This window comes from Haliotis rubra, unplaced genomic scaffold (genome assembly GCF_003918875.1).
Source record: "Haliotis rubra isolate DU_JTF1 unplaced genomic scaffold, ASM391887v1 Scf1204, whole genome shotgun sequence".
Lineage (NCBI taxonomy): Eukaryota > Metazoa > Mollusca > Gastropoda > Lepetellida > Haliotidae > Haliotis > Haliotis rubra.
Window position 1 is genome coordinate 158,195 of NW_025765120.1, and position 100,996 is coordinate 259,190.

General features: G+C 42.7%; 6 protein-coding genes, 1 long non-coding RNA gene and 2 other non-coding genes across 9 annotated transcripts; 1 reads left to right on the plus strand and 8 right to left on the minus strand.

Moving 5' to 3' along the window:
• Nucleotides 1–7,207: 7,207 nt before the first annotated feature.
• LOC124264248 (E3 ubiquitin-protein ligase TRIM33-like) lies at nt 7,208–9,106 on the minus strand. Its single transcript, XM_046698990.1, has 2 exons — nt 9,034–9,106; nt 7,208–7,563 (listed from the first exon to the last, which is right to left on the minus strand). Exons 1-2 carry the CDS (start codon nt 9,104–9,106, stop codon nt 7,208–7,210), a joined length of 429 nt encoding a protein of 142 aa, XP_046554946.1.
• Nucleotides 9,107–16,978: 7,872 nt separating this feature from the next.
• On the minus strand, nt 16,979–19,838 carry LOC124264164. Its single transcript, XM_046698907.1, has 2 exons — nt 18,777–19,838; nt 16,979–17,056 (listed from the first exon to the last, which is right to left on the minus strand). The coding sequence occupies exons 1-2, from the start codon at nt 19,210–19,212 to the stop codon at nt 17,049–17,051; spliced, it is 444 nt and encodes a 147-aa protein (XP_046554863.1). The 5' UTR covers nt 19,213–19,838; the 3' UTR covers nt 16,979–17,048.
• A 6,576-nt stretch (nt 19,839–26,414) lies between these two features.
• On the minus strand, nt 26,415–55,740 carry LOC124264255. Its single transcript, XM_046699000.1, has 2 exons — nt 54,842–55,740; nt 26,415–27,502 (listed from the first exon to the last, which is right to left on the minus strand). The coding sequence occupies exons 1-2, from the start codon at nt 55,738–55,740 to the stop codon at nt 26,737–26,739; spliced, it is 1,665 nt and encodes a 554-aa protein (XP_046554956.1). The 3' UTR covers nt 26,415–26,736.
• Trnav-uac lies at nt 37,741–37,813 on the minus strand. The gene has a single exon. It is a non-coding gene; the product is annotated as a tRNA-Val (tRNA).
• Trnav-uac lies at nt 38,210–38,282 on the minus strand. The gene has a single exon. It is a non-coding gene; the product is annotated as a tRNA-Val (tRNA).
• A 9,664-nt stretch (nt 55,741–65,404) lies between the features above and the next one.
• Nucleotides 65,405–67,416, plus strand: LOC124264199. The gene is made up of 2 exons (XR_006895077.1): nt 65,405–65,541; nt 66,219–67,416. It is a non-coding gene; the product is annotated as an uncharacterized LOC124264199 (long non-coding RNA).
• A 7,212-nt stretch (nt 67,417–74,628) lies between these two features.
• On the minus strand, nt 74,629–81,540 carry LOC124264268. The gene is made up of 6 exons (XM_046699010.1): nt 81,292–81,540; nt 78,906–78,913; nt 77,181–77,293; nt 75,632–76,212; nt 75,205–75,547; nt 74,629–74,972 (listed from the first exon to the last, which is right to left on the minus strand). Exons 1-6 carry the CDS (start codon nt 81,538–81,540, stop codon nt 74,629–74,631), a joined length of 1,638 nt encoding a protein of 545 aa, XP_046554966.1.
• Nucleotides 81,541–88,428: 6,888 nt separating this feature from the next.
• Nucleotides 88,429–98,073, minus strand: LOC124264156. The gene is made up of 2 exons (XM_046698895.1): nt 98,032–98,073; nt 88,429–89,437 (listed from the first exon to the last, which is right to left on the minus strand). The coding sequence occupies exon 2, from the start codon at nt 89,429–89,431 to the stop codon at nt 88,562–88,564; it is 870 nt and encodes a 289-aa protein (XP_046554851.1). The 5' UTR covers nt 89,432–89,437; nt 98,032–98,073; the 3' UTR covers nt 88,429–88,561.
• Nucleotides 98,074–98,228: 155 nt separating this feature from the next.
• Nucleotides 98,229–98,662, minus strand: LOC124264278 (E3 ubiquitin-protein ligase TRIM33-like; the record flags this gene model as incomplete). Its single annotated transcript, XM_046699020.1, has 1 exon — nt 98,229–98,662. A coding segment is annotated over one exon (434 nt), but the record flags the coding sequence as incomplete, so codon positions are not given.
• Between the last annotated feature and the right edge of the window lie 2,334 nt (nt 98,663–100,996).

The following is a 100,996-nucleotide window of genomic DNA, read 5'->3' on the forward strand; positions in this document are numbered from 1 at the left end:
CGTAGCACGGTCCCGGCGTCGGGTCTCCCGGCTTTCAGACCAATCTCTTTCAACTTGTTCTGTACAGTTTGACTGGATATCCTCCGATGTCCAGGTGCCCTGGCTGCTGTGTTCTCACCCGTGGCAGTACGATCACGTAAATGTAGTACCCGGATGTACCAATCTTGGGCTGCAGTTGTAACTCCAGGTCTGCCTGTAAGGTCATTTGTTATACCTGTTTGTTTGTTACGAGCTGCAAGCCGTGTTATCTTGCTCAGACTAACATTCAGACGCCTGGTGACAGAGGATTGGTAATCTTAGCCCTACGACTATCTTATGTCTATACTGAAGCAAGGGTGTTACGACCGCTGTAGCGCTAAGATCGCTTTTACGTGCAAATTAAATGACCCAGCAAAAGGGGCACGGGTTGCCCAACCGTCTGAGGTGCGGGGATTGTTCTTCAACACCAAGTATATTATCCTAAATATTATAGTTCCTAAATATAACATAGTTATACTTGATAGAGGAACAGTAAAAACAGAAAAAGACCATTTTCCCAAAAGAAGAGTGTCCGTTACAACTGGCGAGAAATTGGTACAAATCCTGAATACACGCTGCGCTCTTACAGTTGGTTTACTTGCTATGACACAATAAAGCCATTTATAGCAAAATTCCCCCTTGTGAAATGGTCAATATGATGATTATGATTTTCTTGAAGTATCAACGGAGCACAACAGCTGACTGAATACCTCCTGTGTCATTCCGTGTTGATCACGTGTGCTCATTACCATAACGAAAGTAGACAACATGCACTTCCTTGTTGTGTACACTATCTACATGTACGATGTCTGTAGGGCACAGGTGACACGGGAGGTTGTGGCGGCTGTAGACCACGACAGGAGACTAATACACACACACTGCTGGCATAAACAACACCTAATTAGCATTGTTGACACAAACTACACCTAATTAGCATTGTTGACATAAACTACACCTAATTATCATTGTTGACATAAACTGGGCGGTGGGGTAGCCTAGTGGTTAAAGCGTTGGCTCGTCACGCCGAAGACCCGGGTTCGATTCCCCACATGGGCACACTGTGTTAAGCACATTTCTGGTGTCCCCCGCCGTGATATTGCTGGAATATTGCTAAAAGGGTCGCGTAAAACTAAACTCAGTCAGCCAGTCAGTGTTGACATAAACTACACCTAATTATCATTGTTGACATAAACTACGACTAATTATTATTGTTGACATAAACTACGACTAATTATCATTGTTGACATAAACTACACATAATTATCATTGTTGACATAAACAACACCTAATTATCATTGTTGACATAAACAACATATAATTATCATTGTTGACATAAACTACACCTAATTATCATAACTGACATAAACTACGACTAATTGTTATTGTTGACATAAACTACACCTAATTATCATTGTTGACATAAACTACACCAAATTATCATTGTTGACATAAACTACACCTAATTATCATTGTTGACATAAACTACACCTAATTATCATTGTTGACATAAACTACACCTAATTATCATTGTTGACATAAACTACACCTAATTATCATTGTTGACATAAACTACACCTAATTATCATTGTTGACATAAACTACACCTAATTATCATTGTTGACATAAACAACACCTAATTATCATTGTTGACATAAACAACATATAATTATCATTGTTGACATAAACTACACCTAATTATCATTGTTGACATAAACTACACCTAATTATCATTGTTGACATAAACAACACATAATTATCATTGTTGACATAAACTACACCTAATTATTATTGTTGACATAAACTACACCTAATTATCATTGTTGACATAAACTACACCTAATGATCATTGTTGACATAAACTACACCTAATTATCATTGTTGACATAAACTACACCTAATTATCATTGTTGACATAAACTACACCTAATTATCATTGTTGACATAAACTACACCTAATTATCATTGTTGACATAAACTACACCTAATTATCATTGTTGACATAAACAACATATAATTATCAGTTGACATAAACTACACCTAATTATCATTACTGACATAAACTACGACTAATTGTTATTGTTGACATAAACTACGACTAATGATCATTGTTGACATAAACTACACCTAATTATCATTGTTGACATAAACTACACCTAATTATCATTGTTGACATAAACTACACCTAATTATCATTGTTGACATAAACTACACCTAATTATCATTGTTGACATAAACTACACCTAATTATCATTGTTGACATAAACTACACCTAATTATCATTGTTGACATAAACAATACATAATTATCATTGTTGACATAAACTACACCTAATTATCATTGTTGACATAAACTACACCTAATTATCATTGTTGACATAAACTACATCTAACTATCATTGTTGACATAAACTACACATAATTATCATTGTTGACATAAACTACACCTAATTATCATTACTGACATAAACTACACATAATTATGATTGTTGACATAAACTACACCTAATCATCCACTCACTTTACTCGTCAAGATCTGACGGAATACAACAAACAATATTCGACTTTGGACTGAGGCCTTGGACAGGGCGTAAATAGTTATAAATATACTGAATACTTGATACATCAGATAACCAGAAACAGTGTGATTGTGTTTCCATCAATACCAGGACCAACCATCCAGTATTTGATACATTATGATGTATAGCAACTTACCGCACTGTCCACCTTCACATTTCACAACCGCCATTTGCCGTGTGGGCGTCACCAGTCGTGTAGAGGGTAAATGTACACCCGCGACAAAGTATTACCTGTCAGGACAGGTAAAGATAATCTTGTGCGATATCTACACTTCGTAGCAGAGGGGAAGGGCCAGCAAAATGGTTGGGCGCTGACAAACCTAAAGTACTGTGGGAAATAGAAAACAACTGTTTTTAGGCTGTTACTCTATATCTTTAAAATTTACACAATTGCAAATAGCATAATGGAAATAACCCACATCGGCCTAACAGGGTGTCCAGTTGGATGCACAATTGGATATCCTGAAAAAAGCATGTCAAAGCTTAGGAAGAATATAAAAAATCGGAACAGCTGCTGAAAATAGATCAGACTAAAGATGGCAATTAGGTCGCTCAGCCTCGGGCGTTGTTTTAATTAATCTCCATATTTAGTGTCTAAGATGTGGGTGTCTGAAATGCATGTGCTGCCTACAGGCACAAGGGGTCATCTGAAAAAAGATGTTATACTTTTCATGTGTGTTGAATATGTTTCATCTATTGATTACGTGTCATTCTTTCATAAAGTTTATTTTGAGATGTGTAAAAAGTATGATACCCATAGAAAAGATTAAATCAGCTATCGTATTAAATGTCGCAAAATATATAGGTGGCATGACCACCCGACGATCGACAGGACTGGATGTTATTTGTAAATTGTTATGACATGCCGTTTACTTTCCCAGCTTAATTCCACTAAAGGATTATCATATCTTAGCTGATATCTCTATCCCCCAGCCCGATCCCAATCACCGTCTGCGACACCCATACTGGTTTTGCTTTTGAGACGACCCCTCCTATCTTTTCCTTTTTATAATGATAGTGAGACTTCATGGTAGCTACATCCTTAATAGTTTCAATATCAAAGTTATAATTTTTTACGTCAGCTATCGTTTATTATGAAGCTAAGTTTAATTTCAAAATGGGCATATAAAAAAGTGTCCTTTGTAACACAATATCATCGCACACTAATTTGCATGTGGTCTGTTCCAAATAAGTCAGTTTGTTTGAGATGACAAGTTAAAATTGATATTGAAGGTGTCACCGTAAACGTTACTGTTGCTGAATAATCCAGATGACATTCCGTGTAGTGTAGTAGTGTTTTGGTTTACCTGACTCCTGTTAGGCCTACATTCAAACCATTTTGGAAGTGACATGCGTTGTTGGTGAGAGTTAGCTTTAGACGAATTGTCAACAGGAACAAGAGAGTTTTCTTTACCACCAGTAAGGATACCAGACATGTGTTTCTGCATTGGAAGGGAAGCAACAGCATAGTCATTGAGACTGTTCACAGTTTTGTGCCCTGACAACTAACATATTGTCCTCGGTTCTACACCGGAATGAAGCAGCTGTGTACACATGGACTTTCCAGCACTGTAAGTTGTGATTTGTTCACAGTTTTTTGCCCTGAATTGGAACGTGAATCCATGTTTTTCACGAGTCCACAGAGTGTGTTGAAACCATAGATCATCAGACTTTCTCTTGTGATTGATCGCTAGGTAAAATGGTCCATCGGGAGCTAACGTGCTTTTTGGCCCATAGTTTGGCAAATGATTTGTACACTGGGAGGATACATGTTTCATTTCCGGGGAATATTTTAGGATTGAACATGCGATGGTGTGTGGAATTTCCGTCCGTTGTTTTAGTCTCCCTTTCCCAAAAATTCCAGATTCTCCTGGCCATCAGAATCTGTTTTAAGTTGAACGTCCCCCCATTTTCATTTTCTGCTTTCAACCCGCCCACGCAATCCAAACACTTTAGTAAAATAGTACCATAAAAATTGACAGAGGTGAATGACTCCTAAATTCGCCCTTTTCCCACAACCGCTCCTCATCTTCCACTGACAGAGACTCGGATATATTTGGCCGATTCCCCTTACCTGTTTAATTTAGTTCTTTCGTTTTGGCTTCAATAACGTTTCTACTGGCAAGGAATTCCGCATCTTGCACAATGTTAGAGTGGTCATCGTTGTCACGAAGGTGGCTATCAATGGCGCGATTGTAGGAGGTTTATGTGTCAGGCTCGTAGGGTTCACCATTGTCCTTCTGCAGAGAAAGAATGTAGGATCCTATAAGAACATCAAGTTCTTGGGGAGGGAGAGTCAGCATGTCTTGTTTCACATTGTTTTCCAATAAAAAATGGTTGACTTTAGAAACAAGACTGTTTGTTTTCTGTACCGTGGTGACACTTTTCTTGGTCTCGATGTATGCCTTGAAATCTTTGATGTGTTTTGTTACGAGAGGCACTGGTGATGATTCCAAAGTAATCATAGAGTATTCCAGTTCAAACGTACCAAAATTCTCGTTCAATAACATGTCAAATAAGTCTTGATGGATAGTACCATCGATGTCATTGTTGCCGACATTTTGACAACAAGCAGACGATGTATGTGACGTGAAGAGGACAAACACATTTTTTTCTTTCAATCTTTTAATGTAATCAACAAGTACGATATTGTTTTAAGTTTTTAAATTAATCATATACAACCTAACAATCATATTATTATTTTCAATTGACACACCTCTCGTTTTGGAGAAACTAGAACCGGCAGGGGTTCAATATGGAAACTGGAGTGCAATAGGGAATTTGACCACGTCATCCGTATTGAAGCCCTGTATTACTATCCTAAGTTTACATGGGTATGTAATAAAAAAGTAGAATACGGGTTGACTTGAAATCAGTGTTGAAGAGAAGCATAAGTGACATAAATACTCACAACATTTAAAATTGATTTCCTCGAGTGGCATACAGAAGCTGGTATGATGAACAGGTAAGATGTTTTAAAGAAAGACTATTGCAGTGGATGCGACGTTTCGGTGTAGATGCTAACACCGTTATCAAGCAGGTGATACACAACATTATGAACAAGGAGAATATGTACATGAAAGATGTTTGAGCCAACCGGTTTCACCATGTTGTACTGTAGTACATGGGTCTAACGTTTACTGCAAGACTTGGAGTTCGGTTAATCTTCTGTCAGGGACACATATATCAGACATATCGTTTATACAATTATATGCTGATATCTCGTGTATTGGAGATATACATATACCAAATATATCTTGTCATCTTTAAGGTTTCTTGTGTTTACTCGACATCATACTGTCTCGGCTTTTAAAGATCCTTCCCTGATGGGAAGCTGAGAGTGTGATTACATGTATGCCAAGTCGGACACATAGACTTGACTGTGGATACACGTGAACACCTTGATAGGACCCTCAGTTCTCAGGCAAACACACACGTAACCATATGGGTCTACACATACACCCGCAGGACACGTAACACCGCCCTCTTCTGTCAGTATGTTTCTTACAAACTGTCCTGACTCCTCCTGACTCAGTTAGATGGATGACTCTCTGTAGACTGCAGTCTGTAACCAGGATGTCGCCCGTGTCGGTACTTGTGATACCCTGAGGACACTCCAGTGCTGTGTCTCCTGTAGGGCTGTAGCTGAACACCACATCTCCCTCGGGGGTCAGACACATGACACACTTGGTTCCCCTCTCAGACACCAAGATGTTACCTGTCCTCGTGGTACTGAGGGGACTGATAGACCTCAGCACGTTTCCTGTCATATCCAGGATATCAACAGTGGGAACCAGCAGCTAGTGTTGATTGAGGCAGGGACGTTATACCCACATACCGTTTGCTGGTAGTGATGGTTGACCGCAGTACCAGGTCAGGGTTCACTTCAACTATTACAATCTGGTTCCTGCTCGGGACAGTGACAGCCACCCGGTTGTGTGTCAACTTGGTCAGACTCCATGGGTCACCACTCAGACTGAGTTTACTGTGCTGTGTCTGGTTGTTCTTGATGTAGAAGGACTTCACACTGGTGTTGCTGTAATCTGTGACTACAACGGTGTCTATGCCATTCACCACCAGCACTGTTACGTCACTGGGGTTTGGTTTACTCCTATCGCCTGCTACTGTGATGTCAATGGTGTCTTGTAACACAGGAGTAGCCTTCAGGTCCAGCACACTCTCATACCGGACCTCTATCTCACCCAGCGGTAGATCGTCCAGTGCTTTACTCAGCTTGTCAGTGTCCTGTCGGAGTGTGACTCTGGCTATTCTTCCTCTCTCCTTCAGGTCAGCGTCTCCGACAGCCTCCACATCACCGGCCTCACATGCCTGATACATCTCATACATCGATGTCACACTCAGACTGTAGAGCCTGGTCTATCAGATCCGTCTGATGTTGGTACATCAGTACCGACATCTCACCTGTCTTTATGTCTGCTTTCAATTGGCCGATGTGTTTATGTGAAATATCTTCCATCCGATCGAGGAGCCTCCTTTCTTTGTTCTTAACTTTCTGGCATGCGGACTGAATGTGTGACTTCATCAGTGAATAATGATCTCTCTTTCTCTGCTCCTGCAACTTTTGTTCCTTCACACGAAGTTTTGTCTCTTTGTTTATGACTTCTTCATTTCTGTCAGCTCTGTTTTCATTGTCACCATCTGTGAGGTGATCGTGACAACGGCATCACATTTCCTGTGGTAAAGTATGCAACATTTCTGACACACGGCCTTCTTGCAGTCCTGACAGAGAAATTCTAGCGACTCCTGTTGGTGCTCCTTGCACATGGCCTTTCGCTTACCCATGACCTTGACCTCTCCAGACAGGTCAGTGACGTCATGGTGACGAAATGATGGGATGCGGTTGTGAGTTCCAGTACATTTCTCACAGAGTGCATCATCACAGACGGAGCACCAAGCAACAGCCACAGTTGTCTCCCCATGTTCTTGGCAGTAGGTACAATTGGTCGTATCTGTAAACACATTACATTTGCAAAATAACATCTCGCCTACTTGAAACACTTACACATGTTTATCTCTCATTGTATCTTTATAGCACAGGAAACACTAGTAACAAACATCGACCAACTCAGTAAGACCCTCTACACAGTTCTGAGACGATCACTAATTGAATTCTGTGGAGCACCCAGCGACACATATGCTGGCCACTTTATATGGTACACCTGTAGTCCATCTGTAGGCGTTGCTTTATACATGGGAGTCTCAGTACAATGGTTAAGGAGTCATGTCAACTGGGATGGTCGGGAAAGAACAGAACAGAACAGGACTCCTGGGATGCGGTGGTCGGGACAGGTAAATGGGAGGGTCGGGATGGGTTGGGCAGGTGAATGAGACTCCTTGGGTGTGTGGGACAGGTGAATTGGAGTGATGGGGTGGGTGTGACAGGTGAATGGGACTACTGGGGTGGATAAGACAGGTGAATGAGAGTGCTGGGGTGGGTGGGACAGGTGAATGGGACTACTGGGGTGGGCGGGGCAGGTGAATGGGAGAGCTGGGGTGGGTGGGACAGGTGAATGGGAATGCTGGGGTTGGTTGGACAGGGGAATGGGAATGCTTGGGTGGGTGGGACAGGTGAATGGGAGAGCTGGGGTGGGTGGGACAGGTGAATGGGACTACTTGGTTGGGTAGGACAGGTGAATGGGACTACTGGGGTGGGTGGGACAGGTGAATGGGAGTGTGCTGGGGTGGGTGGGACAGGTGAATCGGAGGGTTGGGTTGGATGGGACAGGTGAATGGGAGTCCTGGGGTGGGTGTGACAGGTGAATGGGAGTGATGGGGTGGTAGGAACAGGAGATGGCATTGCTAGGGTTGATAAGATAGGTGAATGGGAGTGCTGGGGTGGGTTGAATAGGCGATTGCATTGCTAGGGTTGATAAGATAGGTGAATGGGAGTGCTGGGATGGGTGGGACAGGTGAATGGGAGTGTTGGGGTGGGTGTGACAGGGGATGGGAGTGTTGGGGTGGTAGGGACAGGCGATGGCATTGCTAGGGTGGATAAGATAGGTGAATGGGAGTGCTGGGGTGGATGGAATAGGCGATTGCATTGCTAGGGTGGGTGGGACAGGTGAATGTTATTGCTGGCGTGAATGGGACAGTTGAAAGGCAATTCTGGGATGGGTGGGACAGATGAATGGGAGCGTTGGGGTGGGTGGAACAGGTGAATGGCAATGCTGGGGTGGGTGGGACATTCTTCTGCCACTAACCTACTGACATAGACCACTAGACTCGATTTATTTGCAGCAAATAATATTTGGTTACATTTGCACACTTAGCCAACGATTTAGGAATTCCTCTCCGGAAATGGAAAACAGACGGGCAGACATGGTGATCGCTATATCTCACTGTTTCTCAAACAGGAATATACATATATCTCTTTGGTAGAGGGTATAAAGTTGTAGCTACCTTTGGATCCAGGGCCAAACGAGTCCAAGAGTCCCTGGATGAGAAAGATAGGTTTGAGTCATCCGCCCACTTCTCCACGTCAACTTTCGTCATCTTTTCAGAATGGACAGAGGAGGGACTTGGCTCTGATTTCTGGTCTGGTTTTGGTGTAGTTGACGATACATTTCCGACAGAAGGTGTGATTACACACAAGTGTACAGGGCTTCTCAAACACCTCTGTACATATTGTACAGGACAAGAAATGGTCCGTCAGCTTCTGAGAGGTTGCCATCTGAAACCAGGTAAATAATATCTACACTCTTGACATCTATCTAACATGGTCCAACTCTAGGTGATTCAGAACCTCTGTACAGACAGGTGACTGTAAAGTTTAACTCACTCACTCACTCACTGTCTCAATGTACCTCAGGTGATGTTGATGCCGCAGTGTGTACATATCACGTTTTACAGATTGGTCAGATAGTAAAGTATGCAATTAAAGCTTATGGCATGTATAAACGCTTCCAATAGCATCCATGGTTAATATAACCATCTTTGGTTCTGTGGAATTACAATTTGCACACACGAATCAGTCAATGATATTGTGTGTAATGAATCGTCGGGTGTTGTCAATGGATGTGAATAGCCAATATCAAAGGTAAAAATGTTCCATCAAACTTTGTGGCAGACTAATTCTGAGATCTAATAATGAGATCAAGAGTAAAAGAGTATTTGCAGCCCCACACGGCCATGTGTTGATCGACCTAGAAGTCGTTAGATATGGACAGCCATAGCATGTGATATCAAATCTCCGGGACTTCAGGGACCACATGCACGAAGCCATCTTAGCCCTACGACTATCTTATGTCTATACTGAAGCAAGGGGGTTACGACTGCTGTATCGCTAAGATCGCTTGACATGCAAATTAAATAACCCAGCAAAAGGGGCACAGGTTGCCCAGCCGTCTGAGGTGCAGGGATTGTTCTTCAACACCAAGTATATTATCCTAAATATTATAGTTCCTAAATATAACATAGTTATACTTGATAGAGGAACAGTAAAAACAGAAAAAGACCATTTTCCCACAAGAAGATTGTCTGTTACAACTGGCGAGAAATTGGTACAAATCCTGAATACACGCTGCGCTCTGATAGTCGGTTTACCTTGCTATGACACAGTAGCCATATATACTATCCAAAAAAAGAAACGAATAGACCAGAAATCTGTTGCGAAAATGTTGTATTTTCAAACATGCATAACTCGTCCACAAATAGACTTTAGTGCATGAATTTTTACACCAGTTTAGAAAGTAATGTCTATACAACCAAGTGGATACTTTTAGATAACGGAGACGTTGAGCGCGTTGGTGACGACGTAGCACGGTCCCGACGTCGGGTCTCCTGGCTCTCAGACCAATCTCTTTCAATTTGTGCTGTACAGTTTGACCGGATATCCTCTGAAGTCCAGGCGCCCTGGCTGCTGTGCTCTCACCCGTGGCAGTAGGATCACGCAAATGTAGTACCCCTATTTATTACCCACGTGGTCAACGTATGGGTAGTTGCATACTAATCTCGTATGTCACACGAGTGCCGTATTGCGTTGACCTGTGTCGTAACCGACTTGACCTGAGATTCTAACGATTTGATTGGATAACCGATGACCTCTCAATTAGGTCACATTCTGACTATTACATAGGAAGGTCACGAGTTTGGTATAATTCGTATGTAATGAGACCGAGTGTAGTATTCTCTATGTACCGATCTTGGGCTGCAGTTGTAACTCCAGGTCTGCCTGTACGGGGACGCTCATTTGTTAAACTTGTTTGTTTGTAACGAGCTGGTGACAGAGGATTGGTAATCTCCAGCGTGCATTCTTTCAATGGCGATGTTCGGTGTCGCAGAGTCAAGACGTGGCGTTGTGATTTGACCTTGAAATTCCTTCAAAAAGAATGCCAATTTACGAAAGTAAACTGGACTTTTATTGCCAGACAGTGCATGCTCTTTGCTGCACAATTTCAAATCTCCGGGACTTAAGGGACTACATGCACGAAGCCATCTTAACCCTACGACTATCTTATGTATATACTGAAGCAAGGGTGTTACGACCGCTGTAGCGCTAAGATCCCTTGGCATGCAAATTAAATGACCCAGCAAAAGGGTCACGGGTTGCCCAGCCGTCTGAGGTGCAGGGATTGTTCTTCAACACCAAGTAAATTATCCTAAATATTATAGTTCCTAAATATAACATAGTTATACTTGATAGAGGAACAGTAAAAACAGAAAAAGACCATTTTCCCAAAAGAAGAGTGTCCGTCACAACTGGCGAGAAATTGGTACAAATCCTGAATACACGTTGCGCTCTTACAGTTGGTTTACTAGCTATGACACAATAAAGCCATATATAGGAAAATTCCCCCTTGTGAAATGGTCAATATGATGATTATGATTTTCTTGAAGTGTCAGTGGAGCACAACAGCTGAATGAATACCTCCTGTGTCATTCCGTGTTGATCACGTGTGCTCATTACCATAACGAAAGTAGACAACATGCACTTCCTTGTTGTGTACACTATCTACATGTACGATGTATGTAGGGCACAGGTGACACACTGGAAGTTGTGGCGGCTGTAGACCACGACAGGAGACTAATACACACACACTGCTGGCATAAACTACACATAATTATCATTGTTGACATAAACTACACATAATTATCATTGTTGACATAAACTACACATAATTATCATTGTTGACATAAACTACACCTAATTATCGACTCACTTATACTCGTCAAGATCTGACGGAATACAACAAACAATATTCGACTTTGGACTGAGGCCTTGGACAGGGCGTAAATAGTTATAAATATACTGAATACTTGATACATCAGATAACCAGAAACAGTGTGCTTGTGTTTCCATCAACAACAGGACCAACCATCCAGTATTTGATACATTATGATGTATAGCAACTTACCGCACTGTCCACCTTCACACTTCACAACCGCCACTTGCCGTGTGGGCGTCACCAATCATGTAGAGGGTAAATATACACCCGCTACAAAGTAATACCTGTCAGGTCAGGCAAAGATGATCTTGTGCGATACCTACACTTCGTAGCAAAGGGGAGGGACCAGCAAAATAGTTGGGCGCTGACAAACCTAAATTACTGTCGGAAATAGAGAACAACTGTTTTTAGACTGCTACTCAATATCCCTAAAATTTACACAATTGCAAATAGCATATGTGGAAATAACCCACATCGGCCTAACAGGGCGTTCAGTGGGATGCATAATTGGATATCCAGAAAAAGCATGTCAACACAAAAATAGGAACAGCTGCTGAAAACAATAGATCAGACTAAAGATGGCAATTAGGTCGCTCAGCCTCGGGTGTTGTTTTAATTAATCTCCATCTTTAGTGTCTAAGATGTGGGTGGCTAAGATATGGGTGTCTAAGTTTGGGATAACATGAAATGCATGTGCTGCCTACAGGCACAAGGGGTCATCTCAAAGAAGATTTTATACTTTTTCATGTGTGTTGAATATGTTTCATCTATTGATTACGTGTCTTTCTTTCATAAAGTTTATGTTGAGATGTGTAAAAGAGTATGATACCCATAGAAAAGATTAAATCAGCTATCGTATTAAATGTCGCAAAATATATAGGTGGCATGACCACCCGAAGATCGACAGGACTGGATGTTATTTGTAAATTGTTATGACATGCCGTTTACTTTCCCAGCTTAATTCCCCTAAAGGATTATCATATCTTAGCTGATATCTCTATCCCCCAGCCCGATCCCAATCACCGTCTGCGACACCCGTCCTGGTTTTGCTTTTGAGACGACCCCTCCTATCTCTTCCTTTTTATAATGATAGTGAGACTTCATGGTAGCTACATCCTTAATAGTTTCAATATCAAAGTTATAATTTTTTACGTCAGCTATCGTTTATTATGAAGCTAAGTTTAATTTCAAAATGGGCATATAAAAAGTGTCCTTTGTATTACAATATCATCGCACACTAATTTGCATGTGGTCTGTTCCAAATAAGTCAGTTTGTTTGAGATGACAAGTTAAAATTGATATTGAAGGTGTCACCGTAAACGTTACTGTTGCTGAATAATCCAGATGTCATTCCGTGTAGTGTAGTAGTGTTTTGGTTTACCTGACTGCTGTTAGGCCTACATTCAAACCATTTTGGAAGTGACATGCGTTGTTGGTGAGAGACAGTTTTAGACGAATTGTCAACAGGAACAAGAGAGTTTTCTTTACTACCAGTAAGGATACCAGATATGTGTTTCTGCATTGGAAGGGAAGCAACAGCATAGGTCATTGAGACTGTTCACAGTTTTGTGCCCTGACAACTAACATATTGTCCTCGGTTCTACACCGGAATGAAGCAGCTGTGTACACATGGACTTTCGAGAAGTGTGACTGTGATTTTGCCGACCAAATCGAAACGGGAATCCATGTTTTTCACAAGGCCACCGAGTGCGTTGATGCCAAGAGGACCGTTTTGAAACCACAGACCATCAGACTTTCTCTTGTGATTGATCGCTAGGTAAAATGGTCCATCGGGAGCTAACATGCTTTTCGGCCGTTGTTTGGCAAATGATTTGTACACTGTGAGGATACATGTTTCATTTCCGGGGAATATTTTAGGATTGAACATGCGACGTTGAGTGGAATTTCCGTCCCTTGTTTCAGTCTCCCTTTCCCAAAACTCCAGATACTCCTGGCCATCAGAATCTGTTTTCATTTTCTGCTTTCATCCCGCACAGGGAATGCAAACACTTTAGTGAAATAGTACCATAAAGTGTTCACAATTGACTGAGGTGAATGACTCCCAAATTGGCCCATTTCCCACAACCGTTCCACATCTTCCACTGACAGAGACTCGGATATATTTGGCCGATTCCCCTTACCTTGTTGTTTTAGTTCTTTCCTTATGGCTTCAAGAACTTTTCTACTAGTACGGACTTCCGCATCTTGCACAATGTTAGAAGGGTCATCGTTGTCATGAAGGTGGCGATCAATGACTCGATGGTAGGAGGTTTATGTGTCAGGTTCGTAGGGTTCACCATTGTCCTTCTCCAGAGAAAGAATGTAGGATCCAATAACAACATCAAGTTCTGGAGGAGGGAGGGTCAGCATGTATTGTTTTCCAATAAAAAATGGTTGAATTTAGAAACAAGACTGTTTGTTGTCTGTACCGTGGTGACACTTTTCTTGGTCTCGATGTATGCCTTGAAATCTTTGATGTTCTTTGTTACGAGAGGCACTGGTGATTATTCCAAAGTAATCATAGAGTATTCCAGTTCATAACATATCAAATAAGTCTCGATCGATGGTACCATCGATGTCATTGTTGCCGACATTTTGACAACAAGCAGACGATGTATGTCAGGTGAAAAGAAAAGCACATTGTTTTCTTTCAATCTTTTAATGTAACAATAAGTACATTACTTTCATATTTTCTAAATTAATCGTATACAACTTTAAAATCATATTATTATATTCAATTGACACACCTCCCGTTAGCTGGGAAACCCATGACTTACATATTAGGTGTAAATTTAGTGGATGCGGAAAATCCCGGAAAGTGCCGAGCTTTGGAGAAAGTAGAACCAGCAGGGGTTCAATACGGAATCTGGGGTGCAGTACGGAATTTGACCACGTCATCCGTATTGCACCCCTGTACTACTATTCTAAGTTTACATGGGTAAGTAATAAAAAAATATAATACGGGTTGACTTGAAATCAGCGTTGAAGAGAAGGATAAGTGACATAAATACTCACAACATTTAAAATTGATTTCCTCGAGTGGCATACAGAAGCTGGTATGATGAACAGGTAAGATGTTTTAAAGAAAGACTATTGCAGTGGATGCCACGTTTCGGTGTAGATGCTAACACCGTTATCAAGCAGGTGATACACAACATTATGAACAAGGAGAATATATACACGAAAGATGTTTGAGCCAACCGGTTTCACCATGTTGTACTGTAGTACATGGGTCTAACGTTTACATTCGTCACCATTCGCCCCTTTCCGTAATTAGTTCTTTCTTCATACAAAATTAGAATACGGGTGATTGTCACAATACGAGATGAATAAATGAAATATGTTACAAAAATTATATATATTATGGAAACAAAAAAAGCATTTCCCCAAAATCAAACCCCAAATCACCCTTCATTCACACCGCATTCATCACCAAACATAATAATAGCACACAATTCACTCCTATACATACCCTTTACACACCACAAAAAAAACCCTTAACCCAATGGAACAATACATTTGTATAATACAGCTATTTTACATTGTACAGAGCGTACACCACGTGTATCAAACACGGAATGGGACTGAATGTTCACTGATGATAAAGTTCAATCATAACCACACTGTAACACACGTCATACAGTTAAACCAAACTACCATGTGATCTTGGCATTACCCTCAATCCTGGATAATTGCTGTAAAACAATTATTATTACACTAAAGATCCCGTACAAATTTTGACACTGGAAAATCAAATTATTGTGGACAACGGCTTAGGAGGTCAGCCCCAACATTCTCCACACCCCTGACTGCCTGGATACAGAATCTGTACGACTGCAAAGCTAAAGCCCATCTCATAACTCGCCCGTTTGCCAACTTAGCCTTTGTCATCCACACCAAAGGCTGGTGATCTGTCTCTAGCAGAAACTCTCCCGTACAGAAACCTGCTCAACTTCTGTATACCCCACATGATCGCCAAACACTCCTTCTCGATGGTAGAATAAGCCTTTTCCCGTCCAACAGCTTCCGACTCACATACATAATAGGAAACTTCTCACCTTCGTGCCCTGTGTAGGAGCACTGCTCCAATGCTAACATCAGACGCATCTGCCCTCAGCAAAAATGCCTTGTCTAAATCTTGTAACTTCAAGTTTATGAATTCGCCATAAGGCCCTTCAGAGTTTGGAACGCCTGTTCCTGACTATCAGTCCAAACAACAACATTTGGCTTACCTTTTTAGTCAGATCTGTCAGAGGAGCCGCAATGGCCCCAACGTGTGGAATGAACCACCTATAATAGCCAGTTAAACCAATCATTGACCTCAATTCCGTTTCTTTGTTGTTGGTCTTGGACAACTCCAAGATCGAGGTCAACCTCTTACTGTCAGGTGTAATATTACCTTGGCCAACAACATGTCCTAAAAACGGTATGGTATGGTATCCAATCATCACCTTTGATGGTCTAGGTGTAATGTTGAACTGACGTAAACGACTGAAAACAGCACGTAGACTTACCATGTGTCCAGTCCACCCCACAGTTCCTTCCAGTACATCATCAATGTAACTATCCACATATTCTACCCCTCTAGGCACCTTCCTCATCAGTCTAGTAAAAACTGCAGATGCATTGACAACACCAAACAGCATAACTGTCCACTGATATAGCCCATCTAGAGTTACAAATGCTGTATATGCCTTACTCTCCTCCTCCATAGGAATCTGCCAGTAAGCTTTACTGATCATACAACATCAACCAGGCCTGTGCAAACATACTGTGAAAGACTGACACTCACATCACAGATAGCAGTACTACAAGTAGATTCCCTGTCAACATACTTCTTGAGCAAATTAGCGTGATAAGTCTTCAACTTATCCCCAACTCTGACCCGATAATTACCAACACCAAAACTCTCCTCTATGACAAAAGGCCCTCTCCACTGAAGCAACAGCTTGTTATGATTGGTGGGTAACAAGACTAACGCCTTATCACCTGGTTTCATGTGTCAAACCTTAGCCTTGAGATTGAAATGCTTTCTGTACCTCATTGACGCCTTAGCCAACGACTGATGTGCTACCTCTATGGTATCCTCTAACCTGTTTTGCAAGTCTAGCACATACTGATATGTTGTCCTAGTGTCCTGATCTGGAATATCCTTTGTCCACACCCGCGACAAAGTATCACCTGTCAGGACAGGTAAAGATGATCTTGTGCGATATCTACACTTCGTACCAAAGGGGAAGGACCAGCAAAATGGTTGGGCGCTGACAAACCTAAAGAACTGTCGGAAATAGAAAATGACTGTTTTTAGGCTGTTACTCTATATCCCTAAAATTTACAGGGCGGACTAACAGGGCGTTCAGTGGGATGCATGATTGGATATCCAGAAAAAGCATGTCAAAGCTTAGAAAAAATAGGAATAGCTGCTGAAAACAATAGATCAGACTAAAGATGGCAACTAGGTCGCTCAGCCTCGGGTGTTGTTTTAATTAATCTCCATCTTTAGTGTCTAAGATGTGGGTGTCTGAAATGCATGTGCTGCCTACAGGCACAAGGGGTCATCTCAAATAAGATGTTATACTTTTCATGTGTGTTGAATATGTTTCATCTATTGATTACGTGTCTTTCTTTCATAAAGTTTATGTTGAGATGTGTAAAAGAGTATGATACCCATAGAAAAGATTAAATCAGCTATCGTATTAAATGTCGCAAAATATATAGGTGGCATGACCACCCGAAGATCGACAGGACTGGATGTTATTTGTAAATTGTTATGACATGCCGTTTACTTTCCCAGCTTAATTCCCCTAAAGGATTATCATATCTTAGCTGATATCTCTATCCCCAGCCCGATCCCAATCACCGTCTGCGACACCCGTCCTGGTTTTGCTTTTGAGACGACCCCTCCTATCTCTTCCTTTTATAATGATAGTGAGACTTCATGGTAGCTACATCCTTAATAGTTTCAATATCAAAGTTATAATTTTTTACGTCAGCTATCGTTTATTATGAAGCTAAGTTTAATTTCAAAATGGGCATATAAAAAGTGTCCTTTGTAATACAATATCATCGCACACTAATTTGCATGTGGTCTGTTCCAAATAAGTCAGTTTGTTTGAGATGACAAGTTAAAATTGATATTGAAGGTGTCACCGTAAACGTTACTGTTGCTGAATAATCCAGATGTCATTCCGTGTAGTGTAGTAGTGTTTTGGTTTACCTGACTGCTGTTAGGCCTACATTCAAACCATTTTGGAAGTGACATGCGTTGTTGGTGAGAGACAGCTTTAGACGAATTGTCAACAGGAACAAGAGAGTTTTCTTTACTACCAGTAAGGATACCAGACATGTGTTTCTGCATTGGAAGGGAAGCAACAGCATAGTCATTGAGACTGTTCACAGTTTTGTGCCCTGACAACTGACATATTGTCGTCGGTTCTACACCGGAATGAAGCAGCTGTGTACACATGGACTTTCGAGCACTGTGATTTGTGATTTTGCCGACCAAATCGGAACGGGAATCCATGTTTTTCACGAGGCCACCGAGTGTGTTGATGCCAAGAGGACCGTTTTGAAACCATAGACCATCAGACTTTCTCTTGTGATTGATCGCTAGGTAAAATGGTCCATCGGGAGCTGACATGCTTTTCAGCCGTTGTTTGGCAAATGATTTGTACACTGTGAGGATACATGTTTCATTTCCGGGGAATATTTTAGGATTGAACATGCGATGGTGAGTGGAATTTCCGTCCCTTTTTCAGTCTCCCTTTCCCAAAACTCCAGATACTCCTGGCCATCAGAATCTGTTTTAAATTGAACTTCACCCCATTTTCATTTTCTGCTTTCATCCCGCCCACGCAATCCAAACACTTTAGTAAAATAGTACCATAAAGTGTTCACAATTGACTGAGGTGAATGACTCCCAAATTGGCCCTTTTCCCACAACCGTTCCTCATCTTCCACTGACAGAGACTCGGATTTATTTGGCCGATTCCTCTTACCTGTTTGTTTTAGTTCTTTCCTTATGGCTTCAAGAACTTTTCTACTTGTACGGAATTCCACATCTTGCACAATGTTAGAGGGGTCATCGTTGTCAGGAAGGTGGCGATCAATGGCGCGATGGTAGGAGGTTAATGTGTCAGGTTCGTAGGGTTCACCATTGTCCTTCTCCAGAGAAAGAATGTAGGATCCAATAAGAACATCAAGTTCTGGAGGAGGGAGGGTCAGCATGTCTTGTTTCACATTGTTTTCCAATAAAAAATGGTTGAATTTAGAAACAAGACTGTTTGTTTTCTGTACCGTGGTGACACTTTTCTTGGTCTCGATGTATGCCTTGAAATCTTTGATGTTCTTTGTTACGAGAGGCACTGGTGATGATTCCAAAGTAATCATAGAGTATTCCAGTTCAAACGTACCAAAATTCTCGTCGAATAACATGCCAAATAAGTCTCGATCGATGGTACCATCGATGTCATTGTTGCCGACATTTTGACAACAAGCAGACGATGTATGTCACGTGAAAAAAAAAAGCACATTTTTTTCTTTCAATCTTTTAATGTAACAATAAGTACATTATTTTCATATTTTCTAAATTAATCGTATACAACTTAAAAATCATATTATTATATTCAATTGGCACACCTCTCGTTAGCTGGGAAACCCATGACCTACATATTAGGTGTAAATTTAGTGGATGCGGAAAATCCCGGAAAGTGCCGAGCTTTGGAGAAAGTAGAACCGGCAGGGGTTCAATACGGAATCTGGAGTGCAATAGGGAATTTGACCACGTCATCCGTATTGCACCCCTGTATTACTATCCTAAGTTTACATGGGTAAGTAATAAAAAAATAGAATACGGGTTGACTTGAAATCAGTGTTGAAGAGAAGCATAAGTGACATAAATACTCACAACATTTAAAATTGATTTCCTCGAGTGGCATACAGAAGCTGGTATGATGAACAGGTAAGATGTTTTAAAGAAAGACTATTGCAGTGGATGCGACGTTTCGGTGTAGATGCTAACACCGTTATCAAGCAGGTGATACACAACATTATGAACAAGGAGAATATATACATGAAAGATGTTTTGAACCAACCGGTTTCACCATGTTGTGCTGTAGTACATGGGTCTAATTCGTTAGGGCGTACACCACGTGTATCAAACACGGAATGGGACTGAATGTTCACTGATGATAAAGTTCAATCATAACCACACTGTAACACACGTCATACAGTTAAACCAAACTACCATGTGATCTTGACATTACCCCCAATCCTGGATAATTGCTGTAAAACAATTATTATTACACTAAAGATCCCACACCAATTGTGACACTGGAAAATCAAATTATTGTGGACAACGGCTTAGGAGGTCAGCCCCAACATTTTCCACACCCCTGACTGCCTGGATACAGAATCTGTACGACTGCAAAGCTAAAGCCCATCTCATAACTCGCCCGTTTGCCAACTTAGCCTTTGTCATCCACACCAAAGGCTGGTGATCTGTCTCTAGCAGAAACTCTCTCCCGTACAGAAACCTGCTCAACTTCGGTATACCCCACACGATGGCCAAACACTCCTTCTCGATGGTAGAATAAGCCTTTTCCCGTCCAACAGCTTCCGACTCACATACATAATAGGAAACTTCTCACCTTCGTGCTCCTGTAGGAGTACTGCTCCAATGCTAACATCAGACGCATCTGTCCTCAGCAAAAATGCCTTGTCTAAATCTTGTAACTTCAAGTTTGGCGAATTCGCCATAAGGCCCTTCAGAGTTTGGAACGCCTGTTCCTGACTATCAGTCCAAACAACAACATTTGGCTTACCTTTTTTAGTCAGATCTGTCAGAGGAGCCGCAATGGCCCCAACGTGTGGAATGAACCACCTATAATAGCCAGTTAAACCAATCATTGACCTCACCTGTTTCTTTGTTGTTGGTCTTGACAACTCCAAGATCGAGGTCAACCTCTTACTGTCAGGTGTAATATTACCTTGGCCAACAACATGTCCTAAAAACGGTATGGTATGGTATCCAATCATCACCTTTGATGGTCTAGGTGTAATGTTGAACTGACGTAAACGACTGAAAACAGCACGTAGACTTACCATGTGTCCAGTCCACCCCACAGTTCCTTCCAGTACATCATCAATGTAACTATCCACATATTCTACCCCTCTAGGCACCTTCCTCATCAGTCTAGTAAAAACTGCATTGATGCATTGACAACACCAAACAGCATAACTGTCCACTGATATAACCCATCTGGAGTTACAAATGCTGTATATGCCTTACTCTCCTCCTCCATAGGAATCTGCCAGTAAGCTTTACTGATATCAAACTTGGATAAGTACCTGCACTTACTAAACCTTGCAAACAAACTTTCCGCCAAAGTGACTGGTTCTGAATCAAAAAAACGTAATCTGATTTATCCGTTGATAATCTGCACAAAACCTATAAGATCCATCAGGGTTCTTCACTAACACTATCGGTGAAGCATAAGGAGAATCAGAAGGCTCAATAACCCTTAAGTCCAACATTGACTGCACCTCCGCTGCAACTGTCTCTCTCTTATGATGAGGTAATGGATAAGGACGTGACCTAACAGGCTCTGATGCAGTCAACTTGACCTTGTATTCCATACAGTTAGTCCTCCCTGGCAAATCTGTCAAAACATCCGAAAACTCTGCAAACAACTCCCTAACTTCCGCCTTCTGTCTATCTGACAAATCTGGAGAAATATTTACATCTGGGTAAGTTTCCTTAGCCTTCAAACTCGGAGAAACAATCTCAGGGAGCTCGCCTTCTGCATCCATCTCCTCAACTCCACCCCCAACATCAACCAGGCCTGTGCAAACATACTGTGAAAGACTGACACTCACATCACAGACAGCAGTACCACAAGTACATTCCATGTCAACATACTTCTTGAGCAAATTAGCGTGATAAGTCTCTGACCCGATAATTACCAACACCAAAACTCTCCTCTATGAGAAAAGGCCCTCTCCACTGAAGCAACAGCTTGTTATGATTGGTGGGTAACAAGACTAACGCCTTATCACCTGGTTTCATGTGTCAAACCTAAGCCTTGAGATTGAAATGCTTTCTGTACCTGATTGACGCCTTAGCCAACGACTGATGTGCTACCTCTATGGTATCCTCTAACCTGTTCTGCAAGTCTAGCACATACTGATATGTTGTCCTAGTGTCCTGATCTGGAATATCCTTTGTCCACAACTCTCTTAACACCTGAACTGGACCTCTCACTTTCCTGCCATACAACAGTTCAAATGGAGCGAAACCTAGACTTTCCTGAGGTACTTCCCGGTATGCAAAAAGTAAGGCTGGTAGATAACGATCCCAATCAGTAGGCTTCTCCGCACTTAACCATTTTAACATAAGCTTGTGCGATATCTACACTTCGTAGCAAAGGGGAAAGTCCAGCAAAATGGTTGGCCGCTGTATATCTAGTCGCATAATCTACTACCGTGAGAATGTACCTATTGCCTCTGTCAGTCACCGGATACAAAGGACCTATTAAATCCACAGCTATTCTCTCGAAAGGAGTAGAGATCAATGGCATCTTCCTAGAGGAACCCTACCAACTTTCCCCTTTGGAATCGTACGCTGACAACATCGCAAGACAAACAATGCCTCCTAACATCACCTTGAATACCAGGCCAATGAAATTGTGAAGGGGCCCTATCTAGAGTTTTCTTGACACCCATATGAACTCCCATCAAAGATTCATATCATACCTTCATGACCTCTGACCTCAACTCGGTAGGAACAACAGCCTGGACAACAGCTATACCATCACTTCCCACATATTCCCGGTACAACATATCATTCTCACTGTAGTACCTGCACACACCCTTAGCCGTCGTCTTCTGCTTACCCTAAAGAGCCAACTTCCTGACCTTATCTAACTGAGGATCACACTTCTGTTTCTCAATAAACTCTAGCCTATTGAGCGAAACTCCAACCGACTCAAATGCCTTCATCGGCTTCATTCCCTTCTCTCTGACTTTCTTCTGCCTTCTAGTCTCTACAGCTGCAACAGAATCAACGACCTCACTAAGATCACTCTCCTCAACTGGATATGGATCTTCAGGAGCCCTCGCACCAGGAATATTCCCTAACATGACATCAAACAAGGGAGTCTCCAAACAAGCTGCTTTAACTCTGCCTTTATAAAAAGGTGAATCTATAGCAACCCATGCTACTGGTACAGTGATAACCCTTCCATCACCCAAAGTACAGTAATGAAGCTCTCCATCAACAAAACAATCCTCATCCACCAAAGACCTCTTGACTATAACAACACTACACCCAGAGTCACGCAAAACATTCACTGGACGCCCGCACAACTTGCCTACATGTACTGGCATAGTGCCGCACATACCACAAATTGGACCTGACGTCACTACAGCTTCATCCTCACCCGGACCAACTGTAACACCACCACTGTGTCCCCACCCCATCCTGGGAAACTAACTCGCCACCTTCTACAACTGACTGCTCGGACATGTCAGAAACACTTTCAATGACAACACTAGCCGCCCCAGTGTTCCCATTAGGCCTAGCCTTGCCCTTAGTACATGACGCAGACGTGTGACCAAACTCTCCACAACTATAACACTTCCGCTCATGCAAGGGTATAAACCCCTTAGGATCCGTCTTCTCCCCTTGCAGTGGCCTCTTATCCTGAACATCTGAGCCCTTCTTATGCTTATCATTACCCCGACTGAAAGGGTTAACAAATCTACTAGTGACACCGTCCTGAGCCTCAACAAAATGCTCTGCCAAACTAGCCATCTCGCTACAGACTTAGGCTTCCTCTCCCTCAAAAAGATACAAAGGCCTGGACTGACACCAAGTAAAAGCTGTTCACGTAACATCAAATCACGAACACCCTCAAAAGTCTTGGCACTATCACTAAGATCAACCCATCTATCAAAGTAATTCTTGATCCTGACCATAAATTGAGTGAAAGTCTCACCCGTCTCCGTTCTGTCAGACCTGAACTTCTGATGGAACCCCTCTTCAGTCATCTCGTAATGCTTTAGTAACGCTTGTTTCACCACCTGGTAATCTTCTACTTCATCTGGATCAAGACGAGAGTAAACCTCAAGTGCCTTACCCTTCAACAAAGTGCTAAGATACGTCGCCCACTGCGTCTCTGGCCATGACTGTGCCTTAGCTATACGCTCAAACCTTTGTAAGTAGGCATCGGTGTTATCTCTATGGTCCTCAAATGGCGGCATCTTGGGCATCTTAGGTACCCCTGGCGACTTCTCTTCCTCCTGCTTTAAACCCCTTACCAAGTTTAGTTTTCTCTGCCTCCAATTGTAACCTATCCCTCTCTATACTTATCTTCAACTTCTCTAACTCCAGATTCCTTTCCTTCTCTCTATCCTCCCTCTGTAACTTCAACTTCTGTAACTCTATACTACTTTCCTTCTCCTTATCCTCCTTCTCTAACCTAAGGCTCTCAATCTCCAACTTTTTCATCTCACGTACTCTTTCCCGTTCATCCCTTTTCTAACCTATCTCTTTCCCTAGCCCTCTCTATCTCTACCTGATCCCTAACAAACTGCTGTAAGTTCTCCCAGTATAATCCAACTCTTTCCCCAGAGCACAAAGAGCCGCAAAGTCCATGATAAAGAAACCTAAGGCACAGTATCTACAAGTAGAAATGTACAATCTATCAAAGGGTAGTTGTAACAAAGGGACTCGTTCACCTCAGCACATCTGCAGACCCAGCACCAGATATAAAGGACCACGAGAGATCGCTAAGAGCAACCAACAAAAGCCACTACAGTATATCTAAACTAAGGCAATTTGGAAAATTAAAACCAAACAACCCTACATATCATCTCATATGTGACTGTAAGAATTGATATCCCACCGCTGCCACCAAAAATGTCACAATACGAGATGAATAAGGCAAAGGCAGAAATGTAATAAATGAAATTTATTACAAAAATATATATATAATAGAAACAAAACCATTTCCCCAAAATCAAACCCCAAATCACCCTTCATTCATACCGCATTCATCACCAAACATGATAATAGCACACAATCACTCCTATACATACCCTTTACACACAAAAAAAACCCCTTAACCTAATGGAACAATACATTTGTATAATACAAGTATTTTACATTGTACAGAGCGTACACCACGTGTATCAAACACGGAATGGGCCTGAATGTTCACTGATGATAAAGTTCAATCATAGTTGTAGCTCTTCTCACATAGCATAAGGTCATGACAACCTCAATCCCTCTCACAGTCATCCACCCTGACGATGTTTCGCTGGTCAGTCAAATGAGGAGGAAACACAGACGCCACCTTTTACAGGTCGAGGCCATCATACTGATCTGCCTCTTACACACAAGGTGAGGTTACCACACAGATACTGCCTTTTATACGGTCCGGCACAGGTCCCAGGGACTATACAAATATCAAAACAACATTTGATATACTTATCATTCAATGTACACCGAGTTTTACAAACTCAGAATGATAACAATCATTCAACGTACTAAGAGCATTACATACTCAGAATGATATTATACTTTACAGGATGAATATCACAGCATTACATTTCACCCAGAACAACTCTTACGTTATTCAGCATAAAGGCAAGTGAATATGCTGATAAAACATCTGATTACAACATTGTTTCACAATGTAACACGTATAACTGACAGCAAAATAATTTACTTGCAACTAAATTGTGAGAATTGACATTTTACTATATTTCTTGCTACAACATTTGAGGATTGACAAAATGATAACATAAACATCATTTAACAAATACCCATATTTACATAGCTCCACAATAATAATTACAAAGCAAGATGATAAACATAAATATCCAATAAAACAAATTCTACTCACGCCATGAAATCAGACCAGCCACCTTGCAAATACAGCCTTCCTCATCAGACAACTTTCATGACTGCACTCACCAACCCCTCGCACTCTGCCTAATATAATCAAACCTCACACCTTGCATGCTCCTCTTGCCACACTAGCCTCTTCATACCACCTTGCATGCTTTCTACGCATTCCCATACCTGGAACTCACCTACTACAGTCCAACCACACTGTAACACACGTCATACAGTTAAACCAAACTACCATGTGATCTTGACAGTGATTGACTTCAAATCAGTGTCGAAGAGTAGCATAAGTAACATAAATACTCACATTATTTAAAACTGATTTCATTGATTTCCTTGAGAGGCATATAGAAGCTGATATAAGGATGAACAGGAACCATTTTAAAGGAAAGACAACTTGTGTATTGCAATGGATGCGACGTTTCGGTGTAGATGCTATATCTTTCTTGTCTATGCTCCACATCATACTGTCCCGGCGTTTAAAGATCCTTCCCTGATGACGAAAGGAAACTGAGAGTGTAAATACATATATGACACGTCAGACACATAGACTTGACTGTGGTTACAAGTGAACACCTTAATAGGTCCCTCAGTACTGAGACAAACATATATGTAACCATATGGGTCTACACAGACACCCGCAGGATAGTTAATACCGCCCTCTTCTGTCGGTATGTTTCTGACAAACTGTCCTGACTCAGTCAGATGGATGACTCTATGTGGACTGCAGTCTGTAACCAGGATGTCGCCTGTGCCGGTACTTGTGATACCCTGAGGACACTCCAGTGCTGTGTCTCCTGTAGGGCTGTAGCTGAATACCACATCTCCATCGCATGGTAGTTACTTTATGATATTTTGTGACAATATGGACAACTAGATAAACCTTGTTGTACACAGACAAGAGGACATACCCACAACACTACCATCTTCTGTCTGCATGTTTCTACCAGAATGTCCTGACATGTAGCAGCACAACACTACCATCTTCTGTCTGTATGTTTCTACCAGAATGTCCTGACATGTAGCAGCAGCTCATCAGTGTTTCTCTATTTACACGAGAACGTCTGTATGACACCCTTCCCAAGACAAACACGTAGCCACCCTCTCTCATCTATACACATTCCACGTGGATTCTGAATACAGTCCTTGGATGTCAGCAGATTTTGTACAAACTGTCCTGACTCAGTTAGATGGATGACTCTGTGTAGACTGAAGTCTGTAACCAGGATGTCGCCTGTGTCGGTACTTGTGATACCCTGAGGACTCTTCAGTGCTGTGTCTCCTGTAGGTCTGTAGCTGAATACCACATCTCCCTCGGGGGTCAGACACACGACACGATTGGTTCCACAGTCAGACACCAGGATGTTACCTGTCCTCGTGGTACTGAGGAAGTCGGGATACTGTAAGATGTTGTTACCTTTGTGGAGTGGACTGATAGACCTCAGCACGTTTCCTGTCATATCCAGGATATCAACACAGGGAGGAGAGTGGGAACCAGCTGCTAGTGTTGATGGAGTCAGGGACGTTATACCCACATACTGTTTGCTGGTAGTGATGGTTAACCGCAGTACCAGGTCAGGGTTCACTTCAACTATTACAATCTTGTACCTGCTCGGGACAGTGACAGCCACCCGGTTGTGTGTCAACTTGGTCAGACCCCATGGGTTACCACTCAGACTGAGTTTACTGTGCTGTGTCTGGTTGTTCTTGACGTAGAAGGACTTCACACTGGTGTTATCCCAGTCTGTGACTACAACGGTGTCTGTGTCATTCACCACCAGCACTGTCACGTCAATGGGGTTTGGTTTACTCCTATCGCTTGCTACGGTGATGTCAATGGTGTCTTGTAACAAAGTAGTAGCCTTCAGGTCCAGCACACTCTTATACAGGACCTCTATCCCACCCAGCGGTAGATCGTCCAGTGCTTTACTCAGCTTGTCTATGACCTGTCTGAATGTGACACTGGCTATTCTTCCTCTCCTTCAGGTCAGCGCCTCCGACAGCCTCCACATCACCGGCCTCACATCCCTGATACATCTCATACACATCCATGTCACACTCAGATTGTAGAGCCTGGTCTATCAGCTCCGTCTGATGTTGGTACATCAGTACCGACATCTCACCTGTCTTTATGTCTGCTTTCAATTGTCCGATGTGTTTATGTGAAATATCTTCCATCCGATCGAGTAGCTTCCTTTCTTTTTTCTTGGCCCGATCTATAACTTTCTGGCATGCGGAATGAATGTGTGACTTAATCAGTGAATGATGATCTCTCTCTCTCTCTGCTCCTGCAACTTTTGTTCCTTCACACGAAGTTTCGTCTCACCTTCCTTCTTTGATAATGACTTCTTCATTTCTGTCAGCTCTGTTTTCATTGTCACCATCTGTGAGGTGATCGTGACAACGGCATCACATTTCCTGTGATAAAGTATGCAACATTTCTGACACACGGCCTTCTTGCAGTCCTGACAGAGAAATTCTAGCGACTCCTGTTTGTGCTCCTTGCACATGGCCTTTCGCTTTCCCTTGACCTTGACCTCTCCAGACAGGTCAGTGACGTCATGGTGACGAAATGATGGGATGCGGTTGTGAGCTCCAGTACATTTCTCACAGAGTGCATCATCACAGACGGAGCACCAAGCAACAGCCACAGTTGTCTCCCCATGTTCTTGGCAGTAGGTACAATTGGTCGTATCTGTAAACACATCACATTTGCAAAATAACATCTCGCCTACTTGAAACACTTACACATGTTTATCTCTCATTGTATCTTTATAGCACAGGAAACACTAGTAACAAACATTGACCAACTCAGTAACACCCTACTGACACATTTCTGAGACGATCACTTATTGAATTCTGTGGAGCACCCAGCGACACATAAGCTGGCCACTTTATATGGTACACCTGCAGTCCATCTGTGGGCGTTGCTTGATACATGGGAGTCTCAGTACAATGGTTAAGGAGTCATGTCAACTGGGATGGCCGGGAGAGAACAGAACAGGACTCCTGGGATGCGGTGGTCGGGACAGGTAAATGGGAGTGGTGGGGTGGGGATGGGTTGGGCAGGTGAATGAGACTCCTGGGGTGTGTGGGACAGGGGAATGGGAGTGATGGGGGAGATAGGACAGGTGAATGGGAGTGATGGGATGGGTGGGACAGGTGAATGGGACTTTGGGGTGTGTGGACAAGAATGGGAGAGTCGGTAAGTGGGACAGGTGAATGTTATTGCGAGGGTGGGACAGCAATGGAATGCTAGGGTGGATAAGACAGGTGAATGGGAGTGCTAGGGTGGGGTGGCAGGAGATGGAACGACTTGGATGCATCAGACAGGTCAATGGGACTGCTGGGGTGGATGGGACAGGTGATGGATGGGGAGTGCTGGGGTGGGTGGGACAGGTGAATGGGACTGCTGGGGTGGGTGGGACAGGTGATTGGGACTGCTGGGGTGGGTGGGACAGGCGATTGGGAGAGTCGGGGTGGGTGGGACAGGGAATGAGGATGCTGGGGTGGATGGGACAGGTGAATGGGATTGATGGGGTGGATAGGACAGGTGAATGGGACTACTGGGGTGGAGTGGGACAGGTGATTGGGACTGCTGGGGTGGGTGGGACAGGCAATTGGGAGGAGAGTCGGGGTGGGTGGGACAGGTGAATGAGGATGCTGGGGTGGGTGGGACAGGTGAATGGGAGTGTGACATGTGGGGTGGATAGGGCAGGTGATTGGCAGTACGGACAGGTGAATGGGAGTGTTAGGCAGGGGGTGGTTGGGACAGGTGAATGGGAGAAGAGTGGGACTGGTGAATGGGAGATCTTTGGTAGAGGGTATGGGAGTTTGAATACCTTTGGATCCAGTGGCCAAAACGAGTCCAAGAGGGAGCTGGTTGGTGGGAAAGGTGAATTGGAGTCATCCGCCCTCTCTGGGACAGGTGAATGGGAGGTCAGGGTGGCGGACACTTTCGAATGAGGATGCTCGGGTGGGTCTTTTCTGCAGAATGGACACAGGAGTTGGTACTTGGCACTGATGGCTTCTGGTCTGGTTTTGGTGTAGTTGACGATACATTTCCGACAGAAGGTGTGATTACACACAAGTGTACAGGGCTTGTCAAACACCTCTGTACATATTGTACAGGACAAGAAATGGTCCGTCAGCTTCTGAGAGGTTGCCATCTGAAACCAGGAAAGTAATGTCTACACTCTTGACATCTATCTAACATTGTCCAACTGCAGGTGATTCAGAACCTCTGTACAGACAGGTGACTGTAAAGTTTAAACTCACTCACTCACTGTCTCAATGTACCTCAGGTGATGTTGATGCCGCAGTGTGTACATATCACGTTTTACAGATTGGTCAGATAGTCAAGTATGCAATTAATGCTTATGGCATATATAAACGCTTCCAATAGTGTCTATGGTAAATGTAACCATCTTTGGTTCAATGGAATTACGATTTGCACACACGAATCAGTCAAGGATATTGTGTGTAATGAATCGTCGGGTGTTGTCAATGGATGTGAACAGCCAATATCAAAGGTGAAAAGTTCCATGAAACTTTGTGGCAGACTAATTCTGAGATCTAATACTGAGATCAAGAGTAAAAGAGTATTTGAAGCCCCACACGGCCATGTGTTGATCGACCTAGAAGTCGTTAGATATTGACAGCCATAGCATGTGATATCAAATGTCCGGGACTTCAGGGGCCACATGCACGAAGCCATCTTAGCCCTACGACTATCTTATGTCTATACTGAAGCAAGGGTGTTACGACCGCTGTTGCGCTAAGATCGCTTTACATGCAAATTAAATGATAATGCAAAAGGGCACGGGTTGCCCAGCCGTCTGAGGTGCGGTGATTGTACTTCAACACCGAGTATATTATCCTAAATATTATAGTTCCTAAATATAACATAGTTATACTTGATAGAGGAACAGTAAAAACAGAAAAAGACCATTTTCCCACAAGAAGAGTGTCCGTTACAACTGGCGAGAAATTGGTACAAATCCTTAATACACACTGCGCTCTTACAGTTAGTTTACTTGCTATGACACAATAAAGCCATATATAGCAAAATTCCCCCTTGTGAAATGGTCAATATGATGATTATGATTTTCTTGAAGTATCAGTGGAGCACAACAGCTGACTGAATACCTCCTGTGTCATTCCGTGTTGATCACGTGTGCTCATTACCATAACGAAAGTAGACATGATGGACTTCCTTGTTGTGTACACTATCTACATGTACGATGTACGTAGGGCACAGGCAACACAATGGACATTGTGGCGGCTGTAGACCACGACAGGAGACTAATACGCACACACTGCTGCCATAAACAATACCTAATTATCATTGTTGACACAAACTACACATAATTATCATTGTTGACATAAACTACACATAATTATCATTGTTGACATAAACTACACCTAATTATCATTGTTGACATAAACTACACATAATTATCATTGTTGACATAAACTACACATAATTATCATTGTTGACATAAACTACACCTAATTATCATTGTTGACATAAACTACACATAATTATCGACTTACTATACTTGTCAAGATCTGACGGAATACAACAAACAATATTCGACTTTGGACTGAGGCCTTGGACAGGGTGTAAATAGTTATAAATATACTGAATACTTGATACATCAGATAACCAGAAACAGTGTGCTTGTGCTTCCATCAATACCAGGACCAACCATCCAGTATTTGATACATTATGATGTATAGCAACTTACCGCACTGTCCACCTTCACACTTCACAACCGCCACTTGCCGTGAGGGCATCACCAGCGGTGTAGGGGGAAAATGTACACCCGCGATAAAGTATTACCTGTCAGGTCAGGTAAAGATGATCTTGTGCGATATCTACACTCCGTAGCAAAGGGGAAGGACCAGCAAAATGGTTGGGCGCTGACAAACCTAAAGAACTGTCCGAAATAGAAAACAACTGTTTTGACGCTGTTACTCTATATCCCTAAAATTTACACAATTGCAAATAGCATAATCGAAATACCCCACATCGGCCTAACAGGGCGTTCAGTGGGATGCATAATTGGATACCCAGATGTAGATTGTCTGAAAAGCATGTCAAAGCTTAGAAAAAATCGGAACAGCTTCTGAAAACAATAGATCAGACTAAAGATGGCAATTAGGTCGCTCAGCCTCGGGTGTTGTTTTAATTAATCTCCATCTTTAGTGTCTAAGATGTGGGTGTCTGAAATGCATTTGTTGCCTACAGGCACAAGGGGTCTTCTCAAAGAAGATTTTATACTTTTCATGTGTGTTGAATATGTTTCATCTATTGATTACGTGTCTTTCTTTCATAAAGTTTAAGTTGAGATGTGTGAGAGAGTATGATACCCATAGAAAAGACTAAATCCGCTATCGTATTAAATGACGCAAAATATATAGGTGGCATGACCACCCGAAGATCGACAGGAGTGGATGTTATTTGTAAATTGTTATTACATGCCGTTTACTTTCGCAGCTTAATTCCCCTAAGGGATTATCATATCTTAGCTGATATCTCTATCCCCTAGCCCGATCCCAATTACCGTCTGCGACAACCGTCCTGGTTTTGCTTTTGGGACGACCCCTCCTATATCTTCCTTTTTATAATGATAGTGAGACTTCATGGTAGCTACATCCTAATAGTTTCAATATCAAAGTTATATTTTTTTACGTCAGCTATCGTTTATTATGAAGCTAAGTTTAATTTCAAAATGGGCATATAAAAAAGGGTCCTTTGTATTAGAATATCATCGCACACTAATTTGCATGTGGTCTGTTCCAAATGAGTCAGTTTGTTTGAGATGACAAGTTAAAATTGATATTGAAGGTGTCACCGTAAACGTTACTGTTGCTGAATAATCCAGACGTCTTTCCGTGGAGTGTAGTAGTGTTTTGGTTTACCTGACTGCTGTTAGGCCTACATTCAAAACATTTAAAAGTGACATGCGTTGTTGGTGAGAGACAGCTTCAGACGAATTGTCAACAGGAATAAGAGAGTTTTCTTTACTACCAGTAAGGATACCAGACATGTGTTTCTGCATTGGAAGGGAAGCAACAGCATAGTCACTGAGACTGTTCACATTTTAGTGCCCTGACAACTGACATATTGTCGTCGGTTCTACACCGGAATGAAGCAGCTGTGTACACATGGACTTTCGAGCACTGTGTCTGTGATTTTTCCGACCAAATGGAAACGGGAATCCATGTTTTTCACGAGGCCACCGAGTGTGTTGATGCCAAGAAGACCGTTTTGAAACCATAGACCATCAGACTTTCTCTTGTGATTGATCGCTAGGTAAAATGGTCCATCGGGAGCTGACATGCTTTTAAGCCGTTGTTTGGCAAAGGATTTGTACACTGGGAGGATACATGTTTCATTTCCGGGGAATATTTTAGGATTGAACATGCGATGGTGAGTGGAATTTCCGTCCCTTGTTTCAGTCTCCCTTTCCCAAAACTCCAGATACTCCTGGCCATCAGAATCTGTTTTAAATTGAACGTCACCCCATTTTCATTTTCTGCTTTCACCCCACCCACGCAATCCAAACACTTTAGTAAAATAGCACCATAAAGTGTTCAAAATTGACAGAGGTGAATGACTCCCAAATTGGCCCATTTCCCACAACCGTTCCTCATCTTCCACTGACAGAGACTCGGATATATTTGGCCGATTCCTCTTACCTGTTTTAGTTCTTTCCTTATGGCTTCAAGAATTTTTCTACTGGGAAGGAATTCCGCATCTCGCACAATGTTAGATGGGTCATCGTTGTCACGAAGGTGGCGATCAATGGCGCGATGGTAGGAGGTTAATATGTCAAGCTCGTAGTGTTCACCATTGTCCTTCTCCAGAGAAAGACTGTAGGATCCAATAAGAACATCAAGTTCTTGGGGAGGGAGAGTTAGCATGTCTTGTTTCACATTGTTTTCCAATAAAAAATGGTTGCATTTAGAAACAAGACTGTTTGTTTTCTGTACCGTGGTGACACTTTTCTTGGTCTCGATGTATGCCTTGAAATCTTTGATGTTCTTTGTTACGAGAGGCACTGGTGATGATTCCAAAGTAATCATAGAGTATTCCAGTTCAAATGTACCAAAATTCTCGTCAAAAAAACATGTCAAATAAGTCTCGATCGATGGTACCATCGATGTCATTGTTGCCGACATGTTGACAACAAGCAGACGATGTATGTCATGTAAAATAAAACAAGCACAGTATTTTCTTTCAATCTTTTAATGTAACAATAAGTACATTATTTTCATATTTTCTAAATTAATCGTATACAACTTAAAAATCATATTATTATATTCAATTGGCACACCTCTCGTTAGCTTGGAAACCCATGACCTACATATTAGGTGTAAATTTAGTGGATGCGGAAAATCCCGGAAAGTGGCGAGCTTTGGAGAAAGTAGAACCGGCAGGGGTTCAATACGGAATCTGGAGTCCAATAGGGAATTTGACCACGTCATCCATATTGCACCCTTGTATTACTATCCTAAGTTTACATGGGTATGTAATAAAAAATTAGAATACGGGTTGACTTGAAATCAGTGTTGAAGAGAAGCATAAGTGACATAAATACTCATTTAAAATTGATTTCCTCGAGTGGCATACAGAAGCTGGTATGGTGAACAGGTAAGATGTTTTAAAGGTAGACTATTGTAATGGGTGCGGCATTTCGGTGTAGATGCTAACACCGTTATCAAGCAGGTGATACACAGTATTATGAACAAGGAGAATATATACATAAAAGATGTTTGATCCAACCGGTTTCACCATGTTGTGCTGTAGTACATGGGTCTAACGTTTACATTCGTCACCACTTGCCCCTCTCCGTAATTAGTTCTTTCTTCATACAAAATTAGAATACGGGTGATTTAAGGTTTCTTGTGTATACTCAACATCATACTGTCTCTGCTTTTAAAGATCCTTACCTGATGCCGAAAGGAAACTGAGAGTGTAAATACATGTATGCCACGTCAGACACATAGACTTGACTGTGGTTACAAGTGAACACCTTAATAGGTCCCTCAGTACTGAGACAAACATACATGTAATCATATGGGTCTACACAGACACCCGCAGGATAGAGTCTCCTGTAGGGCTGTAGCTGAATACATCATCTCCGTCGCATGGTAGTGACTTTATGATAGTTTGTGACAATATGGACAACTAGATAAACCTTGTTGTAGACAGACAAGATGACATACCCACAACACTACCATCTTCTGCCTGTATGTTTCTACCAGAATGTCCTGACCTGTCCAGTCTGTTTTCTACCAGGAATGTCTGACATGTAGCAGCACAACAACCATCTTCTGCCTGTATGTTCTACGGAATCTTCCTGCCACAACACTACCATCTTCTGCCTGTATGTTTCTACCAGAATGTCCTGACATGTAGCAGCACAACACTACCATCTTCTGTCTGTATGTTTCTACCAGAATGTCCTGACATGTAGCGGCAGCTCATCGGTATTTCTCTATTTACACGAGAACATCTGTATGACACCCTTCCCAAGACAAACACGTAGCCACCCTCTCTCATCTATACACATTCCATGTGGATTCTGAATACAGTCCGCGGATGTCAGCAGATTTAGTACAAACTGTCCTGACTCAGTCAGATGGATGACTCTGTGTAGACTGCAGTCTGTAACCAGGATTTCGCCTGTGTCGGTACTTGTGATACCCTGAGGACTCTTCAGTGCTGTGTCTCCTGTAGGTCTGTAGCTGAACACCACATCTCCCTCGGGGGTCAGACACATGACACGCTTGGTTCCCCAGTCAGACACCGGGATGTTACCTGTCCTCGTAGTACTGAGGAAGTTGGGATACTGTAAGATGTTGTTACCTTTGTGGAGTGGACTGATAGACCTCAGCACGTTTCCTGTCATATCAAGGATATCAACACAGGGAGGAGACTGGGAACCAGCTGCTAGTATTGATGGAGTCAGGGGCGTTATACCCCGATACTGTTTGCTGGTTGTGATGGTTGTCTGGTTTGACTTTAACTGTTATAATCTGTTCACTGTACGGGACAGTGACAGCCACCCGGTTGTGCGTCAACTTGGTCAGACTCCATGGGCCACCACTCAGACTGAGTTTACAGTGCTGTGTCTGGATGTTCTTGACGTAGAAGGACTTCACACTACTGTTGCTGTAATCTGTGACTACAACGGTGTCTGTGTCATTCACCACCAGCTGTGTCACGTCAATGGGCATTGGTTTACTCCTATCGCCTGCTACGGTGATGTCAATGATGTCTTGTAACACAGGAGTAGCCTTCAGGTCCAGCACACTCTCATACAGGACCTCTATCTCACCCAGCTGGAGATCGTCCAGTGCTTTACTCAGCTTGTCTGTGTCCTGTCTGAATGTGACACTGGCTATTCTTCCTCTCTCTCCTTCAGGTCAGCGTCTCCGACAGCCTCCACATCACCGGCCTCACATCCCTGATACATCTCATACACATCCATATAACACTCAGATTGTAGAGCCTGGTCTATCAGCTCCGTCTGATTTTGGTACATCAGTACCGACATCTCACCTGTCTTTATGGCTGCTTTCAATTATCCAATGTGTTTATGTGAAATATCTTCCTTCCGATCGAGTAGCTTCCTTTCTTTTTCCTTGGCCCGATCTATAACTTTCTGGCATTTCTGACACATGGCCTTCTTGCAGTCCCTACAGAGAAATTCTAGCGACTCCTGTGTGTGCTCCTTGCACATGGCCTTTCGCTTACCCTTGACCTTGACCTCTCCAGATTGGTCAGTGACGTCATGGTTTCGAAATGATGGGATGCGGTTGTGAGCTCCAGTACATTTCCTCACAGAGTGCATCATCACAGACGGAGCACCAAGCAACAGCCACAGTTGTCTCCCCATGTTGTTGGCAGTAGGTACAATTGGTCGTATCTGTAAACACATCATATTTGCAAATTAACATCTCGCCTACTTGAAACACTTACACATGTTTATCTCTCATTGTATCTTTATAGCACAGGAAACACTAATAACAAACATTGACCAATTCAGTAAGACCCTACTGACACATTTCTGTGACGATCACTTATTGAATTCTGTTGAGCACCCAGCGACACATAAGCTGGCCACTTTATATGGTACACCTGTAGTCCATCTGTGGGCGTTGCTTTATACATGGGAGTCTCAGTACAATGGTTAAGGAGTCATGTCAGCTGGGATGGTCGGGAGAGAACAGAACAGAACAGGACTCCTGGGATGAGGTGGTCGGTACAGGTAAATGGGAGGGTCGGAGTTGGTTGGGCAGGTGAATGATACTCCTGGGGTGGTGGGACAGGTGGATGGGAGTGATGGGATGGGTGTGACAGGTGAATGGGAATGCTGGGGTGGGTGGGACAGGTGATTGCGAGAGTCGGGGTGGGTGGAATAGGTGAAAGGGACTGCTGGGGTGGGTGTGACAGGTGAATGTTATAGCGGGGGGGGGGGAGTCGGACAGGCAATGGCATTGCTAGGGTGGATAAGACAGGTGAATGGGAGTGCTAGGGTGGGTGTGACAGGTGGATGGAACTACTTGGATGCATGAGACCGATCCATGGGACTGCTAGGATGGATGGGACAGGTGAATGGGACTGCTGGGGTGGGTGGGACAGATGATTGGGAGAATCGGGGAGAGTGGGACAGGTGAATGAGGATGCTGGGGTGAGTGGGACAGTAATGTATGCTGTCAATACTGATTTTCAGTGACCCGTTCATGTCATTTTCACTGCTATTTTGCCCACGACTTCAAATGGAATCAATGTGGGCTGATAGTTCATACTAGTTATTCTCTGGCACGGATATTTTATGTATTTGAAAGGTGTCAGGGTCATTCTGACCAAACGAACTAGATGTTGCCAAGGTCATGTGCAGGGGGAAGGTAAATGCGAAATAGAAGAGGGCGATATCAATAAAATGACTTACGGAGTATATGTGAACGAAACGGGGATCATTCATTGGCTTCCCTGGTGTTGAAAGGGAAGGAGAAAAATGCTTGCAAAACAGAGTTTCTGGCGAGGTTCGAACTCGCGACCTTCTGCGGGTAAAGCAGACGTGATAACCACTACACCACAGAACCATCACGCTCAAACAAGGCCACAGTTGCTTCAATTCAAAGCACCACGTTTTATTAGTTTAAAATTACGCAAATGTATGCTGTCAATACTGATTTTCAGTGACCCGTTCATGTCATTTTCACTGCTATTTTGCCCACGACTTCAAATGGAATCAATGTGGGCTGATAGTTCATACTAGTTATTCTCTGGCACGGATATTTTATGTATTTGAAAGGTGTCAGGGTCATTCTGACCAAACGAACTAGATGTAGCCAAGGTCATGTGCAGGGGGAAGGTAAATGCGAAATAGAAGAGGGCGATATCAATAAAATGACTTACGGAGTATATGTGAACGAAACGGGGATCATTCATTGGCTTCCCTGGTGTTGAAAGGGAAGAAGAAAAATGCTTGAAAAAAGAGGTTCTGGCGAGGTTCGAACTCGCGACCTTCTGCGTGTAAAGCAGACGTGATAACCACTACACCACAGAACCATCACACTCAAACAAGGCCACAGTTGCTTCAATTCAAAGCACGACATTTAGTTTTGTCCGGGGAGTCGGGGTGGGTGGGACATGTGAATGGGAGTATTGGGGTGGGTGGGACAGGTGAATGGATGGGGCTGCTGGGGTGGGTGGGACAGGTGGATGGGTGTGTTTTGGTGGGTTGGACAGGTGGATGGGAGTGTTGGGGTTGGTGGGACAGGGGAATGTGAGTGTTGGGGTGGGTGGGACAGTGGAATTGGAGTGCCAGGGTCGGACAGGTGAATGGAAGAGCTGGGCAGGATGGGACAGGGGAATGTTATTGCGGGGTGGGTGGGACAGGTGAATGTTGTTTCTGGCGTGAATGGGACAGTTGAATGGGAGTGTTGGGGTGGATGGGACAGGTGAATGGCAATGCTGGGTTGGGTGGGACATTCTTTTGTAACTAACCTACTGACATAGACCACTAGACTCGTTTTATTTGCAGCAAATGTTATTTGGTTACTTTTGCATATTTGGCCAACGATTTAGGAATTCTTCTCCGGGAAATGGAAACAGACGGGCAGACATGGTGATCGCTATAGCTCACTGTTTCTCAAACAGGAATATACATATATCTCTTTGGTAGAGGGCTTAAAGTTGTAGCTACCTTTGGATCCAGGGCCAAACGAGTCCAAGAGTCCCTGGATGAGAAAGATGGGTTTGATGTCATCCGCCCACTCCTCCACTGGTCTCTCAGGAGCGGACACTTTCGTCATCTTGCTGCAGAATGGACACAGGAGGGACTTGGCACTGATGGCTTCTGGTCTGGTTTTGGTGTAGTTGACGATACATTTCCGACAGAAGGTGTGATTACACACAAGTGTACAGGGCTTGTCAAACACCCCTGTACATATTGTACAGGACAAGAAATGGTCCGTCAGCTTCTGAGAGGTTGCCATCTGAAACCAGGTAAAAAAATGTCTACACTCTTGACCTCTATCTATTATTGTCCAACTGCAGGTGATTCAGAACCTCTGTACAGACAGGTGGCTGTAAAGTTTAACTCACTCACTGTCTCAATGTACCTCAGGTGATGTTGATGCCGCAGTGTGTACATATCACGTTTTACAGATTGGTCAGATAGTAAAGTATGCAATTAAAGCTTATGGCATATATAAACGCTTCCAATAGTGTCTATGGTATATGTAACCATCTTTGGTTCTGTGGAATTACGATTTGCACACACGAATCAGTCAAGGATATTGTGTGTAATGAATCGTCGGGTGTTGTCAATGGATGTGAATAGCCAATATCAATGGTCAAAAAGTTCCATCAAACTTTGTTCTTTACTCAAATTCTGAGATCTAATAATGAGATCAAGAGTAAAAGAGTATTTGCAGCACCACACGGTCATGTGTTGATCGACCTAGAAGTCGTTAGATATTGACAGCCATAGCATGTGATATCAAATCTCCGGGACTTCAGGGACCACATGCACGAAGCCATCTTAGCCCTACGACTATCTTATGTCTATACTCGAAGCAAGGGTGTTACGACCGCTGTTGCGCTAAGATCGCTTTACATGCAAATTAAATGACTCCAGCAAAAGGGGCACGGGTTGCCCAGCCGTCTGAGGTGCGGGGATTGTTCTTCAACACCAAGTATATTATCCTAAATATTATAGTTCCTAAATATAACATAGTTATACTTGATAGAGGAACAGTAAAAACAGAAAAGACCATTTTCCCACAAGAAGAGTGTCCGTTACAACTGGCGAGAAATTGGTACAAATCCTGAATACACGCTGCGCTCTTACAGTTGGTTTACTTGCTATGACACAATAAAGCCATATATAGCAAAATTCCCCCTTGTGAAATGGTCAATATGATGATTATGATTTTCTTGAAGTATCAGTGGAGCACAACAGCTGACTGAATACCTCCTGTGTCATTCCGTGTTGATCACGTGTGCTCATTACCATAACGGAAGTAGACAACATGCACTTCCTTGTTGTGTACACTATCTACATGTACGATGTATGTGGCGGGGACACAGGTGACACACGGGAGATTATCTGCTGGCTGTATCAGACCACGACAGGAGACTAATAGACACACACTGCTGGCATAAACTACACCTAATTATCATTGTTGACATAAACTACACCTAATTATCATTGTTGACATAAACTACACCTAATTATCATTGTTGACATAAACTACACCTAATTATCATTGTTGACATAAACTACACATAATTATCATTGCTGGCATAAACAACACATAATTATCATTGTTGACATAAACTACACCTAAATATCATTGTTGACATAAACTACACCTAATTATCACTGTTGGCATAAACTACACATAATTATCATTGCTGGCATAAACAACACATAATTATCTTTGTTGACATAAACTGCACATAATTATCATTGTTGACATAAACTACACCTAATTATCATTGTTGACATAAACAACACATTACATTAATTATCATTGTTGACATAAACTACACCTAATTATCATTGTTGACATAAACTACACCTAGTTATCATTGTTGACATAAACAACACATAATTATCATTGTTGACATAAACATTGTTACACATAATTATCATTGTTGACATAAACTACACATAATTATCATTGTTGACATAAACTACACCTAATTATCATTGTTGACATAAACTACACCATAAATAATTATTGTTGACATAAACTACACCTAATTATCATTGTTGGCATAAACAACACATAATTATCATTGTTGACATTACACCTAATTAAGTTGACATAAACTACATAATTATCATTGTTGACATAAACTACACATAATTATCATTGTTGACATAAACTACACCTAATTATCATTGTTGACATAAAACTACACCTATTATCATTGTTGACATAAACTACACATAATTATCATTGTTGACATAAACAACACATAATTATCATTGTGACATAAACTAGCTAAACATAATTATCATTGTTGACATAAACTACACCTAATTATCATTGTTGACATAAACTACACCTAAATATCATTGTTGACATAAACTACACCTAATTATCATTATCATTGTTGTTATTATCATGAAACAACACATATTATCATTATCATTGTTGACATCTACATATAATTATCATTGTGACATAAACAACACATAATTATCATTGTTGACATAAACTACACATAATTATCATTGTTGACATAAACTACACGTAATTATCGACTCACTTTACTCGTCAAGATCTGACGGAATACAACAAACAATATTCGACTTTGGACTGAGGCCTTGGACAGGGCGTAAATAGTTATAAATATACTGAATACTTGATACATCAGATAACCAGAAACAGTGTGCTTGTGTTTCCATCAATACCAGGACCAACCATCCAGTATTTGATACATTATGATGTATAGCAACTTACCGCACTGTCCACCTTCACACTTCACAACCGCCACTTGCCGTGTGGGCGTCAGTAGAGGGTAAATGTACACCCGCGACAAAGTATTACCTGTCAGGACAGGTAAAGATGATCTTGTGCGATATCTACACTTCGTAGCAAAGGGGAAGGACCAGCAAAATGGTTGGGCGCTGACAAACCTAAAGTACTGTCGGAAATAGAAAATAACTGTTTTTAGGCTGTTACTCTATATCCTTAAAATTTACACAATTGCAAATAGCATAATGGAAATACCCCACATCGGCCTAACAGGGCGTTCAGTGGGATGCATAATTGGATATCCAGAAAAAGCATGTCAAAGCTTAGAAAAAATAGGAACAGCTGCTGAAAACAATAGATCAGACTAAAGATGGCAATTAGGTCGCTCAGCCTCGGGTGTTGTTTTAATTAATCTCCATATTCAGTGTCTAAGATGTGGGTGTCTGAAATGCATGTGCTGCCTACAGGCACAAGGGGTCATCTCAAAGAGATTTTATACTTTTCATGTGTGTTGAATATGTTTCATCTATTGATTACGTGTCTTTCTTTCATAAAGTTTATGTTGAGATATGTAAAAGAGTATGATACCCATAGAAAAGATTAAATCAGCTATCGTATTAAATGTCGCAAAATATATAGGTGGCATGACCACCCGAAGATCGACAGGACTGGATGTTATTTGTAAATTGTTATGACATGCCGTTTACTTTCCCAGTTTAATTCCCCTAAAGGATTATCATATCTTAGCTGATATCTCTATCCCCCAGCCCGATCCCAATCACCGTCTGCGACACCCGTCCTGGTTTTGCTTTTGAGACGACCCCTCCTATCTCTTTCCTTTTATAATGATAGTGAGACTTCATGGTAGCTACATCCTTAATAGTTTCAATATCAAAGTTATAATTTTTACGTCAGCTATCGTTTATTATGAAGCTAAGTTTAATTTCAAAATGGGCATATAAAAAGTGTCCTTTGTATTACAATATCATCGCACACTAATTTGCATGTGGTCTGTTCCAAATAAGTCAGTTTGTTTGAGATGACAAGTTAAAATTGATATTGAAGGTGTCACCGTAAACGTTACTGTTGCTGAATAATCCAGATGTCATTCCGTGTAGTGTAGTAGTGTTTTGGTTTACCTGACTGCTGTTTTGGAAGTGACATGCGTTGTTGGTGAGAGACAGCTTTAGACGAATTGTGCCCAACAGGAACAAGAGAGTTTTCTTTACTACCAGTAAGGATACCTAATGATATTAGACATGTGTTTCTGCATTGGAAGGGAAGCAACAGCATAGTCATTGAGACTGTTCACAGTTTTGTGCCCTGACAACTGACATATTGTCGTCGGTTTTACACCGGAATGAAGCAGCTGTGCACACATGGACTTTCGAGCACTGTGACTGTGATTTTGCCGACCAAACCGGAACGGGAATCCATGTTTTTCACAAGGCCACCGAGTGTGTTGATGCCAAGAGGACCGTTTTGAAACCATAGAACATCAGACTTTCTCTTGTGATTGATCGCTAGGTAAAATGGTCCATCGGGAGCTGACATGCTTTTCAGCCGTTGTTTGGCAAATGATTTGTACACTGTGAGGATACATGTTTCATTTCCGGGGAATATTTTAGGATTGAACATGCAATGGTGAGTGGAATTTCCGTCCCTTGTTTCAGTCTCCCTTTCCCAAAGCTCGAGATTCTCCTGGCCATCAGAATCTGTTTTAAGCTGAACGTCACCCCATTTTCATTTTCTGTTTTCACCCCACCCACGCAGTCCAAACACTTTAGTAAAATAGTACAATAAAGTGTTCACAATTGACAGAGGTGAATGACTCCTAAATTAGCCCATTTCCCACAACTGCTCCTCATCTTCCACTGACAGAGACTCGGATTTATTTGGCCGATTCCTCTTACCTGTTTGTTTTAGTATTTTCGTTTTGGCTTCAAGAACTTTTCTACTGGTACGGAATTCCGCATCTTGCACAATGTTAGAGGGGTCATCGTTGTCAGGAAGGTGGCGATCAATGGCGCGATGGTAGGAGGTTAATGTGTCAGGTTCGTAGGGTTCACCATTGTCCTTCTCCAGAGAAAGAATGTAGGATCCAATAAGAACATCAAGTTCTTGGGGAGGGAGGGTCAGCATGTCTTGTTTCACATTGTTTTCCAATAAAAAATGGTTGAATTTAGAAACAAGACTGTTTGTTTTCTGTACCGTGGTGACACTTTTCTTGGTCTCGATGTATGCCTTGAAATCTTTGATGTTCTTTGTTACGAGAGGCACTGGTGATGATTCCAAAGTAATCATAGAGTATTCCAGTTCAAACGTACCAAAATTCTCGTCCAATAACATGTCAAATAAGTCTTGATGGATAGTACCATCGATGTCATTGTTGCCGACATTTTGACAACAAGCAGACGATGTATGTGACGTGAAAAAAGACAAACACATTTTTCTCTTTCAATCTTTTAATGTAATCAACAAGTACGATATTGTTTTAAGTTTCTAAATTAATCATATACAACCTAAAAATCATATTATTATATTCAATTGACACACCTCTCGTTAGCTGGGTACGGAAAATCCCGGAAAGTGGCGAGCTTTGGAGAAACTAGAACAGGCAGGGTTTCAATACGGAATCTGGAGTGCAATAGGGAATTTGACGACGTCATCCGTATTGCAACCCTGTATTACTATCCTAAGTTTACATAGGTATGTAATAAAAAAGTAGAATACGGGTTGACTTGAAATCAGTGTTGAAGAGAAGCATAAGTGACATAAATACTCACAACATTTAAAATTGATTTCCTCGAGTGGCATACAGAAGCTGGTTTGATGAACAGGTAAGATGTTTTAAAGAAAGACTATTGCAGTGGATGCCACGTTTCGGTGTAGATGCTAACACCGTTATCAAGCAGGTGATACACAACATTATGAACAAAGAGAATATATACATGAAAGATGTTTGAACCAACCGGTTTCACCATGTTGTACTGTAGTGGGTCTAACGTTTACTGCAAGACTTGGAGTTCTGTCAGGGACACATATGTCAGACATATCGTTTATACAATTATATGCTGATATCTCGTTTATTGGAGATATAGAGAATACTACACGAGGTCTCATTACATACGAATTATACGAAACGAGTTTCCTTCCTATGGTATCTGACCGAGCGAAAGCGAGTTTCGTATAATTCGTATGTAATGAGACCGAGTGTGGTATTTTATTTATTACCCACGTCTTACATGCATTAAATTCCGTAGCACTCCGTTTCTTGGTTTGCAGTTGCTTCATTCGGCTACATCACTCTGGAAACATTCCGTTTATGTTCTTTTTTCGACGGATATAATGTCTTGACTTCGAAATCACAATTAAACAGCTGTGCACGGCAAGTAACATAAATACTCACATTATTTAAAAGAATGATTTCATTCATTTTCGTTGATGAGGCATACGTCAGAAGCTGATATAAGGATGAACAGGAACCATTTTAAGGAAAGACAACTTGTGTATTTCAATGCGATGCGACGTTTCGGTGTAGATGCTATACGTTTTCCACGTGGGTAATAAATCCATCCACATCCATATCTGTCTCGGTTTCTTGTTATAACAGATCCTTCGGCATTTAAATGATCCTTCCCGAATGCCGGGAAACTGAGAGTGTAAATACATGTATGCCACGTCAGACACATAGACCTGACTGTGGTTACACGTGAACACCTTAATAGGTCCCTCAGTTCTGAGACAAACATACACGTAACCATATGGGTCTACACAGACACCCGCAGGATAGTTAATACCGCCCTCTTCTGTCAGTATGTTTCTGACAAACTGTCCTGACTCAGTCAGATGGATGACTCTGTGTAGACTGCAGTCTGTAACCAGGATGTCGCCTGTGTCGGTACTTGTGATACCCTGAGGACACTCCAGTGCTGTGTCTCCTGTAGGGCTGTAGCTGAATACCACATCTCCGTCGCATGGTAGTTACTTTATGATATTTTGTGACAATATGGACAACTAGATAAACCTTGTTGTAGACAGACAAGAGGACACACCCACAACACTACTATCTTCTGTCTGTATGTTTCTACCAGAATGTCCTGACATGTAGCAGCACAACACTACCATCTTCTGTCTGTATGTTTCTACCAGAATGTCCTGACATGTAGCAGCAGCTCATCAGTGTTTCTCTATTTCCACGAGAACGTCTGTATGACACCCGTGTTAAGACAAACACGTAGCCACCCTCTCTCATCTATACACATTCCACGTGGATTCTGAATACAGTCCTTGGATGTCAGCAGATTCCATTGTACAAACTGTCCTGACTCAGTCAGATGTACAAACTGTCCTGACTCTGATGTAGACTGTCTGAAGTCTGTAACCAGGATGTCGCCTGTGCTGGTACTTGTGATACCCAGAGAACACACCAGGGCTGTGTCTCCTGTAGGGCTGTAGCTGAACATCACATCTCCCTGGGGGGTCAGACACACGACACACTCGGTTCCCCAGTCAGACACCAAGATGTTACCTGTCCTCGTGGTACTGAGGAAGCCGGGATACTCTAAGATGTTGCTACCTTTGTGGAGTGGTCTGATAGACCTCAGCACGTTTCCTGTCATATCCAGGATGTCAACACAGGGAGGAGACTGGGAACTGGCTGCTAGTGTTGATGGAGTCAGGGATGTTATACCCCGATACCGTTTGCTGGTTGTGATGGTTGTCTGTAACTTCAGGTCAGGTTTGACTTTTACTGTTATAATCTGTTTACTGTATGGGACAGTGACAGTCACCCGGTTATGTGTCAACTTGGTCAGACCCCATGGGTCACCACTCAGACTGAGTTTACTGTGCTGTGTCTGGTTGTTCTTGACGTAGAAGGACTTCACACTGGTGTTGCTGCCAGTCTGTGACTACAACGGTGTCTGTGTCATTCACCACCAGCATTGTCACGTCTATGGGGTTTGGTTTACTCCTATCGCCTGCTACTGTGATGTCAATGGTGTCTTGTAACACAGGAGTAGCCTTCAGGTCCAGCACACTCTCATACAGGACCTCTATCTCACCCAGCTGTAGATCGTCCAGTGCTTTACTCAGCTTGTCTGTGTCATGTCTGAATGTGACACTGGCTATTCTTCCTCCCTCCTTCAGGTCAGCGTCTCCGACAGCCTCCACATCACCGGCCTCACATCCCTGATACATCTCATACACATCCATGTCACACTCAGATTGTAGAGCCTGGTCTATCAGCTCCGTCTGATGTTGGTACATCAGTACCGACATCTCACCTGTCTTTATGTCTGCTTTCAATTGTCCGATGTGTTTATGTGAAATATCTTCCATCCGATCGAGTAGCTTCCTTTCTTTTTCTTGGCCCGATCTATAACTTTCTGGCATGCGGAATGAATGTGTGACTTCATCAGTGAATAATGATCTCTCTCTCTCTGCTCCTGCAACTTTTGTTTCTTCACACGAAATTTTGTCTCACCTTCCTTCTTTGTTAATGACTTCTTCATTTCTGTCAGCTCTGTTTTCATTGTCACCATCTGTGAGGTGATCGTGACAACGGCATCACATTTCCTGTGATAAAGTATGCAACATTTCTGACACACGGCCTTCTTGCAGTCCTGACAGAGAAATTCTAGCGACTCCTGTTTGTGCTCCTTGCACATGGCCTTTCGCTTTCCCTTGACCTTGACCTCTCCAGACAGGTCAGTGACGTCATGGTGACGAAATGATGGGATGCGGTTGTGAGCTCCAGTACATTTCTCACAGAGTGCATCATCACAGACGGAGCACCAAGCAACAGCCACAGTTGTCTCCCCATGTTCTTGGCAGTAGGTACAATTGGTCGTATCTGTAAACACATCACATTTGCAAAATAACATCTCGCCTACTTGAAACACTTACACATTTTTATGTCTTATGTATCTTTATAGCATAGGACACTAATAACAAACTGACCAATTCAGTAAGACCCTACTGACACATTTCTGAGACGATCACTTATTGAATTCTGTGGAGCACCCAGCGACACATAAGCTGGCCACTTTATATGGTACACCTGTAGTCCATCTGTGGGCGTTGCTTTATACATGGGAGTCTCAGTACAATGGTTAAGGAGTCATGTCAACTGGGATGGTCGGGAAAGAACAGAACAGAACAGGACTCCTGGGATGGGGTGGTCGGGACAGGTAAATGGGAGTGTCGGGGTGGGTTGGGCAGGTGAATGAGACTCCTGGGGTGTGTGGGACAGGTGAATGGGAGTGATGGGGTGGATAGGACAGGGGAATGGGAGTGCTGGTGTGGGTGGGACAGGTGAATGGGAGTGTTGGTGTGGGTGGGACAGATGATTGTGAAAGTCGGGATGGGTAGGACAGGTGAATGGGACTACTGGGGTGGGTGGGACAGAGGAATGGGAGTGTTGGGGTGGGTGGGACAGGTGAATGAGGATGCTGGGGTGAGTGGGACAGGTGAATGGGAGAGTCAAGGTGGGTGGGACAGGTGAATGAGGATGCTTGGGTGAGTGGGACAGGTGAATGGGAGCGTTGGGGTAGGTGGGACAGGTGAATGGGAGTGCTGGGGTGAGTGTGACAGGTGAAAGGGAGAGTCAAGGTGGGTGGGACAGGTGAATGACGATGCTTGGGGTGGGTGGGACAGGTGAATGTTATAGCAGGGGTGGGTGGGGTGGGACAGGCAATGGCATTACTAGGGTGGATAAGACAGGTGAATGGGAGTGCTAGGGTCGGACAGTGGATGAATGGGACTGCTAGGGTGGGTGTGACAGGTGAATGGGACTGCTGGGGTGGGTGGCACAGATCATTGGGAGAATCAGGGGTGGGTGGGACAGGTCAATGAGGATTCTGTGGTGAGTGGGACAGGTGAATGGGAGAGTCAAGGTGGGTGGGACAGGTGAATGAGGATGCTTGGTGTGGGGGTGGGACAGGTGGGAATGGGAGTGTTGACTACTGGGGGGGACAGGTGAATGGGAGCGTTGGGGTGTTTGGGGCAGGTGAATTGGATAGTCGGGGTGGGTGGGACAGGTTAATGGGCCTGCTGGGGTGGGTGTGACTGGTGGATGGGAGCGTTGGGGTGGGTGGGATAGGGGAATGGGAGGGTTGGGTTGGGTGGGATAGGTGAATGGGAGTCCTGGGGTGGGTGTGACAGGTGAATGTTATTGCGGGGGTGGGTGGGACAGGCAATGGCATTGCTAGGGTGGATAAGATAGGTGAATGGGAGTGCTAGGGTCGGACAGGTGAATGGGGGTGCTGGGCAGGATGGGACAGGGGAATGGGAGTGCTGGATGGGTGGAATAGGCGATGGCATTGCTAGGGTGGATAAGACAGGTAAATGGGAGTGCCAGGGTCGGACAGGTGAATGGGGGTGCTGGGCAGGATGGAATGTTATTACGGGGGTGGGTGGGACAGGTGAATGTTATTGCTGGCGTGAATGGGACAGTTGAATGGCAATGCTTGGATGGGGGGGACAGATGAATGGGAGCGTTGGGGTGGGTGGAACAGGTGAATGGCAATGCTGGGATGGGTGGGACATTCTTCTGCCGCTAACCTACTGACATAGACCACTAGACTCGTTTTATTTGCAGCAAATGTTATTTGGTTACATTTGCACACTTCGCCAACGATCTAGGAATTCCTCTCCGGAAAGAGAAAACAGACGGGCAGACATGGTGATCGCTATAGCTCACTGTTTCTCAAACAGGAATATACATATATCTCTTTGGTAGAGGGTATAAAGTTGTAGCTACCTTTGGATCCAGGGCCAAACGAGTCCAAGAGTCCCTGGATGAGAAAGATAGGTTTGACGTCATCCGCCCACTCTCCTCCACTGGTCTCTCAGGGGCGGACACTTTCGTCAACTTTCTGCAGAATGGACACAGGAGGGACTTGGCTCTGATGGCTTCTGGTCTGGTTTTGGTATAGTTGACGATACATTTCCGACAGAAGGTGTGATTACACGCAAGTGTACAGGGCTTGTCAAACACCTCTGTACATATTGTACAGGACAAGAAATGGTCCGTCAGCTTCTGAGAGGTTGCCATCTGAAACCAGGTAAAAAATGTGTACACTCTGACATCTATCTAACATTGTCCAACTGCAAGTGATTCAGAACCTCTGTACAGACAGGTGACTGTAAAGTTTAACTCACTCACTCACTGTCTCAATGTACCTTAGGTGATGCTGATGCCGCAGTGTGTACATATCACGTTTTACAGATTGGTCAGATAGTAAAGTATGCAATTAAAGCTTATGGCATATATAAACGCTTCCAATAGTGTCTATGGTATACGTAAGCATCTTTGGTTCTGTGGAATTTCGAATTGCACACACGAATCAGTCAAGGATATTGTGTGTAAAGAATCGTCGGGTGTTGTCAATGGATGTGAATAGCCAATATCAATGGTGAAGAAGTTCCATCAAACTTTGGGCAGACTAATTCTGAGATCTAATAATGAGATCAAGAGTAAAAGAGTATTTGCAGCCCCACACGGCCATGTTTTGATCGACCTAGAAGTCGTTAGATATGGACAGCCATAGCATGTGATATCAAATCTCCGGGACTTTAGGGACCACATGCACGAAGCCATCTTAGCCCTACGACTATCTTATGTCTATACTGAAGCAAGGGTGTTACGACCACTGTAGCGCTAAGATCGCTTTACATGCAAATTAAATGACCCAGCAAAAGGGGCACGGGTTGCCCAGCCGTCTGAGGTGCGGGGATTGTTCTTCAACACCAAGTATATTATCCTAAATATTATAGTTCCGAAATATAGCATAGTTATACTTGATAGAGGAACAGTAAAAACAGAAAAAGACCATTTTCCCACAAGAAGAGTGTCCGTTACAACTGGCGAGAAATTGGTACAAATCCTGAATACACGCTGCGCTCTAGCAGTTGGTTTACTTGCTATGACACAATAAAGCCATATATAGCAAACTTCCCCCTTGTGAAATGGTCAACATGATGATTATGATCAGTGGAGCACAAGAGCTGACTGAATACCTCCTGTGTCATTCCGTGTTGATCACGTGTGCTCATTACTATGACGGAAGTAGCAACATGCACTTCCTTGTTGTGTACATGCTATCTAAATGTACGATGTATGTTGGGCAGAAGTGACACACGGGAGGTTGTGGCGGCTGTAGACCACGACAGGAGACTAATACACACACACTGCTGGCATAAACTACACATAATTATCATTGTTGACATAAAGAACAGCTAATTATCATTGTTGACATAAACTACACCTAATTATCATTGTTGACATAAACTACACCTAATTATCATTGTTGACATAAACTACACCTAATTATCATTGTTGGCATAAACTACACCTAATTATCACTGTTGGCATAAACTACACCTAATTATCATTGTTGACATAAACTACACCTAATTATCATTGTTGACATAAACTACACCTAATTATCGACTCACTATACTCGTCAAGATCTGACGGAATACAACAAACAATATTCAACTTTGGACTGAGGCCTAAATATACTGAATACTTGATACATCAGATAACCAGAAACAGTGTGATTGTGTTTCCATCAATACCAGGACCAACCATCCAGTATTTGATACATTATGATGTATAGCAACTTACCGCACTGTCCACCTTCACGTTTCACAACCGCCACTTGCCGTGTGGGCGTCACCAGCGGTGTAGAGGGTAAATGTACACCCGCGACAAAGTATTACCTGTCAGGTCAGGTAAAGATAATCTTGTGCGATATCTACACTTCGTAGCAACGGGGAGGGACCAGCAAAATGGTTGGGCGCTGACAAACATAAAGTACTGAGGGAAATAGAAAACAACTGTTTTTAGGCTGTTTCTATTTCCCTAAAATTTACTCAATTGCAAATAGCATATGTGGAAATAACCCACATCGGCCTAACAGGGCGTTCAGTGGGACGCATAATTGGATATCCAGAAAAAGCATGTCAAAGCTTAGAAAAAATAGGAATAGCTGCTGAAAACAATAGATCAGACTAAAGATGGCAATTAGGTCGCTCAGCCTCGTGTGTTGTTTTAATTAATCTCCATATTTAGTGTCTAAGATATGGATTGCTAAGATATGGGTGTCTAAGTTTTGGAAGATAACCTGAAATTCATGTGCTGCCTACAGGCACAAGGGGTCATCTCAAAGATATTTTATAATTTTTCGAGTGTGTTGAATATGTCTCATCTATTGATTACGTGTCTTTCTTTCATAATGTTTATGTTGAGATATGTAAAAGAGTATGATACCAATAGAAAAGATTAAATCAGCCATCGTATTAAATGTCGCAAAATATATAGGTGGCTTGACCACCCAAAGATCAACAGGACTGGATGTTATTCGTAAGTTGTTATGACATGCCGTTTACTTCCCCAGTTTAATTTCCCTAAATGATTATCTTATCCAAGCTGAGATCTCTATCCCCAAGCCCGATCCCAATCACCGTCTGCGACACCCGTCCTAGTTTTGCTTTTGAGACGACCCCTCCTATCTCTTCCTTTTTATAGTGACAGTGATATTTCATGGTAGCTACATCCTTAATAGTTTCAATATCAAAGTTATAATTTTTTTCGTTTATTATTTCAAAATGGGCATATAAGAAAGTGTCCTTCGTAATACAATATCATCGCACACTAATTTGCATGTGGTCTGTTCCAAATAAGTCAGTTTGTTTGAGATGAGTTAAAATTGATATTGAAGGTGCCACCGTAAACGTTACTGTTGCTGAATAATCCAGATGTCATTCCGTGTAGTGTAGTAGTGTTTTGGTTTACCTGACTGCTGTTAGGCCTACATTCAAACCATTTTGGAAGTGACATGCGTTGTTGGTGAGAGACAGCTTTAGACGAATTGTCGACAGGAACAAGAGAGTTTTCTTTACTACCAGTAAGGATACCAGACATGTGTTTCTGCATTGGAAGGGAAGCAACAGCATAGTCATTGAGACTGTTCACAGTTTTGTGCCCTGACAACTGACATATTGTTGTCGGTTCTACACCGGAATGAAGCAGCTGTGTACACATGGAATTTCGAGCACTGTGATTTGTGATTTTGCCGACCAAACCGGAACGGGAATCCATGTTTTTCATGAACCCACCAACTGTGTTGATGCCAAGAGGACCGATTTGAAACCATAGACCATCAGACTTTCTCGTGTGATTGATCGCTAGGTAAAATGGTCCATCGGGAGCTGACATCCTTTTCGGCCGTTGTTTGGCAAATGATTTGTACACTGTGAGGATACATGTTTCATTTCCTGTGAATATTTTAGGATTGAACATGCGATGGTGAGTGAGATTTCCGTCCCTTGTTTCAGTCTCCCTTTCCCAAAACTCCAGATTCTCCTGGCCATCAGAATCTGTTTTAAATTGAACGTCATCCCATTTTCATTGCTTTCACCCCACCCACGCAATGCAAACACTTTAGTAAAATAGTACAATAAAGTGTTCACAATTCACTCCCACAACCGTTCCACATCTTCCACTGACAAAGACTCGGATATATTTGGCCGATTCCCCTTACATTGTTGTTTTAGTTCTTTCCTTATGGCTTCAAGAACTTTTCTACTGTCAAGGAATTCCGCATCTCGCACAATGTTAGAGGGGTCATCGTTGTCAGGAAGGTGGCGATCAATGGCGCGATGGTAGGAGGTTAATGTGTCAGGTTGTTAGGGTTCACCATTGTCCTTCTCCAGAGAAAGACTGTAGGATCCAATAAGAACATCAAGTTCTGGGGAGTCAACATGTCTTGTTCACATTGTCAATTTTAAATGTTGTGAGTATTTATGTCACTTATGCTTTCTTCAACTATTCTACTTTTTTATTACATACCCATGTAAACTTAGGATAGTAATACAGGGGTGCAATACGGATGACGTGGTCAAATTCCCTACCATACAGAAGTTGGTATGATGAACAGGTATGATGTTTTAAGGAAAGACTATTGCAATGGATGCGACGTTTCGGTGTAGATGCTTACACCGTTATCAAGCAGGTGATACACAGTATTATGAACAAAGAGAATATATACATTAAAGATGTTTGAGCCAACCGGTTTCACCATCTTGTACTGTAGTACATGGGTCTAACGTTTACTGCAAGACTTGGAGTTCGGTTAATCTTCTGTCAGGGACACATGTCAGACATATCGTTTATACACTCACATGTTGATATCTCGTGTACTTCAGATATCCATATACCTGAGGTATCCAAAATATAACTTGTCATCTTTAAGGTTTCTTGTGTATACTCAACATCATACTGTCTCGGCTTTTAAAGATCCTTCCCTGATGGGAAGCTGAGAGTGTGATTACATGTATGCCAAGTCAGACACATAGAATTGACTGTGGTTACGAGTGAACACCTTAATAGGTCCCTCAGTTCTGAGACAAACATACATGTAACCATATGGGTCTACACAGACACCCGCAGGACACGTAATACCGCCCTCTTTTGTCAGTATGTTTCTGACAAACTGTCCTGACTCAGTCAGATGAATGACTCTGTGTAGACTGCAGTCTGTAACCAGGATGTCGCCTGTGCCGGTACTTGTGATACCCTGACGACACTCCAGTGCTGTGTCTCCTGTAGGTCTGTAGCTAAATACCACATCTCCCTCGGGGGTCAGACACACGACACACTTAGTTCCACAGTCAGACGCCAAGATGTTACCTGTCCTCGTGGTACTGAGGAAGTCGGGATACTGTAAGATGTTGTTACCTTTGTGGAGTGGACTGATAGACCTCAGCACGTTTCCTGTCATATCCAGGATATCAACACAGGGAGGAGACTGGGAACCAGCTGCTAGTGTTGATGGAGTCAGGGACGTGATACCCCAATACTGTTTGCTGGTAGTGATGGTTGACCGCAGTACCAGGTCAGGGTTCACTGCAACTATTACAATCTTGTTCCTGCTCGGGACAGTGACAGCCACCCGGTTGTGTGTCAACTTGGTCAGACTCAATGGAGGACCATCCATACTGAGTTTACTGTGCTGAGTCTGGTTGTTCTTGACGTAGAAGGACTTCACACTGGTGTTATCCCAGTCTGTGACTACAACGGTGTCTATGTCATTCACCACCAGCACTGTCACAATGGGGTTTGGCCTATCGTCTGCTACTCTGATGTCAATGGTGTCTTGTAACACAGGAGTAGCCTTCAGGTCCAGCACACTCTCATACAGGACCTTTATCTCACCCAGCGGTAGATCGTCCAGTGATTTACTCAGCTTGTCTGTGTCCTGTCTGAATGTGACACTGGCTATTCTTCCTTCCTCCTTCAGGTCTGCGTCTCCGACAGCCTCACATCCATGATACATCTCATACACATCCATGTCACACTCAGATTGTAGAGCCTGGTCTATCAGCTCAATTTGTTGTTGGTACATTTTTACTGACATCTCACCTGACTTTATGTCTGCTTTCAGCTGTCCGATGTGTTTATGTGAAATATTTTCCATCCGATCGAGCAGTTTCCTTTCCTTTTCCTTGGCCCGATCTATAACTTTCTGGCATGCGGACTGAATATGTGACTTCATCAGTGAATAATGATCTCTTTCTCTCTGCTCCTGCAACTTTTGTTCCTTCACACGAAATTTTGTCTCATCTTCCTTCTTTGTTAATGACTTAATCATTTCTGTCAGCTCTGTTTTCATTATCACCATCTGTGAGGGGATCGTGACAACGGCATCACATTTCCTGTGGTAAAGTATGCAACATTTCTGACACACGGCCTTCTTGCAGTCCTGACAGAGAAATTCTAGCGACTCCTGTTTGTGCACCTTGCACATGGCCTTTCGCTTTCCCTTGACCTTGACTTCTTCAGACAGGTCAGTGACGTCATGGTGACGAAATGATGGGGTGCAGTTGTGAGCTCCATAACATTTCTCACAGAGTGCATCATCACAGACGGAGCACCAAGCAACAGCCACAGTTGTCTCCCCATGTTCTTGGCAGTAGGTACAGTCGGTCGTATCTGTAAACACATCACATTTGCAAAGTAACATCTCACGTACTTTGAAGAAGAAAACAAGCTTTATTGTATTTTAGGCATCTGGCCCACATACAGAGTAAACAAAATATACAGTATAGCTCATAGTCTGTTATACAGACCCTGAAGCAAATATATCCAAGAAAGCCCACGCAAGTCTAGATTTCCACAGCTTCAGGCTCAAAATGAAGAAAGTCTCAGGGCTCCTTTGCATTATATTTTATTATTTTTATTATGAGCTCTTTCTCTGTAAAATATTGTCATTTCAGAGACTTGTTGTTAGTCTATATTGCTCACACAATCAAATCTTACATGTAACCTTACATCAATCTGGATATACAATATCTTTCCATGCGTTATTTCTTAAGCGTGTTTCATGTTTTAAACATAATGACAGGTGTAATATATCGGTATCATTTCTAGAGACCAAAGAAGAAGAGAACGCAATTTCTTGTTGTTTAATTAAGTACTTTTTGGCATATAAAGAATTCTCAGGTTATCAAGAGTAGGACATGTAAGGACAGAGTGGATTTCATTCTCTATACCTCTTTTACATAACATACAAATCATTTCCTTTTTATCAATCCTTATTTTCCTACCTTGATTCGATCATTAACTCTGACAAATCCAATCTGAATCAAACAACTAAGTCACGTAACGTTCAAGACGTGAGTACGAAAAGGTATTTTAAACGATCTGTAAGATTCAAATGTTGTACTTTCGTTTATATTCGATTTCAGATATTGAAAAAAATAATTTATGGAGCGTTCCCTGAATTTATTTTAAAATATACGAACATTACCAATTGTCTGGGACAACCAGACAATGCCATAACCGTATGAGAGTAAAAGGGTTCGAATGTGTGAAGCCCATGTTGCCTTACCTACCTAAGTGTAGGAGCATATTGTAGGTTATTTTCGGTAGACGTTGTTCATGCATGTCTAAAATGTGTAACCAGAATTTACGGCATCTGTTTTGTTAAGTGGATATCTACCACATCCACCATTAATCCATAGAATTCGTCGTAGAGGGCGCCACCCTAAGATATATTTACATGCAAAAAAGGTGGGGTGTTTTCAATCGTATCTTCGGAATCCCCATACTTCTGAACCGTACATTAAAATTGGTTGTATTTGAGAATCTAACTGTTTAAAAAAGACATTTGGGGGGAATATTTCAAAGTTTAGAACAAATGTGGATTTCTTGAAGCTCTTTTTGTGAGGAAATGCCAAACCAAGATATGCGTGAAATTGAGAGGCTTTCTTTGAAAACTTGGCCCGACCCTCCTATATACTACAATTTTATATTTTTACAAATTTACCGATAGTTTCCATTCATTGCTATATTTTTTCCAAAAAATTCAGTTAGAGTTTGTGGTCCAAGAACAGGGTCTGATACTAATATTACATCATCAGGAAAGAGAAGTATTAGAAGTTCTGCTAATTTAGGTAACATTTGTACTCCATGTTTACCACAATTAAGAATTTTAAAGTACAATTCTTTGATGAAAAAGGAAAACAGAATAGGACTAAGCATGCATCCCTGACGCATCCCATTAGGACAAGCAAACACGTCTGTGAGGTCATATCCACAACGAACACATGATTTAACATTTGCATACATAGCATTCAAGGTGGAATACATTTTACCTCTCAGGCCAACTTTTGTGATACATTGCCACAATTTAGAACGATCAAATAAGTCAAATGCTTTTTAAAAATCTACAAAGGCTACATATAGTTTATGTTTTATTTACTATTACCCGTTTTTTAATTATTGCATATAAAGTAAACATGTTATCAATAAGTGTATAGTTCTCTCGGAAACCAGTCTGGCATTCTGGTAGTGTGTCGTGCATATTTGCCCAAAGCGAAATTCTGTTCTTAAGGAGTCACTCATCAGTGATATACACCTATAGTTGTCTGGACTTTTTGAGTCCTCCTTATTGACTTCTTGAGGAACGGGATTAAAACAGAGGACGCCCAGAAATGTTGGAAAATATCTTCATCAAAGATTTTGTTAAAATGTTTCTAATGAATGACAGAATATCAGGCATCGAACATTTCCACATTTCAGCTAAGATATTATCAAGGCCTTGTGCCATTCGTAATTTCAAGAGGTTAATAGCTTCACCTTTCTCACTATCACTTATGGCTGATTCCATTAACAATTCGTCCACATCATCATAGGGTGCACTGAGCATATTATCATTAACATCAACGTTTATCATTGGAAACCCCATACGTTTCTTCAATTGAAAATAATGTGAATAGATAGTATGTGTTAATCAGTAATTTTTTCATTTATTTAGGTCAGCAATAAAGTTTCTGCAGCATGTTCGATATACATTTGTATTTCGTTCAACTGTATATAACTCCATAAACGTTTGTACGACATTTTCTAAACATTTTCAGGGCTTAACGGGCGTCTGGCATAGCAACCTTCCATTCTGTAGGTAGACGTGGTTTCTTCGAGTCATATTGTACATTTTGAGTTTATTATCATGCAATCTGCAGATTCTACTAAAATATCAACAAAGTTCTCTAAACTTGATTTAGGTTCAAATTAATTTGCCCAAGTAGCGAAAAAATTATTTGAGAGCATATTCTCTCGTACGATTAAGAAATGCATCGGAACAGGAAACTATTTTTAAATTAAGGATGCAATCTATGTTTTTAACACGAATAATGTTCAAACCGGTCAAGAGAAGAAATAATGCACTCGGCGTCCTTTGGAGCATTGTTCCCTTGTCCTGATCGTGTATTCAGATCACCACAGATCAATATATGGTTATCTCGCCTACCTGAAACACTTAGCCATGTTTATCTCTCATTGTATCTTTATAGCACAGGAAACACTAGTAACAAACATGGACCAACTCAGTAACACCCTACTGACACATTTCTGAGACTGATTGAATTCTGTGGAGCACCCAGCGACACATAAGCTGGCTACTTTATATGGTACACCTGCAGTCCATCTGTAGGCGTTGCTTTATACATGGGAGTCTCAGTACAATAGTTGGGGGTTTCGTCAACTGGGATGGTCGGGACAGGGGAAATGAACTCCTGGGGTGGGAGGCACAGGTGAATGGGAGAGCTGCGGTGGGTGGGACAGTGGAATGGTAATGCTGGGGTGGGTGTGACAGGTGAATGGGAGTGCGTGGGTGGGTGGGACGGGTGAATGGGAATGATGGGCTGGGAGGGACAGGTGAATAGGAATGCTGGGGAGGGTGTGACAGGTGAATGTGAATGCTGGGGTGGGTGTGACAGGTGAATGTGAATGCTGGGAAGGGTGTGACAGGTGAATGGGAGAGCTGAGGTGGGTGGGACAGGTGAATGTGAATGCTGAGGTGGGTGTGGCAGGTGAATGGGAGAGCTGAGGAGGGTGTGACAGGTGAATGTGAATGCTGGGGTGGATGTGACAGGTGAATGGGAGAGCTGAGGTGGGTGGGACAGGTGAATGTGAATGCTGGGGTGGGTGTGGCAGGTGAATGTGAATGCTGGGGTGGGTGTGACAGGTGAATGGGAGTGCAGGAGTGGGTGTGGCAGGTGACTGGGAGTGCAGGGGTTCGTGAGACAGGTGCATGTGACTGCTCGGGTGGGTGTGACTGAATGGGAGTGAGGGTGGGGGGAGCAGGTGAATGGGAGTGCTGGGATGGGTGGGACAGGTGAATAGGAATGCTGGGGTGGGTGGACAGGTGAATGGGATTGATGGGGTGGATGGGACAGGTGAATGGACAAGTGAATGTGACTGTGGGAGGGGGATGGACAGGTGAATGGAGTGCTGGGGTGGGTGTGACAGGTGAATGGGAGAGCTGATTGGGAGGGTGTGACAGGTGAATGACAGTTGAAATGCTGGGAGTGGATGTGACAGGTGAATGGGGAGTGCTGAGGTGGGTGTGACAGGTGAATGTGAATGCTAGGGTGGGTGTGGCAGGTGAATGTGAATGCTGGGGTGGGAGTGACAGGTGAATAGGAAGTGCAGAAGTGGGTGTGACAGGTGAATGGGAGTGCAGGGGTTCGTGAGAGACAGAGTGCATGTGACTGCTCAGGTGGGTGTGACTGAATAGGAGTGAGTGTGTGTGGGGAGCAGGTGAATGTGGAAGTGCTGGGATGGGTAGGACAGTTGAAATAGGAGCGCTGGGAATTGGGTTGGACAGAGTGAATGGGATTGTGATAGGGGTGGGTCAGGACAGGTGAATAGGAAGTGTGTTTGTGTCAGAGGATGGTGAGTGAGGCAGTTGAATGGAGTGCTGGGTTGGGTGTGACAGGTGAATAGGAGTGCTAGAGAGTGGGTGGGACAGGTGAATAGGAGTGCTAGGGTGGAGTGTGACAGGTGAATGTGAATGCTGAGATGGGTGTGACAGTTGAATAGGAAGTGCTGAGGTATTAGGTGGGACAGAGTGAATAGGAGTGCTACTGGTGTTAGGTGGAGACAGGTGAATAGGAGTGCTTAGCTGGAGTGTGACAGGTGAATAGGAATTGATAGGTGGAGTGCTGACAGGTGAATAGGAATTACTGGGGTAGGTGTGACAGGTGAATAGAGGTACTTTAGGTTGGTGCAGGACACAGTTGAATAGGAATACTGAGGTGGGTGGGACAGAGTGAATAGGAAGTGATGTGTCCAGGTTTGGAGAGACAGGTGGAATCGTTGAATCAAGGGAAGTAGCTGGAAGTAGGTGTGAGTTGGAGAGTGAATAGGAGTGCAGAAAGTGGGTGTGACAGGTGATAGAGGGTGGGTTTGATAGGAGTGGATAGAGACAGTTGGAATAGAAGTGCTGTGGTGGAGTGCAGGACAGGTAGAATAGAGAGTACTAGGGGTAGGTAGAGTGAGTGAATAGGAGTGCTAGAGGTAGGTATGGCAGAGTGAATAGAAGTGGTGTAGGTGTGTGAGAGACAGTTGAATAGGAGTGCTAGAATTGGAGGAGAGGAGAAGTTGAATAGAAGTGAGAGTAGGTAGGACAGTTGGATGTGAATAGTTAGGGTGGGTGAGACAGAGTGAATAGGAATAGAGGTAGGATTAGAGTGGGAGACAGTTGAATAGGAAGTGCTAGAGGTAGGTGAGACAGGTTGAATAGGAATTCTAGGAATTGAGGTGGGACAGAGTGAATAGGTGTGATGTGTGTTGAGTGTGACAGAGTGAATCAGGTGAATCTGAATGCTAGAGGTGGAAGTTGTAACAGAGTGAATGGAAAGAATTACAGAAATTAGGTGCTGACAGAGTGAATAGGAGTTGATAGAAGTGGATAGGACAGTTGAATAGGTGTGCTAGAGTGAATGAGACAGTTGAATAGGAAGTGCTAGAGGTGGGTAGCACAGTTGAATAGGAGTACTAGGGTAGAGTAGGACAGTTGAATAGGAAGTGCTAGGTGTGACAGGTGAGACAGTTGAATAGGAAGTGCTAGAAATTAGGTAGAGGACAGTTGAATAGAATAATGGTAGAAATTGGAGTGGGACAGTTGAATACAGAGTGAGTAGAGGTAGGACAGACAGTTGCATAGGAGTGCTAGAGGAATTAAATTAGGAGACAGTTGAATAGAAGAATAGTGCTAGAGGTAGGTGAGACACAGTTGAATAGGAAGTGCTAGGAGGTAGGTAGGACAGTTGAATAGGAAGTACTAGAGAAGGTGAGACTGTTGAATAGGAAGTTGGAGAGTAGTGAGACAGTTGAATAGAGGGAAGTGGTGTGGGTAGAGACAGTGAATAGGAATAAGTGCTAGAAATTGGAGGTGAGACATTTGAATAGGAATAATTGTGAAGTGGTAGAGACAGTTGAATAGGAATCGTTTAGGTAGATTAAGAGACAGTTGGAATAGGAAATTGCTAGGAGTAGATGAGACAGTTGAATAGAAGTACTAGAAGTAGAGTAGGACTGAATTGAATAGAGCTTGAATTACTAGAAATTAGGTGGGAGGACAGGGTTGAGAATAGGAATAGTAGAGGGTAGGTAGGACAGAGTGAATAGGAGTGCACTGGAGAATAGAATGGAGGGACAGGTGAATAGGAGCTGCAGGGTTGGTAAGACCAGTGAAGTGTTGGAGTCAGTGGTTGTTTTTCCTCAAAATAGAAAACGTATTGCCGACACATACTGATGAACGAACATGGTGATCATTACATCCTACCGTTTCTTAACCAGGAATATCAAAAGAAATCTCTTTGGTAGAAAGTATATAGTGGTGTGTACCTTTGGATCCAGGACCAAAGCGTGTCCAAGAGTCCCTGGATGACGAAAATATAAGCTTGGTCATCTGCCCACTCCTCCACTGGTCTCTCAGGGGCGGACACTTTCGTCATCTTTCTGCAGAATGGACACAGGAAGGGACTTGGCACTGATGGCTTCTGGTCTGGTTTTGGTGTAGTTGACGATACATTTCCGACAGAAGGTGTGATTACACACAAGTGTACAGGGCTTGTCAAACACCCCTGTACATATTGTACAGGACAAGAAATGTTCCGTCAGCTTCTGAGAGGTTGCCATCTGAAACCAGGAAAATAATGTCTACACTCTTGACATCTATCTAACATTGTGCAACTGCAGGTGATTCAGAACCTCTGTACAGACAGGTGACTGTAAGTTTAACTACTCACTCACTGTCTATGTACCTCAGGTGACTGTAAAGTTATGATGCTGATGCCCACACTGTGTACATATCACGTGTTACAGATTGGTCAGATAGTCAAGTATGAAATTAAAGTGTATGGTATATACAAACACTTCCAATAGTGTCTATGGTTAATGTAACCATCTTTGGTTCTGTGGAATTACTATTTGCACACACGAATCAGTCAAGGTTATTGTGTGTAATGAATCGTCGGGTATTGTCAATGGATGTGACTGATATAAACCAATCTTTATTGAAAGCAGTCTAAGTAAACTTAGGCTCAGTATTATTCGTTACACTGCTATAAGGTCGCGTCAGCTAACCTTTTGAACTGACCAATCAGAACACAGTTTACCAAATCGCGAAAGGTAACATTCGCACATGCTGTTTGAACTTTAACCTCGAAAACGTTTGTATTCGAACGATTCCGAATGCTATTTTCCGCATGTTATATAAACTTATCTACTTATTTCACAACAAGATGTAAACAAAATGAAACTACTTAATAGATGAAAATAAACAAATAAAAATAATCAATTGAGAAACACTACTATTCCCTACGAAATTGAATGCTCAAATCTAATGTTTTGTTTAGTTGACAGTTTTGTTGAAAAACTGCTTCAATGGAGTTAGAACGTTAATTAAGAATATCGAGGTGGCGACAGAAAGGTCGACGTTATGACGTCACTATCGTTGAATAACCTAGTTTGGTTACACAATACTCGACTTTCGTTAATCAACACCTGTTTCAAATAACCAAACTCATCTCATAAAGATATTCAGAACATATGTATAATAATTAGTAACTTACCGGGTAGTAATGCACATTACCGGGCGCACTTTTTCAGATTAATTAAATCCTAAACCCTAAGGATCGTAGACTGGCAGCGAAGGGAGCCGGCGCAATTATCGCGATATAGCGAGACAGCGCTGCAGCGCAGTAGCCGTATAGCGCGAAAATTGCTCAGCGGCTGGTGCCGAGCCCGGTAAACTGCATTCAAGCCGTGACTTGGGTGGAAGGCCGCTTCGATCGTTGGAGAAAGCCCGAAGTATTGCTGGTCTCAGACGTTCGCCAACCAACAGAATAGGTTCGGTCTTAATAAACCAAGAAACATTATCAGAATTAATCGTGATTCGAGACGGCAATGACAGATCTGTGGAGTATCCAAGGGACGCAACTCTGCCCCGCGTATAGACGGAGTTACCTACAGTGAACACGTACAGTGTATCACACGTGCTGGTATGGTCTCTGCACACAGCAGGGCTGAGACATCTTAGTCTGTGATGTCCCTGGCTCGTCTAACGGTTAACATACATCCCCGTCATGCCACCTGTGTCCATGTCAAGACAGCAGTACGCCTACTGCAGTACGCACTGAGACAAAATCTACATATGTTTATTGATACAGCTATGATATCAGTACGGCATGACTATACGTAATTACTGCTACTAATAGCTTTATATTGTATTGTAGTAGCAGTGCTTGCATGACTATTACAACTTTATAATAAGCAGCAGTTTTTGTAAGACTGAAACTTTCAAACTTTAATTATTATGAACAGCGATGGGTGAACAACGGTTAGAACCAAGAGTCGAAAATCGGATTCGAACCTCTTGAACAAGGTTTCCTGTTCATGAGTCAGTGGATTTCCGAAGAGATGTTTCATATGAGCTGATCACTCGCCGGAAAGTTCCTACAAAGATTGGGCTATCCCTTGGGAACCATAAGCTGGATATAGTATCTGAATTCAAATTCCTGGGAGTGTATTTTGATCAGACACTTACAAGACATACATTAATTGAATCTACGAAGTTCCATACGTAAGCTGCATGTGACAATCATGACAATACAAAATATAAAAGGGCTGGAAACTATATTTGTGAGAGCTGATATGAGTAATGGATACAAGGTGTACATGATTGTAGATGCGGAATACTACTGGGAGGGTGGGTGTGATTGCATTATCTTAGAGCCGAGCAGTGCCGTGTATATGCCGGGATACTTGCCGCTGGGCCCTCTAGCCAAGGGAGATAATAAATTGTAACAGAACGTAACATTAACAGTGCAAGGGAGGGAACTCCCCAAAAAACTAAATCAACGTAGGCAAAGATGAACTGCAAAATGGCCACACTCCTAATTTTTAAGAACTATTTTAAATTAAAATAATACTTTAATTGAATCTACGGAGTTTAATAATACAGTATATCTTTGTAGCCGTTGTAACAGTGTTCTTTTGAAGTGTGTGTCGAAAACACAATTGGGAGCTGATAATCTACCATGTTAGTGCTATATAAAGCGCTTATCTTGTCGAGGATTGACTATGGCTGCCAAGTCTACAGGTGTGCCTCTAAAAGTCACCTCATCAAACTTGATCGCATTCAATCTAGAGCTGTTAGAATTTTCACTGGAGCTTTTGTAACTACTCCAGCCTCGGCTCTTCAGGCTGAGTGTTCTGACATGCCCTTGTTTCTCAGACGCCAAAATATACCCCTGAAATACTTTATGAAGATGAAGACTGTGGACAGCTATCATTCAGTGTCGGGTGTACTTAATGATTGTGTGGAGCATGTCATGTGTGACTGGTCCAATGGCAAGATTCCGTTTAAACATTCTGAAACTAGCAGCACAACATGGAGTTGTTCACTTTAATCCAGTACATCCATCTACGCCTTCAGAAACTGCTCCTAGGCTTCTCCTTAAGCCAGGACTATGCTATGAACTCAGTTCCATCGTTCAGAAGGATATGTACCCAAATATGGTGAAAGTGATTTCTGAGGACTTTATTCGGGAACGATATGCAGATTGTACACACATTTAGTAAGCACTGACGCCTCCAAGGATTCGACCTTGACACGTCCTGCTGGAGCTTTCTGGATCCCTACTTACACTATCTCCGATGTGTTCAGGCTTCATGATTATAAATCAGGTTTTGCAGAAGAAATCATTGCAATTCTACAAGCACTGAGGCGTGTGGGTAGAAATACATTTCAAAAGCGTGAAATAGTCGAGTCGACTGTGTCTTGTGGCTGATGGTCGTGTAGGACTGTTCATGTGAATAGTGACTCCTCTTCCTACAGATCCTGAATGCGGAGAATGTGATGGCGGTGGTGACTCGCTGGTATGGTGGCATCCATCTTGGCCCCGACAGATTCAAACACAACAACAACCTCTCGCGGGAAATCTTACATCAGCATGGCTACATCAAAGAGAAGGTGAGCAGTGGGTGGAGTTGAGGGGTGGGAATGTAGGATGAAGGGGAGCGGTGGGTATGTAGGATGAAGGGAGGGGTGGGTATGTAGGGTGAAAGGGGCGGTGGGTATGTAGGGTGAAGGGAGGTGGGTATGTAGGGTGAAGGGGAGGGAGGTGGGTATGTAGGGTGAAGGGGGAGGGTGGGTATGCGGGGTGAAGAGAGGGGTGGGTATGCAGGGGTGAAGGGGAGAGGGTGGGTATGTAGGGAGAAGGGAGTAGTGGGAATGCAGGGTGAAGAGGGAGGTTTGGGTATGTAGTCCGAAGTTGAGGCAGGGTATGCAGGGTAAATGGGAGGAGTGTGTATGCAGGGTGAAGGGAGGGGTGGGTATGTAGGGTGGAGGGAGAGGGGTGGGTATGCAGGGTGAAGAGGGAGGGGTGGGTATGCAGGGTGAAGGGGAGAGGGTGGGTATGCAGTGAGAAGGGAGGGGTGGGAATGCAGGGTGGGGATCTTATTTTCGTCGAGCAAACCTAAATAGTATGTCCGACTTCCGGCTTTCAACTTCGTTTAGTCCAAGTTCTTGCTCTAAGCTTAAATATCGTTATAGAACCATGGTCTGACATCACTGGAAGTCTATGAATCTACTGCAGGTATGCTACATGTAAACATCAGCTTTATGTGGAGCCATTCTTTGGTTTACAGGAGGATAAGAAAGGACCTCCGACCAACAAGAAAAGGTGACGTCACTCTACAAGATGCCATTGAGTCCGGAATGAGAGCTATTGTACAGGATTTATCTGAAGAGTATCTTTAAGAGCTATCAATGTTAAGGCTTCATTCACCATGGGAGCATGTGATATGTTATAGAACATTTGTAAATAATACATGGATGTGTCATAAGTTAGCTAATCATTTCTTTATTTCGTGACATTTATTCCATTTTCTTCTGCTGTCACTCAATGGTTCCCATCTATTTTCATTTGAAATATACATCTACAAAGCTAATACATTCGGATTTGGAAATGATGAGAAAACTTTTGACACATTTCTGTTGTGAATGATCTGAGCATGTGTTTTATTTGATATGGTGGCACAAAGTATGAAATGTACCATTTAATGTTTATAACAATAAGTAAGTATGTTTTTAATTAATGTCACATGGGATGAAGGAAGTAGGCTTTTTTAGGTGCAGCTGTACTGGTATTCTTTTAATGTGTACATAACTGATTGCTTGTTATCAGAATAACTTCTTTTATTGACTTTGTTTTGGACGTTGTTACAACTGAGCAGCAAGTAGCGCCTAATGTTGATGTTTTTGTTGGCTGTATGTTAGTGATGCCTATATAATTGTGATAGTATACTTTTAAGTTCAGCTGACATTGCCTTTGTGTAAAAGTGTTATGCCTTCTTTGAGTGGCATTTTAGAAGTTGGGAAGTACAATATAGAACAAACTTTATGGATAACAACTTCTTTTTATTTGTGAGTGCGACGTTTCGATAGATTCTGGTACTGTTGTCAATTCCTGCTTGACAATGGTACAAGAATCTGTATCCAAACGTCACACTCACAAATAAAAAGAAGTTGTTATCCATAAAGTTTGTTCTATAAAGTGTAATACTTCATGAAAGTGGTACTTTTCAACCTTCGAGTTCACATCCTTCATGGACATTATTTTACAATGTTGAACTACAACTACAGGTGTCTTGCCTGTATATAGTTGAGGCAACACATATATTTTACCTGGTTTCATGTATCAGTTGCTTTGTAACTGATTAGATGTCCTTACTTTTTCTTTCTGGAAACAAAGTCAAAGAGTTATCAATTTTCAAATGAAGCCAGATTTTATGAATTCATATTTTAATGTAGATTGGAATTGTTAAATAAAAGCAAAGAATTTCAGACAATTTAAAAAGATATTTCGTCAGTGTGTTACACATGAAATTTAGTGAATGACACACATATTTCATAAGAAAGATCTTTGTAATTTGCTGTGTGGAGTTGCCTCCCTTGGGCATGCCAGGAACCTGTGATGGTGGGTTTGAATCCCTAATTATGTTTTTTAGCACAATACACATACTCATGGGTTTCACAAAAGTTGTAAATTTCTGAGACTTTCATCACTTTGGGGTTTGATCCTATGTTCAACTGACACACCATGATATAACTGGAGTACTGTTCAAATGCAGAATTAAAAGCTACTCACTCACTCACGCATCCACACACTCACTCGTCAGATGGGTCAAGGGTCACAGGTCGCTTGCTGCGAGTTGTGTCCTGTCCTCACTCACTCACTCACTCACTGTGTCCTGCGTTGACTGGTCATATATTAGAATTGAGATCTGTACACAAGTATCATATTCACTGAGTCACACGTTCATCTCCAGGAAAGCATCTGGAAGTAATGTAAGTGAAATGCTGGATAAAGGTACACAAAACCCCAAATGAAATTTTACATTGACAAAGTGGCTGTCTGATTTAATCCACTTTCACTGATATAAGAGAGTTATGTGAGGGAAATGAGAACACAGTCATGTTATTGTTATGTGTTGATTCACAAGTTCCCCCAAAAGATTCAGACAAACAACTTTAAACACCTTCTCAAAGTTGGAAAATTCTCTTGAAACAAGGCAATTCTAGGTGACACTGGAAGACATTTGATTTTTATATCGACACAAGCAAAGGCCATCAAGTACTGGATAAAAGTTCTACGAATGACAATCGATCAATGCCCTAACCCGTTTTACCAAATGCTTAAATCACTCGATGATGTAGGAAAGAGAAACTGGACTTCTGATATTCGAGAAACATCGTTCAACCTGGGATCTCTCATGTATAGATCGCCCAGGATGTCGGAGATGCAGACAATTCTTATCACGTTTTAAACAGCGCCTCAAAGATATATCACTTCCAAACTTGCATCATGAGATAAACAGTTCCAGTTTTCTTATCCATTACATTTCATTCAAGTTTTCACTGGAAAGTGAATCATATATCACGAACAACAGGAACAAACAGCTACAAGAGTTTACTTCAAGTTTAGAACATTGCTAACTATCTTCAAGATAAACGGTAAAGTAAAGCATAGATACAACAGCGACCATCCGGGTATGTGAACTTTGTAATTGTAACCTTAATGAAGACGAGAACCGCGTATGTTTTGTTTGTGACAAGGACAGTGAAGTCCGAATTAGAGCCAGATATCTACAGAAGCTACAATCAGTCTCCAGAGCCAGATATCTACAGAAGCTACAACCAGTCTCCAGAGCCAGATATCTACAGAAGCTACAATCAGTCTCCAGAGCCAGATATCCACAGAAGCTACAATCTGTCTCCAGAGCCAGATATCTACAGAAGCTACAACCAGTCTCCAGAGCCAGATATCTACAGAAGCTACAATCAGTCTCCAGAGCCAGATATCTGCAGAAGCTACAATCAGTCTCCAGAGCCAGATATCTACAGAATCTACAATCAGTCTCCAGAGCCAGATATCTACAGAATCTACAACCAGTCTCCAGAGCCAAATATCTACAGAAGCTACAATCAGTCTCCAGAGCCAGATATCTACAGAAGCTACAATCAGTCTCCAGAGCCAGATATCTACAGAAGCTACAACCAGTCTCCAGAGCCAGATATCTACAGAAGCTACAATCAGTCTCCAGAGCCAGATATCTACAGAAGCTACAATCAGTCTCCAGAGCCAGATATCTACAGAAGCTACAACCAGTCTCCAGAGCCAGATATCTACAGAAGCTACAACCAGTCTCCAGAGCCAGATATCTACAGAAGCTACAATCAGTCTCCAGAGCCAGATATCTACAGAAGCTACAATCAGTCTCCAGAGCCAGATATCTACACAAGCTACAATCAGTCTCCAGAGGCCCACCAACCGTTGAGGCTATTTTCATGTCACAAAGCAGTCATGCACAGCACCTAATAGCTGTATAACTGAATGAAATATTTAAAATAAGATCTATATGAATTCAAATGTTCATGATCACGGGTAATTTATATTGTATTTGCCAACTGTATCATAGACCTTATGGCCCAAATACTACTTCTGTCTGTCTGATTCCCAAGTTGAAAGTACAAAGTAAGCTGAGTATTAGGCTGTAAAGATACTCTGAGATACAAACAACAAAGAAATGTGATGTATTTAACAATTGTGTTCTAAGATTAACAAAGTAGAATCAGTACAATTTGAAAGATAAACTGAAATGCAAGCAACAAAGTGCTGCTTTTAGCAATATTCCTGCAATATCACGACAGGGGACACTAGAAATGGGCTTCACACATTGTACCCATGTGGGGAACTAAACCGGGAAGCTTGTCGAGCAAAGGCCTTAACCACGAGGCTACCCCACCGCCCCACAAGCAATAAAGACAATGATGGTACTATTCACCACTCAGTAACATTCATCCAACATGATAGCAATGACTAGCCAGATAGGACCATCACACACAATGGTGGTCTTCTTGTGGCTTGAGATGTAATGTGAGGCTTGAAGCAAGAGTTAGCTCCCCTAACGTGCCAGATATTTCGATACTGTTCTGTGCCGCGCTACACAACATATATCACCGCCACATTACACTTTTCCTCAGTGTTATACCCCGTTGCGCGTTTAGCGGTCACAAGGTCATTTCAAGGTCACAAGGGGACTTTAACGTTTTACCTTTGTCGGCAAGATATCTCAAGAGCCGTTCACTGGATTGTCTTATATTTGACACCAAGCTTCATCTAGGGAAGGCGCAGGGCCCACTGACACTTTAAAAATTTCAGTATGTTCAGGGGCGGATACAGCCTTTTGAGAAAAGGGGGTGGATGGGTGGGTGTTTGCGCACTATTGAGAAAAGGAGGGGTACACACTTCATTTTCACCAAGTTTTCATCCCTCCGCCCCGTTCTGGATCCCTCGTCCTGGGGTAGATGTATGTGGGATAGAGGATCCTGACAGATCTAAAGTCTCTGGATCCCTCGTCCTGGGGTAGATGTATGTGGGGTAGAGCATCCTGATAGATCTAAAGTCTCTGGATCCCTCGTCCTGGGGTAGATGTATGTGGGGTAGAGGATCCTGACCAGATCTAAAGTCTCTGGATCCCTCGTCCTGGGGTAGATGTATGTGGGGTAGAGGATCGTGACCAGATCTAAAGTCTCTGGATTCCTCGACCTGGGGTAGATGTATGTGGGGTAGAGGATCCTGACCAGATCTAAAGTCTCTGGATCCCTCGTCCTGGGGTAGATGTATGTGGGGTAGAGGATCCTGACAGATCTAAAGTCTCTGGATCCCTCGTCCTGGGGTAGATGTATGTGGGGTAGAGGATCCTGACAGATCTAAAGTCTCTGGATCCCCCGTCCTGGGGTAGATGTATGTGGGGTAGAGCATCCTGACCAGATCTAAAGTCTCTGGATCCCTCGTCCTGGGGTAGATGCATGTGGGGTAGAGGATCCTGACAGATCTAAAGTCTCTGGATCCCTCGTCCTGGGGTAGATGCATGTGGGGTAGAAGATCCTGACCAGATCTAAAGTCTCTGGATCCCCCGTCCTGGGGTAGATGTATGTGGGGTAGAGGATCCTGACAGATCTAAAGTCTCTGGATCCCCCGTCCTGGGGTAGATGTATGTGGGGTAGAGGATCCTGACAGATCTAAAGTCTCTGGATCCCTCGTCCTGGGGTAGATGTATGTGGGGTAGAGGATCCTGACAGATCTAAAGTCTCTGGATCCCTCGACCTGGGGTAGATGTATGTGGGGTAGTGGATCCTGACCAGAACTAAGGTCTGAGGTGCATGACGTAACAGGATCTTGGTCTGAAGTGAGGCCTGCGGGAGATGGGATAGCCTAACTTAGTCTGACGTGATGCCTGCGGGAGATGGGATAGCCTAACTTAGTCTGAAGTGATGCCTTTGGGAGATGGGATAGCCTAACCTGGTTTAAAGTGATGCCTGCGGGAGATGGGATAGCCTAACTTAGTCTGAAGTGATGCCTTTGGGAGATGGGATAGCCTAACCTGGTTTGAAGTGATGCCTGCGGGAGATGGGATAGCTTAACCTGGTCTGAAGTGATGCCTGCGGGAGATGGGATGGCTTAACCTGGTCTGAAGTGATTCCTGCGGGAGATGGGATGGCTTAACCTGGTCTAAAGTGATGCCTGCGGGAGATGGGCTGGCTTAACCTGGTCTAAAGTGATGCCTGTGGGAGATGGGATACCCTTACTTAGTCTGAAGTGATGCCTGTGGGATATGGGATAGCTTAACCTGGTTTGAAGTGATGCCTGCGGGAGATGGGATTGCTTAACCTGGTCTGAAGTGATTTCTGCGGGAGATGGGATAGCCTAACTCAGTCTGAAGTGATGCCTGTGGGAGATGGGATAGCGTAACCTGGTTTGAAGTGATGCCTGCGGGAGATGGGATGGCTTAACCTGGTCTGAAGTGATTCCTGCGGGAGATGGGATAGCCTAACTTAGTCTGAAGTGATGCCTGTGGGAGATGGGATAGCTTAACCTGGTTTGAAGTGATGCCTGTGGTAGAAAGAATGGGATAGTGGATCCTGTCTACAAGTGATGACCGTATAAATGTGGCACTGCTAAGGAATGCAATTTGTACGGCTGCGCCTCATATGCTTTGGTCTTTACAAGTACTAACAATGCAATTAGTTGACTTTGTTTTATCCAAGTATTGCCTTTATGAAGTGTCTAGCTTTCATATTTTAAGAAGTAATTCTTGCACATTGCCTTTTGCACTTTGACCATGCTCTAATATTCATTTAAAATATTTTTTCTCGCATTTTTAACATCATGTCCTCAGAAGCTTTTGACAAAGAATCTGAAACAAGGTGACCTTTGAAAAGGATGTCAAGGCGTTTCAGTCTGATGTTTTGATTATGGGTAGTTTGACACCTGAAGACCATTACTGAGACATCTCTGCTCAAATCCTAATGCTTGTAAACATTGTAAGGTGTTGACTATATATCCCAGTGTGGTACAGACCTGTGGCACTGTATATATCATTGTTCTGTACATTTTGTGGACTGTCTCCGTAACAGACCCAGCGGTCTTGAGAAATGTCACCCATTGACCTTATTTGCATGACCTTTGAATATGCCCATACTGCTCGCCTTAGAATCACCCTCTGGTATGCAGGGTGAGGTGAGGTGAAATTGGGTTTAACGTCGTGCTTGAGAATATTTCGCTCATATGAAGACGTGCATGCGTGTGTATGTGTATGTGCGGCTGCTTGTACTAGCCCAGACTGAAGCTGGTTTTAGAGTGCTAGCCCACTGCGATACCATGCCGCAGTGAAGCATGAATACCCCACTCAGACACATTATACTGACTCCAAGCCGACCAGCCCGTGTTGTACCCATTAATGCCGAGTGCCAGGCAGGGACCAACAAGTACCATATTTTAACGTCTTTTGGTATGACGCGGTTGGGGATCGAACCCGCGACCTTCCGCTCTCCGGGCGGACGCTCTAACCACTACACCACGGAGGTGGTCTGGTATGCAGGGTGTTTATAGCCACTGTATTGTGTCAAGTACTCTTGCTGCATGACAAATTCAAATACAACATTTCCTTCCCAGTGAATGTAAGACTTCTCTATACCTGGACTTGGACAGCTCCAAAGGAAGTCAGCACTGGCACTTTGATCAGTATCCGGTCTCCAGTAACTGGGTCACACTAATAACTGTTGACGTCTCCCCCAGTTTGAATAAAGGATTTGTATGATTTTCTGTAACACGAGGCCTCTAAATCGTGAAAACTACACCTGGCACATCTGTTTTAATGTCTTTTTGGGGGGTACATTGTCTGAGCTTTAAACAATGACATGTCATGTTTCCTTCTGTGTTTTGTGTCATTGATGGGGAACATTGTCTCAACTGTGTATTGTGTAAGTACCTGTCATCGTAATGCACAGAGACCTACAGTTTTAGGACTGACTTCTTACAATTCAGGTTTACGTCTGCAGTTTGTCTGTGTTGCAATTTTATAACATGATGTTTAAGTGGAAATTTACGTCCAAACTTAATGTTTTACATAGCTATTTGTACGTGGCGATCAAAGGTTCCTGGTAATGGGTAACACTCCCATAGTTGAACCCTGAGTCATTGGGGCTTAAGAATGTGGTCGTTGTACTTGGTTCAGACTTGACACGCTGGGTCTCAACAGTTACAGTAGTGGACACCCAGGCTACAATGCAGTACACATCAAGGCTTTTAGAAATAATTAGTTTATGATGCTAACAATTCCACAGTTGAACTCTGAGCCAGAGTGCAATTTGAACACATTAACAATTAATTATTTTATTAAGCTTTCAACCCAGGTTTCACAGATTTGGAATGAAATTATTTTTGATAACTAATTCGCTCTCTTGAGTCGGTTGGCTAATGAATCTTGAATCCAGGTCTTCAGCGTAACGACTGAATACTTTACCACTGGGTTACTGACAGACTCTAATTCACTTAATACATGGCCATAATTAGATCGTTCTTAATACAAACTTGGAATACGTGTTGATTGACTTGAAATCAGTGTCGAAGAGAAGCATAAGTGACATAAATACTCACATTATTTTAAATTGATTTTATTGATTTCCTTAAGTGGCATAGAAATTGGTATGATGAAAAGGGCAATTGTTTAAAGAAAGACAACTTGTTTGTTGTAATGGGTGCCACGTTTCGGTGTAGATGCTGACACCGTTATCAAGCAAGTGATACACAACATTATCAACAAGGAGAATATATACATGAAAGATGGTTGAGCCAACCGGTTTCACTTTGTTGATAGTGCTATAGAACATTGATCTATCGTGTGCTACAAGACATAGTATTCTGTTTATCTAATGGCTGTGAAACATGTGTCACACATATCGGTTATTCAATTAAGTGATGATATCTCATGTATTGGAGACATACATATACCTGAGGTATCCAAAATATAATCTTTAAGATTTCTTGTCTATGCTCCACATCATACTGTCCCGGCGTTTAAAGATCCTTCCCTGATGACGTAAGGGAGCTGAGAGAGTGAATACTCCTACGTCACGTCAGACACGCAAGACAAGTGAACACCTTAACAACTCCTTTAGTGCCGAAACAAACATACATGTAACCAGATGGGTCTACACACAGACAGCCACAGGAAGGTCAATATCGCCCTCTTCTGTCAGTATGTTTCTGACAAACTGTCCTGACTCAGTGAGATGGATGACTCTGTGTAGACTGTAGTCTGTAACCAGGATGTCGCCTGTGTCGGTACTTGTGATACCATGAGAACTCTCCAGTGCTGTGTCTCCTGTAGGGCTGTAGCTGAACACCAAATCTCCCTCGGGGGTCAGACACACGACACACTTGGTTCCCCTGTCAGACACCAGGATGTTACCTGTCAGCGTGGTACTGAGGAAGTCGGGATCCTGTAAGATGCTGTTACCTTTGTGGCGTGAACTGATAGACCTCAGCACGTTTCCTGTCATATCCAGGATATCAACACAGGGAGGAGACGGGGAACTAGCTGCTAGTGTTGATGGAGTCAGGGATGTTATACCCATATACCGTTTTCTGGTTGTGATGGTTGTCTGTAACTCCAGGTCTGGTTTGACTTTTACTGTTACAATCTGTTTGGTGTCTGGCACAGTGACAGCCACCCGGTTGTGTCAACTTGGTCAGACTGAATGGGTCACCACTCAGTCTGAGTTTACTGTGCTGTGTCTGTTTGTTCTTGACGTAGAAGGACTTCACACTGGTGTTTTCCCAGTCTGTGACTACAACGGTGTCTGTGTCATTCACCACCAGCTGTGTCACGTCAATGGGGATTGGTTTACTCTTATCGCCTGCTACTGTGATGTCAATGGTGTCTTGTAACACAGGAGTAGCCTTCAGGTCCAGCACACTCTCATACAGGACCTCTATCTCACCCAGCTGTAGATCGTCCAGTGCTTTACTCAGCTTGTCTGTGTCTTGTCTGAATGTGACACTGGCTATTCTTCCTCTCTCCTTCAGGTCAGCGTCTCCGACAGCCTCCACATCACCGACCTCACATCCCTGATACATCTCATAAACATCCATGTCACACTCAGATTGTAGAGCCTGGTCTATCAGCTCCGTCTGATGTTGGTACATCAGTACCGACATCTCGCCTGTCTTAATGTCTGCTTTCAATTGTCTGATGTGTTTCTGTGAAATATCTTTCATTAGATTGAGTAGCTTCCTTTCTTTTTTCTTGGCCCGATCTATAACTTTCTGGCATGCGGAATGAATATGTGACTTCATCAGTGAATAATGATCTCTCTCTCTCTGCTCCTGCAACTTTTGTTCCTTCACACGAAGTTTCGTCTCATCTTCCTTCTTTGATAATGACTTCTTCATTTCTGTCAGATCTGTTTTCATTGTCACCATCTGTGAGGTGATCGTGACAACGGCATCACATTTCCTGTGGTATTGTATGCAACATTTCTGACACACGGCCTTCTTGCAGTCCTGACAGAGAAATTCTAGCGACTCCTGTTTGTGTTCCTTGCACATGGCCTTTCGCTTTCCCTTGACCTTGACCTCTCCAGACAGGTCAGTGACGTCATGGTGACGAAATGATGGGATGCGGTTGTGAGCTCCAGTACATTTCTCACAGAGTGCATCATCACAGACGGAGCACCAAGCAACAGCCGCAGTTGTCTCCCCATGTTCTTGGCAGTAGGTACAATTGGTCGTATCTGTAAACACATCACATTTGCAAAATAACATCTCGCCTACTTGAAACACTTACACATGTTTATGTCTCTCTATTTATCTTTATAGCACAGGAAACCCTAGTAATAAACATTGACCAACTCAGTAAGACCCTACTGACACGTTTCTGAGACCATCACTGATTGAATTCTGTTGAGCACCCAGCGACACATAAGCTGGCCACTTTATATGGTACACCTGTAGTCCATCTGTGGGCGTTGCTTTATACACGGGAGTCTCAGTACAATGGTGAAGGAGTCATGGCATTGGACAGGCAATGGCATTGCTAGGGTGGATAAGACAGGTGATTGAGAGTGCTAGGGTGGGCGTGACAGGTGGATGGAACTACTTGGATGCAGAAGACCGATCCATGGGACTGCTAGGATGGATGGGACAGGTGAACTGGACTACTTTGGTGGGGTGGGACAGATGATTGGGAGAATCGGGGTGAGTGGGACAGGTGAATAAGGATGCTGGGGTGAGTGGGACAGGTGAATGGGAGCGTTGGGGTGGATGGGACAGGTGAATTGGAGAGTCGGGGTGGGTGGGACACGTGAATGGGAGTGTTGGGGCGGGTGGGACAGGTGAATGGGACAGTCGGGGGTGGTGGAACAGGTGAATGGGACTGCTGGGCTGGGTGGGACAGGTGGATGGGAGTGTTTTGTTGCGTGGGACAGGTGAATGGGAGTGTTGGGATGGGTGGGACAGGGAAATGGGATTGTTTGGGTGGGTGGGACATTCTTCTGCCACTAACCTACTGACATAGACCACTAGACCGGTTTTATTTGCAGCAAATATTATTTGGTTACTTTTGCACATTTGGCCAACGATTTAAGAATTCCTCTGCGGAAATGGAAACAGACGGGCAGACATGGTGATCGCTATATCTCACTGTTTCTCAAACAGGAATATACATATATCTCTTTGGTTGAGGGTTTAAAGTTGTAGCTACCTTTCGATCCAGGACCAAACGAGTCCAAGAGTCCCTGGATGAGAAAGATAGGTTTGACGTCATCCGCCCACTCCTCCACTGGTCTCTCAGGAGCGGACACTTTCGTCATCTTTCTGCAGAATGGACACAGGAGTGTCTTGGCACTGATGGCTTCTGGTCTGGTTTTGGTGTAGTTGACGATACATTTCCGACAGAAGGTGTGATTACACACAAGTGTACATGGCCTGTCAAACACCTCTGTACATATTGTACAGGACAAGAAATGGTCCGTCAGCTTCTGAGAGGTTGCCATCTGAAACGAGGTAAATAATGTCTACACTTTTGACATTTATCTAACATTGTCCAACTGCAGGTGATTCAGAACCTCTGTACAGACAGGTGACTTTAAAGTTTAACTCACTCACTCACTGTCTCAATGTACCTCAGGTGATGTTGATGCCGCAGTGCATACATATCACGTTTTACAGATTGGTGAGATAGTCAAGTATGCAATTAAAGCTTATGGCATATATAAACGCTTCCAATAGTGTCTATGGTATATGTAACCATCTTTGGTTCTGTGGAATTACGATTTGTACACACGAATCAGTCAAGGATATTGTGTGTAATGAATCGTCGGGTGTTGTCAAGGGATGTGAATAGTCAATATCAATGGTAAAAAAGTTCCATCAAACTTTGTGGCAGATTAATTCTGAAATCTAATAATGAGATCAAGAGTAGTAAAAGACTATTTGCAGTCCCACACGGCCATGTGTTGGTCGACCTAGAAGTCGTTAGATATGGACAGCCATAGCATGTGATATCTCCGTGGCTTCAGGGGCCACATGCACGAAGCCATCTTAGCCCTACGACTATCTTATGTCTATACTGAAGCAAGGGTGTTGCGAGTGCTGTAGAGCTAAGATCGCTTTACATGCAAATTAAATGACCCAGCAAAAAGCGGCACGGATTGCCCAGCCGTCTGAGGTGCGGTGATTGTTTTTCAACACCAAGTATGTTATCCTAAATATTATAGTTCCTAAATATAACATAGTTATACTTGATAGAGGAACAGTAAAAACAGAAAAAGACCATTTTCCAAGTATCACAGGAGCACAAAAGCTGACTGAATACTTCATGTGTCATTCCGTGTTGATCACGTGTGTTCATTACCATAACGAAAGTAGACAACATGCACTTCCTTGTCGTGTACACTATCTACATGTACGATGTATGTAGGGCACAGGCAACACACGGGAGATTGTGGCGGCTGTAGACCACGACAGGAGACTAATACACACACACTGCTGGCATAAACAACACATAATTATCATTGTTGACATAAACTATACATAATTATCGACTCACTATATTCGTCAAGATCTGACGGAATACAACAAACAATATTCGACTTTGGACTGAGGCCTTGGACAGGGCGTAAATAGTTATAAATATACTGAATACTTGATACATCAGAAAACCAGAAACAGTGTGCTTGTGTTTCCATCAATACCAGGACCAACCATCCAGTATTTGAAACATTATGATGTATAGCAACTCACCGCACTGTCCACCTTCACACTTCACAATCGCCACTTGCCGTGTGGGCGTCATCAACGGTGTAGAGGGTAAATGTACACCCGCAACAAAGTATTACCTGTCATGACAGGTAAAGATGATCTTGTGCGATATCTACACTTCGTAGCAAAGGGGAAGGACCAGCAAAATGGTTGGGCGCTGACAAACCTAAAGAACTGTCGGAAATAGAAAACAACTGTTTTGACGCTGTTACTCTATATCCCTAAAATTACACAATTGCAAATAACATAATGGAAATAGCCCACATCGGCCTAACAGAGCGTTCAGTGGGATACATAATTGGATATCCAGAAAAAGCATGTCAAAGCTTAGAAAAATCGGAATAGCTTTTGAAAACAATAGATCAGACTAAAGATGGCAATTAGGTCGCTCAGCCTCCGGTGTTGTTTTAATTAATCTCCATATTTAGTGTCTAAGATGTGGGTGTCTGAAATGCATGTGCTGCCTACAGGCACAAGGGGTTATCTCAAAGAAGATTTTATGCTTTTCATGTGTGTTGAATATGTTTCATCTTTTGATTACGTGTCTTTCTTTCATAAAGTTTGTGTTGAGATGTGTAAGAGAGTATGATACCCATAGAAAAGATTAAATCAGCTATCGTATTAAATGTCGCAACATAAACTCTGTCAAAAAAGAAACGCAACCCCTGTATTTTAGAGATTTTGATCTGAAGTTTTAGGACGACACGGCATTTTTATTATTTAAGACAGAAGTCTGAAATTTGGCAGAATAATAACCCAGATGGGCATGTTTAAAATTGTCATTTCAAAAGTCATCTCACAGACACCAGTTTGTCACCAGGGGGGCGTCTTTCTCAGTATCTCGTATGAGCACCACGCGCTGCAATCACTGCACGGCATCTCCTTGGACAAGAACGGATAAGACGCCGGATTCTTTCCTGGGGAATGGCTCTCCACTCCTCCTGCAGTGCAACGGCGAGCTGTTGCAGCGTCTGTGGCGGCGGCTGACGTTGACGTACGCGTCGATCCAGAGTATCCCACAGGTGTTCAATAGGGTTGAGGTCTGGTGATTTAGAGGTCATGGCAAGACATTGACGTTGGAATTCTGCAGAAAGTTCATTGTTGCACGTGCAGTATGAGGCCGGGCGTTGTCCGTTGAAAAATCTGTGTCTGTTGGTCAATAATCGGGAGAAGGTGAAGCTCTAACACGTGGTTGATGTAGCGTTGGGCTGTCAGGTTCCTTGAACGATCACCAAGTCTGATTTCTGGTTGTATGAGATGGTTCCCCAAACCATGACGCTTTCTCCGCCAAATCTGTCCACCTGTCGGACGCAGATGGGCGCAAAACGTTTATGACGTCTCCTATACAGACGCTGTCTTCCGTCGTGACGTTGCAAAAGAAACGTGATTCATCAGAAACCAGATTCGCCTCCAGTTTTGTAAAGTCCGTATCCTTACGTTGTTGCACCACCTGAGTCGTCGAGCGTCGATGTAGGGCGTAGTACAGGTCCAACAACTGGTCTACAGGCACGTAAACCCGCTTCTTTCAGACGGTTCCTAATCGTTTGAGCTGACACTCTCCTCAAACCTGGTATTTGTGTGGCAGTCACGGTTGGTAGGGCATGCCGATTACGCAGGTGATGGACCCGGATGTACCGATCTTGAAGGGGTCGTGATTCTTGGCCTTCCACTTCTCGGGCGATCGTTGGTCAAATTGAAGTTGTTGTAGCGGCTCCAAAGTCAGGGATATCGTTGTTTTGTGAACATTTAGGTGCCGTGCAACAGTTCCAAAACTTTCTCCGGCGAGACACGACCAATGGCGATATTTCGGTCAGCAGCACTCAATCGTGGCATTTTAACACAGCTTTTCGGCGACAAATGAATGAATATAATACGGAAGCACATGGGCTTTTATACACCCCTACATTAACTGCCATTTTCATGATTTGCATGTGTTTTTTTTGTGCGAAGTCACCATGAGGGTCATTTCATGCGTTGTGACGGAATAAGCAATAAAATACACTTGTGCGTACAAATGCAGTTGTTTGGATGGTAATCTTCATTAATTACGTGCATCATTTCAATACATTCGAATAAAATTTAGTTTGGAAGCAATAACTTCATTCAAACGAATTTTTTCATATCTGAGGACAGGGGTTGCGTTTCTTTTTTGACAGAGTTTATATAGGTGGCATGACCACCCGACGATCGACAGGACTGGATGTTATTTGTAAATTGTTATGACATGCCGTTTACTTTCCCAGCTTAATTCCCTTAAAGGATTATCATATCTTAGCTGATGGTGTGTGGAATTTCCGTCCCTTGTTTCAGTCTCCCTTTCCCAAAACTTCAGATACTCCTGGCCATCAGAATCTGTTTTAAATTGAACTTCACCCCATTTTCATTTTCTGCTTTCACCCCACCCACGCAATCCAAACACTTTAGTAAAATAGTACCGTAATATGTTCAAAATTGACAGAGGTGAATGACTCCCAAATTGGCCCATTTCCCACAACCCTTCCTCGTCTTCCACTGACAGAGACTCCGATATATTTGGGGCCGATTCCTCTTACCTGTTTTAGTTCTTTAGTTTTGGCTTCAAGAACTTTTCTACTGGCAAGGAATTCTGCATCTTGCACAATGTTAGAGGGGTCATCGTTGTCAGGATCGTGGCGATCAATGGCACGATGGTAGGATGTTAATGTTTCAGGTTCGTAAGGTTCACCATTGTCCTTCTCTAGAGAAAGAATGTAGGATCCAATAAGAACATCAAGTTCTTGAGGAGGGAGGGTCAGCATGTCTTGTTTCACATTGTTTTCCATTAAAAATGGTTGCATTTAGAAACAAGACTGTTTGTTTTCTTTACCGTGGTGACACTTTTCTTGGTCTCGATGTATGCCTTGAAATCGTTGATGTTCTTTGTTACGAGAGGCACTGGTGATGATTCCAAAGTAATCATAGAGTATTTCAGTTCAAACGTACCAAAATTCTCGTCCAATAACATGCCAAATAAGTCTTGATGGATAGTACCATCGATGTCATTGTTGCCGACATTTTGACAACAAGCAGACGATGTATGTGACGTGAAAAAAGACAAACACATTTTTTTCTTTCAATCTTTTAATGTAATCAACAAGTACGATATTGTTTTAAGTTTCTAAATTAATCATATACAACCTAACAATCATATTATTATATTCAATTGACACACCTCCCGCTAGCTGGGTACGGAAAATCCCGGAAAGTGCCGAGCTTTAGAGAAAGTAGAACCGGCAGGGGTTCAATACGGAATCTGGGGTGCAGTACGGAATTTGACCACGTCATCCGTATTGCAGCCCTGTATTACTATCCTAAGTTTACATGGGTAAGTAATGAAAAAGTAGAATACGGGTTGACTTGAAATCAGTGTTGAAGAGAAGCATAAGTGACATAAATACTCACAACATTTAAAATTGATTTCCTCGAGTGGCATACAGAAGCTGGTATGATGAACAGGTGCGATGTTTTAAAGGAAGACTATTGCAGTGGATGCCCTGTTTCGGTGTAGATGCTGACACCGTTATCAAGCAGGTGATACACAACATTATGAACAAGGAGAATATATACATGAAAGATGTTTGAACCAAACGGTTTCACCATGTTGTACTGTAGTACATGGGTCTAACGTTTACATTCGTCACCACTCGCCCCTTTCCGTCATTAGTTTTTTCTTCATACAAAATTAGAGTACGGGGGATTGACTTGAAATCAGTGTCGAAGAGTAGCATAAGTAACATAAATACTCACATTATTTAAAACTGATTTCATTGACTTCCTTGAGAGGCATATTGAAGCTGATATAAGGATGAACAGGAACCATTTTTAAGGACAGACAACTTGTGTATTGCAATGGATGCGACGTTTCAGTGTAGATGCTTTATCTTTCTTGTCTATGCTCCACATCATACTGTCCCGGGATTTAAAGATCCTTTCCTGATGACGAAAGGAGACTGAGAGTGTATCAAGGCGATACAGATCAACATGAGCTCGATACAGGACAATATCAATACGCTGAACAAGAAATTCGATGATTTTACGAGCGATTTCAGTGGCAGATTGGATGGTCTGAAAAGTGAAAACGTGAGTTTGAATGAACGAGTCGTTTTTCTTGAAAAGAAAGTAGATACACTTGAAGCTCATTCACGACGCAACAATGTTATTTTCTTCGGCCTGACTGAGAGCAGAGGTGAGACGTGGGAACAGACAGAAACCAAAGTGAGAGAATTCTGTAAGGAGAGAGACATCATTGATGACAGTGATACTGTTTCTATCGAGAGGGCTCACAGATTGAACTCTAAAGGCACTAACTCACCGATAATTGTTAAATTTGCATCCTACAAAGATAAGCAGAGGGTAACTAAGTCGGCCCGGCTTAAACTTAAAGGCGACAAACAACATCGGGTATCGGAAGACCTTACAGAGAGGGTACGATGGATAAGATCACAACTGTTCCCTGTGATGGAGAAAGCGTGAAGCGAAGGCAAATTTTCGTTTATGAGTTATGATAAGCTTATCATTGAAGGCAGTGTGTATGCGTATGACGAAGCTAGTGATAATGTCAGGCAGGTCGGACAGAGGAAGAATTGGGAGCGACGACAACCATCGGGACCTACGTCATCGACACAACCCCCTTCGTCCCCCAGATAGGATACCGGCCGTGACCTTAGTGACCAAAATCATACTCAACCTTGTAACATTGAGAAAGATAGAACCGAACTGATTACTAGCTCTCTTGTTTTATCTTTTCTTTCCTGGAACATTCACGGTTTACATTCAAAATTGGAAAATAACGATATTTATAGGCTGTGCAAAACTTTTGATGTATTCTGCTTTCTGGAAACAATGTGTCCGCCGGCAAGCGAAGCATATGATAAGCTCGAGAATGTATTTAACCTTTATAAATGTTTCATTGTAGATGCTAAACGAGAAAGTGAACGAGGTAGATTTTCAGGAGGAATCAGTGTTTTCATTAACTACAAAGTAGTTTCTTATTTTCAGAGACTTTATGATCAATGGGCAAATGTTATTGTTTTCAAACTGAACGCAAAAGTGTGTCCTACCACCATATTTGTTTTATTTGTATACATTCATCCCGAATATTCAAAGGAGTATGCAAATGCAGATGAGGATGGAATTTCAGCTCTTGAGAAGAAGCTTTTGCATATTCTATCAGACTATGGAGATGATATTAGTTTTATCCTTATGGGAGATTTCAATGCCCGAACTGCAGATGAAACAGATTGCATAATAAATGACGACATGCATTATTTGCCGCTTAACGATGATTATAGAGAAGATTCATTTGATATACCAAGAAACTCATGTGATACACAAATCAACAACTACGGTAGAAGTTTTCTAAACTTGTGTAAAGTGTTCAACCTCCACATAGTAAATGGGAGGTCATTGGGAGATGTACATGGTAACTTTACATTCATATCGCGAGCAGGAGCCAGTGTGGTGGACTACGTCTTAGTATCAAGTACTATATTTCCTAAAATCAGTGACATGACTGTGATTCCAAGATCAGAATCTGACCATATGCCTATAGCATGTACATTTAATGACATCAAAAGGAAAGATACTGCACCAGTGTCTGGATCAGACATGCCACTCTACACGATGCCCAGATACAAATGCAGCAATACGGACAAAGAACAATTATCTAGCGTTGTTGCAAACGACAAGATAAATGTACTGATATCTGAATTTCTGGAATACTTAAACTTGGATATAAATCGTGCAGTTAGCAAATTATCAGACGTCGTGGCAGCAACAGGAAAACGAGTATTACCACGTAATTCAAACTCTAGTCAAGCTCCTAAACAACCTCCCTGGTTTGATTATGAATGCCAACAACTTAAAACGGCGAAATACAGGTGTCTCCACAAGTTCAGGACGTTTAATTGTGATAAAAAACAGAAATTATTATATTGATGCAAAGCATGCCTTCAAAGAATGTTGTAAACTTAAGAAAATCAGATACAACAGAAAAATTGAAGATGGCATCACCGTTGCGGCGGCACGTGGGGACTGTAAAGAATTCTGGAGTAAAGTAAAACAGGCATTCCGAACAAACATTGATTCATGTATTTCCGCAGCTGACTGGCAAGCCTACTTCACTGATCTGTTAAATCCTGAAATAGAAGTAACTGCCTCAGAGTTTGACCAACAAGTAAAACACTTCCTCGAACATCACTCGTGTAAGGACTGCGATGGGTTAGCGCACCAAGATATTTATTTAAACAGTGAAATCTCTGAAGAAGAAATTAGAAAATCTATATATGATCTTAAATCAAATAAATCACCAGGCACTGACGGGATACCCCCAGAACTGTACAAACTATCATGTAATATTTTAATTCCATATGTGAAGATGCTATTCAACAAGATTTTGGACAATGGTCTGTTTCCTACAAACTGGAATATCGGCGTTATTATACCACTGTTTAAATCTGGATCCAAGAAAGAACCATCGAATTATAGAGGAATATCAATACTAAATTCAATGGGAAAACTTTTTATTTCAATTATAGAGAAAAGATTAAGGATGTGGGTTGAGTTAAACGAAATATTATCCGAAAGTCAAGCTGGTTTCCGCCCTCAATATTCAACAACTCACCATATTTTTACTCTTCAGGCTTTGTGTTCGAAATATTTGTGCAAACCCAAAGGTCGTTTCTACTGTGGTTTCGTTGACTTTAAAAAAGGCATTTGACTTTGTGGACAGAGATAAACTGCTATATATTTTGATTCAACGCGGCTGTCACGGAAAGATAACTATGTTGCTTAAAAGTATGTACGCATCGGTGAAAGCCAGTGTAAGAGTGCATACTGATTCAAGAACTGAAACTTTTGATACTTCCCGTGGAGTGAGACAAGGGTGTATTCTCAGCCCCCTCCTCTTCCTTCTCTTTATTAATGAATTTGCAACAGAGCTCTACCAATCAGGCAACAATGGAATTTTTGTTACGCAAGATATACAAGATCTATTACTGCTAATGTTTGCTGATGACATCGTCCTTTTTTTGCTACCAGTGTAATAGGTCTACAGCGCCAGCTTAATATCCTGGAATCATTCTGTATCAAATGGGGATTACAGCTGAATCTTAACAAAACAAATATCATTGTGTTTCGCAACGGAGGAATTCTGAGACATTCTGAAAAGTGGACTTTTTGTAAAAATCCTCTTAAGGTGGTTACATACTATAAATATCTCGGCATAATATTTTCATCTAGGCTCGTGTGGACAAAAGCCTGTGAAACACTTGCTCAACAAGCAAGTAAAGCCTGCCTCTCTGTTTTCAGACTTTTTAACAAGTATCAAGAACTAACCTATTCAAGTGCAAGAACTATATTTGATCGAAAAGTGGCACCTATACTACTATACGGCTCGGAAATATGGGGACATAAATATTCTGATGTAATCGAGAGGGTCCATACTATGTATTTCAAACGATTTCTGAAAATAGGAAAATGTGCTTCAAACAAAGCCACACTTGGGGAGCTTGGACGTCACCCCATCTACGTATTAACACAGATTCGTGTAATCAAGTTTTGGTTCAAGATACTCAGTATGAATGAACAACGCTATCCACTGCAGTGCTACAGAATGCTAAAAACATTTGATGATATGGGCAGAACAAACTGGGCATCCAATGTTAGAAACTTATTATTCAGAAACGGGTTTTCTCATGTCTGGTTAAACCAGGGCGTTGCTAACGTCCAGCTATTCATGTATACTTTCAAACAACGATTGAAGGATATCGCCTACCAAACTTGGCACAACGAAATCAACAGCTCCACTTTTTTCAGCCATTATTCACAGTTTAAACATGAACTTTGCCTGGAGTCCTACATAACAGAACTAAAATATAAACATCTGATCCGTGCACTTATCAAGTTTCGTATTTCGAATAACAACTTTAAAGTGAACATGTACAGACTTAATGAGGATGCCCCACGTACGAACTACTTGTGTTCATTCTGTGACGCCGCGGAAACAGAAACTGAGAATCACGTATTCTTCCGATGTGTCAAATATCAGCGGTACAGAGACAGTTACTTCAAACAATTACAAAATGTCTACAAAGGCCCACTCACTCTGCAGTCAATTTTGCAATCCAAAAACCCCCAAGTTATATACTGCACAGCACTATTTTTACATTATGTTTTTAAAGTAAGATCCCAATACTAATTATGACCACTGTTTCACGAAACTGCCATAGTTTGTGACTGTATTATAGGCCATGAGGCCGATATTACGAATAAACTTCTGTCTGTCGTGACAACATAGACAACTAGATAAACCTTGTTGTAGACAGACCAGAGGACACGCCCACAACACTATCAACTTATGTCTGTATGTTTCTAACAGAATCTCCTGACATGTAGCAGCACAACACCACCATATTCTGTCTGTATGTTTCTACCAGAATGTCATGACATGTAGCAGCACAACACTATCATCTTCTCTCTGTATGTTTCTACCAGAATGTCCTGACATGTACCAGCACAACACTATCATCATTTGTCTGTATGTTTCTACCAGAATGTCCTGACATGTAGCAGCACAACACTATCATCTTCTGTCTGTATGTTTCTACCAGAATGTCCTGACGTGTAGCAGCACAACACTATCATCTTCTGTCTGTATGTTTCTACCAGAATGTCCTGACATATAGCAGCACAACACTACCATCTTCTGTCTGTATGTTTCTACCAGAATGTCCTGACATGTACCAGCACAACACTATCATCATTTGTCTGTATGTTTCTGTACCAGAATGTAACACTACCATCTTCTGTCTGTATGTTTCTACCAGAATGTCCTGACATGTAGCAGCACAACACTACCATCTTCTGTCTGTATGTTTCTACCAGAATGTCCTGACATGTAGCAGCACAACACTACCATCTTCTGTCTGTATGTTTCTACCAGAATGTCCTGACATGTAGCAGCACAACACTACCATCTTCTGTCTGTATGTTTCTACCAGAATGTCCTGGCACAACACATCATCTTCTGTCTGTATGTTTCTACCAGAATGTCCTGACATGTAGGAGCACAACACTACCATCTTCTGTCTGTATGTTTCTACCAGAATGTCCTGACATGTAGCAGCACAACACTACCATCTTCTGTCTGTATGTTTCTACCAGAATGTCCTGACATGTAGCAGCACAACACTACCATCTTCTGTCTGTATGTTTCTACCAGAATGTCCTGACATGTAGCAGCACAACACTACCATCTTCTGTCTGTATGTTTCTACCAGAATGTCCTGACATGTAGCAGCACAACACTACCATCTTCTGTCTGTATGTTTCTACCAGAATGTCCTGACATGTAGCAGCACAACACTACCATCTTCTGTCTGTATGTTTCTACCAGAATGTCCTGACATGTAGCAGCACAACACTACCATCTTCTGTCTGTATGTTTCTACCAGAATGTCCTGACATGTAACAGCACAACACTACCATCTTCTGTCTGTATGTTTCTACCAGAATGTCCTGACATGTAGCAGCACAACACTACCATCTTCTGTCTGTATGTTTCTACCAGAATGTCCTGACATGTAGCAGCACAACACTACCATCTTCTGTCTGTATGTTTCTACCAGAATGTCCTGACATGTAGCAGCAGCTCATCAGTGTTTCTCTATTTACACGAGAACGTCTGTATGACACCCTCGTTAAGACAAACACGTAGCCACCCTCTCTCATCTATACACATTCCACGTGGATTCTGAATACAGTCCCTGGATGTCAGCAGATTTTGAACAAACTGTCCTGACTCAGTCAGATGGATGACTCTGTGCAGACTGTAAGTCTGTAACCAGGATGTCGCCTGTGCCGGTACTTGTGATACCCTGAGGACACTCCAGTGCTGTGTCTCCTGTAGGGCTGTAGCTGAACACCACATCTCCCTCGGGGGTCAGACACACGACACACTTGGTTCCCCATGTCAGACACCAGTATGTTACCTGTCCTCGTGGTACTGAGGAAGTCGGGATACTGTAAGATGTTGTTACCTTTGTGGAGTGGACTGATAGACCTCAGCACGTTTCCTGTCATATCCAGGATATCAACACAGGGAGGAGACCGGGAACCAGCTGCTAGTGTTGATGGAGTCAGGGACGTTATACCCATATACTGTTTGCTGGTAGTGATGGTTGTCAGTAACTCCAGGTCTGGTTTGACTTTTACTGTTACAATCTGTTCACTGGACGGGACAGTGACAGCCACCCGGTTGTGCGTCAACTTGGTCAGACTCAATGGGCCATCACTCAGACTGAGTTTACTGTGCTGTGTCTGGTTGTTCTTGACGTAGAAGGACTTCACACTGGTGTTGCTGTAATCTGTGACTACAACGGTGTCTGTGTCATTCACCACCAGCACTGTCACGTCAATGGGGATTGGTTTACTCCTATCGTCTGCTACTGTGATGTCAATGGTGTCTTGTAACACAGGAGTAGCCTTCAGGTCCAGCACACTCTCATACAGGACCTCTATCTCACCCAGCTGTAGATCGTCCAGTGCTTTACTCAGCTTGTCTGTGTCCTGTCTGAATGTGACACTGGCTATTCTTCCTCTCTCCTTCAGGTCAGCGTCTCCGACAGCACCCACATCACCGGCCTCACATCCCTGATACATCTCATACACATCCATGTCACACTCCGATTGTAGAGCCTGGTCTATCAGCTCCGTCTGATGTTGGTACATCTGTACTGACATCTCAGCTAACTTTACGTCTTCCTTCAATTGTCCGATGTGTTTATGTGAAATATCTTCCATTCGATCGAGTAGCTTCCTTTCTTTCTTCTTGGCCCGATCTATAACTTTCTGGCATGCGGACTGAATGTGTGACTTCATCAGTGAATAATGATCTCTCTCTCTCTGCTCCTGCAACTTTTGTTCCTTCACACGAAGTTTCGTCTCACCTTCCTTCTTTGTTAATGACTTCTTCATTTCTGTCAGCTCTGTTTTCATTGTCACCATCTGTGAGGTGATCGTGACAACGGCATCACATTTCCTGTGGTAAAGTATGCAACATTTCTGACACACGGCCTTCTTGCAGTCCTGACAGAGAAATTCTAGCGACTCCTGTTGGTGCTCCTTGCACATGACCTTTCGCTTTCCCTTTCCCTTGACCTCTCCAGACAGGTCAGTGACGTCATGGTTTCGAAATGATGGGATGCGGTTGTGAGCTCCAGTACATTTCTCACAGAGTGCATCATCACAGACGGAGCACCAAGCAACAGCCACAGTTGTCTCCCCATGTTCTTGGCAGTAGGTACAATTGGTCGTATCTGTAAACACATCACATTTGCAAAATAACATCTCGCCTACTTGAAACACTTACACATGTTTATCTCTCATTGTATCTTTATAGCACAGGAAACACTAGTAACAAACATTGACCAACTCAGTAAGACCCTACTGACACATTTCTGAGACGATCACTTATTGAATTCTGTGGAGCACCCAGCGACACATAAGCTGGCCACTTTATATGGTACACCTGCAGTCCATCTGTGGGCGTTGCTTTATACATGGGAGTCTCAGTACAATGGTTAAGGAGTCATGTCAACTGGGATGGTCGGGAGAGAACAGAACAGAACAGGACTCCTGGGATGCGGTGTCGGGACAGGTAAATGGGAGGGTCGGGATGGGTTGGGCAACCGGGTGAATGAGACCCCTGGGGTGTGTGGGACAGGTGAATGGGGTGATGATGGGATGGGGACAGGGGAATGGGAGTGCTGGGGTGGGTGGGACAGGTGAATGGGACTGCTGGGGTGGGTAGGACAGGTGAATGGGACAGGTGAATGGGGTGGGTGGACAGGTGAATGGGGTGACAGGTGAATTGGACAGGGTGACATGATTGTGGATGGGACAGGGAATGGAGGTGGGGGGTGGGGTGGGACAGGTGCAATGGCATTGCTAGGGTGGATGGGACAGGTGAATGGGAGTGTTGGGGTGGGTGGGACAGGTGTGGACCGGGGTGGGGGTGAAGGTGACTACTTGGATGCATTAGTGGTGATCCATGGGACTGCTAGGATGGATGGGACAGGTGAATGGGACTGCTAGGGTGGGTGGGACAGGTGAATGATTGGGAGACCGATCTGGGGTGGGTGGGACAGGTGAATGGGATGCTGGGGTGAGTGGGACAGGTGATTGGGGGACGGGGTGGTGGGACAGGTGAATGGGATGCAGGAGTGGGACAGGTGAATGGGACTGTTGGGGTGGGTGGGACAGGTGAATGGGAGTGGGACAGGTGGGACAGGTGAATGGGAGAGTCTGGGGTGGGTGGGACAGGTGAATGGGAGTGTTGGGGTGGGTGGGACAGGTGAATGGGACTACTGGGGTGGGTGGGACAGGTGGATGGGAGTGTTGGGGTGGATGGGACAGGTGAATGGAATAGTCGGGGGTGGGTGGGACAGGTGAATGGGAGTGTTGGGGTGGGTGGGATAGGTGAATGGGAGGGTTGGGGTGGGTGGGACAGGTGAATGGTACTGCTGTTCTGGGTGGGGTGGATGGGACAGGTGAATGGGAGTGTTGGGGGGTGGGTGTGACAGGTGAATGACATTGCTGGGGTGGGTGGGACAGGTGAATGGGAGTGCTGGGTGGGTAGGAATGACAAGGTCGGGACAGGTGAATGGGAGTGCTGGGGTGGGTGTGACAGGTGAGTTGGAGGGTGGGTGGGACAGGTGGGAGCGTTGCGGTGGGACAGGTGAATGGGAGTGCTGGGGTGGGTGGGACAGGTGAATGGGAGTGCTGGGGTGGCTGGGACAGGTGAATGGGAGTGCTGGGGTGGGTGGAACAGACGATGGCATTGCTAGGGTGGATAGGACAGGTAAATGGGAGTGCCAGGATGGGACAGGTGAATGAGAGTGCTGGGTAGGATGGGACAGGTGAGTGGGAGCGTTGGGATTGGTGGAACAGGTGAATGGCAATGCTGGGATGGGTGGGACAGATGAATGGGAGAGTTGGGGTGGGTGGAACAGGTGAATGGCAATGCTGGGGTGGGTGGGACATTCTTCTGCCACTAACCTACTGACATAGACCACTAGACTCGTTTTATTTGCAGCAAATGTTATTTGGTTACTTTTGCACACTTGGCCAACGATTTAGGAATTCCTCTCCGGAAATGGAAAACAGACGGGCAGACATGGTGATCGCTATATCTCACTGTTTCTCAAACAGGAATATACATATATCTCTTTGGTAGAGGGTATAAAGTTGTAGCTACCTTTGGATCCAGGGCCAAACGAGTCCAAGAGTCCCTGGATGAGAAAGATAGGTTTGACGTCATCCGCCCACTCCTCCACTGGTCTCTCAGGGGCGGACACTTTCGTCATCTTTCTGCAGAATGGACACAGGAGGGACTTGGCACTGATGGCTTCTGGTCTGGTTTTGGTGTAGTTGACGATACATTTCCGACAGAAGGTGTGATTACACACAAGTGTACAGGGCTTGTCAAACACCTCTGTACATATTGTACAGGACAAGAAATGGTCCGTCAGCTTCTGAGAGGTTGCCATCTGAAACCAGGTAAATAATGTCTACACTCTTGACATCTATCTAACATTGTCCAACTGCAGGTGATTCAGAACCTCTGTACAGACAGGTGACTGTAAAGTTTAACTCACTCACTCACTGTCTCAATGTACCTCAGGTGATGTTGATGCCGCAGTGTGTACATATCACGTTTTACAGATTGGTCAGATAGTCAAGTATGCAATTAAAGCTTATGGCATATATAAACGCTTCCAATAGTGTCTTTGGTATATGTAACCATCTTTGGTTCTGTGGAATTACGATTTGCACACACGAATCAGTCAAGGATATTGTGTGTAATGAATCGTCGGGTGTTGTCAATGGATGTGAATAGCCAATATCAATGGTAAAAAAGTTCCATCAAACTTTGTGGCAGACTAATTCTGAGATCTAATAATGAGATCAAGAGTAAAAGAGTATTTGCAGCCCCACACGGCCATGTGTTGATCGACCTAGAAGTCGTTAGATATGGACAGCCATAGCATGTGATATCAAATCTCCGGGACTTCAGGGACCACATGCACGAAGCCATCTTAGCCCTACGACTATCTTATGTCTATACTGAAGCAAGGGTGTTACGACCGCTGTAGCGCTAAGATCGCTTTACATGCAAATTAAATGACCCAGCAAAAGGGGCACGGGTTGCCCAGCCGTCTGAGGTGCGGGGATTGTTCTTCAACACCAAGTATATTATCCTAAATATTATAGTTCCTAAATATAACATAGTTATACTTGATAGAGGAACAGTAAAAACAGAAAAAGACCATTTTCCCACAAGAAGAGTGTCCGTTACAACTGGCGAGAAATTGGTACAAATCCTGAATACACGCTGCGCTCTTACAGTTGGTTTACTTGCTATGACACAATAAAGCCATATAAAGCAAAATTCCCCCTTGTGAAATGGTCAATATGATGATTATGATTTTCTTGAAGTATCAGTGGAGCACAACAGCTGACTGAATACCTCCTGTGTCATTCCGTGTTGATCACGTGTGCTCATTACCATAACGAAAGTAGACAACATGCACTTCCTTGTTGTGTACACTATCTACATGTACGATGTATGTAGGGCACAGGCAACACACTGGAGATTGTGGCGGCTGTAGACCACGACAGGAGACTAATACACACACACTGCTGGCATAAACAACACCTAATTATCATTGTTGACATAAACTACACCTAATTATCGACTCACTTTACTCGTTAAGATCTGACTCGTCAAGATCTGACGGAATACAACAAACAATATTCGACTTTGGACTGAGGCCTTGGACAGGGCGTAAATAGTTATAAATATACTGAATACTTGATACATCAGATAACCAGAAACAGTGTGCTTGTGTTTCCATCAATACCAGGACCAACCATCCAGTATTTGATACATTATGATGTATAGCAACTTACCGCACTGTCCACCTTCACACTTCACAACCGCCACTTGCCGTGTGGGCGTCACCAGCGGTGTAGAGGGTAAATGTACACCCGCGACAAAGTATTACCTGTCAGGACAGGTAAAGATGATCTTGTGCGATATCTACACTTCGTAGCAAAGGGGAAGGACCAGCAAAATGGTTGGGCGCTGACAAACCTAAAGTACTGTCGGAAATAGAAAACAACTGTTTTAGGCTGTTACTCTATATCCCTAAAATTTACTCAATTGCAAATAGCATATGTGGAAATAACCCACATCGGCCTAACAGGGCGTTCAGTGGGATGCATAATTGGATATCCAGAAAAAGCATGTCAAAGCTTAGAAAAAATAGGAACAGCTGCTGAAAACAATAGATCAGACTAAAGATGGCAATTAGGTCGCTCAGCCTCGGGTGTTGTTTTAATTAATCTCCATCTTTAGTGTCTTGGGTGGCTAAGATATGGGTGTCTAAGTTTTGGAAGATAACCTGAAATGCATGTGCTGCCTACAGGCACAAGGGGTCATCTCAAAGAAGATTTTATATTTTTCATGTGTGTTGAATATGTTTCATCTATTGATTACGTGTCTTTCTTTCATAAAGTTTATGTTGAGATGTGTAAAAGAGTATGATACCCATAGAAAAGATTAAATCAGCTATCGTATTAAATGTCGCAAAATATATAGGTGGCATGACCATCCGAAGATCGACAGGACTGGATGTTATTTGTAAATTGTTATGACATGCCGTTTACTTTCCCAGCTTAATTCCCCTAAAGGATTATCATATCTTAGCTGATATCTCTATCCCCCAGCCCGATCCCAATCACCGTCTGCGACACCCGTCCTGGTTTTGCTTTTGAGACGACCCCTCCTATCTCTTCCTTTTTATAATGATAGTGAGATTTCATGGTAGCTACATCCTTAATAGTTTCAATATCAAAGTTATAATTTTTTACGTCAGCTATCGTTTATTATGAAGCTAAGTTTAATTTCAAAATGGGCATATAAAAAGTGTCCTTTGTAATACAATATCATCGCACACTAATTTGCATGTGGTCTGTTCCAAATAAGTCAGTTTGTTTGAGAAGACAAGTTAAAATTGATATTGAAGGTGTCACCGTAAACGTTACTGTTGCTGAATATTCCAGATGTCATTCCGTGGAGTGTAGTAGTGTTTTGGTTTACCTGACTGCTGTTAGGCCTACATTCAAACCATTTTGGAAGTGACATGCGTTGTTGGTGAGAGACAGCTTTAGACGAATTGTCGACAGGAACAAGAGAGTTTTCTTTACTACCAGTAAGGATACCAGACATGTGTTTCTGCATTGGAAGGGAAGCAACAGCATAGTCATTGAGACTGTTCACAGTTTTGTGCCCTGACAACTGACATATTGTCGTCGGTTCTACACCGGAATGAAGCAGCTGTGTACACATGGACTTTCGAGCACTGTAAGTTGTGATTTTGCCGACCAAACCGGCACGGGAATCCATGTTTTTCACGAGGCCACCGAGTGTGTTGATGCCAAGAAGACCGATTTGAAACCATAGACCATCAGACTTTCTCTTGTGATTGATCGCTAGGTAAAATGGTCCATCGGGAGCTAACATGCTTTTCGGCCGTTGTTTGGCAAATGATTTGTACACTGGGAGGATACATGTTTCATTTCCGGGGAATATTTTAGGATTGAACATGCGATGGTGAGTGGAATTTCCGTCCCTTGTTTCAGTCTCCCTTTCCCAAAGCTCGAGATACTCCTGGCCATCAGAATCTGTTTTAAGCTGAACGTCACCCCATTTTCATTTTCTGCTTTCATCCCGCCCACGCAATCGAAACATTTTAGTAAAATAGTACCATAAAAATTGACAGAGGTGAATGACTCCTAAATTCGCCCTTTTCCCACAACCGTTCCTCATCTTCCACTGACAGAGACTCGGATTTATTTGGCCGATTCCTCTTACCTGTTTGTTTTAGTTCATTTTGTTTTTGGCTTCAAGAACTTTTCTACTGGCACGGAATTCCGCATCTCGCACAATGTTAGAGGGGTCATCGTTGTCAGGAAGGTGGCGATCAATGGCGCGATGGTAGGAGGTTAATGTGTCAGGTTCGTAGGGTTCACCATTGTCCTTCTCCAGAGAAAGAATGTAGGATCCAATAAGAACATCAAGTTCTTGAGGAGGGAGAGTCAGCATGTCTTGTTTCACATTGTTTTCCAATAAAAAATGGTTGAATTTAGAAACAAGACTGTTTGTTTTCTGTACCGTGGTGACACTTTTCTTGGTCTTGATGTATGCCTTAAGATCTTTGATGTTTTTTGTTACGAGAGGCACTGGTGATTATTCCAAAGTAATAATAGAGTATTCCAGTTCAAACGTACCAAAATTCTCGTCCAATAACATGTCAAATAAGTCTTGATGGATAGTACCATCGATGTCATTGTTGCCGACATTTTAACAACAAGCAGACGATGTATGTCATGTGAAAAAAAGACAAGCACATTTTTTTCTTTCAATCTTTTAATGTAATCAACAAGTACGATATTGTTTTACGTTTCTAAATTAATGATATACAACCTAAAAATCATATTATTATATTCAATTGACACACCTCTCGTTAGCTGGGTACGGAAAATCCCGGAAAGTGCCAAGCTTTGGAGAAAGAGGTTCAATACGGAATCTGGAGTGCAGTACGGAATTTGACCACGTCATCCGTATTGCACCCCTGTATTACTATCCTAAGTTTACATGGGTATGTAATAAAAAAGTAGAATACGGGTTGACTTGAAATCAGTGTTGAAGATAAGCATAAGTGGCATAAATACTCACAACATTTAAAATTGATTTCCTCGAGTGGCATACAGAAGCTGATATGATGAACAGGTAAGATGTTTTAAAGAAAGACTATTGCAGTGGGTGCGACGTTCGGTGTAGATGCTAACACCGTTATCAAGCAGGTGATACACAACATTATGAACAAGGAGAATATATACATGAAAGATGTTTGAGCCAACCGGTTTCACCATGTTGTGCTGTAGTACATGGGTCTAATGTTTACTGCAAGACTTGGAGTTCAGTTAATCTTCTGTCAGGGACACATATGTCAGACATATCGTTTATACAATTATATGCTGATATCTCGTGTATTGGAGATATCCATATACCTGAGGTATCCCAAATATATCTTTTCATCTTTATGGTTTCTTGTGTATACTCAACATCATACTGTCTCGGCTTTTAAAGATCCTTCCCTGATCTGAGAGTGTGATTACATGTATGCCAAGTCAGACACATACACTTGACTGTGGTTACAAGTGAACACCTTGATAGGACCCTCAGTTCTGAGACAAACATACATGTAACCATATGGGTCTACACAGACACCCGCAGGACACGTAATACCGCCCTCTTTTGTCAGTATGTTTCTGACAAACTGTTCTGACTCAGTCAGATGAATGACTCTGTGTAGACTGCAGTCTGTAACCAGGATGTCGCCTGTGCCGGTACTTGTGATACCCTGAGGACACTCCAGTGCTGTGTCTCCTGTAGGGCTGTAGCTGAATACCACATCTCCCTCGGGGGTCAGACACACGACACACTTAGTTCCACAGTCAGACACCAAGATGTTACCTGTCCTGGTACTGAGGAAGTCGGGATACTGTAAGATGTTGTTACCTTTGTGGCGTGGACTGATAGACCTCAGCACGTTTCCTGTCATATCCAGGATATCAACACAGGGAGGAGAGTGGGAACCGGCTGCTAGTGTTGATTGAGGCAGGGACGTTATACCCCAATACTGTTTGCTGGTAGTGATGGTTGACTGCAGTACCAGGTGAGGGTTCACTTCAACTATTACAATCTGGTTCCTGATCGGGACAGTGACAGCCACCCGGTTGTGTGTCAACTTGGTCAGACTCAATGGGCCACCACTCAGACTGAGTTTACTGTGCTGTGTCTGGTTGTTCTTGACGTAGAAGGACTTCACACTGGTGTTGCTGAAATCTGTGGCTACAACGCAGTCTGTGTTATTCACCACCAGCTGTGTCACGTCAATGGGGTTTGGTTTACCCCTATCGTCTGCTACTCTGATCTCAATGGTGTCTTGTAACACAGGAGTAGCCTTTAGGTCCAGCACACACTCATACAGGACCTCTATCTCACCCAGCTCTAGATCGTCCAGTGCTTTACTCAGCTTGTCTGTGTCCTGTCTGAATGTGACACTGACTATTCTTCCTCTCTCCTTCAGGTCAGCGTCTCCGACAGCCTCACATCCATGATACATCTTATACACATCCATGTCAAACTCAGATTGTAGAGCCTGGTCTTTCAGCTCCGTTTGTTGTTGGTACATTTTTACTGACATCTCACCTGACTTTATGTCTGCTTTCAGTTGTCCGATGTGTTTATGTGAAATATTTTCCATCCGATCGAGTAGCTTCCATTCTTTTTTCTTGGCCCGATCTATAACTTTCTGGCATGCGGACTGAATATGTGACTTCATCAGTGAATAATGATCTCTCTCTCTCTCTGCTCCTGCAACCTTTGTTTCGTCACACGAAGTTTAGTCTCACCTTCCTTGTTTGATAATGATTTCTTCATTTCTGTCAGCTCTGTTTTCATTATCACCATCTGTGAGGGGATCGTGACAACGGCATCACATTTCCTGTGGTAAAGTATGCAACATTTCTGACACACGGCCTTCTTGCAGTCCTGACAGAGAAATTCTAGCGACTCCTGTTTGTGCACCTTGCACATGGTCTTTCGCTTTCCCTTGACTTCTACAGACAGGTCAGTGACGTCATGGTGACGAAATGATGGGGTGCAGTTGTGAGCTCCATAACATTTCTCACAGAGTGCATCATCACAGACGGAGCACCAAGTAACAGCCACAGTTGTCTCCCCATGTTCTTGGCAGTAGATACAGTAAGTCGTATCTGTAAAGACATCACATTTGCAAAGTAACATCTCACGTACTTTGAAGAAGAAAACAAGCTTTATTGTATTTTAGGCATCTGGCCCACATACAGAGTAAACAAAATATACAGTATAGCTCATAGTCTGTCATACAGACCCTGAAGCAAATATATCCAAGAAAGCCCACGCAAGTCTAGAAAATGTGGCAAGTCTAGATTTCCACAGCTTCAGGCTGAAAATGAAGAAAGTCTCAGGGCTCCTTTTCATTATATTTTATTTTTTTATTATGAGCTCTTCCTCTGTAAAATATTGTCATTTCAGAGACTTGTTGTTAGTCTATATTGCTCACACAATCAAATCTTACATGTAACCTTACATCAATCTGGATATACAATATCTTTCAATGCGTTATTTCTTAAGCGTGTTTCATGTTTTAAACATAATGACAGGTGTAATACATCGGTATCATTTCTAGAGACCAAAGAAGAAGAGAACGCAATTTCTTGTTGTTTAATTAAGTACTTTTTGGCATATTAAGAATTCTCAGGTTATCAAGAGTAGGACATGTAAGAACTGAGTGGATTTCATTCTCTATACCTCTTTTACATAAGATACAAATCATTTCCTTTTTATCAATCCTTATTTTCTTACCTTGATTGATCATTAAGTCTGACAAATCCAATCTGAATCAAACAACTAAGTCACGTAACGTTCCAGACGTGAGTACGAAAAGGTATTTTAAACGATCTGTAAGATTCAAATGTTGTACTTTCGTTTATATTCGATTTCAGATATTGAAAAAAAATATTTATGGAGCGTTCCCTGAATTTATTTAAAAATATATGAACATTACCAATTGTCTGGGACAACCAGACAATGACATAACCGTATGAGAGTAAAAGGGTTCGAAGCCCATGTTACCTTACCTACCTAAGTGTAGGAGCATATTGTAGGTTATTTTCGGTAGACGTTGTTCATGCATGTCTAAAATGTGTAACCAGAATTTACGGCATCTGTTTTGTTAAGTGGATATCTACCACATTCACCATAATCCATAGAATTCGAAGTAGAGGGCGCCACCCTAAGATATATTTACATGCAAAAAAGGTGGGGGGTTTTCAATCGTATTTTCAGGAATCCCCATACTTCTGAACCGTACATTAAAAAATGGTTGTATTTGAGAATCTAACTGTTTAAAAAAGACATTTGGGGGGAATATTTCCAAGTTTAGAACAAATGTGGATTTCTTGAAGCTCTTTTTGCGAGGAAATGCCAAACCAGGATATGCGTGAAATTGTAAGCATTGACAGGCTTTCTTTGAAAACTCGGCCCACCCCTCCTATAAACTACAATTTTATATTTGACAAATTTACCGATATTTCCATTCATTGCTATATTTTTTCCCCAAAATTCAGTTGAGTTTGTGGTTCAAGAACAGGGTCTGATACTAATATTACATCATCAGGAAAGAGAAGTATTAGAAGTTCTGCTAATTTAGGTAACATTTGTACTCCATGTTTACCACAATTAAGAATTTTAAAGTACAATTCTTTGATGAAAGCATCAAGGACTAAGCATGCATCCCTGACGCATCCCATTAGGACAAGCAAACACGTCTGAGAGGTCATATCCACAACGAACACATGATTTAACATTTGCATACATAGCATTCAAGGTGGAATACATTTTACCTCTCAGGCCAACTTTTGTGATACATTGCCACAATTTAGAACAATCAACTAAGTCAAATGCTTTTTAAAAATCTACAAAGGCTACATATAGTTTATGTTTTATTTACTATTACCCGTTTTTTTAATTATTGCATATAAAGTAACCATGTTATCAGTAAGTGTATAGTTCTCTCGGAAACCAGTCTGGCATTCTGGTAGTGTGTCGTGCATATTTGCCCAAAGCGAAATTCTGTTCTCAAGGAGTCACTCATCAGTGATATAGTTGTCTGGACTTTTTGAGTCCTCCTTATTGACTTCTTGAGGAACGGGATTATAACAGAGGACGCCCAGGAATGTGGGAAAATACCTTCATCAAAGATTTTGTTAAAATGTTTCTAATGAATGACAGAATTTCAGGCCTCGAACATTTCCACATTTCAGCTAAGATATTATCAAGGCCTTGTGCCATTCGTAATTTCAAGTGGTTAATAGCTTCACCTTTCTCACTATCACTTATGGCTGATTCCATTAACAATTCGTCCACATCATCATAGGGTGCACTGAGCATATTATCATTAACATCAACGTTTACATTGGGAACGCCATACGTTTCTTCAATTGAAAATAATAATGTGAAACGCGTAAACCACTGTTGTTTTTAAACACATCTTGGACGTAGTTCGA

Excerpts from the sequence above, each read along its gene's own strand:
- LOC124264248 (XM_046698990.1), bottom strand. The coding sequence starts at position 9,106 with ATGACGAAAGTTGACGTGGAGAAGTGGGCGGATGACTCAAACCTATCT. Across the intron at positions 7,564-9,033 it reads ATCCAGGGACTCTTGGACTC|ATACGACCAATTGTACCTAC; the intron begins GTTTGGCCCTGG and ends ATGTGTTTACAG.
- LOC124264164 (XM_046698907.1), bottom strand. The coding sequence starts at position 19,212 with ATGTTATTCGACGAGAATTTTGGTACGTTTGAACTGGAATACTCTATG.
- LOC124264255 (XM_046699000.1), bottom strand. The coding sequence starts at position 55,740 with ATGTTACTTTGCAAATGTGATGTGTTTACAGATACGACCGACTGTACC. Across the intron at positions 27,503-54,841 it reads ATCAGAGTAGCAGACGATAG|GAGTAAACCAAACCCCATTG; the intron begins GCCAAACCCCAT and ends AGCAAGCGATAG.
- LOC124264156 (XM_046698895.1), bottom strand. The coding sequence starts at position 89,431 with ATGGATGTGTATGAGATGTATCAGGGATGTGAGGCCGGTGATGTGGGT.
- LOC124264268 (XM_046699010.1), bottom strand. The coding sequence starts at position 81,540 with ATGGAAAACAATGTGAAACAAGACATGCTGACCCTCCCTCCTCAAGAA. Across the intron at positions 75,548-75,631 it reads TTAAGACAGGCGAGATGTCG|GGATGTGAGGTCGGTGATGT; the intron begins GTACTGATGTAC and ends GAGATGTATCAG. Across the intron at positions 74,973-75,204 it reads GAACAAACAGACACAGCACA|GAAACGTGCTGAGGTCTATC; the intron begins GTAAACTCAGAC and ends TGGATATGACAG.